Raw genomic sequence first — 144,179 nt, forward strand, 5'->3', positions numbered from 1 at the left:
AACATAATGAAATTTTTTAATATTTTATTTTATTAAATTTATAATTTTAAAATAAAAACATAAAAATTAATTTCTTAAAAATAATAGAAAAGCGGTGTTGAGCAGCTAGTAATATATAATATAATATTAATATATCTATAACAATATATAATGCGAAAACCTCAAGTTTGGTGTCCAATTTTCTTTCCTATTTTAACCCTGCTAAGTGTCAACATAATCCAAAACTAACTTTACAGTTATGCATTTCACTACCAGTTACAAAAAATTTCATATGTAACTTCTTTTTCAATCCTCCACTTAAATAATCTATTTTTTTCATTTCTTTAATTTTCTTTACTTCTCTTACTCAACTCTAACATTTTTACCTTTTAAATAACTCTTTAGACAACTTCCTAAAATAGACAATGACTATGATAAATGTTGGTTTTAGAAGCATGTACGAAAAGAACAAAAGAATAATTTATGATGGAGAAAGTGTTTAATTATCATTAATAGTAGTGATAAGTAAATTTTGGTAAATTTTATTATATTTTGTGATATTCATTTAAATTATATTTTATTTAGTTTTATCTTAGTTTTAGTTTGTACCGTTTTGTTCTGAGTACAAGCTACTCTATAGCTTTACTCTAATTATTTTATTAGAGCTTTTGTTGTAGTTTCTTAAAAAAATTTATCATTTTTGTATTTCTTTTGATATTTTTCTTCTTCTTTCTTTAACATTCTCAGTTCAATTGCCTCCATTCTACTCCTTTGCCTTCCTCAACTGCGGTTATAAATTTTTTTTTCAATTTACTTACTCAATTTATATTTTTAATCCATTTTTTATTTTTTTAATTTGTTACCAATTTTTCACGTAGACAAATAGCGTTATGTCTTTTTCTCTCATTAATTTGATTTGACAAAAAAAAACAGTATCTTAACATTTTATATGTATATTTTATTTATTTTTTTGACATATCTGTATTTAACTTTTTGTCAATGATGGGATGAAAAAATTTTATAAATATTTTTTAATATTTTTCTTTTTAAATTGTTTTTAATGGGATAATTTTTTTATTTTCTAAAATATTTGATTACTTAGAATATTGTATTTAAAATTTGAGTATATAAATATTTTTAAATTAAACTAAAATAAATAAATTATATTACAAAAAAATTTATTAATTTTGCCTTTTACAATATTATTTGTTTGGCATATTGGCTTAGTTATTTAATTGGTATATAATGCATGTAAGAAAATTACACCTATCAAGTATTTCTTAAAATATTCGTATACTAATTTTTTAAATAATTAGTTATTTAGAGTATTGGATTTGATATTTAATTACATAAAGTATTGTATTTGTCATACAAAAGACACAAAAAATATGCACATATCAATGATAAAGTGAACAAACTCCATGTAACATTAAAATGGATAAGATAAGAACTTTGTTAATTAATTTTGATTTTTTAATTTATTAGTTTTTTGTATATCTTTTATTTTTTGGATTATTTTATTTTATTAGGCATTTTAATTTATTTTATTGTATTTTTTTATTTTAAAAATTTTAGAGTCTAAAGGACTCCTATTCAAATGATTCAAACCAGATGATTAAAAAGTGGTTTAAGAGAATAGATTTAAATTTGGGTAATTTAACATTTATTAATGAATAACTACTAGAAGAGAAAAATTATTGCATAAATAACAAAAATAAGTTGATAATATATAGGCTAATTTAGAAAACCAAAAAAAAGTAAAAAAGTAACAAAAATTAACTTTAATTTTGAAGATAAATAAAAAGATGTGACATTTTATACATTAGATAATTTAAATGATACTTATTATTATAGGAAGTTAAAAATATTTTTACCTAAAAAAAATTTCATAATAAAATTGAGTTTGGAGAGAGAGATATAAAATTTTCTAACTAATTACAAAATTTTTCTATTTATCTTTATATAGCGTTTCACTTTAAGTATCTATTTTTTAGCGATAATATTCAAATGATAAATTAATCTCACCTTTATAATACGATGACATTATTTCAAAACATGCAAAATGAAATAATAAAGTACAGTTTAATTAATGTGCATAATAAAATAAAGGGTAAAAAACAAAAATAAACTAAGAGAGAAAAAAATTTACGTGAATAAATCAAAACGAAAATTGCTTCATGAATCCACCAATGCACTTTTATATGTAGTTCGAACCAGCTTGGTTCGAACTCCATTTCTACGTAAAAATTCGAATCAGCTTGGTTCGAATTATACACAAACACATGCACACACATAATTCGAACCAGCTTGGTTCGAATTACACACAAACACACGCACACACATAATTCGAACCAGCTTGGTTCGAATTACACACACAATAATTCATGGTATAATTCGAATTATGCTGTTAAAAAATTAATAATTTATTAAAAAAAATTTATTAAAAAATTTATTAAAAAATTAATAATTTAAAAATTAAAAAATATATATTTTTATTTCATACGTTAAAAAAAAGCTAACAAAATATTTAATTACGAGACTTCTTTAAAATATTAATGAGCTATCAATTCGAATTCCATACAATACTTTTCTGTCCATTTTTAATAATTCATGAATATTTTTTAATAAATTTTTTTAATAAATTTTTTTAAATTATACTACAAAAAATATTTTATCCTATGCAAAATAATTTTAAAAAAATGGCTTAAAAAATGTTAGGAGTACTATAAAAATTTGTAATGTTATAATAACTTAGGTAAATACATGCATGTACTCAAATTTTAAATAAAATACTCTACATAGTCAATAATAATTTAGAAATGAAAGAAAATATTTTATTCCATACAAAATAATTAAAAATATATTTTATTCTATACAAAATAATTTTAAAAAATGGCTTAAAAGATGTTATGAGTACTATAAAAGTTTGTAATATTCTAGTGATTTAGGTAAATACATGATAAAAATATTTTTTCTTTAATTTCTAAATTATTAGTGACTATGTGGAGTATTTCTTTAATGTCCGAAGTCATTAGTACATTACAAATTTTTATAGTACTTTTAACATCTTTTAAGCCATTTTTAAAATTATTTTGCATAGAATAAAATATTTTTTTGTGGTATAATTTAAATAAATTTATTAAAAAATATTCATGAGCTATCAAGAATGGGCAGAAGAGTATTGTATAGAATTCAAATTGCTCACCATATAATTTGAATCAGAGTAATTCGAACTTCCCTATGCGTAATTCGAATCATGTAATATCTCACCATATAATTTAAATAATTTTATTAAAAAATTATCATGAATATTTTTTAATAAATTTATTTAAATTATACCATAAAAAAATATTTTATTCTATGCAAAATAATTTAAAAAATGGCTTAAAAGATGTTAGAAGTACTATAAAAATTGTAATGTCCTAATGACTTAAGACATTAAAGAAATACTCCATATAGTCACTAATAATTTAAAAATTAAAGAAAAAATATTTTTATCATGTATTTACCTAAATCACTAGAATATTACAAACTTTTATAGTACTCATAATATCTTTTAAGCCATTTTTTAAAATTATTTTGTATAGAATAAAATATATTATTTAATTATTTTGTATGGAATAAAATATTTTCTTTCATTTCTAAATTATTATTGACTATGTAGAGTATTTTATTTAAAATTTGAGTACATGCATGTATTTACCTAAGTTATTATAACATTACAAATTTTTATAGTACTCCTAATATTTTTTAAGCCATTTTTTTAAAATTGTTTTGCATAGGATAAAATAATTTTTGTAGTATAATTTAAAAAAATTTATTAAAAAATATTCATGAACTATTAAAAATGGACAGAAAAGTATTGTATGGAATTTGAATTTATAGCTCATTAATATTTTAAAGAAGTCTCGTAATTAAATATTTTGTTAGCTTTTTTTTAACGTATGAAATAAAAATATATATTTTTTTAATTTCTAAATTATTAATTTTTTAAATAAATTTTTTAATAAAATTTTTTTAATAAATTATTAATTTTTTAACAGCATAATTCGAATTATACCATGAATTATTGTGTGTGTAATTCGAACCAAGCTAGTTCGAATTATGTGTGTGCATGTGTTTGTATATAATTCGAACCAAGCTGGTTTGAATTATGTAGAAATAGAGTTCGAACTAAGCTGGTTCGAACTACATATAAACGTCCATGGGTGGATTCACGAAGCAATTTTCGTTTTGGCTTATTCACGTAAATTATTTTCTCCCTTGGCTTATTTTTGTTTTTTACCCTAAAATAAACATAAAACTTATATAATAGTAGTCAAATACGATAACAATGATTATTTTTTATCCAATGTACTATATTAAGCTGCGACTTTAATTTATAATTATTAATTAAAAAACTTACAATGATGTATTTTTATTTTTTTATTATTTAGTTAAAAATAATATATTTTGATATTATTTTTTAGAATTATTGACATCAAATTTTGCTAATATAGCAAAAATTTTGAGTATTTTTTGTCTTAAATTTCTTCTTAGTCGAACCAAATAAGACAACTAACACGCGCATCAAGAAAAAAATTATAATTTTTATGCATTCAGATATTCAAAAGATACAAAAAATTCTTTTAGCAAAACTTAAACAACTTATAAAATTTAAAAAAATAGTTGGTTATAAATAAAAGTGATAGACAAAATTAAAAGTTGTGATAATGATATTTGGTGATAATTAACAACCATCGAGTGAAGAGAAGGTGGAAGGAAAAGAAGACGAGAAAGGAGAACAATACAATATCATAGTGGCGTTGAGACAATAATAAAAATATAAATTAGTAATTTAAAAAAAATAAAATTAAAGATAATTTTAAAAAATGAATAATAAATTTTAAAAAATATTTTTTATCAATTATAATTATGCATAAAAATAAAAAAAATTTAAATATAATTTTTTTGTCTCTAATTAAATACTATTAAAAATAAATAAATAAACATAATAATATTTATAAATATTTATTTTATAATTAATATTTTTAAATCTTTATTTTGATTTTTGTTTTCACATAATAACAACATAATGAAATTTTTTAATATTTTATTTTATTAAATTTATAATTTTAAAATAAAAACATAAAAATTAATTTCTTAAAAATAATAAAAAAGCGGCTGAACAGGCACGATAGTGTCTGTTGAGCCGCTAGTAATAATATATAATGTCAATACATGGGTTTGGTATCCAAAATTCTTTTCCAATTTTGCCCTTCCTTCTATCCCACTATATTTATGTGAATTATTCTACATTAAAAAACTTCCACTACCTCATCTTCTCTCTTATCACATACATTCAAGTTCTCTCTTATCTCATTAATTCACAATCACCCAACTTCTATAATTATCTATTTTCTCTCTTACTATCTATCATCTCAGATTACTCTTACTGCATAATAGAAAAAAAAAAATTCTTTTCTTATTCATCTTTTCTTGCATCCTTCTCACTTTACTTAGATATAACATAAAACCTAATATAAGAATAATTGATATCTAAATTTAAGTTCTAATATTATTTCTAAAGTAAAGTTTATTATTAAAAAATTCTTTTATTAGTTACGTTAAATAAAAAATTTTCTATCCATTTTTTTTATAGTAATTTGATTAAGATTTTTGTGTTTGATGTAAATTATTGTTGCAGATTTTTTTTTATTTGAATATATATTTAAAGAATAAAAATAAAATAATTTAATAGGGACAATTTATAAAAAAATAAATTTACACAAAATAATTTTACTCTTATTATACTCTTCTAATATACTCTAAGTACCTACACAGTATATAAGGTCAATTGGCATCTAGGTACTTACACAGTATATAAGGTCAATTGGCATCTAAATTAAGTTCCAATATTATCCTAGAAAAGTTTATTATTAAAAATTTTTTTCCCGTACATCCGTCAGTTACGTTGAATAAAAAAAACTTTCATACAATTTTTCACACAAACTTTATAAGAGTTTTCTATTGGATGTAAATTATCCATGCGGATTTATTTTATTATGGATATGCTTTTAAAAGAATAAAAGTAAAATAGTACCAGGACAATATTTTTTGAAAAAAATTACACAGAATAATTTTTGTACTAATATATGAGGATTCATTTTACATATAATATTCATTCATCTGAATTTATTAGTGGAGTATTTTATAGAAATTATATTTAAGTAATTTTTTTATCTTATAATCATTTTATATTTTGGAATTTAAAATTTTGTATTTTTATTTTTATTCAAGTTTTATTTTTATGTTTTATTTTAGTTCTGTTAATAAAAAAGTATTAACATTAGTTTTAATGTTTAACTTTTAGGATAAATAAAAAGATGAGATCTTCTTTATAAATTTGATGATTAAAAAACTATTTATTATAGAATAAGTTAAGTCTATTTCTTGACTATAAGAATATATATAATTCACTCTTGAATATAATCAAAATAAATATATATTTATTTAATTTTTTAAATTTTACATTAATTATTAAAATCATGATATAATAGATGTACTCCTATAAAAAAATGAAAATGACCTCATAACTATTTTTTTGTTGGAAGAAAACAGCACTTAACGACTATAGAATATAATTTAAACAACTATAAATAAGTAACATAAGTAATAAAAAACGGATATAAAATTTAATTCTTTTGTTATTTGGTACAAAAATAAATATAATAAAATAAATCACTGTTCTCATATATAATGACATAAAATTTAACATTATCCTTTTCTAGAGTCATCTATTTTTTTAGTTTTTATCCTTATTTTTGTACTTTATTTTAATTTTATTAAACCAAAAAGTACTAATGTCATTTAACTTTAATTTTTAACTTTTATCATAAATGAATATGTGACTTTGAATGTATTAGATAATAAAAAAAAACTGATAATAAAAAAAAGGTTAAATTTACTCATTCATTACATTTATAAGAGTGTAGATGATACACATAAGAGTTACGCGATTTTTTTTGAACTTTTATTTTTAAAGTAGTATTTATTTCTGAGTGTAATAATTATGAATTAATATATGTTGGTAACTAATTTCGATTGATGAGAAAATAGAAAGAGAATAAAAACTGAGGAAGGAAGAGAGAACAAACTAATACAAGAGTGGTGGTGAAGTATATGTAGATAGATAATGATAAGAAAAAAGAGTAATAAAAACAAAAATTAAAAATTCTAAATGAATAATAAGACTAAAGATAATTTAAAATGTTGAATATAAAATTATACGAAATAAAATTTTTTTAGCTATTAAAATTATGCGAGAGAAAGAGTTATTTAAATATAAATTTTTATATTTGCTTCAAATTAAATATAATTGAGAAATAAATAAATTTACAAATATTTATAACTTTTTATCTTTATTGTTACACATAGTAACATAATGATTTTAGTATTATACCTAAATTAATTTAAATTCAATTATTTTATATATTAAAGAAATTAAATAACTAATAATTTTTTTATTTTTTATTTAATTATTCTATACAAAATTTTTAAATGCTTGATATCTTATTTTTTTTTAAATGATAAAATATGACTTAACAAGTAAGTATGAAAAATAAGTATCTTTATAATAGTTATACATCTAGATATCTAAATCAAACAAAAAAAATAATTCTTTTAACAAATCTTTAACAACTCAAAAATTAACACAATGGATATATATGGATCAAAGTGATAAACAAAAATGAGAGCTGCGATCATGGTAATATGATATGGTGGTAATTGATTGCGATCGGGGTTAATAGAAGAAGAAAACAAAAAAGAAGAATAAAATAAGGCAATATAATAGTGAGGTGAGATAATAATAATTATACATATAAAAAAATAATAAGAGAAAATAATAGTGTATAATACGATGGGATGATATAATCAAAATAAAAATTAATAATTTTAAAATAATAATAAAATTAAAGATAATTAAAGAGGTTCAATATAAAATTAAAAAAATAAATTTTTATCTATTAAAATTATGTATAAAAAAAATGGTTTAAATATAAATATAAATTTTTAAATTATTTCAAATTAAATAGAAATGAGAAAATAAATAAATTTAATATATAAATAATTAATTTATATATAATGTTAATAAATTTTTATTTTAATTTTGTTACACATAATAATAACAATTTTTTTAATTTTTTAACTTAAATTTATTTATTCTATTTTTTTAATTAATTTTTAATTATTAATAGTAAATTTATAATTTAAAAAAAAATATAAAAATATTTTTTTAACTCAATAAAAAAAACGGCTGCTAGTAAGCGGTAATAGCAATGTATTTTTTACTTTTTAGAAATACATATCAAATTGTGGAGTTAAGGTTTATATCAAATGGGCCACTTTTTTGGTTAAAAATGGGCTGGCCCAATTTAGATCCAACTTCTTAGACAAGACAGCAGGCCTATCCCAAATAAAGATCCGCCTTTCTGAACAAGGCACCAACACTTGAAAACAGTTCTTTTTTTCTACTGGATCTGTGAATCTCCCGTTCTTCTTTTCTCGCTTCAACCTCAACGATACCTCACACACGCAGATCCCACTTCACTTGACCTAGTGCGCCAAGTTCATCGTCCATCTCTATCTTCAATTTTACATCGATTTTTGCTTTTCTTAATTATTATTTTTAATGCTAATTAACCGTTTGGATTTTACGGTAATAATTTTTGGTTGTTTTCATCGGTTAGGTCTAAAATCTGAAATCATGAAGCTCGATACTTCTGGTCTAGAATCGTTCTCTACACTCACCGCACCCGGAGACGACATCGTTGGAGAGTTCTCTGCTCCGCCGTCATTCCAGCTTCCTAATTCCAATGATGTGAGTGATTTTTCAACTTTTCAATTTTTCGAGTCTGAAAAAAAATTGTTCTAGTATTTTATTTTTTAATTTATGAGTAGTAAATAAAGGAAATCAGGGTATTGTTCTATAGAGCAGGTTGAAACCTTGGTTTAATACAAAATTTTGTGTTTGTATTTGTGGTTTTAGTTCGATGGCTTTGTGAAAGAAGCTATTCAGACGGTGAAGCCTGCAAAGGGTACTACAACGCTTGCTTTTATATTTAAGGACGGTGTCATTGTAGCTGCTGATTCTAGAGCTAGCATGGGAGGATATATATGTGAGTTGATTTTATGTTTATTTTGTCAAATTTGAAAATTGTTGCTTCTAATTGATTAATGTTGTTTAGGGTTTAATCCACTTGTTTAGTTTGTCTTTGAATTACTATTACATTTCAATTATTACTGATGAGTAATGGAAATTTCCAGCTTCACAGTCTGTAAAGAAGATTATTGAAATTAATCCATATATGCTTGGAACAATGGCCGGAGGTGCCGCGGATTGCCAATTTTGGCACAGAAATCTCGGGATAAAGGTAATTTTTGAAGTCCTTTTATCTTGAATTATTGCTTTTTGTAGTGCTGTTATGATTCTCCTACTGAGGTTCCTCCTTTGCCCTACTCTTCTCTCCAACTGCCGGCGATTCCTTGGTTATATTTTGCTGTGATCATTGTTGTTGGAGTTATAGTTGCAAGTTGTGATGCTTTGCCTCAACTTCTATTCTAATTTATCATGCATGCACATTAGTTGAAGTCATAACTACTCATGACCCGTTTGTTTGAATGTGGATATTTTTGTTATATTTGTTACCATCCTTAGCCTTATATTAGCGAAATCACATTAGTTTAGATGCCTTTAGTAGTGTTCCTAAACCGTTTAGACTATATATTTTCTAGCTTCCTCTATTACTCTAATGCTAGGATTATTGTTGGGATTTGTTGAGAATGGATATATTTTCTAATATAATGGTTTCATGTTTTTATGAGTCCCATTCTGCTGCTTTTCTTATTTTCAACATACATCTTTTGTTCCTGGCCTTCCATTGTGGTTATTATACTCAATTTCTCATTTGACGCTTATTATTTTGTTATAAGTTGCCTTGAGAAGTTTGACTTAGTTGACCTTCACATATACCTCATTCTATATGGATTTTAGATCCTTGAGTTCAGTCCATGTAGGAAATAGAACTAAATGGTTCCACCTGTACGAAGTAAAACAAGACAAATATCTAGCTTTTGCTTAACAATGTATGATTTCTTTACTTCTATAAATATGGGGATGCAAATCGTTTGTCTAATCTGGTCTGTATCATGTGTAGTGTCGGTTGCACGAGTTGGCAAATAAAAGGAGGATATCAGTAACCGGAGCCTCAAAGCTACTTGCAAATATTTTATACTCTTATCGTGGAATGGGTTTATCAGTCGGTACCATGATTGCTGGATGGGATGAAACGGTAATTCACATGTCCAACTGCCATATGGCTTTTGCTCAGCTAGTGCTGTTGCAATTCCTAATGGATGATATCTTTTTAGGGTCCTGGTCTATATTATGTTGATAGTGAAGGAGGAAGATTGAAAGGCACTAGATTCTCTGTTGGATCTGGTTCACCATATGCTTATGGTATATTGGACAGTGGGTGAGTAAATCTTTTCATTTAACTTCTACATGGTATAACAATGCCTTTCACCAATATTCATCAACGGTTCCCTTCTCATCCTAGGTACCGATATGACCTGTCAGTTGATGAAGCTGTTGAACTAGGTCGACGAGCAATATATCATGCAACATTCCGTGATGGAGCTAGTGGTGGAGTTGTTAGCGGTAATTTTTCTCTTTCCTGCGTTGATTGACTCCACACTCCACAGCTACTTCTACATATGAAACTATCTGGAAACACTACAAAACACCTAAACTCCCATTGATTTTACTGTCAACTTAAAGAAAATTGTTAAAATGAAATCATAGAAAATATATATTTTTTTACTATTTTTTTTTCACTTCATGGTCAGCATTTTGCAGCAGCTTTTTCAGTCCCAGTTTATAGCTCTAAATCACTAACTTGGGGATTTATGTGATTTCAGTTTACCATGTGGGACCAGAAGGATGGAAGAAATGGACTGGTGATGATGTTGGGGACCTACATTACCAATACTACCCTGTTGTCCCAAGCACTGTGGAACAAGAAATGGCTGAGGCAACAGGAGCTTAATAAAAGAAGTAACTTATGGATATGTTTCTTAGTTTCTTCTCTGCCTTTTCATATTCTCAATCAACTGTGTGAGACTAACTATTTTATTTTTGAAATATGGCATTCCTTTGATGTGGACAATTGCTGCCTTTATGATGTGTTTAGACTTGAGATTAAAGAAAATTTAGCATCGAAAGTAAGGATTAAGCCACTTGTTTCGAAGTTGGTAAATATGAAATTGAAAGCACATCAGAGTGGTGTAATAGAGAGTAGAGAGTTGTAAGTCAATCATTATCCTTCTTAAAAGGAAATTTCTTGCTGCTGTGTTTTCATAGTTGTTTCTTAGTGAGCACATGGAAAACAAAAAGGATTGAGTTGCTGAGTCAAGGCATAATTAGTACTACTTGGTTACATGCACGGAATGAGTTGTTTTGACGCAGACACCTTCGTTATAATCATCAATTAAACACAACATAGTAAGCACAAATGCTTTTTGGTCTCTACATATCAAAGCCATCTCCGTAACTCTTTTTCTATGAAAGGAATTTCGATTCAATTCTATCAGGGAGACAGAAGGTTTTCAAAGAACAAAGGAATGGTTTGAATTTGCACGATTTCTAAATGTTTGAACTTACGACGTTGTTTCAGTTCGTTGTCGTTACGAGTCGTTACGAGAATGACTCTAATCTATACGTGTCTAAGGACTAGAATAGATCAAATATTATTTAAGTAATTTATTTCTAATATTGGTATTTGATTAAATTAGTTTTAGAGAAATTTAAATTGTTGACTCAATTTATATATTACGACTATTTTTTTTAAATATATTTTTTTTATATTTTTTAATATAAAATTATTTTTTTTCTAATTTTTAAGTTTATTTTCTTTCTCATTTTATATTTTAGATTAGTAATGTAATTATTAAGAAAAATGTATTTAAAAAAAAGAGAAAAAATACTAAAACATCACTATTTAAAAAAAAAAGAAAGATGCGTGAAAAAAAGGAAAACGAAAAATTAAAACATCACTATTAGAAAAAAACTGTTAATATGCGTATGAATGGAGTCGGAATTGAGGAATATATATAGATATAAAAAATAAAAAATTATTGCACGATTGTAGAATAAAAAATAATCATATATATAAAACGAAATAATTATAACAAAAAAATAATTAATATATGTGATTTAGATGTTTTTAATAACTGATAACATAGAGTTTAACAAAATATAATTCACATATTTTTTTATTTATGTATATGTATAGAATTATTTCTGTATATGTATATATATTAAAAAAATTACCGTAATATATATATTATTTAACAAAATTAATATATAAGGTTATGGAAAGTTCTATCCAAGTTTGACAAGAATAAGATGATTTACATAAAAATGGTTCTCATGGATAGTAAGGTAAGTTGATTATTTTCTATTATTTTTTTAAGTGATGCTAGGTCCAATTTATAAATATTTTTTGTTCATATTTTAAGTTTATTTAATAAGTAAACCCTTGCATGCGAACAAAGATAGTGCGATTTTATAGATTTATAAGTGCTAATAACCTTTATATTTAATTTGTTTTATAGTTTGATAATAACTAATATATTTATTGGTGGATTTAACTATTACTATATTATTTATGATCACATTCAGTATATATGTCTGATTTATTGAAAAAAAAGTAGATTATTCAAATCGATTAATAACTATTTTAGAGTTAATCCAATTAATACTAAATTTAAAAAAAATAATACATAACATCTTACTTTTTTTAATCAAATTATTATAATTTAAATTAATTTTAAAAAATAATTTAAAATTATAATTTCAATCTTATCACGTGCATGGCACGGATAATTATACTTGTTTTGTTTCTATTCATCACAATAGTTGGTAATAATAATATTATTATTTTATTTTTCTTTCAAATTATATTTTCTCAAACTAAATACAGTAATTTTATTTTAAAAACCAACAAAATCAAATTGATAATATATAGTTGCTTTAAGATGAAACCATGCTAAAGTCTCTCCTCCATATGTAAAAAATCAATAATAATCATCATGCTAATCAAAATAATAATAATAAAAAGTTTTAGAATTGTGTAAAAAAAAGTAACACTAATGATTATATCTCTAATACTCCCTAAATTTTTATTATACACATTATACAAATATTCCATTGGCTCTCTATACTTTCTCATATAATAGACAGCCCTCAAGACAAAAAAAAAAAATAAATAAATAAATAAAAGAGAGCTCTGGAAAGATTTCATAAATATAAATATAATAATAGAGATAAAGAGCGAGTGAAACCCCATAATGGTCCCTCAGATTGAGCCCGTGCACCAATGTTATCCCTGACTTTCGAAATGCTCTAATTGCACCCTTCAGATTGAGCTCCGTGCGAAATCCTGGTCCCTCCACCCAATTCCGGCGTGACTCAACAGCCGGAGCGCTGAGCTGGCTGCTTATTGTCCACGTAGGCAGCCTTAAACGGCTAGCTGATGTGGAGGATCTTCAAAGAATGTCGAAATTCCCTGAAGTAGTCCCTGGTACCAATTATAAACCCTAAGTTGTTCTTCCCTCTTCCTATGTGAATTGGTTCGTCGTCCAACTCTCCCTCTTCTTCACTCTTATTCTTCTTCTTCGTCCTCTCCCGCCATGAGTGACAGTCAAGCTTCTCGTAGGTCGAATCGCTCATCTGCGACTGGAATCTGGAGAGGAAACAATGTGCGTGCCCGGCGTTCAGCAGTTCCAGAGTGGTGTGGTTGTGGGTGTAGGCCTGTCCTTCGGTGGTTAGGGACGGAGAGTCATCCTAATAAGCCGTTCTTCGGGTGTCCGAATTATAACGTGAGTGCAATTACTGGCTGAAATTTATAGTGTTGGTTACTTGAGGTAGTTGTTTAATAAGGTTGATGCTTGTTTGCAGACTAGTGGAAAGAATTGGTGTGGGTTATTTCTCTGAGCAGATTCGGTAAATGATGAGGTGCCGCTGAAGTCTGATGAAGAAGATGAGCAAGGTGGGATGAAGATGAACATTGCATGGAAGGTGGGCAGACTGGAAGCAGATGTGAGAAATGTAAAGCTGATGGTCCAAGTGCTTGGTTTAGGGGTATTTATGTTAGTTGTGTTTGTGTTGATGTTACTATTGAAGGAGGTTTGATTAGGGTGAGAGCTGAAACACACAACCAGTGTAATCCAGTTTATGAACAATGTAATTGACATTAGATTGTTTTTGATATATTGAATGACTATTTGGTTTTGTTCTTGTAAGTGGCTTTGTAGGACTCCATTGTGAGGAGCTTGTGGCAGAAATTCTCTGGCCACTTGTTGACCCTAGCAATAGCAGCACATGCGTGCACACATGGGATTCCTGCAACACCATCATCCAGCAATAACAAGTAGGTGCATAGTTAATTAGACTCACTAGGCAGAGTAGTTAAATAATTAAGTAACAGTTAAAGACATTACCTGTTAGCATCCAAAACTGACAAGTACATAGCCTTTTCCCCAGATCCACTACATGGTGTGTAGGGTGTCCATGTACCTCGAACTTCTCGTATCCGGTGTCTCCAGCCCAGATTGGTTGCCATTGCCTAGATTCCTTCCTCAGCTTCTCCAGTCTGCTCTTGATCACTGGGGGAAGTATCCCCATATGATTATCCAACTTCACTTTATTTTTGGCCATCGTCCTCATTACGAACATCCTAACCTCTTCCAGCAGTGTGATTATAGGCTTCCTCCTAGCTTCCTTAATCTTTGCGTTGAATACTTCGCACGCATTGTTACATATTGAGTCTAACTTTGGCTTGTGACTGAACTGAGATCTTGTCCAAGAATGAGTTGGCCACTTTTCTAGGTATGCCCATGCCTCTGGATTAAGCCTCTTTAACTTTTCCCTATGTTCCCTGAATTCCTCAAATGTTGTGGCTCGTGCACAATCCCATAGCAACCCTCTTAGCTCCAGATCTTTCCATTGCTTGTTGAAATTCTTCCACAAATGCCACACACAGAAACGGTGATGCACATTGAGCATCACCTCCTGTACAGCATTTATGAGTCCCTGCAACACAGAGTGGATGCCAATAATAATTAACACAGATACAACAGAGAGAAGTATGTTGAATACATAGTTATATGCTCATCCATTTAGACCCTTACTTTTTTTATTTTCACCATACTAGACCCTCACTTTTTTAATTTTCACCATAATAGTCCCTGAGTTTCTAACAAAGGCACCATAAATGTCCCTAACTTTTACTATCGTGCATCTACAGTAGTCCTACTCAGATATCAGCAAGCCTCTTACAGATCAAGGATATTGTAACACAGTGATGCAAATAAACTGGAAACTAAATTAGAAGGGATTAGCAGTAGTGTACCTTTTGCATGTCGGATATGAAACACCAACCATGTGTCTTGTAATCTCCCAAATCTGCGTGCAGTAGTTTCAGGAACCATTTCCAGTTGGCAGTGTTTTCAACTTCTACAACTGCCCAAGCAATGACATATATGTGGTGGTTTGCATCCTGCCCAATAGCTGAGAGAATCTGCCCTCCAAAGACAGTTTTCAGGAAAGCACCATCAAGTCCAATGAGTGGACGACATCCTGCCTTAAATCCATTCTTGCAGCCACTTAAACACACATACATTTTCTCAAATATCACATCACCGTTTGGCTGTGGGATGGTGCAAATTTCGACAGTTGAACCCGGATTTGTCTTCAGCAGTGTCTCCCCATAGTCCCTCACCATTGCATACTGAGCCTTTTCATCACCATATACAAGGTTTCTAGCATTAGACAGTGCCCTAGAGATCGAGTTCCTATTCAATGACAGATCATACTTGGTCTTGAAGAAGGTGTTTGCATCACAATGCCTGAAGTTGGGATACTTTCTGACTTTCTTCACCAGCTTACTAGCAACCCAGTTATGATTGGCTGCTCTGTTCTTATCCTCCCTTGCATAGCTATGATCATCTCTGAAAGTCTTCACTTGCCAGCAAGTATTGTCTCGGTCCTTGCAAGCAAAGATGACCCAACCACATTCCTTCACCTTGCAAACTGCCCTAAGCCTATTCCTATCATTTTTATTGAACCGAATACGCCTTCCCTTCTGGATGGTGTACTCCCTAACAGCCTCTTTGAAATCCCACTTTGTATTAAACTTCATTCCAACCTCCAAGTGAAGCTCCCCGAACCTAGCACCCTCTCTAAAAACAGGAAACACCTCATCAGACTCGGTCTCCTCTTCTAGTTCGTCTTCAGAATTGGGTGGGATTTTCATCTCCAATGAATGCCAAGAGTTGGCACCATCAGAATCAGTCCCAGGATCGAATGCATCATAATCATCATTCTTATCAGTTCCAACTTTTCCAAAATCCACTTCAACATCAGAATTACCCTCCACATAAGCATCTTCATCAACACAAATCTTCTCCTTCATCTTATTCTTTCCCTTACCCTTATCCTGTGAAGCACTCCCCTTACTTGTTTTCTTCTTACCCTTTACCTTAGGTGAAGGAACAGGGTCCGCAGCACATGAATCAGATGAGTTGTCTTCCCTTACTGGTTTATAGGGCTCATCTTCTGAACTATCATCAGTTTTAGAGGACTCCTCATCAGATGACATCAACATAACTGGGATCTTGTTACCCTGCCCTCTTTTCTGAGCCTTTGTGCCTCCTATCCCAGTGGCAGACCTGAGACAATACCTCCTATGAACTTTTGTTTGACTTGGTTTCGGGGTGTTCTTCGCCTTCTTTTTAACTTTTTGTTTAGACAGCACCTTAACAGATGCTTTTACCCCTTCCTCTCTAGGTCGACTCACATTAGCAGTAGGATTCTTTCCATGATTTGGCCTAGAACCATCGTCTGGGACAGCTGCAACATTTTCCTTAGCTTGAGCCCCAAGGTCCCTTACTTGATCATCAATGTATACCATAACCTCCTCCCCTTCTATCAGTTCAGGTGACGAAACCTGATGTTCAATGTGGATATCAACAAGGCCGGCATTCTGTGAACCCATCTCACACATCTCTCTTAGGTCTGCATCACTATTTAACTTCCTCAATCCCTCCCCTATGCTCTTTCCAGGTACAAGCCACCAGACTTCCTTCATTCTGTCATAACCTAGCTCCTTATAATAGTTTCTCAGGTAAAATACATCCAACCTATCCACCTCAACATCACCTAGGCAGTTTCTGTTGTCCGGATAGTAACCAATCTTTTCATCCATGCCCTTCTCAAAACTTCCTCCATGATGAAACATAATGTCCAGTACTTCATCCATCTGCCAGATAAGTTAACAAACAAATTAAACACATGCAACCTTTCTTTGAGGAAGAAAAAAAAAAATAGAGTAAACCAAACCCCTACCTAACAACGTAACCACAAAAACCTAACAACACAGAAATCTAAACAAGACACCAAACGAATATCAACTCTGCTTCAATCAAGACACCACGTGAACATCCATCAGTGAAAAAAAAAAATTTAAACTTCAACTACACATTCTGTATTACTAACCTTGTTGTAGCTGACGATGACGATAGCCTCTGCTTTAACCACTTCGTACCTGTGGCGTACTTCCTTCTCCTGGCAATGAACTCACTCAAGCAATAGCCAGAAAGTGCCCTAATGTCACACCATTCTCTGGACGACAGCGAGAGGAAACGTTTGAAGAGAAGTAGGAGAAAGACTAACGAATGATCAACCCCCTCCCCAAGCAACGTTTCAATTCCTCTCCAAGGCAAAACGACGTCGTGTTGATTCATTAAGGCCATCCACGCAAAACGGCGCCGTTTAAGGCTGCCTACGTGGACAATAAGCAGCCAGCTCAGCGCTCCGGCTGCTGAGTCACGTCGAAATTGGGTGGAGGGACTAGGATTTCACATGGAGTTCAATCTGAAGGGTGCAATTAGAGCATTTCAAAAGTCAGAATAACATTGGTGCACGGGCTCAATCTGAGGGACCATTATGGGTTTCACTCAATAAAGAGCGGATTACTAAAATTCAAATTTTAAACTCAACAGTCACCGCCCCTCACTCTCTCTTTCTCTTTCTCTCTCTCTCTCTCCTTCCCCCGACCCCATTTCAGATACATCTCACGCAGACAGAGTGAAGAAGAGAGGGCATCTTTCTGTCTCCCTCTCCCACAATCGACAATGTCTCTTCGCCACGAGAAAGAGATGGAAGTGAACGTGCAGGTCCTCCTCCTCTGCCGCCCCTTCAGCGACGACGAGTTGCGCTCCAAGGCCCCCCAGGTTGTCACCTGCAATGACTATAACAGAGAAGTCGCCGTCTCTCAAAACATCGCCGGCAAGCACATTGACAGGGTTTTCACTTTTGACAAGGTATTCTTCAATGGACTTTGCTACTCATTTGCAAATAATTTTTTTTCTTGCTTATAAGCCTTGGATTTGTTCAAATTGAAATTAGTATTGTTTGTATTGACAGAAATGAATAATAATTTTGTAACAAGTTTTGAGAAGTGAATACTGGAGCGACTGTTTTTAGGGTATCTGATGTGTGATCATGTTCTATGTTCTATTTTGCAGGTTTTTGGTCCTAATGCACGACAACAAGATCTTTACGATCAAGCTATTATTCCTATTGTAAATGAAGTTCTAGAAGGATTTAATTGTACTATATTTGCATATGGTCAAACTGGTACTGGAAAAACATACACTATGGAAGGTGAATGCAAAAGGTCAAAGGTATGAAGTAGCATCTGTGCTAGTTAGTATTCTACCTATCACAATGAATGTTATTTTGATTTATTTGGCTGCTGTATTGTAGAGTGGTCCCAATGGAGAGTTGCCTGCAGAGGCTGGAGTCATTCCTAGAGCTGTTAAACAGATTTTTGACACTCTTGAGAGCCAAAATGCTGAGTACAGTGTCAAAGTCACTTTTTTGGAATTGTACAATGAAGAGATCACTGATTTGCTTGCCCCCGAAGAACTTTCGAAAGTTTCTTTGGAAGATAAGCAAAAGAAACAGCTGCCACTTATGGAGGATGGCAAAGGTGGAATTCTTGTAAGGGGATTAGAGGAAGAAATTGTGACTAGCGAGATTTTTACCCTTCTGGAGAGAGGGTCTGCCAAAAGACGCACTGCTGAAACTCTGTTGAACAAGCAGTCAAGGTTGCTTGAATTGTTAGAACTTAGAATGTCATATTTTGATTTTATATTAAGATTTAGTTAACTTTTTCAGTCGGTCACATTCATTGTTTTCAATAACAATCCACATCAAAGAGGCAACCCCAGAAGGTGAAGAACTAATCTAATGTGGCAAACTGAATTTAGTGGATCTGGCTGGCTCGGAAAATATATCTCGTTCTGGTGCTAGGGAGGTAATACATTGGGCGGATACCTCCTAGTTTTATCCTTCACCTTAGGCTTTACACAATCATCTTAATTTGTTTGATTTTGTAACATATCTTAGGGTCGTGCAAGAGAGGCCGGAGAAATAAACAAGAGCTTGGTTACTTTAGGGCGGGTGATCAATGCACTTGTGGAGCACCTTGGTCACGTTCCTTACAGGTTTTTATGTTTATCTTTCTTTTTTTGTTAACCTCCTTTTAATAAACAAATTGGTCGAAGCTCTTTGAGTCTTTGTATATTCCTCATTCATATGCTTACACGGAAAAGATGGTATTTAGGGATAGCAAGTTGACACGTTTACTGCGTGATTCCCTTGGGGGAAGAACCAAAACATGCATCATAGCGACAGTATCCCCTGAAGTTCATTGCTTGGAAGAAACTTTGAGCACGCTGGATTATGCACATAGGGCAAAGCACATTAAAAATAAGCCTGAGGTATGTTCATGATTAAAGTTATTTAAGTGTCGAGATGTTTCTTACACCATGCATCTTTACCAGTATAATTTGGCTCATATATATATTGCTTTTACAAAGATTACATGACTGTTATTCTGTGTATTACATCTGTATCATACATAAAAACATATAAACAAAGTGTTTTGGGTACACCATTCGATCAATTATTTGTAATGGCAACGTCTTATGAGAGTTCACTTTTTGGTTCACATGAACCAAGTGAACTGGGGCAGATCAAGTGCTTTTAATCCCATTTTGTTTTTAAAGGAATTTTTACTAACTAGTCCTTACTAGTTTTGGCTATTTTCTTATTGGAATCTGTACTGCAATGTAATGAAGATGTTTATCATGTGTTTTGTTGTGATTCATTGCCTTGATTTAGAATTTTTTTCTCCCCTTTTTTCTTTAATTAGGTTAATCAGAAGATGATGAAGTCAACTCTTATTAAGGATCTTTATGGGGAAATTGAACGCCTGAAGGCAGGTGAGTTGCTCTAAATTTCATTGTTGTTCATGGAAAGAATAACTTGGCTCTTCATATTACTGCTAAAATTGCATTGTTGCTGATGAAGTTTGTGATTTTGATCAGAGGTTCTACACGTGAGAAAAATGGAGTGTATATACCAAAGGAGAGATTTTATCAAGAAAAAAGTGAAAGGAAGGTAGTTTTTTCTGCCATCATTAGTACCGATATAGCAATATTTTTCATAAGAAAATATTTTTTCATGTGATTTCACCTGCTGAGATTGAAATGGAATTACTTTTCTTTCCCTCTCATTCTTGTGCTTGGTATATAAATTGGTTTCATATATTGTTCTCATGGTGTTTCATTGATCCAAGATTTTTCACTGTTTAGGCCATGGCAGATCAGATTGAGCAGATGGGGCTGACTATAGAAAATCATCAGAAGGTTAGTTTTCTTAAAAAACCAATAGCTATATCTGCAGATGATATTGTGCGCCTGTGTATTCCTATTTTGCTTGATATTTTTTTCATGTTTGGACCAGCAATATGATGATTTGAATAGTAGATACATTGAGCAAGTACAACATTGCTCTGATTTGAGCAACAAACTTGATACCACACAGGTTAGCTATCTAAGGTTTTGGTCCTTTATTGTTATGTTAATGTACATCTACTTATCAGGAAAAGAATAAAAAACTACAGAAAAACTTGAACAAGACCAGTGAGTTGCTCACTAACACAGAGGATGAATTGAGGAGATCTCAGTATACGGTGAAAGAGAAAGACTTCATCATTTCTGTGCAGAGAAAAGCAGGTAGATTCATTATTGTGTTTCTGTCTTTATCTCTTATTACGCAGTATTAAGTTGAGATGGTGGTTAAAACAATTGTGTCTGACAGAAAATGCACTAGCTCATCAAGCTTGTGTATTACGGGCTGATTTGGAGAAAGTTCTTCAGGATAATGCTTCGCTGTTTTTGAAAATTGGTAGGCATTTATCCTTTTCTGTGAAATTATTGACAAAGAATCCAAGTTGTACGTTAATGACTTGTATACATCTGTTATCGTAGGTAGAGAAGACAAGCTGAACTTGGATAACAGGGCTGTGGTGAACAATTTTCAAGCAGAGCTTGCCCAGCAGGTTGGTTATCTTTGCAATATTGTTGCGACATCACTGTCAGAACAGAGTGAACATCTTAAATGTGTGGAGAAGCTCTGCCATTCTTTTCTAGGTGTTCATGATAAGGTGGGTACCTCAATTATCTAATGCTGCTGCTTTTTTTTGGTCATGTTCTTCTATGTTTTTATTTAATATGTTGAATCCTCTTAATTCACTGTTCGTTGTTATTTTGGCTTGTTTATTTCATCGCTATGCATTTGCATGGATGTTATGGTATAATTCATTAATTCTCCTCATTTTGTTGCGTATAGGTGGTTTTGGATTTAAAAAACAAAGTGACAGGTTTAAGAAACCTGTACTTATCACACACTGAGACAGTGCAAAATGACCGTTTGCACAAGGCGAGCTCAGATGGTGTTTTAGAGGAATTATCTTCTCTGATATCCTCCAATGGTCGTTCTATTCAAGAAGTATGTTTGAACCATCTCAATTTGTATTCCTTGTTTATATATATATATATATATATATTTTACATCTCTGTTCAACATTAACAAAGTATCTTTTTCCCCTTGGTCAATCAGTTTCTTGAATCTGAGGCCACTCAAGCTGGAGAAATATTTGATGAACTTCAGAGCTCTCTTTCAACTCAGCAGGGTGAACTGGCAGTTTTTGCTAGGGAAATGCGCCATGTATGATCTTTAACTTCTCTCTTCGGCTATAAGACTATAACATAACTATGCACAAATCAATCTTACCTGTTTCATTTTTATTTCTTTATTCTATGCAGTTTCTTTTGCTGAGTGGTGTTTTTTTATTTCTTTCTTTTTTTTTTTGGGGGGGGGGGGGGAGGGTGTTCTGTTTATTCAAAATGCACTTAGCGTTGAACAAATAAAGGATATATCTGATCCCTCTCAAGAATTTGTTGATAAGCTTTTTGAAGAATAAAAAAAGCTTGAAGACTTTGCATCAGAGGCTGAGCAAACACAACTGAATTGTATTGCTGACTTTAGGAAGTCTTTCGAGGTTGTGATGTAAAATATTAATATTAATGCACTCTTTCTATGGTGGCTTATGGTGGTTGACCTATTCTTTACAGGAGCAATCAAGATCAGATTCAGAGAAGCTTATTGCGGATATGACCAGCTTAGTTTCTGATCATATTCGTCGTCAAATGGATCTGGTCCGATTTGAGTATTACTTCGTCAATGTTTCTTAGTAAATCTTTCTTATTTGGGTTGGCAGTTTAGTTTCTTATGGACGATGGTGAATTATTCAGGTGGATGAAAAGCTTGTTGATCTTAGACAAAGCAGCATTAAGAACAAGACGACGAACATGTGTCATCAGTAGGAGAAATTGTGTCCCATACAAAAAGGAAATGGCAATCTTTTTGTGTGCAAGCAGAGAAAGAGACCAAGGATACCGCTGATTATTCTGCAGCAAAGCATTGCCGTATGGAGTTACTCATGCAGCAAAGGTCAGTGGCTTGCCCATGGTTTCTTGATCAAGTCCTCCTTTAGTAAAATTTGTAGTGTCTTATTTTTATATCTGTAGTGTAAGTACCGCTGGATCAGCTTTAGAGCATATGAAGAGGACTCATGAGGCTGTAAATGAGAAAGAGTCCAAGCATATTTCTGCAGCAGTGTCACTAATCAGGTATCTAGTGAATTGATTGTAAGAAACTGAGAATAACTGTCAGTAATGCCCATGCTTATTGAAAATGTGCTTCATTGAGTCCTTATCCGCTCTTAAACTAATACTTTTGTGATCAACTGATTAGTTTTTCCATGTGATGCAATATCTATCACTTGTGTACAGTAATGCTTCTAATAGCAATGAGCAACATGACATGGGATCAATTCTGCTCGTGTTGCAGCAGAGGAAGATGTGGCAAAGAACAGCAAGGATCTCTTTGAGCAGTTTGATGGTAAGTGTATGGTTTCATTGCATAGCAAAATTGGTTGCAAAAAAGCAGCTGCAGGTGTCTGCAAATTTATCTTAGCTAAAACAACTTAATGAAGGGGTCTACCTGTTGTGCAGAACAAACTAGTCAATTTTTTTTCTCTTAAAAATGAGTCTCATTTTGCATTCATTTGATCCTCTATTTTATTTTATTTTTGCAGTCATGTCTGCGCAAGAGCGGGAATCCATTTCTGGAATGCTGGATGTAGTAAAGACTCATTCAAATACACTTGAGACCTTCAGAGAAGACCATGCTGGCCAAGCCTCTTCGATTGAAGAGAAGGCTCGCGAAACTTTTCAACAGCACTATAGGGTACTTTAACTCTATTTAGTAACTACAAGTTTTATCAATGAAGCATCACTAAACTTTTTCTGCCTTTCATGCATTGCATGGCTTGTTGCTTTGTCTTCTCTTTGCAGGACTATGAGCCTAGTGGAAATACACCAGTAAGATGTGAAACAGACGTTCCGAGTAAAGGAACAATCGAGTCTCTTCAATCACTGCCAGTGGAATCGCTTCTTGAGGAGTTTCAGGAAAACAATTCAAGTGAATCCTCAGTAAAGGAGTTGAAACCATCGCTTATTCCACGTTCTCCTCTTAGCGCACTGAACTGATGGTTCAACTAAATTGCATGCTTTGGTCCTTAATGAAATTAAATTTGTTTGTATCTGTAACATTGCATTGTTTTTTTGTTACCAGTAGTAGTTCCATGCTTGAGAAGCATCAGGTGATGAGATACAATGTGAAATCTAGGCCAAATTACTTATGTAAAATCCCATCTTGGGATGGAATATAGAGGTCAAATAATGTTTGTAATTTTAGGGTAATGATGTCGTATGTAGTTAATTCTTATTCTTCACCTGTCAATTATTTGGCAGATACCTGTTTACTTAATGTTTCTTGTAATGATGAACACATTTATATCAAGTGAAAATGGGAACCAGGGTTATGTTGGAACTATTTATTCATTTATTCAGTTATGATCGTCGCATAGACATTGTTGCTCTCCGAATGTCACAACAACAATGCTCCTTACTTCCCTGATAACTTACTTGATCGAGGAAGACGTGTGGATAATTATTTATTAATTTTGGTCGAATGAAGACGACGAGTGGGGTCAGAGTTGTCTACTGAATAGTGTACTTTAGAGGATACTCGATAGTGGCTTTAATTAGTTTGGTCTTATTGGCCGATTTTCTACTTAATGGACCACTTTCCAATCCTATCATCATCATTGATCATTTGATCCAAAGTAAATAGCGTTACTCTCTATACCATACTCTCGTCGGATACAACCACCAACAAGAAGAATCATCAAAATGAGTAGTAGCAGCAGTGAAGAAGAAAAAGAACAAGAACTGCAACAGCACTTCACCACTCGTGCCGTTGGCGGCACCGAATACAGCTGGTGCAAGGCAGTTCCCGGCGGCACCGGAACAACCGTCCTCGGCCTCCTCCTCTCTAAACCACCACACATTCCCAAACTCCAAACCGTACTCCGCAACCTCCAAAGTAACCATCCTATCCTTCGCTCAACAATCCACTTCGACTCCAACGCCAATTCCTACCACTTCCGAACTCCCCCAACCTCCAATATTCAAATCCACTGCCTCGATCTTCAATCCACCTCCGCAATCCTCGGCTGCAGTTCCGGCGACGGAGATACTGACTTCCACCTGATTCTGGAGCACGAGCTGAACCTGAACAAGTGGCGCGATCCTAGTGGCGATGGCTACGGCGTACTGCGCGTGAGTGTGTACGCGATAAGCGAGAGGCGATGGGGAGTGTTTTTGCGGTTGCACACGTCGGGATGCGACCGCGCGGCGGCGGTGACTTTGCTGAGGGAGCTGCTGGGGAAGGTCGGATGCGGCGGAGAGAGTAATGGAGAGGCAGAGGAAAATGGAATGGGAATGGCGATTGAGGATCTGATACCGGTAGAGAAGAGGAACAAGCCGTTTTGGGCGCGTGGTTTGGACATGCTTGGTTACTCACTGAACTCATTCAGGCTTGGGAATTTGGAATTCGTGGATGCGGACTCGCCTCGGAGCTCCAAGGTTGTGAGGTTGCAATTGGACGCTCACCACACGAGCCAGATTGTGGCTGTAAGTACCACACTTTTTTTTTTTTGTGAATATTATTGGTGTTGTAAAATAATTTAAATAAATAAATAAAGAAGAGATAACAAATATAAAATATAGAAATATAATTAGATAACACTCGTAGTAATTTTCACTAGAATTACTATATCAATATAATAGATATAATTATGTATTGAATAATATTAAAATAAAGTATATAAGAAAGAGAATAGTAAGAAAGAGAGAGAGAGAAAAATGTTATATTATTATTGTTGTTGTTTTTCTCCTGAGACTTTAGCCTCCTATTTATAGATACAATAGGTCAAACATTCAAAACTTCATTTAATATCATTTTGGCTTGGGAGGTTCATTTCTCATAGGGAAAATGAGCATTCACGTCCTTTTGAACTTATCACAACACTCCCCCTTATATGATAGTGAAGGAAAAAGAGTATAATATCCTTTATGATGGGAACTGCCTCATTAAAAACTTTGTCAAGAAAAATCCAATGAGAAAAAACCTGACCAAGGAAAAAAGAGTACAGTTTCCTCCTCTTGTCAACATCATTTAATGTCTCGAAATTTGTGCATCCCAATCTTATGTACCAATCTTTCAAAGGAGGATTTTGGGAGTGACTTTGTGAATAAATCTGTCAGATTGTCACTTGAGCGGATCTGTTGGACATCAATTGTCCCTTGATTTTGAAGATCATGAGTAAAGAAGAATTTGGGAGAAATATGCTTTGTTCTATCACTTTTGATGTATCCGCCTTTAAGTTGAGCAATGCATGCTGTATTATCTTCAAACAGAACAGTTGGAGCTATCTTATGATCAATCAGTCCATATGATGACAGAATATATTGGATCAGACTTCTGAGCCAAAAATACTCGCGACTAGCTTCATGAATCGCTAGTATTTCAGCATGATTAGAAGATGTTGCAGCAATTGTCTGTTTCGTGGACCTCCATGATATAGCTGTACCTTCATATGTGAACAGATATCCTGTTTGAGATCTCCCTTTATGTGGATCAGACAAGTATCCAGCATCTGTATAGCCAACTAATTGTGACTTGGATCCATATGGATAAAACAATCCCATATCAACCGTCCCATGAAGATATCGAAAGATTTGCTTGATTCCACTCCAATGTCTTCTGGTTGGAGAGGAACTATAACTTGCTAGTAAATTCACAGCAAATGATATATCGGGTCGTGTATTATTAGCAAGATACATTAGCGCTCCAATGGCACTAAGATATGGTACTTCTGGACCAAGGATATCTTCATTTTCTTCTTTAGGACAGAATTGATCATTTTTCACATCCAAAGATCTTACGATCATTGGGGTACTCAAGGGATGTGACTTATCCATATAAAATCTTTTTAAAATCTTCTCTGTGTATGTTGTTTGATGGATAAAGATCCCATTTTTTATATGCTCGATCTGCAGGCCGAGACAAAATTTAGTCTTTCCAAGATCTTTCATCTCAAACTCTTCTTTTAGAGTTTTTATAATTGTTGGAATCTCTTCAAGAGTTCCAATAATATTTAAATCATCAATGTACACAGCAATTATAATGAACCCAGATGCAGATTTTTTTATGAAAACACATGGGCAGATATCATCATTCTTGAATCCGTTTTTCGCCAGATACTCAGTAAGACGATTATACCACATTCGTCCAGATTGCTTCAGACCATATAAAGATCTTTGCAATTTGACTGAGTATAATCCTTGCGAATATTCATTGGATGGTTTAGATATCTTTAGTCCTTCAGGGACTTTCATATAGATATCCCGATCTAATGAACCGTATAAATAGGCTGTTACCACATCCATTAAATGCATATGCAGTTTATGATATGCAGATAAACTGACCAAATAACGCAATGTTATCGCATCCACTACAAGGGAATACGTTTCTTCATAATCTATACCGGGGCTTTGTGAGAAACCTTGTGCCACAAGTCGGGCTTTATAGCGCACAACTTCATTTTTCTCATTTCGTTTTCTCACAAATACCCATCGGTATCCAACAGGTTTTACATCTTCTGGTGTATGGACTACAGGTCCAAAGACTTCACGTTTTGCAAGTGAGTCTAATTCAGCCTTCATGGCTTCTTTTCATTTTGGCCAATCATTCCTTTGTCGACATTCTTCGACTGATCTTGGCTCAAGATCCTTACTTTCATGCATGATATTTAATGCCACATTATATGCAAATATTTTATTGACAATTGTCTTATTTCGGTCCTATTTCTCTCCTGTAAAGACATAATTTATCGAGATCTCGTCATTTTCACAATTTTCAGGTACCTGAACGTCTTCTGGCGTTAAAACTATATTAGAATTTTGGACAACTGCAGGTGTCTCTACTATGTCTTCTTCAATAGGAATATTATTTACATCTTCTCGCTTTCGAAGATTTTTATTTTTGGAACTGACAGGCCTGCCACGCTTCTGGCGTAAATTTGCTTCAGTGGCTACTTGTCCTACTGGGACATCAATTCGAATTGGGACATTTTTCGCAGGTATATAAGATTTGGTTATCCTCTTTGTATCGTAAAATGCATCAGGCAACTCATTTGCTATTCTTTGCAAATGTATAATCTTTTAAACTTCTAGTTCACATTGCCTTGATCGAGGATCTAAATGCATCAAGGATGATGCATTCCAATTAAGTTTCTTTTCAGGAAACTTATTCTCTCCCCCTAATGTTGGAAATTTTGATTCATCAAAAATGACAATCCACAAACCAAGCTTTAAATACATCTCCAGTTTGTATCTCAAGATACCTCACTATAGAGGGAGAATCATATTCAACGTATATCCCCAATTTTCTTTGGGGTCCCATTTTGGTGTGATTAGATGGTGCAATGGGAACATATATTGCACACCCAAATATTCTTAAATGGAAAACATTTAGCTGCTGGTCAAAAGCTAATTGCATAGGAGAGAACTGATGATAACTCGTTGGCCTCAAACGAATAAGTGCTGCGGCATGTAAAATAACATGCCCCAAACCGAGGTTGGGAGATTTGTTCTCATAAGTAAGGGTCTAGCAATTAACTGGAGGCGTTTAATAAGTGATTCTGCTAACCCATTTTGTGTGTGAACATAAGCTACTGGATGTTCAACACTTATTCCATTAGCCATACAATAAGCATCAAAAGCTTGGGAAGTAAATTCAACAGCATTATCAAGACAAATTGCTTTGATTGGATTTTCTAGAAATTGTGCTTTTAATCGAATAATTTGAGCCAGTAATCTCGCAAACGCCAGGTTGCGAGAAGATAATAAGTACACATGTGACCATCTCGAAGATGCGTCTATCAGGACCATAAAATATCTAAAAGATCCACATGGTGGATGAATAGGTCCACATATATCACCTTGAATCCTTTCTAGGAATTCAGGGGACTCAAATCCAATCTTTACTAGTGATGGCTTTAAAATTAACTTTCCCTGAGAACATGCAGCACAACAAAATTCACTAGTTTTAAAAATCTTCTGGTTCTTTAGTGAATGTCCATGGGAGTTTTTAATAATTCTCCTCATCATGGTTGTTCCCGGATGACCCAATCTATCATGCCAAGTTATGAATTTATTTGGGCTAGTAAACTTCTGGTTTACAATGGCATGTGATTCAATTGCACTAATTTTGGTGTAATATAACCCAGATGAAAGTGAGGGTAATTTTTCTAATATAACTTTCTTATTTAAATCATGAGTTGTGATACATAAATACTCACGATTTCCCTCATTCATTGTCTCAATATGATATCCATTTCGGCGAATATCTTTAAAACTCAACAAGTTTCTTCGAGACTTAGTAGACAATAGTGCATTATTTATTATGAATTTTGTTCCTCCAGAAAACAAAATTATAGCTCTTCCGGAGCCTTCAATCACATTGCCTGAGCCGATAATAGTATTAACACATTCTTCTTTTGGCACAAAATGGGTAAAATATATATCACTTTTGAGAATAGTGTGCGGACTTGCACTATCAGCAAGGCATACATCTTCATTACATATCCTTGCCATTCTCTTCAAAGATAAATAATAATAAAATGAGTAGTATATACAGTTAAATTGAATACTTGATCGGAATTATTTTTCTAAGAAATACTACACATAAAAATAATGTCGTATACTAAAATTTTATTTTAAATTTGACACATTTAATGATTTCAAAATTCATAAACATTAATATTTCATTATTTATATATATATATATATATATTTGAAACTTAAATAGATAGAAAATAAAACTTAACAATAAGTTCTTTATATATATTTATTTACATAGATACTTCACAATTCCACATATTAAACTATTTCATCATTGATCAAATGACCAATATTTTCTTCAGGGTCCTCAAAGAAATCAGATACATCATAATGAGTAGTGGAATTTTCAGTATCATTTGAAACAAAATTTGTTTCCTTTCCTTTGTCATCTTTTTTCAAAGATGCCTGGTAAAGATCGACTAGGTGCCTTTGGGTACGACAGGTACGTGACCAATGGCCCTTTCCACCACAACAGAAACACTTATCCTCTGTTGATTTATTCTGCCCGATATTTCTTTCTTTATCCCACTTCTGATGAGATCCTCTCTTTTGAATATAATTCATTTTCCTTCCATAATTTTTCTTGTTATTAAAACCTTGCCATTTACCTCTTCTGGGGTAATGATTTGCCGCATTTACTTCAGGAAATGGGGCAGCGCCAGCTGGACGCGCTTCATGATTTTTCAATAGCAACTCATTGTTGCGTTCAGCAATAAGAAGGTAAAAAATTAACTCAAAATATTTTTTAAACACTTTTTCTCGATACTGCTGCTGTAGGAGCACATTCGAGGCATGGAAGGTTGAGAAAGTTTTCTCCAACATATCATGATCAGTTATCTTTTTCCCACATAATTTCATTCGTGAGGTGATTCGAAACATTGCAGAATTATATTCATTTATAGATTTAAAATCTTGGAAACGCAAGTGCGTCCATTCATATCGGGCTTGAGGAAGTATCACCGTTTTCTGATGATTATACCTTTCTTCAAGGTCTTTCCAAAGATCTGTAGGATCTTTTAATGTGAGATATTCATTTTTCAATCCTTCGTCAAGATGACGACGAAGAAAAATCATGGCTTTGGCTTTATCCTTCTGGGATGCATTATTTTCAGCTTTAATGGTATTTTCAAGATCCATTGAATCAAGATAAATCTCAGCATCTAATATCCATGATAAATAATTATTTTCAGATATATCAAGAGTATTGAATTCAAGATGAGAGAGCTTCGACATAATGAAAATTTGTTACCTGAGTCTTCCTAAAAATTTGATCAGAGTCTCGTACTGATAACGTGTTGTAAAATAACTTAAATAAATAAATAAGGAAGAGATAACAAATATAAAATATAGAAATATAATTAGATAACACTCGTAGTAATTTTCACTAGAATTACTATATCAATATAATAGATATAATTATGTATTGAATAATATTAAAATAAAGTATATAAAAAAAAAATAATAAGAGAGAGAGAGAAATATTATATTATTATTGTTGTTGTTTTTCTCCTGAGGCTTTAGCCTCCTATTTATAGATACAACAGGTCAAACATTCAAAACTTTATTTAATATTATTTTGACTTGGGAGCTTCATTTCTCATAGGAAAAATGGGCATCCACGTCCTTTTGAACTTATCACAACAGCTTCGTTACTAGTTGATTAATAGACAATCAGGTGATTTGGTGATTGATTATGTACCTCTTAATCCATTTTAGAGTAACTAGTGCCTGTGCTGCAAAGTTTTTCCTGCAAAAATAAAATAAAAGAACAAAAGGCAATAACAAAAATAAAAAAAAAAGCAAAAATTATAATAAAGTACATATTATAGTATCTATAACTATAGTCATTACAGTGACTATTTAATTTCAGCAAAAAAGTGCGACTTTAATAACGCAATTTTTTAATTGTTAAAATTGTTTAGCTACTGCAACTACCATATCCATAGCAACACAGATTCCATGTTAGAGTAAATAGTTCTACTTCAATATTGTTTGCTCATAGGTACAAAAAAATGTAATATAACGGCCTAAATGGAAAGTATTTTCTTTGAAAAAGAAAAAAAAAAAAGTTGGGTACTAGTGAAAAAGTTTAAAATGGAAAAATAAAAATTGTGTACTAGGTATGTATATATATGGTACGGATAATTAGATTAGATCAATTTTGTCACACCTTGGATATCTAATGTCAAACAATATAGCTACTAATCTCTCGTGTAGGCCCTTTGATAAGTGGGATAATTGGATTGGAATTTTAGGTTTTTTCTTTCCTTTTTTCTTTTCACATCCAATTCGAAAAAACATTTGGTTATCGAAGATAAGTTATTATCGTCACACACACTAAATTATCGTACATAGTAATAGAAATCCCCTTTAAGTGCATATATGTAGGTTTTTATTTTGTTTTTTATTTTTTAATCTTAAGCTCATATAAACATAAGTTATGCATTTATTTCTGCTTTGATTTTATAAAGAGAATAAAGGGGGAAGAAAATTCTTGCTTCAGGGACGAGTTAGTTACTTCTTTTGTCTCCTTTCGTAACGTCGCTTAATTAATTTTATTAGAAAAGAAAAAGTGAACCACTAAAGGCAGTACGGGTTGGTATGGCTAACTTTGTTTTGATTGGAGAGTGCAATATTTTAGGATACGGCTTGCCTAACTGATAACGCTATCCAGATCCAAGTATGGCAAGATGTACTGGAGATAAGATAATAATACTCACGATGGAGACAAGTGTGAGGGGCTTTGGGAATCTCCATTTTATTCTGGAATCTGGAGAAATTATTCCTTAAGAAATTATTGGACGTGTATACCAATCCAACTGTCTTGCCATTTGGATGTGTTATAAATTATTGGAGTTAGAAATTATCACTGCATTATGTTTGCTAAAATAAGAAGTTAAAGGTATGGTTTGTTAGAGAACCACTTTCAAAAGAACTCAGTGCATGTGAATTGGTGTATATTCTATCCACAATTTTGTAGTTATGGCTTCTGGCTTTGGATTCCAATAACAAAGGAGAGACTCGTTCTGCAAGTCATGCTATGATAAATAAGGATTTTCTGTCTGACATTAAATTGATATACTAGTACTCATGCTCTTTAATCGACTACTTGATAATTTGATCAAAACTTTTCATAAATTATTCATATCTGCTGTATGGACTAAGATCAAAGTTGAGATCAACGAATATCAGCTGCATTATTTTATTAAATTCTTTTCTATCACAGAGGATTCATGCATTTGTGAGCTCCTTGGCTTAATATCAGAAAATAGAAAAGATTTGATAGAGAATAGAATGGTGTGTGTAATAGTTGACACATATTTCTTCAGTATACTATGATCTGCTTCTTAGGCTACCAAGGATTTATATTCTGATTGTTATGAAGTATAATTGATAATTTGACATTCTGACTATGATTTGGTAAGGTCATGATGATTCAAAATATTACAATTAATTTTGCAAGATCATGTAGGAATGCAAATCAAGAGAAATTAAACTTTGTGGGGCACTTGCAGCAGCTGGAATGATTGCCGCCCGGGCCTCCAAAAAGCTACCCAGTTATCAAAAGGAGAAGTATGGTGTAGTAACACTCATTGATTGCCGCTCTCTTCTTGATCCAGTCCTTTCCAGCAACCATCTTGGTAATCTGCACTTTTCAGAATGTGTGTTTTGTTTTCATATGTTCTTGCTACCTCTAGACTTCTACATCTGGTTTAAAGAAAAGATTTTTTACTCTAATGGGAAAAAAAAAAGAAAATTGTGGATGCACAGGAGGAGATAGTCTCATTTTAACGAAACTAAGACGATCGGTATATCATTGATTAATAAGACCAATTCTAGTTAATAAATTAGATCATTGCTTGAAGCTTGCTTCTTTTTGACATGAAAACTTTCTATTCCAAATTATTCGCTTCCGTCTAATATTAATAAGAGCTCTTATGCGTTCTATATTGGAATAATCCAGTTTTCTGTGGTCAGAATAATTTGCTTTAGTTACTTTGTTTATAATTATAACAGGTTCAGTTTTTGGCTTCAGGATTTTATCATTCTGCAATATTGAACACACATGATGTATGTGGAGAAACCCTATGGGATCTAGCAAAGAGAAGTTACATGGCCTTTGCAAATGCCATGAATTGCAACAAGCATTTCTCAGACATGTCTGACCTGAACTACCTAATGTGCAAGGCGATCGAGAACCCTGGTTTGACGCCATCATCATCGATGAGAACTGCTTTGATTTCAGTTTTTGAGGACCCTATCATTGATGAATCAGATGACATTCATAAAGAGATTGGATTAGAGGACTATGTGGGTTGTGCTTCTGCTCATGGTGTCGGCCCATCGATCGCCATATTCGACACCATAAGGAATGGGAAGTTGGATTGTGCTTGTGTATACCCATCACCCATTCATTCTAGGGAGCAGGTGCAAGAACTAGTGGATCATATGAAGAAAATCCTTGTGGACGCATGTAACATTTAAGGTCAATCAAATTGAACAATAATCGGCTACTGAGCAAAGTTGAAATCTGAAACATACCAGAGAAAAGTGGCAGGTGGAGAATATTACAAGGCTGAAATAAATTTTCATATTATTCAATCAAGGATGCTTTGGTACCATTTATCATTTCTCTAATTTTCGTTGCACTACAAGAGTAGACGGATTTTTTTTAAATAAATAAAATAAATATTTTAATTACCAAAATATACATTTTGGAGCGTTTTTACTGAAAAGTATCGCATCTCTTATTTTATTTACAGTGTATATGAAATAAGATAACATAAACGAGATAAGGTATAGGACGACGTGGTCGTATCACGTTTATACATGTATTGTCTTGTGCTCTTATCTCGTTATCTCGTTATCTTATTTCATATATGTGTTATCTTATTTCATTTACATTGTAAGCGAAATAAGAGATGCGGATGCTTATATATCTATGCAATCTCCTTTTACTTCGCCATCCAAACCTTCCTATACGAGGGTTTGAAGTGATAATTCTGCCTAACTGCACCTTGTAGGATTGAGATGCTGACAGACAGATTTGATTGTATCAATGGGAGGATGATACGGCAAATGAGACTGTTATCCAATTGTCGGTGGTCCTGCGACATTGTGGGTGCCAAACACGTGTGCCCTCCTCCCACTCTACGTCGCTCCCTAACAAAATAGAATAATAGGGGTAAATAGGTTCAACAAGCATAACAATGACAACTGAAAATATAGAACACAATGAATCTTTAACTTACTAGTATCCGAGATTCTATCGGAGAGCAACACGGAGACTCCAAGAGCAGTCTGTTACATGTTGTCGGCAACGCATATGGTACTTTAATCTATCCGACTCCACCACTCGGTATTCAGCACTTCTACAAATACTGTAATTCTTCACACCCTGCATTACTGCATCTCTGCTTTTGAATTTATGGCTAACCCTAAACTCCACACCACCGTCTAAGTTGTAATCTTCCTCACCCGTGTTGAAAAATGGGTTTTTCTCATGCATCGCGTTCAGATCCAATGTATCTAGTAACTGGGTACAGATGACAAGGCTAAAATTGGGTGCGGGGGAGGCAGAAGATACCTATGTGATGCCTTAACCGGGATCCAGATCCACCACCATTGACGTTGCCAATCTTCGCAGAAATCTCCATCACTTGCTCCGCTATGATTCTCCCATGGATGTCAAACATCAGACGCACATATTCGTCTTCATGGATCCAAAATAGACAAAACCAAAAAACTCCATTTCCCATCTGTGTTAGCAACCTATACCCCACCCTTCCGATCTCTTTTCTCCCACTACTACTGACGCTACCCAATATCAGACTCTTCAATTCTGCCAATGAAATTACTGACCGGGTACACAACAGAATATGATTCTCACACTTAAATGTCACCCCATTATCACTATTTCTCATACGACTATTGGGATATACACTTACAACCAAGTATTCATTATTACTAGACATTCTGACTTATTTTCGGAAGTAATAGGTAGAAAAGAAGTAGTGAAATGTTTATGAAAAATACAAAGCGTTGCACATCCTTTTATAGCTGCTAGAAATTTGTCTTAAATCTTGTTTACAGTATAAATGTCATAATTATTCTCTTATCTCGTTTACAGTGTAAACGAAATAAGATAACACATATCTCGTTTACACTGTAAATGATATATACGCTTCATTTTTTCTTGGCCTTATCTCATTTAAAGTTTAAACGAGATATTTGTTATCTTATTTTGTTTATACTGTAAACGAGATAAGAGATGCGATGCATTTCGGTAAAAATATTCCAAATTATATATTTCGATAATTAAAATATTTATTTTATTTATTTAAAAAAAATCCAAGAATAGATTCATCATCCTTTTTTTTCATTGATATATGACTATTTTTTTTTGGAACGGATGATTTTTTTATATTTTTCATATAAAAAACATAAAAATAAAAATTGTCAAACCAATTTGTACTTAATTTTTTTTGTCAATATTAGTCGATTTTTTTAAATTATTTTGTTTATTTTAATTTTTAAATTTTAAATTATAAATTTTTAATTATAAATTTTTAATTTTCAATTTTCAATTGACTAAATGATTAATGCTGAGTGCTGAGTATCTAAAAGTTGTTTCTCGTATATTTTTTTTATATATTAATTGATTGGGAGTTAGTGACTAATCACTAGTTTAAAGATTTGTCTATAATGAAAAAAGTATCAAGTGATTTTTTAAGGACTAGAGAAAATATGTCATTTTTTGTAGCTGTGATGATTTTCTATATTATTTTTTATATTGTATGGATGACTTCTAAGTTAGTAAAATTATAATGAATAAATTAAAAGATGACTCAATTATACTAATAATTTTTTTAAGGCATAAATTTAGTGAAAGAAAAAGGTGGGCTTTTTGAGATAAACATGTATTTAGTAAAATTAATCAATTTCTCATGTGGCAAATAAATTCAAACTAACTCAAAGTAATGCTCATTAAATCATGAAATCATTGCCTATTTAACAAGGATTCTTAGCTTATTGCATGAAGTTCAAAAGAAAAAACAACTAAAGATGCGGCTGCATCACAACACCAAACTTAATACTTTGCTTGTCCTTAAGCAAAATAGAAGAGAAGAAAAGAATTGAATTAGAGTGTGTCAGGTATTATATCCTTGAAATGAGCATGCAAGTATGCCAGACACTATATCCTCGGAACGATAGTGTGCCAGACACTATATTCTCGGAATAACAGTGTGCTAGGCACTATATCCTCGGAATAATAGTGTGCAGGGCACTCTATCCCTAACGTGGCAGAAAGGCTACATCCAAAAGGATGTGTCGGGTTGGCAAATTATAACCGACAATGTGATATCACAACTAGTAGGACAGGCATGCATCATATGCATTAATGTAACATTGTTTGGGTGTATATATTGTACTTGGTTTACCTATGTGAATGATTCTATTTAACTGCTAATTGCTATACATGACGTAATTGCTCTTGATTGTGTTTGAACTATATTACTTGTGATTGTAATTGTTGGTTCAGTTTATGGCGGTTGGAGTGTGATGTGATTTTATTGATTGGGCTGAAGGCCATGATGTGATATTGTTTTGGGCCAGAGGCCGTGATGTGATATTGTGTTTAATTGGAGTTTTTAAAAGTTCAAAATATGAATCCAGATTATAGGATAATTAACTTATGATTTTTCGAAAAGGTCTGGTTTTTGGATGATTAAAAGTTGATTTTCAAAAGAATTCATAAGACGAGCGATGATCACTACAATTAAAAAAAAAATAGTTTTCTTTTAAATATCCTCTTATGACAATTCTTTAAAATTTCTTACTGAGAACCCTTTCGAGGACAATGTTCTCACCCCCTACAGATTTTTCTTTTCAAGAAACGGATGAAGAAGCTTGTGAAGAGATTTTTACGTTTTTTTTCTTAGTTATTACTTTTCCCTCGCCCTTGTTATTATTGTATTTTTGAAAAAGGGATAGGAGTTGTAATAATATGTATATTTGTAATTTTCTTGTATAAGAAGTTTTGTATATATATGTATATATCTTATGAAATTATGATTTGAAATGGATTATTGATGGCGAAAAATCGATTCTGCACAAACTAACCGGCAAGTGTACCGGGTCGCATCAAGTAGTAAAACTCACCGGAGTGAGGTCGATCCCACATGGATTGATGGATCGAGCAACTTTAGTGAAGTGTTATGTCTAGTTAAGCGAATATTGCAAGAGTTTAGTGAACTTTGAGTAACAGAATGTAAATTGCAGTGAATGTAAAATGCAGAATGTAAATTGCTTGAAAGGTAACTGTTCCGAGGGTTACCTGAAACTGTAGGCCGATCTCGGATGAGATCTTCTATACTGGTCGGAGATGACGTGTCTGGCTGGCTGGTGGCGACTGGAGCTGTTGTGTCCGACTTGTTGGACTGGCTGCACTTCTGATCCTTGGTCACCGGAAGGTGGGGGGTACCTGCAAGAGACTCCGATGCTTAAGTAAGCACGGGTATTAAGCAGGTTTATTGTAGAATCAGAGTATGAGTTATACCTGGGTGCTCCAATGTATTTATAGTGGTTGTAGAGTGACCTTTCTAGATAAGATAAGTTAGTTATCTTATCTTATCTTTATCTTTGAGTTGAGGTCAGCTTATCTTCAAGGGAACCGTCCTTATCTCTATAGACTCGAACGGCCTTTGGATTTGGGTCGTGTTCCTCTATTTGGGCCCTTTATTGGGCTTTCCTGTCGATTTGACCGAGCTCTTTTAGGAAGAGGTCGGATAGTCTGACCTGAAGAGGTCGGTCACTTTGTCGCCAATCATCCCAGGTCGGGTAGCTCGACCCAGGGTATGAACAGTGCCCCTGCTTGAACTCGGTCTTCTTTTTTGAGGTCGAGTCCTTGACTTCGGTCCTTCTCTAGTGAAGCCAAACTCAAGCATTTAGTCGATTCCTTCCTTTGTAGAACCTTTTTGAATGTGGAACGTTTTTCTTCTAAAAGCGCGCGCTCGTGTATTAGCGCTTTGTTCTTGGGAACGTGCGAGGGTTTAATACCTTCATTAATTAGTATTAATTGCCCGTTTTCCTTTGGCTTTATTTTGAATTTTTGCACTCAGAAAACGGTTTCTCTCCTTCATCTTTCTTTGTAACTTCTCCTTTCGTTCTCTCACCTTCTGCTTTTCGCCTACATTTTGCCTTTGCGGCATTATTCAGCGATCCGGCGATTCCGTCTTTCCATTTTTGACCTTTCTGAGGCTCTGCTTTTTTCCAGGTTGGTTCCATTTGCAATTTTTCTCGTCTTTGTTGCTTTGTCTTTAGTTTTGTGGTGAAGTTTTGATTTTGCTTAGAGAAAGTTTGGATCTTTCTTTTTTTGTCGCGCCTGCTTGCTGTTGTAATGTGTGTTCTGGGAGTTTCTTCGTCCTTTGCATGAACCTTTTTGCCTTTCATGTTGTTTGATGCTTCTAGGGCTTTTCATGTTCTACTGTCGCTTCTGTTTGATACCCAGAAAAACTGCATCTTTACTCACTTAATCGAAGATTGCTCCTTGGTTTTTTGCCCTGTTGATAGCTTTCCCTATTTGCTGCGATATTTGTTTTGGTTTTTGTTTGATTCTGAGAAAAGGTTGCGCCTTTGACGATTTCCGCTTGGCATGTTTGATGTTTAGCGATGCTTTTTGCTGATAGACTGTAAAAAGATAGTGACTTTTTGTGTTCTGACATTCTTTTCCGAAATATCTATTATTTGAAATCTTTTCTTGTTTGAGAGATGCCGGAACGTAAGCTGTGGATTTTTCCTGAAACCTTGCTTTGTTACTGCCTCCAAAGGATGCCCCAGGACTTTGGTTTGAGTCTTGGGGTTTTCCTTTTCTATTTGTTCTTCTGTATATTAGTCGAGTTATTTTGTCCCTCGTCCGAGATGTTTTTTAGTAATCCCATCTTTTTTTCTTATTGTAGGATTAGTTGGCCTCATGTCTTCTCGCAATAACATTGTAGAGATGTCTTCTAAAATTCCCGAGGGAATGTCTGATTGGCTGGACTCCCTTGTCTTGATGTGTGTCTCTGTGGTGGACGCTGATTTTTGTGTAGAGTTGAGGAAACGTCATTGGATTTGTGGTAGCAGCGTCTGGGAGAGGGATTATGAGCTTGTAGCACCCGACTCTGACGAGAGGGTTTGTTTTCCTACTTCGGTCGAGGGGGAGCGTCCCTTTTTCTACGCCTATGAATATTTCTTCAGCCAGTTGGACATTACCTTTCCTTTTACTGCTTTCGAGACCGATTTGTTGTGGTCTTGTAATATTGCCCCATCCCAGCTTCATCCAAATTCCTGGGGTTTTATCAAGATTTTTCAGCTGCTTTGCCAAGAGTTAGACATAACACCTTCTCAGACTCTTTTCCTCTATCTTTTTGTTTCTGCCAAGCTCGGAGGGTCTTCCAAAAAGAAAGCTTCCTGGGTTTCTTTCAGGTCGGCCCAGGGGCATAAAGTTTTTGCCATGTATGATGAGTCTTTTAAAGATTTTAAGAACTATTTCTTCCGAGTCCGTGCTGTTGAGGGGGCCCGCCCCTTTTTTCTTGATGAAAATGATGAGCCTGCCTTTCCTCTAGAATGGCAAAAGAATGTGAGAGTGTCTCGCTATACATGGGAGATGCTTGACGAGGTTGAACGAGCTTTTGTAGTTGTTCTTGAAGATTTATGGGGGAAACCACCCCATCTTGATACAAAAAAGTTTTTGAGTGACCCGTCTTTGGTTCGAACTGCTTTGGGTACTGTCCGACTTGTTTCTATACTTGTTTCTTAGTTTTGCTTCTTCTGGATTGTAACTCATCACTATGGTTGATTCTGTATTTTCAGAGATGTCGAAAAACAATGATTCCATGAAGGCCTACAAAAAGGCAAAGAAGGCTGCTGCTGCTCAAAATATCTCGGCCAAGGTGGCGGGAGAGGGATCTTCTCAAGTTCCAATGAAGCCGCCCGTGCCGAGTTCTCCTGGCCCGAGGAGGGTAATTCCCACTCCTAGGGTTCGCCTGGCCGAGCCTCCACAGTCTTCCGTTGCTACTTCTGGTGCTCCTCCCAACAAGAAACAAAAAACAATTGAGCCTTTCAACCTTGATGCCCCTGATTTTGACACGGTCGAGTTCGTAGATCAGCAGATCGGTCCATACGGTGTCCTCCCTATGGATGATGTATCACTTCTTCGTCATTTGGACTTTATAACTCGGAGTAGTTAAAAATGGCACATATGGGAGCTGCCTTGTACCGAACGGCTCAAAATCTTTCTCTCCACGCCACCAAAGCCTTCATGGAGGAGGCAAAACAGGAATTCGACCGGATGAAGGGCTTGAAAGAGGAGCTTGAGGTGAAAGTAGCCAAACTGGAGAAGAATATGGAGAACGAAAAGGCTAGCTCTCTTGCCCTGGCGGCTTCTGTGAGATTGGCCGAGGACACTGCGCTGAGGCATAAAAATAGTTATGTCACATCTTATCGGGAGGTGATACGTCTGAGGGAGGAGTTGGAGTCTGCCCGAGTTGACTATTCCGAGCTCCAAGGTCACCTTGTTGGTAGCGTAAACGTTGCTTATGATAATTTGAGGGAGCAGGTTCAAGTTCTTGCTCCTGAGGTTGATCTTACTCTTTTTAGCTTGGACAACATTGTGAGGGATGACAAGATTGTCCCCGACGACCAAGATGATGATGATGATGTACCTCCCTCTGCGTCTGCTGCTAAAGTGTCGACCTCTATGGTTCCTCCTACTGGGATTGCTCGTCCAGAATTAGATCCTGATTGTCAAATTCTGAATAGGGACGACGGTACGGTGGATGCAGTGCCTCTCCAAGCTCGCCCTCCTTCACCCCAGACTGATACTACCGAGAAGGCTCCTGATCTTAGCTGATTTTTCTTGGATGTTTGTGTAGATAGCCCGACTTGTGGGCTTTTTTAAACTCTTTATTTTGTAGTCTTGAATATTATGCTGACTGTTGATACTCCTTTTGGTTGCCTGTTTAGCAACTTTTGATTTTGAAAAAACAACAAGTAGCTTTCAAGTTTTTTGGGCCTGACCCTGAAGCTTATTATTTTATATTATGCTTGTTTGCACTTGTCTTGACACCTTTCTGGGTTTTGAGAGTGTTAGAGCCTTGCTGCTCGGCCTCTTTGGATTGCTTTGTACTTATTGCTTGTAGCTTGGATCCTTTGAGGTTGTGGATATGTGGGTCCAACTTGTATTTCGGTTTTCTCGCTTTTACTTGTATTTATTTCTAGCACTCCGTAACCGATTTCTTCACGTTGGTCCGCTTTCCAGTTATTTTTGTAATCCTCTTTCTTGGACCTTTGTCAGGTCTCTTTTAGGGATTACTTTTATAACTTGTTTTTTGTAGGAGACCGACTTCGTCAGGTCGATCTCTTCTAAGTTATTTTGTAATCCTCTTTCTTGGACCTTTGTCAGGTCTCTTTCAGGGATTACTTTTATAACTTGTTTGTAGGAGGTTGACTTCCTTACGTCATCCTCTTCTAAGTTATTTTTTGTAATCCTCTTTTTTGGACCTTTGTCAGGTCTCTTTCAGGGATTACTTTTATAACTTGTTTTTTGTAGGAGACCGACTTCGTCAGGTCGATCTCTTCTAAGTTATTTTTTGTAATCCTCTTTCTTGGACCTTTGTCAGGTCTCTTTCAGGGATTACTTTTATAACTTATTTGTAGGAGGTTGACTTCTTTACGTCATCCTCTTCTAAGTTATTTTTTGTAATCCTCTTTTTTGGACCTTTGTCAGGTCTCTTTCAGGGATTACTTTTATAACTTGTTTTTTGTAGGAGACCGACTTCGTCAGGTCGATCTCTTCTAAGTTATTTTTTGTAATCCTCTTTCTTAGACCTTTATCAGGTCTCTTTCAGGGATTACTTTTATAACTTGTCCGTTGTAGGAGACGGACTTCTTTATGTCGATCTCTTCTAAGTTATTTTGTAATCCTCTTTCTTGGACCTTTGTCAGGTCTCTTTCAGGGATTACTTTAATAACTTGTTTTTTTTGTAGGAGACCGACCTCGTCACATCGGTCTCTTCTAAGTTATAGCAATTCCTCTTTTATAAGGTTGGCCAGACCTCTTTCCAGGGATTTGTTGATAACTTGGGTTGACTTGGTCCGACTTCTCGATGTCGGCCAGTCTTTAAGTTATTATTTAGCAATCCATAAGACCTCGTCAGGTTCTTTTTTCGGATTACTTTCGATAACTTCTTGCATTATTCTGTGTTCATCTTTGCCGATTTGTAGAAGGTGGTTTCTATCTTTCTTTGGTCGACCTTTAGATGAATCGCGTTTTCATCTTTATTGGTCTTTTATCGTGATCGTGCAGTGAATCTGTTCATACCCTGGGTCGAGCTGTCCGACCCGGGATGTTTAGCGACATGGCGACCGACCTCTTCAGGTCCGACTATCCGATCTCTTCTTAAGGAGATCGGCCAAATCGACAGGAAAGCCCAATAAAGGGCCCGAATAGAGGAACACGACCCAAATCCAAAGGCAGTCCAAGCCTATAGAGATAAAGGCGGTTCCCTCGAAGATAAGCTGACTTCACTCAAAATAAGATAAGATAAGACCTGATAACTAACTCATCTTATCAGAAAGGTCAGCCCACACCACTATAAATACACTGGAGCACCCAGGTATAACTCATACTATGATTCTACATAAAACCTGCTTAATACCCGTGCTAACTTAAGCATCGGAGTCTCTTGCAGGTACCCCCCACCCCCCGGTGACCAAGGATCAGCAGTGCAGCAAGTCTAACAAGTCGGACACAACAGCTCCGGCCGCCACCAGCCAGCCGGACACGCTATCTTCGACCAGTACAGAAGATCTCATCCGAGATCGACCTCCAGTTTCAGGTAACCCTCGAAACATTGGCGCCGTTGCCGGGGAACCTGGAAGTCATCCCATCACCATGGCGGACGGCCATGACAACGACTACGATTCAGACCTAGAAAACATAACGCCGCACAAGAACGCGGACACTACATTGAAGGATGCTCCGGAATCCAACAGAGACAAAAACTCATCAAATCCGGGAGCAATAGAAGCGCTTCAAGATCGCTTAAAGCAACTTGAGAAAGAAACCCAACAACAACGAGAGATCGGAAAGGATCTGCAAAGAGAGGTACGGCGACGTCGAGAATTGGAAGAAAAACTACAGCAATTAGAAGCCGATCTCAAATCAAAAGCTCCTCGGACCGCTTCTGAGGAAAGTTCACGCAAAGAACAAGATCCATTCACCAAGGAAATCATGAAAACCAAAATTCCAAAAGACTTCAAGCTCTCGGATATGATTTTGTATGATGGCACCACAGATCCCAACCATCATCTCAGCAATTTTAGAAGCAGAATGTACCTCACTGACGCCTCAGATGCCGTTCGCTGCAAAGCTTTTCCAACAACTCTCACGAAGACAGCAATCAAATGGTTCGACAACTTACCTCCAAAGTCCATCTCAAACTTTGACGACCTGGCCAAAAAGTTCCTGGCCAGATTCTCCATCCAGAAAGATAAGGCCAAACACGCCCCCAATTTACTAGGGATCAAGCAAGGAGAACGGGAGAGCCTCCGCAACTACATGGAGAGATTCAACAAAACATGCATGGACATACAAAGCTTACCAGCAGAGGCCGCCATCATGGGACTCATCAATGGCCTACGAGAGGGACCTTTTGGCCAATCTATATCAAAGAAGTACCCCACATCCTTAGACGAAGTACAGGAGCGAGCAGAAAAATACATCAACATGGAAGAGAATGCTCGGCTGGGAGAAACCTCAAAATCCGGGGCCTCCTACCGAGACAAAGACAAGGAATCCAAAAGGAAAGAAGATCGACAAGGGGAAAAAATAAAAAAAATACCATAACTACACTCCTCTCAGAGTATCCTTGGTCGATGTATACAAAGAGGTCTGCCATACGGAGAAAATTCCCCCAGCACGGCCACTCAAAGGCAAAAGAGGAGGAGGAAACCGGAAGGAATATTGTGAATACCACCGAGTTCGAGGGCACTTCCCAACGAGTGCTTCAACTTAAAGAATATCATAGAAAAATTGGTGAGAGAAGGAAGATTAGATCGCTTTCTGGCTACCCGAGATGAGCTGAGCGATCACCTCGGACACCAAAAAGACACGTCCACATGATACACGGGGGATTCGCAGGAGGTGGGATCTCCAAATCATCCCGAAAAAGATACGGACGAGCTGAGCAATCACCTCGGACACCAGAAAGACACGTCCACATGATACACGGGGGATTCGCAGGAGGCGGGATCTCCAAATCATCCTGAAAGAGATATCTCAAAGAAGTATATCATGTCGAGGGAAAGGAAGAAGCACCCGACATCCCTGCGATAACATTCACTAAAGAGGACGCATCCGGCATCATCTCGGGACACGACGACCCTATGGTCATCACTATCATACTGGCAAACGCCAACCTACACCGCACATTAGTAGACCAAGGGAGTTCTGCCGACATCTTATTCAAAACAGCCTTCGACAAACTCGGCTTAGACAAAAAGGAGCTTAGAGCATACCCGAATAGTCTGTTCAGACTAGGAGATACCCCGGTACAACCACTGGGATACGTATCGCTACATACAACCTTCAGAAAAGGGAACCAATCCAGGACCCTCAAAATAGACTACATTATGGTCGACGTAAGTTCAGCCTACAATGCCCTAATAGGTCCGACAACACTCAATCAACTTGGCGCAATAGTCTCAACTCCACATCTATGCATGAAATTTCCAACTACAGAAGGGATAGCCACGGTAAAAGCAGATCAAAAGATGGCACGCCGCTGTTATAACGAAAGTTTAAACCTCAGAGGCAGAGGAGAAGAGTTTCATACAATTGAGCTTGGCAGAGTTCAGCAACGAGAAGAACTCCGTCCGCAGCCGGAAGGCAAGATAAGGAAGGTTCAAATCGGAGACACCTCAGACAAAACAACTAATATCGGAACGATCCTAAGAGAAGACTCAAAAGAATTACTGATACAATTTTTACGCGATAATGTCGATCTCTTCGCATGGAAAGCCGCAGATATGCCAGGTATAGACCCCAAGCTAATGTGCCACAAGTTGGCGGTCTATCCGGGATCTCGACCGGTGCAGCAGAAACGAAGAAAACTTGGGCCAGAGCGATCCCAAGCGGTGGAAGAGCAAGTATAGGCACTACTGGAGGCAGGATTCATAAGAGAAGCCAAGTATCCATTATGGCTAGCCAACGTCGTCTTGGTGAAAAAATCAAATGGGAAGTGGTGAATGTGTACCGATTACACCGATCTCAACAAAGCCTGCCCAAAAGATCCTTACCCACTCCCAAGTATCGACGCTTGGTGCACGAAATTGTGATCTCAGGTAACGGCGCCAAAAACTCTGTACGCACGTCTTAATAAATTGTTTTTCATTCACAACTTCGATACAACTAACCAGCAAGTGCACTGGGTCGTCCAAGTAATAAAACCTTACGTGAGTAAGGATCGATTCCACGGAGATTGTTGGTATGAAGCAAGCTATGGTCACCTTGTAAATCTCAGTCAGGCGGATATAAAATAGTTATGGAGTTTTCGAAAATAAATAAGAAATAGACAGAAAATAAAGATAGAAATACTTATGTATATCATTGGTGAGAATTTCAGATAAAGGTATAGAGATGCTTTCGTCCCTCTGAACTTCTTCTTTCCTGTTGTCTTCATCCAATCAGTCCTACTCCTTTCCATGGCTGGCTTTATGTAAGGACATCATCATTGTCAATGGCTACTTTTCATCCTCTCTGTGAAAATGGTCCGATGCGCTGTCACTGCATGGCTAATCATCTGGAGGCATCACCGTGGTCAATGGCTGCATCCTATCCTCTTGTGAAAATGGTCCAAATACTCTGTCACAGCACGGCTAATCATCTGAGGTTCTCGATTATACTGGAATAGGATTCACCCTCCTTTTGCGTCTGTCACTACGCCCAGTACTCGCAAGTTTGAAGTTCATCACAGTCATTCAATCCCAGAATCCTACTCGGAATACCACAGACAAGGTTTAGACTTTCCGGATTCTCATGAATGCCGCCATCAATCTAGCTTATACCACGAAGATTCTGATTAAGAGATCCAAGAGATAATCATCCAATCTATGGTGGAACGGAAGTGGTTGTCAGGCACGCGTTCGTGGGGGCATGATGATGATTGTCACGTTCATCACATTCATGTTGAAGTGCGAATGAATATCTTAGAAGTGGAATAATTTGAGTTGAATAGAAAAACAGTAGTACTTTGCATTAATTCATGAGGAACAGCAAAGCTCCACACCTTAATCTATGGAGTGTAGAAACTCTACCGTTGAAAATACATAAGTGAAAGGTCCAGGCATGGCCGAATGGCCAGCCCCCAAAACGTGATCACAGGATCAAACATACAATCCAGGATGTCTAATACAATAGTAAAAAGTCCTATTTATACTAAACTAGCTACTAGGGTTTACAGAAGTAAGTAATTGATGCATAAATCCACTTCCGGGGCCCACTTGGTGTGTGCTTGGACTGAGCTTGAATGTTACACGTATAGAGGCTTCTTCTGGAGTTGAACACCAAGTTGTAACGTGTTTTTGGCGTTCAACTCTGGTTCGTGACGTGTTTCTGGCGTTTAACTCTAGACTACAGCGTAGAACTGGCGTTCAACGCCCTTTTACGTCTTCTAAACTCGGCCAAAGTATGAACTATTATATATTGATGAAAAGCCCTGGATGTCTACTTTCCAACGCAATTGAAAGCGCACCATTTTGAGTTTTGTAGCTCCAGAAAATCCACTTTGAGTGCAGGGAGGTCAGAATCCAACAGCATCAGCAGTCCTTCTTCTACCTCTGAATCTGATTTTTGCTCAAGTCCCTCAATTTCAGCCAGAAAATACTTGAAATTACAGAAAAACACACAAACTCATAGTAAAGTCCAGAAATGTGAATTTAACATAAAAACTAATAAAAACATCCCTAAAAGTAACTAGATCCTACTAAAAACAAACTAAAAATAATGCCAAAAAGCGTATAAATTATCCGCTCATCACAACACCAAACTTAAATTGTTGCTTGTCCCCAAGCAACTGAAAATCAAATAGGATAAAAAGAAGGGAATATACTATAAATTCCAAACTATCAATGAAACATAGCTCCAATAAGATGGGCGGGACTTGTAGCTTTTTGCCTCTTGAATAGTTTTGGCATCTCACTTTATCCATTGAGGTTCAGAATGATTGGCATCTATAGGAACTCAGAGTTCAGATAGTGTTATTGATTCTCCTAGTTCAGTATGTTGATTCTTGAACACAGCTACTTTATGAGTCTTGACCGTGGTCTTAAGCACTTTGTTTTCCAGTATTACCACCGGATACATAAATGCCACAGACACATAACTGGGTGAACCTTTTCAGATTGTGACTCAGCTTTGCTAAAGTCCCCAATTAGAGGTGTCCAGGGTTCTTAAGCACACTCTTTTTTTGCTTTGGACCTTGACTTTAACCGCTCAGTCTCAAGTTTTCACTTGACACCTTCACGCCACAAGCACATGGTTAGGGACAGCTTGGTTTAGCCGCTTAGGCCAGGATTTTATTCCTTTAGGCCCTCCTATCCACTGATGCTCAAAGCCTTGGGATCATTTTTATTACCCTTGCCTTTTGGTTTTAAGGGCTATTGGCTTTTTGCTCTTGCCTTTTGGTTTTAAGAGCTTTTGGCTTTTGCTGCTTGCTTTTTCTTTCTATTTATTATTTTTTCCCTTTTTTTCTGCAAGCTTTGTTCTTTGCTACTTTTTCTTGCTTCCAGAATCATTTTTATGATTTTTCAGATTATCAAATAACATGTCTCCTTGTCATCATTCTTTCAAGAGCCAACATATTTAACATTCTTAAACAACAACTTCAAAAGACATATGCACTGTTCAAACATTCATTCAGAAAATAAAAAGTATTGTCACCACATCAATATAATTAAACTAAGTTCAAGGATAAATTCGAAACTCATGTACTTCTTGTTCCTTTGAATTAAAACAGTTTTCATTTAAGAGAGGTGATGTATTCATAGGACATTCATAACTTTAAGACAAAGTTACTAAATACTAATGATCATGTAATGAGACACAAACATGGATAAGCACTTAACATAAAGAAAACGAAAAACAGAGAATGTAAGAACAAGGAATGAGTCCACCTTAGTGATGGTGGCGTTTCCTTCTTGAGGAACCAATGATGTCCTTGAGCTCTTCTATGTCTCTTCCTTGTCTTTGTTGCTCCTCCCTCATTGCTTTTTGATCTTCTCTAATTTCATGAAGGATGATGGAGTGCTCTTGATGTTCCACCCTTAATTGTCCCATGTTGGAACTTAATTCTCCTAGGGAGGTGTTGATTTGCTCCCAATAGTTTTGTGGAGGAAAATGCATTTGAGGCATCTCCGGGATCTTATGGTGATGAGCTTCATGCGTCTCTTGAGCTCCATGAATGGGCTCTCTTGTTTGCTCCATCCTTTTCTTAGTGATGGGCTTCTCTTCTTCAATGGGAATGTCTCCTTCTATGTCAATCCCAGCCGAATTGCATAGATGGCAAATGAGGTGAGGAAAAGCTAACCTTGCCATAGTGGAGGACTTGTCAGCCACCTTGTAGAGTTCTTGGGGTATAATCTCATGAACCTCCACCTCTTCTCCAATCATGATGCTATGGATCATGATGGCCCGGTCTATAGTAACTTCAGACCGGTTGCTAGTGGGAATGATTGAGCGTTGAATGAACTCCAACCATCCTCTAGCTACAGGCTTAAGGTCCAGTCTTCTCAGTTGAACCGGTTTGCCTTTTGAGTCAATCTTCCATTGAGCTCCTTCCACACATATGTCCATGAGGACTTGGTCCAACCTTTGATCAAAGTTGACTCTCCTTGTGTAGGGGCGTGCGTTCTCTTCCATCATTGGCAAGTTGAACGCCAACCTTACATTTTCCGGACTAAAATCTAAGTAATTCCCCCGAACCATGGTGAGATAATTCTTTGGGTTCGTGTTCTTACTTTGATCATGGTTCCTTGTGATCCATGCATTAGCATAGAACTCTTGAACCATTAGAGTTCCGACTTGTTGGATGGGGTTTGTTAGAACTTCCAACCTCTTCTATGGATCTCATGTCGGATCTCCGGATACTCATTTCTCTTGAGTTTGAAAGGGACCTCGGGGATCACCTTCTTCTTGGCCACAACATCATAGAAGTGGTCTTGATGAGCTTTGGAGATGAATCTTTCCATCTCCCATGACTCGGAGGTGGAAGCTTTTGTCTTCCCTTTCCCTTTTCTAGAGGATTCTTCGGTCTTGGGTGCCATCAATGGTAATGGAAAAACAAAAAGCTTATGCTTTTACCACACCAAACTTAGAATTTTGCTCGCCCACGAGTAAGAGAAGAAAGAATAGATGAAGAAGAAGAAGAAAATATGGAGGAGAGGAGGGAGAGGTGTATTCCGCCAAGAAGAGAAGAGAGGGTTGTGTGGTGTGAAAATGAGGAAGAATGGAGGGCTATATATAGGGAAGGGAGGGGGGGTAAGGTTCGGCCATATAGGTGGGTTTGGGTGGGAAATTGATTTTGAATTTTGAAGGTAGGTGGAGTTTATGAGGTAGGTTTATGGGGAAGAGTGGATGGATGTGAGTGGTGGAGTAGTGATAGGGAAGAGAGATTGAGGTGATTGGTGAAGAGTTTTGGGGAAGAGTGTTTATTGGAAAGAGAGGATGAACATTGAGAAGAGGGAAGAGAGTGAGTGGTGGTAGGTGGGGATCCTGTGGGGTCCACAGATGCTGAGTTGATCCTGTGGAGTCCACAGATCCTGAGGTGTCAAGGATTTGCATCCCTGCACCCATTAGGCATGTAAAATGCTTTTGCATGCAATTCTGGCGTTTAAACGCCGAATTGATGCTTGTTCTGGGCGTTCAACGCCCAGATGCAGCATATTTCTGGCGTTGAACGCCAGCCAGATGCTTGTTTCTGGCGTTCAGCGCCAGCTCTTCTTCACTGTGCATTTCTAGCATCTGAACGCCAGGATGCTGCTTGTTTCTGGCGTTCAACGCCAGAAATATGCTCTGTTCTGGCGTTGAACGCCAGACAGATGCTCCTTACTGGCGTTTAAATGCCAGTGAGATCCTCCTCCAGGGTGTGATTTTTCTTCTACTGTTTTTGATTCCGTTTTCAATTTTTTTATATTTATTTTGTTACTCCACATGATCATGAACCTAATAAAACATGAAATAACAATAAAAATAAATTAAAATTAGATAAATAAAAATTGGGTTGCCTCCCAACAAGCGCTTTTTTAATGTCAATAGCTTGACAGTGGGCTCTCATGGAGCCTCACAGATGTTCAGAGCATTGTTGAGACTCCCCAACACCAAACTTAGAGTTTGGATATGGGAGTTCAACACCAAACTTAGAGTTTGGTTGTGGCCTCCCAACACCAAACTTAGAGTTTGACTGTGGGGGCTCTGGTTGACTCTGTTTTGAGAGAAGCTTACTGTGCCTCTTTTCCATGTTTACAGAAGGATTTCCTTGAGTTTTAAACTCAAGGGGATCCTCATTCAATTGAAGGACAAATTTGCCTCTGTCAACATCAATCACAGCTCTTGCTGTGGCTAGGAAGGGTCTTCCAAGGATGATGGATTCATCCTCATCCTTCCCAGTATCTAGGACTATGAAATCAGCAGAGATGTAAAGGCCTTCAACCTTTACTAACACGTCCTCTACTTGTCCATAAGCCTGTTTTCTTGAATTGTCTGCCATCTCTAATGAGATTTTAGCAGCTTTCACCCCAAAGATTCTCAGTTTCTCTATTACAGAGAGGGGCATGAGGTTTATCCCTGAACCAAGGTCACACAGAGCCTTTTCAAAGATCATGGTGCCTATGGTACAAGGTATTAGGAACTTTTCAGGATCCTGTTTCTTCTGAGGCAATGTCAGTTGATCCAGATCACTTAGTTCATTGGTGAACAAGGGAGGTTCATCTTCCCAAGTCTCAATACCAAATAATTTGGCATTCAGCTTCATGATTGCACCAAGGTACTTGGCAACTTGCTCTTCAGTAACATCTTCATTCTCTTCAGAAGAAGAATACTCATCAGAGCTCATGAAGGGCGTAAGGAGGTTCAATGGAATCTCTATGGTCTCTAGATGAACCTCAGATTCCTTTGGTTCCTCAGAGGGAAACTCCTTATTGATCACTGGACGTCCCAGGAGGTCTTCCTCATTGGGATTCACGTCCTCCTCTTCCTTCTTGGATTCGGCCATGATGGTTATATCAATGGCCTTGCACTCTCCTTTTGGATTTTCTTCTGTATTGCTTGGGAAAGTACTAGGAGGGATTTCAGTGATCCTTTTACTCAGCTGGCCCACTTGTGCCTCCAAATTTCTAATGGAGGACCTTGTTTCATTCATGAAACTTACAGTGGCCTTAGATAGATCAGAGACTAAGTTTTCTAAATTAGAGGTATTTTGTTAGAGTTCTCTGTCTGTTGTTGAGTGGATGATGGAGAAGGCTTGCTATTGTTAAACCTGTTTCTTCCACCATTATTAAAGCCTTGTTGAGGCTTTTGTTGATCCTTCCATGAGAGATTTGGGTGATTTCTCCATGAGGGATTATAGGTCTTTCCATATGGTTCACCCATGTAATTCACCTCTGCTATTGCAGGATTTTCAGGATCATAGGCCTCTTCTTCAGAAGGCGCCTCTTGAGTACTGTTGGATGCAGCTTGCATTCCATTCAGACTCTGAGAAATCATATTGACTTGCTGAGTCAATATTTTGTTCTGAGCCAATATGGCATTCAGAGTATCAATTTCAAGAACTCCCTTCTTCTGAGGCGTCCCATTGCTCACATGATTCCTCTCAGAAGTGTACATGAACTGGTTATTAGCAACCATGTCAATGAGTTCTTGAGCTTCTGCAGGCGTTTTCTTTAGGTGAATGGATCCACCTGCAGAAGTATCCAATGACATCTTAGCTAATTCAGACAGACCATCATAGAATATATCCAGGATGGTCCATTCTGAAAGCATGTCAGGAGGACACTTTTTGGTCAGTTGCTTGTATCTCTCCCAAACTTCATAGAGAGATTCACCTTCTTTCTGTTTGAAGGTTTGAACATCCACTCTAAGCTTACTAAGCTTTTGAGGAGGAAAGAACTTGGCTAAGAAAGCCGTGACCAGCTTATCCCAAGAGTTTAGGCTATCTTTGGGTTGAGAGTCCAACCACACTCTAGCTCTGTCTCTTACAGCAAAAGGGAAAAGCATGAGCCTGTAGACTTCAGGATCTACTCCATTAGTCTTAACAGTATCACAGATCTGCAAAAATTCAGTTAAGAACTGAAAAGGATCTTCAGATGGAAGTCCATAGAACTTGCAGTTCTGTTGCATCAGAGAAACTAATTAAGGTTTCAGCTCAAAATCGTTTGCTCCAATGGTGGGGATGGAGATGCTTCTTCCATGTAAATTGGAATTAGGTGCAGTAAAGTCACCAAGCATCCTCCTTGCATTATTATTATTTTCGGCTGCCATCTCCTCTTCCTGTTCGAAAATTTCTGAAAGGTGCTTGCTAGATTGTTGTAATTTAGCTTCTCTTAGTTTCCTCTTCAGAGTCCTTTCAGGTTCTGGATCTGCTTCAACAAGAATATTCTTGTCCTTGCTCCTGCTCATATAAAAAAGAGGGAACAGAAAAATAATAATAATAGGGATCCTTTTTGCCCAGGTATAGAGGTTCCCTTATGTAAGTAGAAGAAGAAAAGAAGAGTAGAAGAAAAGAAGAAGAAAAAATTTGAACTCAGAGAGAGAGAGGGGGTTCGGATTTTTGGTGAGTGAGGAGGAGATGTTAGTAAATAAATAAATAAATAGAAGAAGATGAGAGGGGGAAGTGGATTTTCGAAAATAATTTTTGAAAAAGAGTTAGTGATTTTCGAAAATTAGAAGAAGAAATAAATTAAAATTGAATTTTGAAACAATTAGTTAATTAAAAAGAGTTTTTGAAAAACAGGGAGATATTTTCGAAAATTAGAGAGAGAGTTAGTTAGGTAGTTTTGAAAAAGATAAGAAACAAACAAAAAGTTAGTTAGTTAGTTGAAACAAATTTGAAAATCAATTTTGAAAAGATAAGAAGATAAGAAGTTAGAAAAGATATTTTAAAATCAAATTTTTGAAAAAGATATGATTTTGAAAAAGATAAGTTAAAAAGATATTTTTGAAAAGATATGATTGAAATTAGTTTTGAAAAAGATTTGATTTTTAAAATCACAATTAATGACTTGATTCACAAGAAATCACAAAATATGATTCTAGAACTTAAAGTTTGAATCTTTCTTAACAAGTAAGTAACAAACTTGAAAGTTTTGAATCAAAACATTAATTGATGATGTTATTTTCGAAAATTATGTGATAAAGATAAGAAAAATATTTTTGAAAAATATTTTTAAAATTTTCGAAAATAACTAAGAAAAATGAAAAAGATTTGATTTTTGAAAAAGATTTTGGAAAAGATAAGATTTTTTTTAAATTGAAAATTTGATTTGACTCATAAGAAACAACTAAGTTTTAAAAAGTTTTGAAAAAGTCAACTCAAATTTTCAAAATTTATAGGTGAAAAAGGGAAAGATAATTTTTTTGATTTTTGAATTTTTAATGATGAGAGAGAAAAACATGAAAAAGACTCAATGCATGAAAATTTTGGATCAAAACAATGAATGCATGCAAGAATGCTATGAATGTCAAGATGAACACCAAGAACACTTTGAAGATCATGTTGAACATCAAGAACATATTTTTGAAAATTTTTGTATGCAAAGAAAACATGCAAGACACCAAACTTAGAAATCTTTCATGTTCAGACACTATGAATTCAAGAATGCATATGAAAAACACCATACAACACAAAACAATATAATATGAAGATCAATCAAGAAGGTTTATCAAGAACAACTTGAAGATCATGAAGAATACTATGAATGCATGAATGCAATTTTCGAAAAATGCAAGATGAGTATGCAATTGACACCAAACTTAAAAATTGACTCAAGACTCAAACAAGAAACACAAAATATTTTTTATTTTTATGATTTTATTAATTTTTTTGGATTTTTCGAAAATTATTTGTGAAAAAGAAAAATAAGGATTCCAAAATTTTTAATATGAATTCCAGGAATCTTGCACTCTTAGTCTAAAGCTCCAATCTGAGGGTTAGACATGCCTTAATAGCCAGTCAAGCTTTAGCATGTAAATCAAGTGGATCAGGAACAGCAGCAGGTGGATTAGCAACAACTAGCTTGCTCTTGATAATGTTGGGTTGGAAGCCGCAGTCTAAATGAATTTAGACATGGCTTTACAGCCAGTCAGGCTTCAACATGCTTCATGAAACTCTAGAATTCATTCTTAAAAATTCTGAAGAACATAATAAAAATTTTTGAAAAGAATTTAAATTTTTTTTTTGAAAACGGATGAGAAATTTTTGAAAGATTTTTGAAAAATTTTTGAAAATAAAACAAAAAGAAAATTACCTAATCTGAGCAACAAGATGAATCGTCAGTTGTCCAAACTCGAACATTCCCCGGCAACGGCGCCAAAAACTTGGTGCACGAAATTGTGATCTCAGGCAATGGCGCCAAAAACTCTGTACGCACGTCTTAATAAATTATTTTTCATTCACAACTTCGATACAACTAACCAGCAAGTGCACTGGGTCGTCCAAGTAATAAAACCTTACGTGAGTAAGGGTCGATCCCACGGAGATTGTTGGTATGAAGCAAGCTATGGTCACCTTGTAAATCTCAGTCAGGCGGATATAAAATAGTTATGGAGTTTTCGAAAATAAATAAGAAATAGACAGAAAATAAAGATAGAAATACTTATGTATATCATTGGTGAGAATTTCAGATAAAGGTATAGAGATGCTTTCGTCCCTTTGAAGTTCTGCTTTCCTGCTGTCTTCATCCAATCAGTCCTACTCCTTTCCATGGCTGGCTTTATGTAAGGACATCACCATTGTCAATGGCTACTTTTCATCCTCTCTGTGAAAATGGTCCGATGCGCTTTCACTGCATGGCTAATCATCTGGAGGCATCACCGTGGTCAATGGCTACATCCTATCCTCTTGTGAAAATGGTCCAAATGCTCTGTCACAGCACGGCTAATCATCTGAGGTTCTCGATCATACTGGAATAGGATTCACCCTCCTTTTGCGTCTGTCACTACGCCCAGCACTCGCGAGTTTGAAGTTCGTCACAGTCATTCAATCCCAGAATCCTACTCGGAATACCACAGACAAGGTTTAGACTTTCCGGATTCTCATGAATGCCGCCATCAATCTAGCTTATACCACGAAGATTCTGATTAAGAGATCCAAGAGATAATCATCCAATCTAAGGTGGAACGGAAGTGGTTGTCAGGCACGCGTTCGTGGGGGAATGATGATGATTGTCACGTTCATCACATTCATGTTGAAGTGCGAATGAATATCTTAGAAGCGGAATAAGTTGAGTTGAATAGAAAAACAGTAGTACTTTACATTAATTCATGAGGAACAGCAGAGCTCCACACCTTAATCAATGGAGTGTAGAAACTCTACCGTTGAAAATACATAAGTGAAAGGTCCAGGCATGGCCGAATGGCCAGCCCCCAAAACGTGATCACAGGATCAAAAATACAATCCAGGATGTCTAATACAATAGTAAAAAGTCCAATTTATACTAAACTAGCTATTAGGGTTTACAGAAGTAAGTAATTGATGCATAAATCCACTTCCGGGGCCCACTTGGTGTGTGCTTGGACTGAGCTTGAATGTTACACGTGTAGAGGCTTCTTCTGGAGTTGAACACCAAGTTGTAACGTGTTTTTGGCGTTTAACTCTAGACTGCAGCGTAGAACTGGCGTTCAATGCCCTTTTACGTCGTCTAAACTCGGCCAAAGTATGGACTATTATATATTGATGAAAAGCCCTGAATGTCTACTTTCTAACGCAATTGAAAGCGCGCCATTTTGAGTTCTGTAGCTCCAAAAAATTTACTTTGAGTGTAGGGAGGTTAGAATCCAACAGCATCAGCAGTCCTTCTTCTACCTTTGAATCTGATTTTTGCTCAAGTCCCTCAATTTCAGCCAGAAAATACCTAAAATCACAGAAAAACACACAAACTCATAGTAATGTCCAGAAATATGAATTTAACATAAAAACTAATAAAAACATCCCTAAAAGTAACTAGATCCTACTAAAAATAAACTAAAAACAATGCCAAAAAGCGTATAAATTATTCGCTCATCAACGCTCTGGTAGATGCTTCCTCCGGATATAGATACCTCTCGTTTATGGATGCATACTCGGGATACAACCAAATCCCCATGTATCCACCAGATCAAGAAAAGACCTCATTTTTAACGCCAAAAGCAAATTACTGCTACATCGTAATGCCCTTCGGTCTCAAGAACGCAGGAGCTACTTATCAAAGGCTCATGAATAAAGTCTTCTCAGACCACATTGGAAAGATCATGGAAGTCTATGTGGATGACATGTTGATAAAGACACAAAGCGAAGATACATTATTGTCCGACCTGGCTCAAGTGTTCGACACCATAAAAAAGCACGACATGCGACTTAATCCGGCAAAATGCACCTTTGCGGTAGAAGCAGGCAAATTCCTAGGTTTCATGCTCACACAAAGAGGAATTGAAGCAAACCCGGATAAATGCCAAGCCATACTCAACATGAAGAGCCCGACCTGTGTCAAAGAAGTGCAGCAACTCAACGGGAGATTGGCCGCCCTATCCAGATTCTTAGCAGGGGCAGCGATAAGATCTCTCCCCTTCTATGCTACTTTAAGGAAGGAAAAACAGTTCGAATGGACGACAGAATGCGAACAAGCCTTCCAAGACTTCAAGGAGTTCTTAGGACGACCGCCTATCTTATCTCGACCACGAGAAGGAGAACCACTCGTACTATATCTCGCAGTAGGAAGCCGAGCAATAGCCTCAGCATTAGTCAGAGAAGACGAAAGTGGGCAACAACCCGTCTACTTCATTAGCAAAGCACTACAAGGATCCGAGCTGAACTACCAGAAAATAGAAAAGTTTTCCTATACTCTCATTCTAACATCTCGACGACTTCGCCCATACTTCTAGGCTCACACCATTAAGGTTCGAACCAACCAGCCCATAAAAGGAATATTGCAGAAAACAGATTTAGCAGGCAGAATTTTACAATGGGCAGTCGAGTTATCAGAATTCGACCTCCAATATGAAGCTCGGACGGCTATTAAATCACAGTACCTAGCCGATTTTATCGCAGAATTCACAGATGCCTTGGAGACCCCTACAGAATGGAATCTCTACGTGGACGGTTCTTCAAATAAGACTGGAAGCGGCGCAGGCGTGATAATAGAAAGCAACCAAGGAACCCAAGTTGAGCTCTCCCTCAAGTTCGGATTCCCGGCCTCAAACAACCAGGCGGAATATGAAGCGTTATTAGTCGGTTTGAAGCTGGCTACAGAGGTTGGAGCTAAAAAACTCGACATTTACAGCGATTCACAAGTATTCACCTCACATATAACAGGGAGCTATCAAGCCAAAGATCCCACCATGAAAAAGTATTTGGATAAAACTAAGGAACAGCTCGAACAACTCGGGGAATATAAAATCTACCACATACCCCGCGAGCAAAATGCCCGAGCTGACGCACTCTCAAAACTAGCCAGCACCAAACCAGGGGGCAACAATAGAAGCCTCATCCAGGAAATGCTACAAAGCCCGTCAATATCGGAAGCAGAAAAAATCCTAGCCATCACAAGTCAGGACCAAGGATGGATGACCCCCATAATTAACTACCTCAAAGCAGAGACGCTCCCCACGGAGGAAAAAGAGGCGAAAAGATTAAAAAGGGAGGCACAGTACTACACTATTATAAACAACATCCTGTACAAAAGAGGGATCTCAATACCACTATTTAAATGCGTGCCGATCAACAACACAAAGGAAGTGTTAGAAGAAGTACACGGCGGCATGTGTGGCAATCATCTCGGAGCACGAGCTCTTGCTAAAAAAGTACTTTGAGCGGGATTTTATTGGCCAACCCTACAAAAGAAAGCTATAGAATTTATAAAGACATGTCCACCATGTCAAAAACATGCCAACTTCCACATCGCCCCGCCAGAAGAGCTCATCAGTGTAACCTCGCCCTGGCCATTTGCAAAATAGGGACTTGATCTTCTCGGACCCTTTCCCCAGGGATCAGGACAAGTAAAATTCCTCATAGTCGGAGTAGACTATTTTACAAAATGGATTGAGGCAGAGCCCCTAGACAGCGCCACCGCTCAAAGAAGTCGCAAATTCCTATACAGGAACATTGTCACGAGGTTCGGGGTTCCATACTCCATAACCACAGACAATGACACTCAATTCACAGACGCAGGCTTCAGGAGACTAGTATCCGACTTGAATATAAAGCACCAGTTCACCTCCGTCGAACACCCTCAAGCCAATGGACAGGCCGAAGCTGCCAACAAAGTCATATTGGCAGGGCTAAAACAGAGACTACAAGATGAAAAGGGAGCTTGGGCCGAAGAACTTCCGCAAGTCCTATGGGCATATCGAACGACGCCACACTCCACGACAAATGAATCACCCTTTCGACTAGCATACGGAGTGGAGGCAATGATCTCAGTAAAGATCGAGGAAGGGTCACCCAGAGTAGTCCACTACAATGAAAAGGCCAACTCTCAACTTCAGAAGGAAGAACTCGACCTACTACCTGAAATTCAGGAAAGAGCTCGGATCAGGGAAGAAGCACTAAAACGTCGAATGGCTTCTAGATATAATCAAAAGGTAGTGCCAAGAAGTTTCACGGAGAACGACCTCATCCTAATCCGAAATAATATTGGAACAACTCGACCAGGAGAAGGAAAGTTGGCAGCAAACTGGAAAGGACCCTACCGAGTTGTAAAAGTACTCGGAAAGGGCTACTACAGACTGTCCGAACTCGATGGACGAGAGCTCCCCAGATCATGGCACGCCTACAACCTAAGAAGATATTCTACAAGATTTCAAGACGCATTAATCTGAAGTATTCATCGTCCGATTATAAAGCAACAGATCGGCAGAAAGTGAAAAAATAATTTCACTGCACGATCACGATAAAGATAACCGTCTGATAAAGGTGAAAACGCGATTCACCCAAAGGACAATATAGAGATGACAACCACTTTCTACAAATTGGCAAAGATGAACACAGAATAATGTAAGAAGTTATCGAAAGTGATCTAAAAAAGAACCTGACGAGGTCTTACGGATTGCTAAAATAATAACTTAAAGACTGGCCGACATTAAGAAGTCAGACTAAGTCAACCCAAGTTATAAGTAAACCCTGGAAAGAGGTCTGGCCAACCCTATTAAAGAGGATTACTTTAACTTAGAAGGGCCCGACATAACAAAGTCAGCCCAAAACTAAAAAGTTATACAAGTAGTCCCTGAAAGAGACCTGACACAGGTCCAAAAAAGAGGACTACAAAAATAACTTAAAGGAGACCGGTATAACGAAGTCGGACTCCTACTACTAAAAAGTTATTTGCAAAAATAACTTAAAGGAGACCGATATAACGAAGTCGGACTCCTACTACTAAAAAGTTATTTACAAAAATAACTCAGAAGAGACCGACGTAACAAAGTCGGACTCCTACTACTAAGAAGTTATAAAAGTAATCCCTGAAAGAGACCTGACGAAGGTCCAAGAAAGAGGACTACAAAAATAACTTAAAGGAGACCGACATAATGAAGTCGGACTCCTACTACTAAGAGTAATCCCTGAAAGAGACCCGACGAAGGTCCAAAAAAGAGGACTATAAAAATAACTTAAAGGAGACCGACATGACGAAGTCGGACTCCTACTACTAAAAAGTTACAAACAATAAAGCAAATCCGAAGAGGACAAGCAACAGGGTTCCAACATACTCAGAAAACAAAAAAGATACCAAGTTAAGTGCAAAAGCATGATATAATCTACAAAGTTATAAAGCTTCAGAGGCCACCAAAATCTACCTCAAAAGCTGGAAAGTTACTTTTGTTGGTCAACACAAAAAGTTGCTAGGCAAGCAATGAGAAAGTACCAGCAGTTAACAAAACATAAAGAGTTTAAAAATCCCACAAGCCGGGCCAACTATGTAAATATCCAGAATAAAAGGGCTAAGGGTCAGAAGACTTTCTAGCAGCATCAGTCCGAGGAGACGGAAGGCGAGTCTGGAGAGGAACAGCATCCACGGTACCATCATCCCGGTTTAAGATCTAGCAGTCAAGATCAGATGCGGGAGGGCCGACCTCGGCAGGAACAGCAGGAGTTGACACCTTGGCAGAGGACACAGGGGGAGGTTCAATATCATCATCATCCTCATCATCAGGGACAATCTTGCCATCCCTGACAACGTTGTCTAGGCTAAAGAGGGTCAGGTCGGCCTCGGGAGCAATAACCCGAACTTGTTCCTTCAGGTTCTCATAGGCAGCAGTTACACTACCAACGAGATGACCTTGGAGCTCGGAGTAGTCAGCTCGGGCACTCTCCAACTCCTCCCTCAGGCACAACACCTCCCGGTAAGATGTCACGTAACTATCCTTATGCCTCATAGTCGTGTCCTCGACCAACCTCACAGAAGGCGCCAGAGAGATGGAACTCGCCTTCTCGTTCTCCAAATCTTTTTCCAACTTGGCCACCTTCACTTCAAGCTCCTCCTTCAAGCATTTCATCCGATTAAACTCCTGTTTGGCCTCCTGCATAAAAGCTTTAGTGGCATGGAGAGGAAGACTTTGAGCAATTCGATATAGGGCCGCTCCCATGTGTGCCATCTTGACACTACTCCGAGTTATATAATCAAAATGATGAAGAAGCGACACGTCATCCATAGGGAGGACACCATAAGGGCCGATTTGTTGATCTACATATTCGACTGCATCAAAGTTAGGAGCATCAAGGTCGAAAGGCTCAATCGTTTTTTGCTTTTTACTAGGAGGAGCACTAGAAGCTGCAGCAGAAGACTGGGGAGGCTCCACCGGACGAACCCGAGGAGTGGGGATCACCTTCCTCGGACCGGGAGAACTCGGCACAAGCGGCTTTATTGAAACTTGCGAAGATCCCTCCCCAGCCGTCTTGGCCGAGATGTTTCGAGCAGCAGTTTCTTTTTTCGCCTTCTTGTAGGCCTTCATGGAATCATTATTTTTCGACATCTCTGAAAATACAGAATCAACCACAAAAGACAAGTTATAACATAGGAGAAGAAAAGCTCAAAAGCAAGTATAAAAACAAGTCAGACAGTACCCAAAGCAGTTCGAACCAAAGATAGGTCACTCAAGAATCTCTTCGTATCCAGATGGGGAGGTTTCCCCCACAAATCTTCAAGAACAACTAAAAAGGCCCTCTCAACCTCATTAAGCATCTCCCATGTATAACGTGGCACTCTCACATTCTTTTGCCACTCTAGAGGAAAAGCAGGCTCATCATTTTCATCAAGAAAAAAGGGGCGGACTCCCTCAACAGCACGAACTCGGAAGAAATAGTTCTTAAAATCTTTAAATGACTCATCATACATGGCAAAAACTTTATGCCCCTGGGCCGATCTGAAAGAGACCCAGGAAGCTTTCTTTTTGGAGGAACCTCCGGGCTTGGCCGAGACGAAAAGATAAAGGAAAAGAGTTTCAGAAGGTGTTATGCCTAACTCTTGGCAAAGCAGTTGAAATATTTTGATAAAACCCCAGGAATTCGGGTAAAGCTGGGACGGAGCAATGTTACATGACCACAACAGATCGGTTTCAAAAGCAGTAAAAGGAAAAGTAACGTTTAATTGGCTAAAGAAGTATTCATAAGCATAGAAGAAGGGACGCTCCCCCTCGATGGAAGTCGGAAAACAAACTCTCTCATCAGAATCAGGGGCAACAAGCTCATAATACCCCTCACGAGCACTGTTACCACAAATCCTATGGCGCTTCCTCAGCTCTGTGCAAAATTCAGCATCCACAACAGAAATACACAACAAGACAAGGGAGTCCAGCCAATCGGACATCCCCTCGGGAATTCTGGAAGACATCTCTACAATGTTATTACGAGAAGAGATAAGGCCAACTAATCCTACAAGTAAGAAAAGAAGATGGGATTACTAAAAACATCTCGGACAAGGGAGAAAACAACTTAATACGATACAGGCGAACACACAGAAAAAGGAAAACCCCAAGACTCAAACCAAAGTCCTAGGGCATCCTTTTGGAGGCAATAATAAAGCAAGGTTTCTAGTAAAAATCTACTTCTCGCACCCTAGCATCTCTCAAAACAAGAAAAGAAGGCTTCAAACAGCAAGCATTTTCCATCAGAATAAAACACAAAAGTCTTCAAAAACATTGCCTTACAGAAACCATCCCCAAACATCAAGTACACCAAGAGGAAACCATCAAAAATGCAAACTTTTTTGGAATCAGGCAAAGCAACCGTCAAATAAAGCAAGAAACAGATACGGATTCTTCTGGATAAATGGTATCAGAACAGAAACAACAAAGAACATGCAAAGCATTAAAGCAAAAGCAAAAAAGGATCATGCAGAAGATAAAGAAAACTCCCAGAAACGCACATTTCAACAACAACAGGACACAATGAAAACAGAAAGATCTAAACTTTTCTCTAAAGGAGGATCAAAATCAAAACCTCATCACAAAGACAAAAGCAAAGCACGAAACGGGACTAACCTGGAGGCGAAAGAAGCTTCGAGGGGAAAAATGGAGGTGCAGAAATGGAAGCTGCCCAGAAAACCGCCGAGCGACGTCGCAACGCAAGAAAAGCAGAAATATGGGCAAAAGGCAGAGAGCGAGAGAACAAAGGAAGAAATTGCGGAGAAGTTATGAAAAGAGTGAAGGAGAGAAACCGTTTCTGGGTTTTCAAAAATCAAAATAAAGAGCCAAAGGGAAACGGGGCAATTAATGTTAAAATTAATGAAAACATTAAACCCTCGCACGTTCCCAAAGCGCCGATATTAAAGCGCGCACTTTTAGAGGAAAAATGTTCTACATTCAAAAAGCTCTACAAAGAAAGGAATCGACAAAAGTGCTCGAGTTTGGCTTCGCTATAAGGAGTTCGAAGTCAAAAAACTCGACCTCAAAGCAGAAGACCGAGCTCAAGCAGGGGCACTGTTCATACCCTGGGTCGAGCTGTCCGACCCGGGATGTTTAGCGACATGGCGACCGACCTCTTCAGGTCCGACTATCCGATCTCTTCTTAAAGAGATCGGCCAAATCGACAGGAAAGCCCAATAAAGGGCCCGAATAGAGGAACACGACCCAAATCCAAAGGTAGTCCAAGCCTATAGAGATAAAGGCGGTTCCCTCGAAGATAAGCTGACTTCACTCAAAATAAGATAAGATAAGACCTGATAACTAACTCATCTTATCAGAAAGGTCAGCCCACACCACTACAAATACACTGGAGCACCCAGGTATAACTCATACTCTGATTCTACATAAAACCTGCTTAATACCCGTGCTAACTTAAGCATCAGAGTCTCTTGCAGGTACCCCCACCCTCTGGTGACCAAGGATCAGCAGTGCAGCAAGTCCAACAAGTCAGACACAACAGCTCCGGCCGCCACCAGCCAGCCGGACACGCCATCTCCAACCAGTACAAAAGATCTCATCCGAGATCGACCTCCAGTTTCAGGTAACCCTCGGAACAGAATCTGTTTTTCACTTTCTGTCGATCTGTTGCTTTATAATCGGACGATGAATGCTTCAGATTAATGCGTCTTGAGAATTTGTAGAATATCTAAAATATATTTTATTCAAAAGAAAGTGCAAATATATACATGTTGGAGTTTTTCATCCTTTTAAGTCGGATAATTTCTGGATCTCAACTTGGTACCTCATTAAAAATCTTTTCAGGAAAAAGAGTGCATCCTACGATGAAATCTTTTACCTTCTCTAGCTATAGTACCTTCTTAGGTTGTAGGCGTGCCACGATCTGGGAAGCTCTCGTCCATCGAGTTCGGACAGTCTGTAGTAGCCCTTCCCAAGTACTTCTATGACTCGGTAGGGTCCTTTCCAGTTTGCTGCCAACTTTCCTTCTCCGGGTCGAGTTGTTCCAATATCATTTCGGATTAGGATGAGATCATTCTCCGCGAAACCTCTTGGCACTACCTTTTGATTATATCTTGAAGCCATTCGGCGCTTTAGCGCTTCTTCCCTGATCCGAGCTCTTTCTTGGATTTTCGGAAGTAGTTCGAGCTCTTCTCTTTGAAGTTGAGAGTTGGCTTCTTCATTATAGTGGACTACTCTAGGCGACCCGTCCTCGACCTCTACTGGGATCATTGCCTCCACTCTGTACGCTAATCGAAATGGTGATTCGTTTGTGATGGAATGTGGCGTAGTTTGATATGCCCATAGGACCTGTGGAAGTACTTCAGCCCAAGCTCCCTTCGCATCTTGCAGTCTCTGTTTCAATCCAGCCAATATGACTTTGTTGGCAGCTTCGGCTTGCCCATTGGCTTGAGGATGTTCGACGGAGGTGAACTGGTACTTTATGTTCATGTCGGCTACTAATTTCCTGAAGCCTGCATCTGTGAATTGAGTGCCATTGTCTGTGGTGATGGAGTATGGAACCCCGAACCTCGTGACAATATTCCTATATAGGAACTTCTGGCTTCTTTGAGCAGTGGCGTTGGCTAGGGGCTCTGCCTCAATCCACTTTGTGAAATAGTCTACTCCGACTATGAGGAATTTGACTTGTCCTGATCCCTGGGGAAAGGGTCCGAGAAGATCGAGTCCCCATTTTGCAAATGGCCAAGGCGAAGTTACGCTGATGAGCTCTTCTGGTGGGGCGATGTGAAAGTTGGCATGTTTCTGGCATGGTGGGCATGTCCTTACAAACTCTGTAACTTCCTTTTGTAGAGTTTGGCCAATAAAATCCCGTCCGGAGTACTTTTTTTGTGAGAGCTTGTGCTTCGAGATGATTACTACAAATGTCACTGTGTACTTCCTCTAAAACTCCCCTTATGTTGGAGGTCGGCACACATTTTAGTAGTGGTATCAAAATCCCTCTTTTATATAGGGTGTTGTTTATGATTGTGTAGTATTGAGCCTCCCGTTTTAACCTCTTTGCCTCCTTCTCATTTGTGGGGAGTATTTCTGTTTAGAGGTAATTAATTATGGGGGTCATCCATCCTTGATCCTGACTTGTTATGGCTAGGACTTTTTCCTCTTCCGAGATTGATGGATTCTGCAGCATTTCCTGGATGAGGCTTCTATTGTTGCCCCCTGGTTTGGTGCTGGCTAGTTTTGAGAGTGCATCAGCTCGGGCATTTTGTTCGCGGGGTATGTGGCCGATCTTATATTCCCCGAGTTGTCCGAGCTGTTCCTTGGTTTTATCCAAATACTTTTTCATGGTGGGATCTTTGGCTTGGTAGCTCCCTGTTATTTGTGAAGTGACTACTTGCGAGTCGCTGAAGATGTTGAGTTTTTGAGCTCCAACCTCCTTAGCCAGCTTCAAACCAGCTAGTAACGCTTCATATTCCGCCTGGTTGTTTGAGGCCGGGAACCCAAATTTGAGGGAAAGCTCAACTTGGGTTCCTTGGTTGCTTTCTATTATCATACCTGCGCCGCTTCCAGTCTTATTCGAGGACCCGTCCACGTAGAGATTCCATTCTGTGGGGTTTCCAGGGTATATGTGAATTCTGCAATGAAGTCGGCCAAGTACTACGATTTGATGGCTGTCCGAGCTTCATATTGGAGGTCGAACTCGGATAACTCGACTGCCCATTGTAAAATTCTGCCTGCTAAATCTGTTTTCTGCAATATCCATTTTATGGGCTAGTCAGTTCGAACCTTAATGGTGTGAGCCTGGAAGTACGGGCGAAGTCGTCGAGATGTTAGTATGAGAGCATAGGCAAACTTTTCTATATTTTGGTAGTTCAGCTCGGATCCCTGCAGCGCTTTACTAATGAAGTATACAGGTTGTTGCACTTTGTCGTCCTCTCGAACTAGTGCTGAGGCTACTGCCCGACTTCCTACCGCAAGGTACAATACGAGTGGTTCTTCCTTTCGTGGTCGAGTTAGGATAGGTGGTCGTCCCAAGAAACTTTTGAAATCCTGGAAGGCTTGCTCGCATTCCATTGTGCATTCGAAGTTCTTTCCTTTCCTTAGAGTGGCATAGAAAGGAAGGGATCTTATCGCTGATCTCGCTAGGAACCTGGACAAGGCTGCCAACCTCCCGTTGAGTTGTTGTACTTCTTTGACACAAGTTGGGCTCTTCATGTTGAGTATGGCCTAGCATTTATCCAGATTTGCCTCAATTCCTCTTTGTGTGAGCATAAAACCCAAGAACTTGCTTGCTTCTACTGCAAAAGTGCATTTTGCGGGATTGAAGCGCATGTCATGCTTCCTTATAGTGTCGAACACTTGGGCCAGGTCGGACAATAATGTCTCTTCACTTTGTTTCTTTATTAACATGTCGTCCAGTAGACTTCTATGATTTTTCTGATATGATCTGAAAAGACTTTGTTCATTAGCCTTTGATATGTAGCTCCCACATTCTTGAGACTGAAAGGCATTACAATGTAGCAGTAATTTGCTTTTGGCGTCAAAAATGAGGTCTTTTCTTGATCTGGTGGATACATGGGGATTTGGTTGTATCTGGAATATGCATCCATAAACAAGAGGTATCTATATCCGGATGAAGCATCTACCAGAGCGTCGATACTTGGGAGTGGGTAAGGATCTTTCGGGCAGGCTTTGTTGAGATCGGTGTAGTCGGTGCACATTCGCCATTTCCCATTTGACTTCTCTTATGAATCCTGCCTCCAGTAGTGCTTGTACCTGATCTTCCACAGCTTAGGATCGTTCTAGCCCAAGTTTTCTACGTCTCTGCTATACTGGCCGAGATCCTGGATAGACCGCTAACTTGTGACTCATTAGCTTGGGGTCCATGCCTGACATGTCTGCGGCTTTCCATGCGAAGAAATGACATTATCTCGTAAGAACTGTACTAGTAATTCTTTTGCGTCTCCCTTCAGGATCATGCCGATATTAGTTGTTTTGTCCGAGGTATCCCCGATCTAGACTTTCTCTATTTCTCCTTCGGGTTGTGGACGTAGTTCTTCTCGTCTCTGAACTCCACCAAGCTCAATTGTATGGAAATCTTCTCCTCTGCCTCTGAGGTTTAGACTTTCGTTATAACAGCGGCGTGCCATCTTTTGATCTGTTTTTATTGTAGCTATCCCTTCTGTAGTTGGGAATTTCATGCATAGATGTGGAGTTGAGACTATTGCGCCGAGTTGATTTAGTGTTGTCCGACCGATTAGGGCATTGTAGGCTAAACTCATGTTGACCACGATGTAGTCTATCATGAGTGTTCTGGATTGGTTCCCTTTTCCGAAGGTTGAATGTAGTGACACGTATCCCAGCGGTTGTACTGAGGTATCTCTCAGTCCGAACAGGCTGTTAGGGTATGCTCTAAGCTCCTTTTCTTCTAAGCCGAGCTTGTCGAAGGCAGTTTTGAATAAGATATCGGAGGAGCTCCCTTGGTCTATTAATGTGCGGAGGAGATTGGCGTTTGCCAGTATGATGGTGATGACCATGGGGTCGTCATGTCCTGAGATGATACCGGATGCATCTTCTTTGGTGAATGTGATTGCAGGGATGTCGGGAGCTTCCTCCTTTCCTTCAACATGATATACTTCTTTGAGATATCTTTTGCGGGATGATTTGGAGATTCCTCCTCCTGCAAATCCTCCGTGTATCATATGGACATGTCTTTCTGGTGTACGAGGTGATCGCTCGATTCGTCCGACATCTTCACCCATTCTTCTCTTTCTTTGATCATCATCTCGGGTGGCTAGAAACCGATCTAGTTTTCCTTTTCTTACTAATTTTTCTATGATGTTTTTTAAGTCGAAGCATTCGTTGGTGGAATGCCCTCGGACTCGGTGATATTCATAGTATTCGTTCCGATTTCCTCCTCCTCTTTTGCCTTTGAGTGGTCGAGCTGGGAGTATCTTTTCCGTATGGCAGACTTCTTTGTTGACATCTATCAGGGATACCCTAAGAGATGTGTAATTATGATATTTTTTTATTTTCTCCCCTTGTCGATCTTCCTTCTTTTTGGATTCTTTATCTTTGTCTTGGTAGGAGAATCCAGATTTTGAGGTTTCTCCCAACCGAGAGTTTTCTTCCATGTTGATATATTTTTCCGCTCGCTCCTGCACCTCATCCAGGGATGTGGGATATTTCTTCGATATAGATTGGCTGAAAGGTCCCTCTCGTAGGCCATTGATGAGGCCCATGATGGCGGCCTCTATTGGCAAGCTTTGTATGTCTAGGCACGTTTTGTTGAATCTCTCCATGTAGTTGCGAAGACTTTTTCCGATCTCCTTGCCTGATTCCTAGTAGACTGGGGGCGTGCTTGGCCTTGTCTTTTTGGATGGAGAATCTGGCCAGAAATTTTTTGGCTAGGTCGTCAAAGCTTGAGATGGACTTACGAGGTAAGTTGTCGAACCATCTAATTGCTGTCTTCGTGAGGGTCGTTGGAAAAGCTTTGTAGTGAACAACGTCCGAGGCGTCGGTGAGGTACATTCTGCTTCTGAAGTTGCTGAGGTGATGGTTGGGATCTGTAGTGCCATCATACAGAGTCATATCCGGGAGTTTGAAGTCCTTAGGAATTTTAGTTTTCATGATGTCCCTAGTGAATGGATCTTGATCTTTGCGTGAATTGTCCTCAGGGGTGGTCCGGGTAGCCTTTGCTTTGAGATCGGCTTCGAGTTGTAGGATTTTATCTTCTAGCTCTCGACGTCGCTTTACCTCTCTTTGTAGATCCTTGCCAACTTCTCGTTGATGCTGAATTTCTTTTTCAAGTTGCTTTAGGCGATCTTGAAGCGCTTCTATTACTCCCGGATGTGATGAGTTTTTGTCTCCGTTAGATTCCGGAGTATCTTTTGGTGTAGCGTCCGCATTTTTGTGCGGCGTTCTGTCCTCTAGATCTGAATCATGGTCGTTGTCATGGTCGTTTGCCATGATGATGGGATGACTTCCAGGTCCCCGGCAATGGCGCCAATGTTCCGAGGGTTACCTGAAACTGTAGGCCGATCTCGGATGAGATCTTCTATACTGGTCGGAGATGACGTGTCCGGCTGGCTCGTGGCGGCCGGAGCTGTTGTGTCCGACTTGTTGGACTGGCTGCACTTCTGATCCTTGGTCACCGGAGGGTGGGGGGTACCTGCAAGAGACTCTGATGCTTAAGTTAGCACGGGTATTAAGCAGGTTTATTGTAGAATCAGAGTATGAGTTATACCTGGGTGCTCCAGTGTATTTATAGTGGTTGTAGAGTGACCTTTCTAGATAAGATAAGTTAGTTATCTTATCTTATCTTTATCTTTGAGTTGAGGTTAGCTTATCTTCAAGGGAACCGCCCTTATCTCTATAGGCTCGAACGGCCTTTGGATTTGGGTCTTCCTCTATTTGGGCCCTTTATTGGGCTTTCCTGTCGATTTCAAAACAGCAGTGAACAATTGTAAATTAAAGTAAATTCAGAGAGATTCAAACTGAAGAAATTCAAAGAAAGTGATTCATCAGGGATCAGAGATATCATAATCCAACTGAATCAAATGGGTCTCAACTCCTTTCTCAATCATATGAGTAGATCTATGGCAGATTGAAATTGATTGGATCCCAATTCCTTGGTAATCCAATCTCTCTAATCATAATCAATCTTGCCAATTCCTTGATCTAATTGTCATGAGAAGAGTTAGAGCACGTTCTCTTATCCATAAGCCACACAAATTCTCAAAATCTCAATTCCTTCTGAATGGTGTTAGTTAAGAGAATTGTGAAAGATAGAGCTCTAATTCTAATGCAAGTGATTTCCCTTACGAAGCTCACACAAGCATTCAGTTGAATTAAACCCCCTTCTGGAGTGAATAATTCACAATCAAAACAGAATTTATCCTATAGCTACCCAAGCGGAGTGAGAAGAAGAAGAATTTCATTGATTCATTGTGATTACAATAGAGCTCCTCCCCCTAATGAATTTGGGATTTATTTCATTATTACTCAAGTAAAAACAAAAAAAAATAGAAAATGCAAAAGAGTTACAAAAGAGAAAATACAAATAAAATTAAGTGCAGAGTTTCCCAATTTGGGTCTCTGACTCCCTAGCCTCCCAGATCTCTCTCTAACTCCCTTTCTAAATTAAATTCTCCTCTATTTATACACTTTCCAATTCAGTCTTCAAGTCCTTGGATTGGGCTTCTTTTTTGCCTCTATTGAAGAAAGCTAGAATGGGTCTTAGTGAGGTTGAAGAGGGGCATTTGGTAATTCATGTTCATGATCTGCATGGGTGCTTAATTGCCTTGGAGCTGGTGTCAATGTTGGTGCTCAACGTTTGCCAGAAAATGTTGAGTCAAACATTCTTTTGAAAAAAGTGAGTGTTGGGGCCAACGTTTGACTCAACGTTGGTGCACCAACAATTTTTCATTCACGCGTGCGCGTCGCCCACGCGTACGCGTGAAAATAACGTTTTGCGCGTGTGCGTTGCTCACGCGTTTGCGAGGATGGCTAAAATTTCATCCACGCGTACGCGTCACGAACGCGGCCGCATCAATGCAATTTTCCAAACTCCAAATTTTGGCTTCTCATCGAGGGCGTTGGAGGTAGCGTTTGAGGCAACGTTTGATTCCCAACGCTCTCTTAGTCAAGCGTACGCGTGACTCACGCGTACGCGTGAATGGTCAATTTCGCCGGTTCATCCGTGCGCGTAGCTCATGCGTTCACGAGAATTACACTTTCACGCGTACGCGTCACCCAAAATTTCTCAGCTCCAGATTTTGAAAATTATCGAAGACGTTGGAGGTAATGTTGGTTCACCAACGTTCCCTCCAACATTGGCACCCATTTTACCAGAACATTGCCTGAACGTTGGTGGACGAACATTGGCCACCAACGTTGCATCCCCCTTTCTCCTCCAACGTTACTTCCTCTGCTTCTTCCTCTGCTTCTTTCTTGCTTCTCTTCACCTATCATCAATCAAAATATTGCATCAAAGTTTGCCATAATCACAAGGTTTTGTATCATTCATAATAATCACATAAATCTTGCATAAATCTCATGAAAATGCACCAATTTAACCATGTTTGATTGAGCTAAGATATGTATGAGTTTCCAATCCAATTGCTTACTTATTGCTCAAGAAAGTACATAAAACCTAATGAAAACATATAAAAAATGCATGTGAAACTAGCCTAAGATGACTTGTCATCAATTATATATGCATGTTTGACTGAAATAAAAAGTATTTCTGATTTTTCAAAGAAAATAGCGATACGGTTTCGAGTTAAAAGCTCATATGTTATTATTAAATATATGTCAGTCGTCGTAATATTCTCGCTATCAGAGTGGCACAGCCGGAAGTATGACATTCTGATAGTGAGGATGTTACAAGTTTAGTTCATTATGTGGATTCATGAATTTCAGTTGAAGATAACCTTCCTGATGGTTTGGCCTAACTACCAAAGAAAGAAGAACACGGTTTAATGATTAAACTATAAGATTACCATTTTCAAACCATATTGGTTTAAACAACCGGCAACTGAAGAAATGGTAGCAGAGAGTATTTCGGCTCCAAATCAAGTTTAAAATATTCTACTAAGCTAATTCAACCAAGAAAAGCTAGTAGTAAAGATTTTATAGATGATTTTAACTCAGCGGTCATATTCATCATTATTAATACGATTTTCGGCTTAGGGAACGTTTTTATCTTTCACGACATATCTATTCATTTTACTCATCTAATCTAAATCCACCTTATAATATATGATAAGGTGATTCTCAGACATTTATCGAATTCTCATCACAGAATTTTTGAGAATAAATTCTGTGGAGAAACGGAGTGTTACAGTTCGCATTCATAATAATCTGATGTCTTAGAAAAATATTATGCACCAAAGAGTTCATCTAGTATCTTTTCAATGGTGGGAATATGAAATTTGTCCTTTACATTTATAGCATTAAGTGCCTGATAGATAACACAAAAGCGCCAACTTCCGCCCTTTTTCCTTACTAACAACATGGGGTTGGAAAAAGAGCTTTAACTCTCCCTTATCACTCCCAATTCAAGCATCCCATTACTTGACTAGTGAGGCCAATGCTAAGCTCACCATGTGATCTTCACCATTTGATCTTAACTTGCATTTTCTTGACTATGGTCCATTCACTTGTAATTATTGGTACATTCCACTAGTGTGACCCTTTTAATTTGGAACTGCTTTCAACTTGCTTTTGGGTTACACAAAGTGCATGTTTCACATCTTTCAACACCAATTATTACAATTTTAGTGACCTTGTGCATAGTTGATGACTTGTTTCCCTCTTATATGCTTTTATGCACAAATTCTTATTTAATCATCAATGACTGCATCTACTTGGCTTAATTGTTTATATCCTGCTATATCTGTTTTTCAGGATGGCTGACAGAGGGAAGGCCAAAGTTACCTCTAGAAAGAGGAAGACACCTCCTGCCCCCACTCTTTCTCCTTTTGCCAACTATGCTAAAAACCCTTTTTCAAAGAAGGATAAGGCGGATCAACAGCTACCACCTACCGATACCGACAGGTTTCCTAACCTGTATTGTGAGCTTCGCTTCCCCAACTATTGGAAGAAGAATTTGAACATTGAGAAGAAACTGGCCCTTCCCACAGACCTCAAGCCATCCATGGAGGCCCGCATTCAGGGGCTGGGTCTAGGTTTTGTTGACAGAGAGTTGGGTCAGGTGAACACATCCTGGGTCAAGGAATTTTACTGCAATTTCTTTAGAGGGACCCTTGATTCAGTTCATCTGCGAGGCGGTCAGATACTGGTTACAGAGGCTGTGATTGAGGATATCCTCCACTGTCTACCCAGGACTGGTGACACATGTGCCTATCAGCAGGCGGAGATAGCAATGAACGCTATGACCTTTGACTATGATGCCTTGCGATGTGTCATTGCCACCCCGGATGCCCCTTGGGTAATGGATGCTGATAACAGGAAACCCAAAGGGATGCTGTTTGCTCATCTGTCGAGAGAGGCTCGAACATGGCAGCACATCTTTGCCTCCTATGTCATGCCTACCACATATTTCACTGAGATTCCGATCGACATACTCGTCCTGATCGGGTGTGTGATGGAAGGGAAGGAGGTCTACTTCCCCCGACTGATCCAGAGGTACATGTGGCGGGCACATATCCGTGGCTTACTCCCGTTTCCCACTCTGGTCACTAGGATGGCTGAGCTTGCCGGTGCTCCTTGGAGACAGGATGACGTATCACCACCACCTCCGGACGATGGTGAGGAGGACGTTATTCCGTGGGGGACATGGGTGCATGAGAAGCCCCCATCCCGGCGTGCTTCTAGAGCCCGAGTCTGAGCATTACCAACAGCCGCTCCCTCTTCCTCCTCCGCAACAGCAGGACCCTCAGCACCAGCAGCAGCAGCACCACCACCTGCACCCCAGCTGACATATCTTGTGGTGCAACATCTCTTCCGCTTTATGGAGCGGAGTGAGCGCCGTATCATGCGACGCCTTGACAGGATAGATCAGATGTTCATCGCACTGGGCGTTGAGTTGCCCCCTCTCCCCGACTCTTCCGCATCTGAGGAAGAGCAGCATGAGGAGGCGCCAGCTCATCCAGAGGCCCCTCCTGAGACACAGGCCCTCCCAGAGGCTCAGCAGCCCCATGAGGAGCCCCAGCCTCAGCCCCAGCAGCCTGATGCGACCGTTGACCCCCATTCTGAGCCCGAGCCGTAGCATCGAGGACGATGCTTCCTTCTAAGTGTGGGGAGGTCACCGTTGTCACCGTCGGTGGATAGCTCTTTTGTGGTGAACATTTTTCTTTTCTTTTCAGACATTTATCTTTTAGTTTATGATATTTTGCCTTATTTTGCACTTTTTGGACTATTGTATATATCAGTATTGTGGATACTTTTGTTTAGCTTGTTGAATTGCACTTTTAGTTATTAGTTGTGATATGGAAAAATGTGGACTATTGAGCTTAGTTTACCTTGTTGCATGAGCAGTTTGTGCTGATTGAAAAAGGGGATAAACTAAAGAATTTTTAGAATTTCTCAATCACAACATTACATTAAGAATAAGCTTAGTCAAACAATGAGATTTTTCAAGGAATTTATCTATAGGGCATCACCCCAATTGATTAGAAACTTTTGATGAACTTGCTTGAATTTTATATTTTGTGAAGCATGTTTTGAGCTAAGAACACACAACCTGTGAGATTGTGAGCTTGATTATATGGTTACACTATTTAACCATGATTTTTCCTCTTGTGTGTTTTCTTCTCTATGATTGTAATCTCTGCTTTGCTTCATTCTATATGTCCATTGTTTAGTGTATATTCATGCATACATATGATTGAGGCCATCATTTGTTATTAGCTCACTTATCCCAAAAAAGCCTACCCTTTCATTTACCTTTGTTTGCCACTTTGAGCCTTTTTAACCTCCAATTATTCTCTATGTTACCACATCACTAGCCTTAAGCGGAAAAACAAGTAATTACCCCAATTGAATCTTTGGTTAGCTTAAGATAGAGATTGTGTGTCAATTAAGTGTGGGGAATGTGGGAACTTGGGTTGATGAGAGTGTGTAGTATTTTATTGACAATTATTGAGAATTTGGGTGCTACTCATGTGAAATTATGAAAACCATATGCATTGATTTACTATGCATAAAAAAAATGTTTTGGTCTAGGGGAATGAAACCACCCCAATGTTAAGTTCAATAAAAAGATCAATGCATATGAGATGAAATAGAAGAACATTTAAATACATGAGTATGTGAAAAATACAAAAGTGAGATCATGGGTAGCTAGGCATGATTTTAGAGGCATATAGAGTGTGTGTATGTATTGTGTGAAAACTTAAGTTAGTCAAATGTTCAATTTATAGCTCACTTAGCCATACATATATCCTCACCCTTACCTTATCCCCATTACATCCTTGAAAAGACCTCATGATGTTTGCATTTGTACACCAGATATTTGTTGATTGGCTAGATGAAGAGCAAAGTTTTAGAAAGCATGACTAGAGAAGACTAGAGTGAATCACCCCTAAACACTTGAGTGACTAGAGCGGATACACATCCGGTGAGTGTTTGATTGCTCAATCACATGCATTCACCGCTATCTTCTATGTTCTTGCAAGTTGGTAAATCCTTTTGATAACTCAATGCAATTGTGGGTTGGGTTTAATTCCTATTGTTTTAGCCCTTATGCTTACATTTGTTTTCTTGAAAAGTCGATTTGTTTTGACCTAAGCATTTACATTCATAATAAGTAGTGCATTTAGATGGCTTGCATATAGTTTAGTTGCATTGAATAAATGTCATACCCCTTGTTTCCTTCTTGGTTTAGCATGAGGACATGCTAAGATTTAAGTGTGGGGAGGTTGATAAACCCCAGTTGTAGGACTTATCTTGTGTTGAATCTAGAGCATTTTGTCAACCTTTTCTCACATTTATTCAATGAAATAGCATAGTTTTGTGATTGTCTCCTAATTGGTGCTTAAGTGTGAAAACATGCTTTTAGATCCTTAATTTGATAATTTCAATCCCCCTTTGATTCCACTAGATGCCTTGATGTGTTTGTTAGTGATTTCAGATTGAAAAGGGCTAGGAATGGATCAAAGGAGTGAAGAGAAAGCATGCAAAGTGGAGAAATCATGAAAGCCAAGAATTTGGAACGCGCCCATGGACGCGCGCACACGCATAAGACGCGCACGCGCGGATCGCGCATCACTCCAGGGATGCGTACACGCGCTGTACGCGTACGCGTCGATGCCCACGCTGACACCTTTAATGAAATCGCACCCAGCGATTTCAAGAGGGCTTCTGGCCCAGTTTTGAAGCCAATCTTTGGTGGAAAAAGAATAAAAAGACCAAGGACTGAAGGGGGAAGGCATCAATCATGCAATCAATCATTATTCATAATTTAGGTTTTAGATGTAGTTTTCTAGAGAGAGAGAGGTTCTCTCCTCTCTCTAGGTTTTAGGATTTTTAGCTTTAATTCTTCTCAAATTCAGATTTCTATCTTAGTTTAATTTAGTTTCTCTTCTACTTTTATTTGTCTTGGCATTCTAGTTTATTCATCTCCCTTGTTGATTACGTAATCTTCCCCATTTAGTTTATGAATTCTCATGTTAGATTTGATTTTCCATTTAATGCAATTTGAGGTATTTCATATTCATGATTGCTTTCTTCAATTTATGTTTTTGATGCTTTCAATTGGTTGTTGGGATTTTATTATCTCTTATTGCTTTTCTATGCTTTTGTGTTATGCCTTCCAAGTGTTTGATAAAATGTTTGGGAGGGTTTTAAGTTACATTTTTCTCCTTTTGGCTTTGGTTGAGTAATTAGTGACACTTGAGTTATCAAACTCCTGTGTTGATTGATAATTGAAAGTTGCTAGTTGATTTGGATTCCACTAAAACTAGTCTTTCCTTAGGAGTTGACTAGGACTTGAGGAATCAAATTGATTCGTCCACTTGACTTTCCTTCATAATTAGAGGGTTAACTAAGTGGGAGCAATGAATAATTCTCATCACTATTAAGGACAATAATAAGGTTAGAACTTCCAATTCTCATTCCTTGCTATGAGCTTTTATAGTTGTTAGTTTGTTCCCTTTGCAATTTACTTTTCTTGTCTCTTACCCAAAACCCCAAAAGTATACTTTTCCATAACCAATTATAAGCACACTTCCCTGCAATTCCTTGAGAGACGACACGAGGTTTAAATACTTCGGTTATCAATTTTATTAGGGGTTTGTTACTTGTGACAACCAAATTTTTTGTATGAAAGGATTATTGTTGGTTTAGGAACTATACTTTCAATGAGAATATATTTGTGAATTCTAGACCACACAAAAATCTGTTCATCAACCAGTCCACACACATCATTGCTAAGAGAGTCCCAGAACTCTTTGTAGAAAATTGCTTGAAATCCATCTGGCCCTGGGGCTTTAAACGAACTCATGGTCATTACAGCTCTTTTAACCTCTTAAGACGTCACTGGTTCTACTAGCTTTTGATAAGCCTCAGTACTAAGAGACGGGCAAGGAAAATTCCCCATGGCGTCCAGGTCAATATCCTCCCTTGTAGAAAAGAGTTTTTGAAAGAAAGAATTTGCCGCCATTTCTAGAGTCGAAGTCTCTATGGCCCAAGACCCATCCTCCAAAAACAATCCATGAATTTTGTTCCTCTTTCGCCTGATAACCGTCTGCAGATGAAAAAATTTTGTATTTTTGTCTCCATATCTCATCCATTGTTCTCTAGATTTTTGATACCACAACAGCTCTTCTTGAAGAAGGATATCATTCAATTCCTGATACAAAACTTGCTCTTTGATCCTAAGCTATTGATCCTCCTGACTCTCTAGAGTAATCTGAACGTCATTCAAAAGCCTCTCCATCCCCTTTTCTTAACAAAAATATTGCCAAAAACCTTTTTATTGAAGCTAGTTGCATCTTTTTGAACCTCCAATAAACATTTGACCACATCCGGAGCTCCTTTATTCCAAGCTATATGAACAACATTCCTAAAAAGAGGATGAGTCATCCATGCAGCCTGGAATCTGAACGGACGATGGCCCTTGGTAGCCCTATCTGCCATCTTGCACCTAGTGAACAACGGGCAATGATCAGAGTGAAAGCGCGCCAGCACCTCAGTATAAGCCTCCGGAAACATTAGTCGCTAGTCCTGGTTGATGACTGCTCTATCAAGCTTCTTAGCCACTTGCACCCCTCCTCTCACCTTCCTGTACCAAGTGAATCTTCTCCCAATAGCCCCCATATCAAACAGCCCACAATCCTCCAATGTTTTCGCAAATTGTTTTGCTCTGGCAAGTCTAAACTGTCCCCTATAACTTCACTCTGCAACAGCACATCATTAAAGTCTCCTAACACAATCCAAGGTCCGTGGATCATATTAGAAATCCTTATTAAGTCACCACACATTTCTTTACGCCGATGTATATGCGGATTTGCATACACCGCACTGCAGTAACTAGAAGTATTTCCCATAGTGGTTTCAAAACTGATACATTGATCAACTACATCCAATACTCTCACAGAAATATTTGAATTAGCACATAAAACTCAGATACCCCCACTATGACCATTAGCCTCAACAATACCAACACCCTGGTAACCTAGATTATTCCAAAAAGATTTCATCCTCTCGAAAGGAATATGGGTTTCAAACAGTAGGGTGAAATTTATTCAATAACTCTTTACTATGAACTCGGGTCAATTTATTAGAGGCCCCTCTAATATTCCAAAATAGAAAGCTTAAATCTAAATAATCCATAAAACAATTGTACTGTAAAAATGACCAACCTCAACCGAAGTCCCTAACGAGATGATGAGGATCCACCATCATATCCCCCTGAGACTTTCTTGTCCTTACCCGGTTGTTGCCTGGTTTGTCTGTGTCCCTCCACTGACAACCCTTCCAATTCGATGATTTGCTGCTTGCTGATGTCGCCAAGGCAGTTCGTAGTCGACGGCGAATTCTGCAAAGAAGAAGGGCGCAACCTCTTATGTCCGTTTTTTATAATGGTAGTGAAAGTCGGCACCGCAACGGAGACAGCTTTGCCTTTCACCCCTTGCTGTTTGGAAGACGCCATGCGTGCTTGAGATCCGCCAACCGACCCAGTCTTCACCCCTGATTCGGCTCCTCTCATACGTAGCCCAAAGTCACGGTTCTGGTCCAATTTCTGATTTTAGTGCACCGGCACTTTGTCTTTAGAGGTTTGTTAGGCTTTGTTTGATTGGCTCAATTTTCCTCTCCTTTTACCGCTGACTTTGGTCCAGCCAGCCTCATTTCCCAAATGTTGGGACCCCACTTCCTTCCCATGCAACATATCACCCAATTCCTCCCCAATTTCTGCAACTATCGCTGAATCTTCAGGATTGCATCCAAATTTAAAATTTTTTTCCTTTGAGGCTTCTTGTGGCCGCACCAACCGGGCCGTCGTCTCAGTCACTGATGTTTCCTTTCGATCCACCTTTTCCGACTCTGTCGGGGTCATTCTGCAGTCAGTTGCTAGATGCCCAAAACAATTGCACTTGTCACAAATAAGGTGTAAGCATTCATACTCCACCTTATATTTAAACTCATCAACAATCACACTCTGGACTACCGGCAAACCAAGATTAATTTGCACGCAAGCCCGAGCAAATTTCTCCCGCTCCGCCGCCTTAGTAGCCAGATCCACCCTGACTGGTCTCCCCACAGTAGAAGCAATTCTCATCATGGCTTTATCCTGATAGTACCATATGCTCAAACCAGCGATTCGAATCCAAACCATAGTCTCCCCGAAAGTGTCCTCACAAGGTTTAAAATCCAATGTTCATGGCTTGATGGCAATATAGTGACCGAAGATCATCCATGGCGCCCTAGTAAAACCTTCTCTCGGTCGTCCATGCGATCAAATTTAACGAGGAAGTGCCCAAAATCCACATCCAAGATTTCATATCTATCGGTGATCCTCCATACCCCTTTCAGTTTGTGAAACATGGCCGTGTAACTAAGGTTTTTTCCAAGAACCTTAATCACAATTGCCTCCTTGTATGGTTCAGAAAGAATGTTTCTAGCCTCTTCAGAGAAGCAAACTCTCGGAGGCATATGATCTCCTTGTTTTCCGATGACCACTGCATGGAATCCTCATTTAGAGCTTCAGCTTGGTTTATCCTTGAGGCTACCGTAGAACCAATAACCTTGTCACGGAAAGAAATCTTGGAAGTCACCCTAGAACTAAGGTTGCCCTTACTTGATCCCTCCTTCACGCCTGATGCAAACCCTCCCACGCTCACCCCCTTATTTCTTTCGATGGCATGGACATCTTTCTCACCGTGTTTCACCCTCAAACGCTCTCTCCCGCTCTCTCCTTCTCTCATTCTCCCTGAGTACGGAGCACGTACTCTTTCTCTGCTAGAGTTTTTGAACCTTTTTCAAAATATTTAGTATATTGTTAAATGTTTATAATAATGTCTCTGTTAAAAACAAACGTTTTTTTTATCATAACGTTATTTATTAATTGTTATTATTATAATTATTATTATTATCATCATTATCATTATCATTATCATTATTTTTATTTATCGTTAATTTTTTTCGCAGGCTATCAGGAATTTGTTGCCCAGAAAATTAGATCCGCCAGAGACCTTTAACGAGGTAGCTGCAGCTTCACTAGCACTAACTGGGTTTCAACACGTTTCACGAGTAGGCGAACTGAGAGGTCATTCTGCACTACTGAGTGTTTTGGTCAAAAGATGAAGGTCGGAGACCCCATACATTTCATCTTCCGGTCGGTGAGGTGACAGTGACGCTGGAAGGTATTTCATATATTCTTGGCCTCCCGGTTAATGGGGAGCCCGTTACTGGTAGATCAGACAGCAGTCACCAGTTTTTGGTGGAGAACTACCTCACGTGTTTTGGTCGGGAGCCCGGTCCGCAGGATCACGTATTGGGTAAGGTTAGTATACCCTGGGTCCGGCGGTGCAGAGATTTCGAGCCATGTGACACTCAAGAGTCTATTGAGCGTTACGTCCGAGCGCACATTTTCTGCGTGCTCGGAACGGTTGTGTTTCCGGATAAGTCGACTGCATCGTTGAACTCGAAGTTTCTACCGCTACTTCGGGATTTTCACCGGATTTCGAGGCAGCCAGTCTGGCATACCTATACAGATCGTTGTGTCATGCATCATGATTCAACTGCAAAGAGATGGATGGCCCACTGATACTGCTTTTTGTTTGGCCCACTGATACTGCTTTTTTTCGAATCAAGCTAGTTCGGATAAGCCAATCGCACCCTGCACCATACCCCTTGCATTTTGCATAGAATGTCTGCGCCTCAGACTCATACACAGTGTAATCAACTCCTCTAGAGATGGTGTAGCTTTTGATTGCAGATATCACCGACTCTCTCGAACCAAATTCCATTCCGACACTAAACTCGCCATCTTCTGCCGCAACGTTGCCTTCACCTACGACATGCGCACCACCAGACAAGGCAAATAATTTAAACACTACAGGAAACTTGAGTTAATAATCATAACATACCCATATTCGCATACTCAGGAAATTCCGGGGCATGCATGACTTCGAGATCTAGAGTCCGCATAAAAGACGGAACACCAAACGGGTGTTGGCTTACAATGGCATTCACTTCATTTTGCACCGCCGGATTGCCTGCCAAGTCTCCATCATCGTTTTCGTCATCAACTTCATAGTTAGTTTCGAATTTCTCTTCGCTGTCATTATTATCTTCTTCCCAATCTATATCCCTGAGCTCATCAACATTGACCTCGTCGCCGACCGTACCCATCCCCAACTGCTGTTCAAACTCAACGTACAGCTCTATCATCGGCACGTGAGATCGGATTTGTTGATAAATATACAACATCTGCTGCATACTGGCATCGTCAGTGATGGCCATTATTTGAAACTGTATTAGCCCATCAAATACTTGCACATGACTTCTGTATAAAAGATTGCTCACCCTTTTCAAAATGTGGCTTTGAATGTTATTACAAAGACCATTTTGCAACTCAACAAAACTCATGGTACATGGAATAGCAAATAACAACAGACATTCACAAACAAAAGTAACTCCTTCATGTTTGTTTGTTATAGCCTCACCATTATAATATACTCGCAAGTTTGCAACACCTTCCATAACTTCAGCCTCAACTAACTCTATTTTTTTGACACAGTTATCCGCCAAAAAAACACCCCACTAAGGACTTTATGCAAAAAAGAGTAAGAGAAGTGAAGATGAAGATGAATGAAACCGAACTTCGTATTTATAGACAAACTTATGGATTTAAATATTATTTTGTGTACAAAACGCAACCTGCGTTTTGGAGCTTCTAAGAAAAAGTTTCTGCTACTAACAAAACGCAACCTGCATTTTGTGGGCTTCAAAAAAATTTGAATTTTCTGGCTTATTAAAACGCAACATGCGTTTAGCCTGAAACAACATAAAAAAAATTGAAATTGCCAAAACGTAACCTACGTTTTGTGTATTTCTAAATTAAAAAAAAAATAAAGAAGTACAAAACGCACCTTGCGTTTTTCTTCTGACCCATAGCAGTGCAAATTTTTTTATTCCCTCCATTTCATGGTGTTACACATTAACACTTTCCATAATTAAAAAAAAAACAGCCGAGGAATGCTATTGCCTATTATCCTCCTACAAAAAAATAAGGTAGAATTTACATTTGTTTATTTGTCTCTTTCTAATTGGTTTATGTGATTATTTAAAAACCAAAAATAAATTGCCGCCAAATTCACATCCCCTAAATATCGTCCGTTGCCCCTTTTTTTACCCTTAAAATTTCATAAATGCAGGAAAAACTTTACGTTTCTATTTTCTTTTTCTTGATTATAACATAAAATATAATAAGAGTAGAGAAAGAATCCAATGTCTACATCGTGTTACTTATTATTCCCTGCCTGCTTAACCCATTCCCTGCTCCAGATACACGCTTCGAGGTTAAACTCCGAGATAAGTTGATAACACATTCAAAAAGAACCACCACAGTAGGTGCACCCCAAAATCGGCGACTAATATAAAATATATATTAAACTATAGATACACATTAAAAATAAATTGAACATATATATTTATATGAAAATTCATTGATGATTAATTTTAGTGATTGATTTTGGTGTACAAATAATATTTTTACAGAACAAATATTGATTGATAGCATGATATGTAAAATTTTAAGGAAAGATAAAAATAAATCGGAAATTTGGGATATAATGAGAAGAAATAACCACAACCCCATATTATTTTAATTTAATAATAATTTAGCACATCCCTTTCATCTAGGCCTCACAAACCAAACCCTTCTTTATAGGGAATCAAGTTCAAAGAAAAGAAGAGTTATATCAATTTTCAATGTATAGCAGATTCAAATTATGTCAACTAAGAAAGTAAGATCTACCTGATCAAAATGTTCAAAGAAAATAACCCACAAAAACAACCCAACCCTAAATTCCTCTAGGATTTTAGTAAATGTAACAGATGACTTCCATATAATCGTGATCATCTCAAAACACTGATCATTCTAGTATTGAAATCTTACAAATAAGATGTGAACCATTATTTGTCAATTTCATTATATATTTACAAGGTTATCAAACTCTTGAAAGGACCTGCAAGAGTTTATAAAATTAGATCCCTAATCAAGTTTACGATTTTAAGAATAAGCCGTTACGAGTTTATAAGTTGAGATCCTGATTCAAATTTACCTATACTTTCCGAATAAACTGCATACCTGACCTATTCACAAGGCACCACAGTGGATATCTGATGAAGAAAAACAATGAGCAATTTATTAAAGACAAATCATCAGAAAATTCAAGACAACTCCATCTGCCAAGAGTATATTTCGAGATTTTGTATTGCCTAGACAAAATAGAAACCCAAATATGCATTATTGATATGATCCAAGTCTAACAAGATTGTACTAGAGGTAAAAGGAAGTTAGAAGGTATACTAATCTATCAATCAGTACAATCCACCAATGTGCAGCAGCAAAATTTTCAGCTACAAGATGATAATTAACCACAAATCAAAAGACTGCATAGAGCTATACAGTATATCAAAAGACCTCTTCCCTATCTCCTACATATTGAAAAGTTCAAAGAACCCTTCCCAACAATTTTATCTTTAATTTAGGATGCTCAAATTTACACACATTAACCTTGATAATTAGAAATCTTAATCTTAATTTTGTTTTAAAGAATTATGTTTCATTCAGTTACTTTTATTTTTACCTCTGTTGCAAACCGTTGATTATTATTTTTATTTTTTTATTTTTTTGGGTCTGAACTCCCTTGATTACCAAGCATATCATAACTAAGCATTGTTGATCAGTTACATTAATTTCCCTCCTGATGAACCAGTGGAAGGGTATGCCACCAGAAGTTGAGAGATATTATTAACATTTAGAGAATAATATTACACGAGATACAGAGGATAACAGTTAACACCCTCTAAATTTCCCAAATACACCAATTAGCTACTCCATCATGCATCAAGATACCAATTAGCATTTTTAAGAATTTTGAGAAAAGTTTGGTTCCTCTTGGCTTCAAATGTAAAAAACTCCACCTGTTTACTAATTATTCTCTAATGATTTAATAAAAGGAACTCCTCTATTTATAGATACCTAAATAAATAAGTAAATAACCAATAACCTACTTATAAATCATTACATCAATCCTCTGTAAGTTCCATATCTCTCAATCAATAAGACATCACACTTCTACCTGATATACTAACTCGGAGTAGTATATCAATATAAAGTTTCATCTATTTATTTCATCAAACTAGCATAGCACCACAATGTATCAACAAAAATTCACAAACTCATCAATTACAGTTGAATAGTGCAAATTGCAAATGAAATCAAAACTACCTCATGTCCGAGTGCAAGTTGCATCAAAGTCGTCGGGGGCGACACGAGCGATCCAATTGCTCAGTGTCCTCTTAATATCCGAGTGATTCACATAGGCCAGCTCATACATGCTACACAAGTTAACAACAAGCGTCTCATTGAGTGCCACGGTGGGAACCGTCTCAAGTGCATTCTCAAGTACCTTGATGGAATCAGACAAATCCCTCAGATACATCAAACACAATGCCTTGTTGTTCAAGGCAACAACATCAGAACCATCCCTCTCAATGCACTCCTCATACTCTCTAACAGCGGAGACATAATCCTTCCCAACCAAATACACCAAAGCCTTGTTTCTATTCACAAGGTTCATCATCTCAATCTCACTCAACAACAACGAACCATTGTTATTACCCATCTTTGCTTCCTCTACCAAACCCTCAACCTTGGAGAACGAAACCTTTGCACCTTCCAAGTCCCCAATCTGCAACTGAACATAGCCAAGCTGGGAAACCAGCAATGGATCCAAAGAGTCACGCGAAAGCAGCTCCTTCAACAAGCTCAAGCACACGGTGAACTCCTTGTGACTCAAATGGTTCCCAATTATGCAATTCACAACGAATACCTCTCTCTTCTTCCAGATCTGAACCGAATCTTGCAGATTGTTCGTCTCCTTGTCCCTGATCTTCTGGCGAACAAAATCGAGAAGAGTGTAAAGGCGATCCACACCTTGATTTCTGTGCCCTAATTTGATGGGAAGAAGAGCGTGGAGCCAGCGAAGGGAGAAGGGGACCATGGAACCGGTTCGGTTATGATAGATTTTGGGATAGGTTTCGTAGCGGTAGTGGTGGCTATCGAGGTCCTCCATGGAATCAAGCTCTGCGGAGGCTTCGTTGAAACGACGCAGTTTAGCGAAGGCAAGGGCATTATAGGCAAGGTAGGTGAGATGGTCGTGAGGGTTTTGAAGGAGGTTGAGGGCCCTGGCGCGTGAGACCTTGTCGATGACGGAGCGCCACGCGCCGCGAGTGGCGAGGTCTTGTAGGGAGGTAAGGTCATGACAGAGATCGTTGAGAGAGGAGAAGGAAGGGGTTGAGAGAGGGTCCGTTTGGGATTCGCAAATCGGAGACGATGATTCCATAATAACACTTTCGGTAATTCAAACGGGGCAGATTGAATCTTAGTCGAAGCTTGCAAATTGCAATTGTCTCAGTTGAGTGGGAGGGTTTTCTCTTGTTTGTTTTGCATGTGTGGATTAATCACAATGCTGGCAGCAGATTGAGACCAAGTTTGCTTGTGCCAAATTCTTTGCTATGGATGAAATTTTGATAACACACAAATATAATTAAAATTAAGGTTATATTTTATTATTAAAAATAACAAATGTGATAAATTAAATAATAATGTGAAATATTAAAAAATATAACTTTTAATTTTTTACTTAGTCGTCTAATTATTGTTCTTTTACAAGATTATTCACACAATTAATATAAAAAAAATATATTTTTTACTGTGTCATTATATAATGTAAAAGTGTTAGAGATGACTATATCAGCTAGCTAGTGTGTCCTAGTGACCTAGTGGTTTTTTTTTTTTTTTTTTTTTTGGTTTCCCACGGTATCCCCCAACCCGGCAGGTTAAGGACTAATCCGTCGCGGTAATGAGCTCCATTTAAGGGTTTGCCGCTGGCCAATGGGTTGCTGCATGCACAAGGCGGGATTCGAACCCCCGACACTTGCTTAAGCGGACTAGTGAGCTAACCACTAGACCAACCCAACTTGGTTAGTGACCTAGTGGTTTATTTACTATCAAGTCAGCATATGAAGCTTTTTACACGGAGAGAGGGTTGTCTTCTTGGACTTTAGACCCCGTTCCATACTACAAAAAAAAGAGTTTTATAACCCCCAGTAACAACTATAAAATTTAACTTCCTGTAATGCAACTATATATCTCTATCTTCTGTCAAAAAAAAAACTATATATCTCTATCTATTACAAATTATCAACTCCTTATAGATCTTACGTCAGAATCGTTCCCTATTGTAATATTAAGCATGATGTTTCAAACTTCAATGATCCTCATATATTGTAAACTCCTTCTAGATCTTACATTATTCTGCTTTATAGAGTAGGCTGGTGCTTTCACATTCCTTAATTAATCGTTGCCCTTCAGCTTCAATTCTTAACTGAAGTCTTAATCGCAGAGTTTTTCTTAGCTGTCATGTCTTTTTTTTTTTTTCTTTTTTGTAAATAACGTTATCAAATAATAAAAAAATACATAATTAAAATAATAAAAGTTCACATGCAAGTATTATGTAAAATTGATAGTTAAAATTTATTAAATAAAATAAAATTATTATTTAATAAATTTTAACTTATTAACTTAATGTAAAAACAACTATAGATTAGAATAAGAAAAAATATTTTGTTATTAATCTATTATAATATGTATCCGAAACCACCATAAAAGATATATGTATCAGTATCACGATCTATTTTTATTTTATTAGATTTCTTTTGATATTTAATCGATAATAAACTCATTTTCAGTGGTTATATAAAATAAAAATATCACACAAACAATATAGTATTGTTGAAATTAATTTTTTTTAAATGAAGCGTGAATATTTTCCCAAATCCAACAAACTTTTACCATTTTTATTCCAAATTTGCAAATTAAAAGTGTTCAAAAGGTTAAATAATATTTAGGATTAATTATTCTACTAGTTCTTATTGTTTTATAAATTTTTTAATTAGAACCCTATACTTTTTTTAATTAGATCTTTGTATTATTTTTAATTTTATAATTAAGTTATTTTTATGTTAAAAACAGTAAAATTAACAGAATATTTTTTTAAAATACATGCGGTCAAAGATCTGTTAGCATAGTCACTCTCTAGAAGTTCTCTCTGCTTACTCTCTGGAAGCTACATGTGCCAGCTCAGCTGGAGTTAGTTATAGCTGTTAGTTTCTCAACTAACTTGTAGCTTCATACCTACACACACTTTGAATTTCACCCAACTGATATAAGAATTAGCTCACTAACTCTGTATCAATTACGTTTTGCAATCACAATGCAGTGCCTTTCTTTTCTCTTGCTCTCTGTTTTTCTTGTCTAATTGGCTCATTTACTCTGTGATTCTTACTCTGTTGCCAGCTGCTGATACCTTACATGGTATCAGAGCTTTGGTTCAAGATCCACGAAACACTCGATGTCTTCCGCCTAACGAAACCAAGAAAATTGAGCTCCCAACTGCAATCAATAACAATAGCATCCATAACAAACTTTCTAGCAACAATCAAGCTGGATGAAGATAACTTCAAAGCTTGGAAGCGTCAAGCATTAACATGCGTCAAAGCCAACAGACTCCAAAGCCATGTCACTTCTCTATCGATTCCAAGAAGATTCAACTCTGATCAAGACAGAATTGAAGGAAAAGTATCGCAAGAATTCGAAGAGTGGGAACCGCATGATGAATGCCTGGTAGCTTGGATGCTTTCTGCTATAAATGAAATCTTTGTGAACAAAGTTGTAAAATACGAATACGCGCATGAAATTTGGGCAGCACTGGAATGAGTACTTCACAGCTAGGCTCAAATTCAAGATTAGGATGCTTAAGTCTCAGCTTAAGATGATCAAGAAACAAGGTGCACCTGGAGTTGAGTACATCTCCAAGATCAATAAGGTAACCAACTCTCTGGTTGCTCTCGGCACTCCGCTATCAAGAGAAGAACACATTGAAGCTGCTTTATAAGGTTTGGATGAAGAATTCAGTGCCTTCATCAATATGGTCAACTCCAGGATAGACCACATGACTATTAGTGAATTTGAGTCACAAATGCTCGTTCAAAAAGAAGTAAATAAAAGATTTCGAAAGCCCGGTCTGACAATGATTCATGTAAATCTTGCTCACAAAGAACAAGAGGCAAGCAAAGCCAAATATGAATACCCAACAGAAAAGGCCTATGAAAACTATAGAAATTATGGTAGAGGGCAATCTGGCAGAAAAGGAAGAGGAAGAAGCTTCAGAGGGGGCAGGTCATGGTGGCAAGGGAATCAGCCTCAGTGTCAATTGTGTGGCAGAGTTGGACACACAGTTTGGGAATGCTTCCACAGGTTCAACCAAAATTACCAAAACCCTCAGTTCCAAACCTCCAACAGTGGCCCTCCACCACCTACTGTTGGCTTCCATCAGCACCTTCACTCAGCCTATTCACCAATACAGCAACTAGGAAACTCTAGTCACACCAGTCAAGGCCCTCCCAAGCACTGGTTACATCCAATAGCTCTGACTAGGGGTGGTATCAAGACTCAAGAGCATCGCATCATATCACCTTCAATCAAACGAACCTGATCAACAACTCGGAATATGAAGGACCTGGACAAGTATTTGGAGGTAATGGTAAAGGTATGAGTATTGCTAATATTGGAATGTCTATTATGCATGCATCCCTGTGCAAAAAGTTTTTTAAACTCCAGAACTTGCTTCATATACAAACTATCTCAAAGAACCTTGTAAGTGTCTCTAAGTTTGTACTAGATAATGGAGTATTCTTTGAATTCTGGCCTTACTTATGTGCTGTAAAATGCCAGGAATCCAAGAAGCTCCTGCTCCAAGGCAGACTTAGCAATGGTCTATATAGATTTTATGATGTACAAATCTCAAGACCAACTAGAAAGTCTGATAAATTGCTAATTACATGAACTGATTGGGATATGTGACATATAATCCTGTTAGCTTTGGGGAATTAGGATTTTTGTAGCTATAAACTAGTTTTTGAACTTAACCCTCTAATCAGAAATAAGTGACCACCAGAGTAGTGGTTAATGAAGGTTAGAGGAAGCTAAATCACTAAGAGATTAGGGTTTAGACATTTACAGTTTGCCATGGAATGAATCATGCATTGTTAAGATAGTTGGTAAGAACTTTTAATCTGAAAAAGTAAACATCTTCGAAACCTTAACTGTTTTCTTTCATTGTTTTACACCAAACCTATTTACTGCTTCCTTTACTCTCTTGATTATTGTTTTATGCGCTTTTGACCATTAAAAACTCTTTCTGATTCACCTAACTAAGTCCAACTGGATAGCCATTGTTGCTCAATCCAGCAATCCTCGTGGGATCGACCCTCACTCACCTGAGGTATTACTTGGATAACCCGGTGTACTTGTCGGTTAAGCTGTGGGAATCTCAAGCACCAAGTTTTTGGCGCCGTTGCTGGGGATTGTTTGTGATTGACAACTACTAGTTGTCTGGTTGCTTAGATTCGGTATTTTTATTAGTTTTGTTTATTTACTTTTTCTTTTAATTTTTTATTTTAAATTCTATTTAGTTTACCATATTTTCAAACTTTGTTTTATTTATTTTTCTTTAATTTTTTATTTTAAGTTTGGTGTCCCTTTAGCGTTTTTCTCTTTTTAATTTTTGAAAATTTTTAAGGTTTTCCTTGTTTTAGTTTTCAAAAATTTTAAGTTATTTTCTCATTCTTATTTTTTTAGATTTCTTAGTTTATTTGCTTACTTTAATTTATTTTATTTCTTATTTTTTTTGGATATCTCACTGGGAGCTCTCTATACTTTGACATAAAGACTCCCACTTTTCTTTGTCTCTTGTTTGTTTATGAGAAAGAACAGGGATAAAGAACCCCTTCTTGAGTTTGATCATGAACCTGAGAGGACCTTGAGGTGGCGCTTGCAACAAGCTAGAGCTTACAAATCCAGGAAAAATCTCAAGGAAACTTTTGAGAAAGAAGCTGAAGAGCCCACCATGAATGCTAATGGTGGAAACGTGAACGCTGATGGGCAGGAAAGGAGAACGCTTGGCTCATACACTGCACCCACTCCTGACTTCTATGGGTGCAGTATAGCTGTACCTGCTATTGGTACAAAGAACTTTGAGCTGAAACTGCAGTTGATCACTCTGGTGCAGCAGAATTGCTAGTTTCATGGACTCTTGCATGAAGATCCAAATTTATTCATCTCTAACTTTCTGCAGATCTGTGACACTGTGAAGCCAAATAGAGTGAATCTTGAGGTCTACAAGCTCATGATCTTCCCATTTGATGTGAGAGATAGAGCAAAGTAGTAGCTTGATTCTCAGCCCAAGGAGAGCCTGGACAAGTGAGACAAGGTGGTCACTGGGTTTCTGACCAAATTTTTTCCACCTCAAAAACGGACTAAGCATAGGGTGGATGTTCCAGACCTTCAAACAGAAAGATGGAGAGTCCCTCTATAAGGCCTGGGAGAGATATAAGCTGATGATCAGGAGGTGTCCTCCTGACATGTTTTCTGAATAGACCAGGCTGTAAATCTTTTATGATGGCCTATTTAAGATGGCCAAGATGTCACTGGATAATTCTGTAGGTGGTTTCCTGCATATGAAGAAGACGCCTGAAGAGGCGAATGAGCTTATTGAGATGGTTGCTAACAACCAATATCTATACACTTCTGACAGGAATCCTGTGAACACTGGGACTACGCAAAAGAAAGGAATCATGGAGGTGGATGCACTGGACGCCATCTTGGCTCAGAATAAGATCATGTCCCAATAGATTAGCATGATCTCTCAACACTTGACCAAGATGCAAGTTTTAGCTATCAACACTCAAGATGCATCCTATGACATGACTAGAAGCTACAACCAAGGGGACATTTGTGACTATGCTCAACCCACCACTGAACAAGTTAATTACATGGGCAACTCTTCTAGAAATTCCAACAATGATTTATATTCGAATACTTTCAATTAGGGATGGAGGAATCACTCTAACTTTGGGTGGAGAGAGCAGTCACAGAAGCCTCAACAGAGCTTCAAAAACAACCAGGACGGATCCAATCAGAATAGGTTCAACACCTGACAGTTTCAGCCTTCTCAGCAGCAACAAGAACACTCTTAGAGCCAAGACACTCCTGACTTAGCCACAATAGTCTCTGAACTTTCCAAGACCATTCACAGCTTTATGCAAGAGACAAGAGTTTCAATTCGAAACTTGAAAGTACAAGTGGGTCAGTTGAGTAAGAGGATACTTGAGAGGCCCCCCAACACTCTTCCTAGTAACACAGAGGTAAATCCAAGAGAAGAGTGTAAGACTCTCATTATGGCAAAAGAGGCCGAGCCTAAGGAGGTGTATGCTGCTGAGAATTTGAAGGAAAGAAAGGCTCAAGAAGAAGCTGGAAAAGCACTATTGCATGCCCATTGGTGGCACAAGAGTCTGAAGTACAACACCTTCAGAAACTTCAAGAAGAGACCAAGAATGAGAAATTCACTCAATTCTTGAAAATCTTTAAAAAGTTGCACATCAATATTTCTTTTGCTGATGTGTTAGAGAAGATGCCTCCCTATATGGCCTTCATGAAAAGCATACTCTCTAAGAAGAAGGCCTTGAGGGGAGATAAAACTGTGGTCTTGACCAAGGAGTGCAGTGTCCTGATTCAGAGGAAGCTACCCAAGAAGATGCCAGACCCCAAAAGCTTCCTGATCCCCTGTACCATTGGGACTATTACATTTGAGAATGCACTGTGTGATCTTGGTTTAAGCATAAATCTGATATCGTTATCTGTGATGAAGAAGCTGAGAATCCAAGAGGCGCAGCCTACAAGGATAGCATTGGAGATGTATAACAAGTCTAGGAAGCAAGCATATGGGCTAGTGGAGAACGTACTGGTCAAGGTTGGAGAGCTCTTTCTCCCTGCTGATTTTGTAATACTTGACATGGGAGAAGAAACAGATGACTCCATCATCCTAGGAAGGCCATTCCTAGCCACTGAAAGAGCCCTCATTGATGTTGAAAGAGGCGAATTAGTGTTGAGGTTACATGAGGATTACATGGTTTTCAAAGTCTTTAAACCTCCACCAATTTCTAATAAAGGAGGTACTTGCATACAGAGCTCAAAGCTTAAGCCCTCCCACTTGGTGGAAAGCCATACAGTACCCCTTGACATCAAACCTAAGTTTAGTGTTGGGCATTCACCACCCACCAAAGATGGAAGAGGCCCCAAAAAGAAAGTACCTAAGGGCTGGAAGAACAAGATGATTTCTACTGAGGACTTCTCACCTGGCATGAAGGTAGTGTTCACTAGAATCCCAATCATACCACATACTGTGAACAGAATCCTGTCTCTAGAGCATGTTGAGCTGATTCATAAGAGTACAGGAAAGAAGTTCACAATGAGGGGTGAAGATCTGAGCCCCTATGATCCTTCTCCTTAGAGGAGCTGCCCGTTAAACTAGTGACGGTAAAGAAGTACTTTTTGGGAGGCAACCCAACCATAAGTAACCTTTAGTTTATTTCAATTTCATTTCAGTTTTATTTTAGTTTGATTTCATATCATTTTATTTTCATAGTTTTCCTAAGTTTTCTAATGTTTGTGATCATGTACAGTGCTAAGAACAAGAACAAGAAGACTTAGACAGAAAAATAGAACACTCTGGAGAAGACATGTTGGAGGCGCTAAACGCCAGGGAGGGCATTTAGCGCCAGGAGAGGAGCAACAAGCATGGGCGTTTCACACAATTCTAGCACCCCTTGGGGCGCTAAACACCAGGGAGGGCGTTTAGCGCCAAGGGTTCTCATCCCCCAAAAAAAGAGGAGATTGATCCCCTACTGGCATTACACGCCAGAACTGGCGTTTAGTGCCCAGCAGGGCAGTTTTGAATTTCGAGAAGAGTTTTGGCCAATGGTTAAACCCCAACCTCCACTTACTTTTAACCATTTAAACTTATCCATTCTCCCTCCTCCTTACCCTTTTTTCTATCCACATTCATCCATCCCATCACCCATCACTTCCCATGATTCTCTCAACTACTCACCTCCCATTCCACCCAATTCACTCTCATCTATCCCATCAATCTCTCCTTCCACAACCTTTCACTCCCAAAATTCAGCCAAATCAGCAGCTATAATAGTAGCAACTCACTCATAAATGCCAAGCAAACAAGCAACCATTCACCCAAAAGAGCCAGCCAAACCAATAACTCTTCACCATCAGCCTCAACCACATTTGACCTCTGGTACAAAAGACTTTGTCACCCATCTAACAATATCACTAGAGCCATCCTCGACAGTCAACAAATCCCTTTTTGTACACCAAAATCGCTTCCCCTTGCAATTCTTGCATCATCAGCAAAATTCACCAACTCCCCTTCTCTCCCTCTCAAACTTAGTACACAAAGCCCTTAGAACTAGTATTCTCTTACCTCTGGGGCCCTTAACCACAACCGAACAGGTCAGGCTTCAGATACTATGTGTGCTTTATTGATGCATGTAGCCGATACACCTGCACCTATCTACTAAACACCAAAAATCAAACCTTCATAATCTTTCTTCAATACAAAACCTTGATGGAAAAACAAAAAGGCAATACCATCAAAGCCCTACAAACTGACCATGGTGGAGGATACCTCTCCAACAGCTTCCAACAGTACCTTAGGAACCAAGAAATTCATCACAGACTTATCTGCTCACATACACACCAACAAAATGGGTGTGTTAAGTGCAAGCACTGCCACCTAACTGAAATAGCTCTCACTCTTTTTTCCCAAGCCTCTCTGCCTCTCTCCTTCTGGGATGAAGCAATTCTAATCTCCACCTACCTAATAAATAGACTTTCCACACTAGTACTGAATTTTAAATCCCACTAGAAGTACTCTTCAACACCACATCACACCACACTATGCCCTGTTAAAACCCTTTGGCTGCTTGTGCTATCCCTGGCTCAGTCCCTACAACAAACACAAATTTGATCATAGATCAACAAGACGCATATTCCTAGACTACGCTCCTGACCATAAAGGCTATAACTGCCTATCTCCTTCAGGTAAAGTCTATACATCCAGAAATGTCATTTTTGTGAGCAAGAGTTTTCCTATCCAACTCTCTTTCTCAACCAATCCCAACCTAACCATACACAACACTCAAACACTGTCCCTCCATCTACATACACCTTTCATCCTCCTTACCCAAACATGCATAATATGCCTCCCACAAACATCAATACTATGTCTTTATCTTTACCTTCTATACCTGTTGAAGTCACTAATATTGTTAAAGCAAATGCTGATAATGTTGAAAATACAGATTCCTTTGAAACCATTCCATTACAGGTGGTGATCGGGCCAGATCTGTAGCCTTCCAATGCTGCACCTCAACCCACATCTTCTCAACCTCACAATCCTGGTCTTGTTGAAACAACCGCTCAAAACAAACACCACATGCAAACTAGGAGCAAAAGTGGAATTTTCAAACCCAAAGCTCTCATTGTAGTAGTGGATCCAGCATTAAGCTCAGTCAGTACCCTACCAAAGTCAATCACTGAGGCACTTGCAACTCCACAGTAGAAAAAGGCCATGGAGGAGGAATACTCAGCACTAATAAAGAATTGCACTTGGCAACTGGTTGACCCACCTCTGCACTCTAAACCCATAGGATGCAGATAGGTTATCAGAATAAAGAAAAATCCTGATGACATAATCCAGAAATATAAGACAAGACTTGTAGCCAAAGGCTTCCACCAACGCCAAAGGGATGACTATGACCAAATCTTCAGTCCTTAGTGCGGTCTGCTACAGTTTGAGTCATGCTTAATGTGGCTCTTGCAAAAGGGTGGAAGATTCATCAATTCGACTTCAACAATGCATTTCTCAATGGGGATATTCACGAGACTGTTTACATGCAGCAACTAGAAGGGTTCAAGGCCTCAAACTCCCTCCAAGTTTGTAAGCTCCAAAGGTCTTTCTATGGACTCAAACAAGCGCCTGGAGCCTGGTTCACAAAGCTCAGCTCTACACTTCAATAATTCGGCTTCACAAGCACCCAATCAGATGTCTCCCTGTTCACAAAGTTCATGTCATCTTCAGCCACATACATCCTGGTGTATGTAGATGACATCTTTATAACTGGTGACTCTGAATCTGAATTGAGACACTCATGACTGAACTTCATAGTACCTTTGCCTTGAAAGAACGGGTGAAATGAACTACTTCCTTGGCATTGAGGTTGTAAAATCCCCTGACAACACAGTGACTCTCAAACAAACAAAGTACATTAAGGACCTCTTGAAAAGGGCAGAAATGACTCATGCAAAATCTGTACCTACCCCCATGACCTCCTCCCTAAAGCTATCTTCCTTTGGAGATGGCTCTTTTAGCAATCCCACGCTGTTCAGGTCCATAGTGGGTGGTCTGCAGTATCACAATCACAAGGCTTGAAATCTCCTTTTCAATGAATAAAGCAGTCCAGTTCTTTCACAATCCTCTTGAGTCCCACTGAAAAGCAGTAAAAAGAATTCTCAAGTACTTAGCAGGTACCATAGAGTATGGTCTCAGGTTCAGCAAATTCACAAACTTCAGGATCTATGGCTTTTGTGATTCTAATTGGGCCAGTTATCACAAGTCAACCAATGGGTATGGCATTTAACTTGGCTCAAATTTGGTCTCATGGGCCAACAGAAAGCAAACAGCAGTGTCGAAGAGCAGCATTGAAGCTGAATTTCAGGGGATTGCAGATACAGTGACTGAAATCATCTGGCTTCAAAACCTTCTCAGTGAAATCAAAATTTTGTGCTCAACAAAACCTGTGGTATACGATGACAATCAAAGTGCAATCCTGCTCTCTGCCAACCGAATTTTGCACAACAAGTCTAAGCATTTTACCCTCAACCAGTCCTTTGTTCGAGACTATGTAACCAGAAAAAAATATTTGTTCAACATATCCCAGCTAAAGACCAACTGGTTGATACCCTAACTAGGGGTGGAAAAAGGTCAGGCGGCCTGCCAGGGGTCTACAGCCTAGCCTGTGTTTGGCCTGGCCTGTTATAAAATAGGCATAGGCTCAGGCTGTTATAAAAGCCTTATTATGTTAATAGGACAGGCCCAAGCTCACTAATTAGCCTGGCCTGGCTTGTCAGGCCTGTTTGGGCCTTTTAATATATAATTATATATATAAATAATTTTTTTTATTATTAACAAAATAATGAGATATTTTAAATTTACTATATTTAATTATAAATAATTTTATATATTTTAAATACCTTAAAGTTTAAAAATTCTTATAAATATTAAATATGACATTTTATATATAAATATGTTTATTAAAAATATTTTTTTAAATAATATTTTTATTTTTACAAAAAAAAAATTAGCAGGCCTTTTAACAGGCTTCAGGCCAGGCCAGGCTGAATAACAGGCCAGGCTTAGTACTTTGAAAAAAGCCTATAGCAGGCTGCAGACCAGGCTCAAGCCAATCAACTACATGACAGGTCAGGCCTGTTTCCACCCCTAACCCTAACTAAACCCCTCTCAGCTACAACCTTTGTCAAATTCAGAAACCTGCTCAGAGTCTTCGGTGCAGCATCATCATAGGCCCTTGTTTTGAGGGGACATGTTAGTGTAGTCACTCTCTAGAAGTTTTCTCTGTTCACTCTCCAGAAGTTGCATATGCCAGCTTAGCTGGAGTTAGTTACAGCTGTTAGTTTCTCAATTAAGTTGCAGCTTCACACCTATACACACTTTGCACTTCACCCATCTAATATAAGAATTAGCTCCCTAACTCTATATCAATTACGTTTTGCAATCACAATGCAGTGCCCTTCTTCTCTCTCTTGCTCTCTGTTCTTCTTGTCTAATTGGCTCCTTTACTCTGTGATTCTTACTCTGTTGCCAGCTACTAATACCTTACAAGATCTAATTAGATTTTTAATTATGAATACTTTCAATTTGTGAATAAATATTCAGTTAACTCTAATTTTTTTTACACTAAGAAGAATCTAATTATAAAATTAAAAGTAATATATACAGTGACAGATCTAGAAAATTTTAACTGTGGGGAAAAAGTTTATATAACATGATAAATATATGTATTATTTAACTCATTTTCAATGTATATTTTATATTTTAATATATATTTTATATGAATTGTTATTTTTTATGTACATTTAGTATGATTGTTGTTATGATTATATTTTGTTATTGTAAAATATGATTAGTATTCAAAATATCTAAGTTATATATTAAAATACTAAAGTACTAATTTAAATAATAATTATAATTAAAAATTTTATTTCTTTAAATTTTATATTTTAAAAAGATTAAGCAATCTTTTTCTTGATAGTATAATCGAAAATTTTCTCTTTCTATATATATCACTATACAATTATTTAGAAATTCACTTTCCAATAATACAATTAGAAAATGACTCTTATTAATATTCAAAATTAGGCAACTTCTTTCAATTAATGTAGTTGCTATAAAAAAACTAAAAATAATTTCAAAAAAGATAAATAATACTTTTTCGAATCAAATTCTAAAAAAGAATATCAATTTTGTTTAAATTTGAGAATTGATTATTTTGACGAATATTTAATATAAAGTTCTTAAATTGACTGTTAAATACTGAAAATTGAGTAAAAAATTATTGTGAGATCAAATTTAATAATTTAATAAAAATAAATAAATATTATTATCATATACTATTCAAAAAATTTTTAAATTAAAGTAGAATATTTACTCTGATTACAACTACATACTTAGAATCATATGTCTCTGAATACAAACATTCATTTAAAAATATATATACAAATTTAATTATAAATTTAATAAAATTATAAAATTAAAAGAATAATTAAATCTAATATTTATGGGCCATTACCTTTTTCATTTCTCTGTTTGAATATACGAGAAAAAAGACGTCCATGTATTGACCTGTGTTTCTACAAATAAATTAGAATGATTAAAAATAATGTAGTTATAAAGAAGCTAACAATAAGTTCTTTTAAGAGAACAGAGTATTATTGATCTTGAAAATTTATTTATTGGTGATTAAAAATTTAGTACAATTAGTGTTTTATATTTTTAAATTTTAAATTTGATATATTAATTTTTTAAATAAATTATTTTTTAACTTTTTATTATGAAGTTGAAATTTAAATTATTATAAATTTAATTAATTAATTATTAAATAATAAATATGATTAAAAAAATGATGTTACACTAACCAGCAATTTATTTTTAATGAAAAAAATTGAATGATCAATTCTTTATCCTAACAATATATGAATATAATGTTATTAATAGGTTAGTTCCTTAATCAAAGTAATCTTAAATTGTTTGAGAACTGTTTTGAATTTTTTTTAAGTGGATTGAGTCGGTTTGCATCAATTTTTCTATTATTATAGGATATTTGTATATTGAAAATCTAAGTATTTAAACATATTAATAAATAGAGAAAGTATGAGGAGACAATAGCTTTATTGTATAATGCGTATAATGGGGATTTAATTGTAATTAAAATTAAATTATAGGTAGTTATTTAATTTTGAATTTTTTCTAATTTGAAATTTGAATTAAATTAGGACTACCTTCAGTTATAGAATCAAAACAACAAACTCCTCTCTCAATCTGCCATTACCTCCTTTCTCTCCATTGCTTCTTCTCTAACCAACCCTTATCTCTCTTCTTCGTTTTCTCAACCCAGATCACCCAAACCATCACCCCCCAGCCAACCAACCACCGTCGCCCACCCTCTCTCTCTTCTCTTTCTGTCCTCTTTCCCCCATTTCTCCCTGTCGTGTTTGCTGCCCCACGCCCCTATTTACGCCTGCCAGCTCCGGCGAGCAACACCTCGGTGCAACCCAACAGCGGCTAAGTTTTGTGCCACTGCGACACTATCATTGCCCCCGTTCTTCTTTCTCTCCTTCATCAACGCAGGTTCCATCCCTTTCCTTGTCTCCGGTTCTTTCTATTTTATTTATTTCATTACTTTTAATTCTGGTTTCTGCATATAGATTAGGCTTAGGACTAGTTAATATCTGTTGCTAGATTGAATATGTTTGCTGGCTGAATTTTATGAGTTGATTGCTGCTTCCATTGAACTGAATGCTCTGTTTACACATGATGCACACCATATGCTCGATGAAATGCCTAAATGAAATCTGTATGGTTAATTCTTATGTATGGCCAGCATTTGACTTAAATTCTATTCTCATAAGGCATTATAATTTACAATTGTGCAGTTTTATGTGATTTCTAATGATGTTTGAGCTTGAATTTTGTTATGCACTTGTTTGTGATTTTTTTTATCAAAACACCAATTTGGTTAAAAATTCAGATGTTATCAATTGTTTGGTAGATTTTTAAGAAATGCATACCATGTTTTATTGAGTGATTTGAATGAAATGGTTTATTCATGTTGGTTTTGAACATAAATGATCACATGCATCATCACTCGTTCTTTGAAGTTTTTGAGCAATTAAAATTGGGTTTCATCAAAATTATTGCTTTTTGAACAAAGGGATGTGTTTATGTGATTATTTTATACTCTTTGACATGAATAAGTGGGCTTATTTATTATTGTCTTGATTATTTTCTTTGTGCTAATTTTGATTAACCCTTGCAAATTCAATACACAATTGCAATAACTTTGCTTTCCAGCCTCAATTCACATACACATGAACACGTAACAAATCATGATGTCGTCGAGGGTGAAAAATCTAATATAGTGAGCAACGTTCATTGAATGCATTGATAATGAATGGTTATTTTCATGTGAATTAGATGTTCATACTCCATGCAAGTGGCGTATTTATTTTTATGTTTAATGCTTACCCAAATGCATCATAAACATTCATGATTCAACCAAATTTATGAAGGTTTTATGTTCATGATATGCTTTTATATATGAGATTGTTGAATATGAAAAATAGCAAATTTTACTATCATTATTAAGATTTAATTTGATCATGAAAATTAAATAGCCAAGAGTTAGTTATCAACGGATGGGCGACTTAATATGCTTCTTGCATGTTCAGTTTGGAATATACATATAATCATACATGATAAACACTAAATGAATAAAAAGAACAACTCCAGTCATCCTTGGCTCTAAAACCGATTTCTGGACTATGTGCTTAGTAGTTGTATCTACTGCATGTTCATGTATGTGATGTATAGTGATATTGTTTATGCTGGACAAAAAGTTTCTTTTTTGGTCTATGTGCTTGGTAGAATGATTGACTTGATTTCTTTTTTATGGTTGCATTGTTTGTGCTGATTAGTGAGGTTTCAAGCAAATGATATATACTAAGGATTTATCTTATTATTTTTTTTTTTTGGAATTGTAGGCCATGCAACTGTCAGATGTTATTGAGGTTGGAAGTGAAGAGATGGATCTTGGTTACGAGGTTTGGACTCTAGAGGTCGGTGCTCATATTGGCCGCAATGAGCCCCACCAATTTGATGGGTTCATGTATTTGTTAAACTCATTCGATAATAGTTAGTTTCTGTTGGACATGACTTTCAGTACGTAATTCATGTATTAGATACTATAGACAAAAACGGTTATCTGGTCGGGAAAGAATGGGTTTATTTTAAAAAAAATTTGGATGTTCGTTTGTAAATATTAATGATGTTCACCGTTATTGTATCCATCCAGATGGTTAATTTATTAGATAATATGGATGTTCATTCTGATTATATGATCCCACTTATTGATTACACGATTATCACTACTCACAAATGTTGGATGTTCATCTTTACATATAACTGGATGTTCAGACAGTGGTCACTATAGCGTCTATTCAGGACGCTTCATGAAATATTGGCTTAATGTCAAAATTTAAGAACTCAATGCTTAACAAATTCAAGTCATTTGACTTTGGAAAAGTAAACATAAATCTCTGGATAAAGACAGGATGTTCGTTATAGTAAGAATCTAGATGGTTATTTTCACAGAAAAAATGGATGTTCACTTTCGCTGTAACATCTGTTCAGAATGCTTCATGGAAACTCGACTCAAGTTCAAATTTCAAGAACTCAAAGCTTAACAATTTCAAGTCGTTCCACTTTGGAAAACTAAAGATAAATCCCTGAATAAAGACATAATTAGACGGATATTCATTTTAGCTAGAATATAGATGGTTCCTTTCACAGAGAAAATGGATGTTCACTTTCATGCATTTTTAAGAATGTCATGCCTGAGTGAATGAAGACCAACATATTCACAAAATTACGAAAGGTAAAAGAGGGTCCACAATACTAAAAAATCCTCCCAATTTTCATGTCAACCATAATGCTAAACTGTTGCCTAGCTCAACTTTCCACCTTCTCAATCCAACAATCATCCACCATGGACACAAATCTTGGTTCCTTCAAGGTCCCACCAGCTTCTCTCCCTGTATTCCCAGGTCTCTTCATCATGGTTCTTGCCCCCATGTACGACTACGCCATCCTCCCATTCGCAAGAAAAATAACCAGAACCAAAACCGGAATCACGCATTTACAAAGAATTGGAACAGGGTTGGTTCTTTCCATAGTGGCCATGGCAGTTGCCGCGTTAGTCGAAACAAAGAGAAAGAAAACGGCGTTGATTCATGGTCTAACGGATTCAACGGAACCTCTTCCCATAACGTTCTTGTGGGTGGCGTTACAGTACTTGTTTCTTGGCTCTGCTGATCTTTTCACTCTTGCTGGGATGATGGAGTTCTTCTTTACTGAAGTGCCATGGAGCATGAGGTCTCTTGCAACCGCCCTTTCTTGGGCTTCTCTTGCCATGGGTTATTACTCCAACACTGTTCTTGAGTCGGCAATGATGGATGTTGACTCCTCAGCAGACGGATGTTCAGCCGCGTGAGGAGCGATGGAGTTCCTTTCCGCAAGGGCGTAGTTGCGACGAAGCTGGGTGCTACAGCTCCGGTCGGAGGAATCGGAGGCTCCACGTCGCACAGGAGCAGATCGGTTGGCTGCAGGTTGATTCGCGAACAGCTGGGCGGCGGCTGGGGTGGGTGGGATCTTGCCGAATGACAATTGGGTTTTGGGGGGGGGGGGGAGAGGGGAGTAGGGTCACGACGGGGATAGAAAGGTTAAAGGGAAAAAATTTGAATTAGTTAAAAATTAGGGGTAAAAGGCCATATAAAATGAGGGTTACTAATGGTTAAATTACATAATTAATTTAGATTGGGCCAAATAAACAGCCCATTGTATGGATTGTATAGATATTTTATTGTCTCCCTAGCGGGATCCTAATAAATATAATTTAATTTTTATGCGTACACTATTGATATATTGTTAGTAAAAATAACTAATTTTTAAACCTACTAGTCATCTAAATGTATGAGTTTGATTAAATAATCGTACAAAATTTTTTATGTTAAATTAAAGTCATTAATAAATACAGTTTTTAAGAATTAAAATTAAAAATTTAAATGTTAAAATGATGACCATATTAAAATCTAAAATAAAAATATTGACATACAAATACAATAATTTACATATGAATTTTTTTTCTTTCAATATTAAGATGTGAATTTATATCCAATAAATTTCATATCTTATATAATAATAAAATTATATTTGTCAATTTGAACACAAAAAATTAAATAACTAACTCATGGCATGACCAGTATTTTTTATTGTCATACTAATTTATAATGTTGATAAAATAAAATGTTGAATAACATAATAGACATAACTTCTTCCTCTTCTTATGGTGGTGGTGGTTATTTTTTATTAAATCAGACAAATACTTTGAGGTGTTTCGAATTTTTATGTCTTTATCCTTTAAATTAATTAAAAAGATAAAATAAAATGAAAATATTTGTGTCTTTGATATGAATTTATATAAGATTTAAATACAAATTTTTATAATTTTATTAAATTTTTAATTAAATCTTTATATTTTTTTTATTAATTAGATCTTTGTAATATATAAAATTTTATAATTAAATTTTTACTGTGATAAAAATATCAGGAAAAATGTTACGGTATAAATTGATAAAAATATCTATACCTATAAAAACGACGTGGCTTAATTTTAAGTGACGCATGGTTACTTATATGCTTATTTTATCAAGCCCAAATTTAAAAACTATGATGCCTTGATTGATAACTGACAATACATGAAATAATTTGTCTGTTTAAAATATAATTAATAATTAAAGTTAATTCTTTTTGTACTGAGCCGAACAAAAATTAAACCAATCATAAATTTTACCCTAAAGTCTAAAACAACTAAATGTTAGCTTTCTCTATTTTTTTGTTGTTATCTCTTTTTTTTTAACATTTTATTTTATTTTATACATTTAAATATAACAAAATAAAATTTATTTTAACCAAAAAATAAAAATCTATTGACGTCCTCTTCCTAAACTAGACAACCTCCTCCTTTTATTTCATTTCTCCTATTTATGTTATTAAGATTATCTCTTATAATTATTTAGAATTTTAAATGTTATTTATAAAAGAATTCTAATTTTCAAGTAAAATAAAATTTATTTGATATAAAACAATCAATTTCTGTTAAATAATTTGGTCTCATTTTTGTTAAATAATAAGTCTTTTAATAACTATTGATTGGTACACTATTAATAAAATTTTCTTTAAAAAATATTAGTCAAAGATTTAATTAGATTATTAATTGTAAGTATCTTCAATTTTTAAAAAAATATTTCGTTAATTCTAATATTTTTATATTGATAAGGACCTAATTATAAAATTAAAAACAGTATAGGAACCCAATTAAAAAAAATATAGACCTAATTACAATTTTGATCAAACTATAGAAATTAATAAAATAATTAAACCATAATTAAATTAGTTCTGCAAAAAAATTGTAATATTATATGTGTATAGCAAAAAATGATTTATTTTGATAAATATAAAAACCAATTTAATAGTGTATTATTTTTCTTTTTTTTTTTTTTTTTTACTAAAAATAAGAGACTCGAACCCACAATCTCTTAATTGAGTATAGGGAAACTATGCCATTTGAGCTATAACTCATTGGCTATATTATTTTTCTTTTCATAAAACTATTTTGGTGTAATATCATTTCAGTTCATCACATTAGCAGTATTTAGTGTACCAATGAATAGTTATTAAAAGATTTATTATTCAACAAAAATGAGACCAAAATATTTAAAATTATACCAAGTTATTTAACAGAAATAATTATTATTATTATTATTTTGAATAAAGGGAGCTCAACACAATAAAGTGGAGCATAAAAGAAAGTACAAAAAAACAAGGCATAAACACAAATAACCAAGTATAATCCGTTGTCATTTCCGACATTGCCATCAACAACCAAACGGATTAACTCCACACCATTCCCTATAATTCAAGAAAGACATAATCTTTACTCCTTCAACATTTGTCTCTAAGCTCTGAAAAACTCTGCTGTTCCGCTCTAACCAAATATTCCAAATAACCGCACAGAATTCTATCAGCCATTTCGTTTGCTCAGACTTGCCACCTGGTACATCAGTCCAACTCCCATAGAACTCTTTAACTGTACCCGGAGCGGCCATTGCTCTATCAGCACACGTCAACCAAGCACACCACATATGCCACGTAAACTCACATGCGAAAAATAAATGATGAACTGATTCTATGTCCTTTTTGCACAACACACATATATTGTCATTATGATTAATAATGCCAAGTCTACTCAACCTCTCCTTCGTGTTGACTCTGCCTACTAAAACAAAACATACAAATAGTTCAACTCTTGGAGGAACCAAGCCTCTCCAAATGGAACTAGCGAACATGTAGTTCGTGATGTCCTCTGAGAGAGTCTTGTTCTGCAACACCTGCACAAAAGAGTTAGTAGAAAAAAACACCTTTTTTTTTTATCAAATTTCCATACAACGGAATCCGCTCTATCAACTGATAATCTTACGCCACGTAACCGTTCGCGAAGCTGATCGAGCAACTCTATCTCCCATTGGAAGAGTTCCCTCCTCCATTGGAAGTTCCATACCCACTCTAGCCCATCCCAAAACCCACAGTCCCCTATTACAGATCCTTGTTGATTTGAAATAAAAAAGTGTCTCGGAAAATATTCTTTCAAAGATCCACCTTGTAACCAAACATCCTCCCAAAAGCGAGTGCTTCTGCCATTTCCCACTTCCATGGACAACCCACTGATCATCATGGCTCTTACCTGGTGCTCCTTAAAATTTAGCTGGCAAATATCCTTCCACGGGCCCCCTCTTGATGGCAAGAGCTGATTTGACAACATTACAGTTGGGTCCAACTGATTACAAGAGCATACAACCTTCTTCCAAAGCGGGTAGTCCTCTTTTGAGAAGCGCCACCACCACTTGAATAGAAGCGAAGCATTTCTAACACATCTCCCACTCCCAAGCCACCTAGTTTTTTGGGAGCTTGAACTACCTCCCATTTCACCAGTGGTATCCCATTTTTTCCATCTTCTTTACTCCATAAGAATCTTCTCTGTAGTCCAATTATCTTTTCTGCAACCCCCTTTGGCATCTTATACAAGTTTAAGTAGTAAATTGGCAGGCTATTGAGAACAGATTTTATGAGGACCAACTTACCCGCTTTGTTAAGAGATCTAGCTTTCCATAAGCTCAGCTTGTCTTCCACCTTATCTATGATTGGTTTTCAGGTCTTCACCAACCGAGGATTAGCGCCAAGAGAAATTCCTAAGTATCTGACAGGTAACATCGCTTCGGCACATCCCAACAAATCACATATATTCCCGACCCATTCCTTCTCACAGTTAACTGGAATTAGGCTCGACTTCTCAAAGTTGATACTCAGACCAGACATTAGCTCAAAACAACGCTAGAGCCTCTTATAATTCACCAGTGTCTCCGTTTTCTGTGGACAAAATAGGGTTGTATCATCCGCAAATTGAAGATGCAACAATTCTATGTTGTCCCTTCCCACCATTAGTGGAGAAATTCGGCCATTCCTTACCACTTCTCCCACCATCCTGTGCAGAACGTCAACAACAAGAACAAACAGAAAAGGAGAGAGAGGATCTCCTTGTCTAAGTCCTCTCTCCATCTTGAACGGCTTGGATGGTGACCCATTGATCAATATCGACATAGACGCTATACTCACACATTCCCTCACCCAAGCCCTCCATTTAAGACCAAAACCCATTTTCTGCAGCACTATATCCACAAAACTCCATCTCACTCTATCATAGGCCTTTTGAAAGTCTAGTTTAACAATTGCTGCCTGTTTCTTCCGTAGCTTCAGCCATTGGACAGTCTCACAAGCAATGAGGGCACCATCATGTATCTTGCGGTCCTTTACAAACGCAGACTGAGTCTCCCCAACCAGATGTGGCATCACTAAACGCATTCTTCTTACCAGCACTTTGGATATCACCTTATAAATACAGCCAACCATACTAATCGGTCTTAAGTCTTTGATTTTCTTGGCCCGCACAAATTTAGGAGCCAGCGCCACCCAAGTAACGTTAGCATCTGTTGGTAGCTTCGAATTCTGGAAAAACCCCAACACAGCTGCAGTAAACTCCTGACCAAGCTCATCCCAATATTTCTTTATAAAGTTCATATTATAACCATCGCTACCTGGTGCTTTAGTGGATTCACAATCCCAAACTGCCTCTCGTACTTCCTCAGATGATGGCATTTCCTCTAGCATTGTGGCCTCCTCGTCATTAATCTGCTTAACTAACCCGTCACGGATTCCAATCACAGGAGCATACTCATGCCTATACAGTTCTTTATAAAAACCCAAGATCACATTCTTTATCCTGGCCTGATTCCGTACCAACCTTCCATTAATCACTAAAGAATCGATCTTGTTGTTCCTCCTTCTGGCCGACGCTAAGTTATGGAAGTACCTAGTGTTCTTGTCCATATCTCTAGCATGTTGGGATCGGGACATCTGCTTCCAATGAATCTCTTTTCTGACATACCACTTCGCACAGCAAGTCACCAGAGCCTTCCTCCTAGCCTCCATTGTTCCGTCATAACTACCATCACTAACCATATCATCAACCTTCTTAATCTCTTCCTCAAACATCTTTATCCTGCTATCCATGTCCCCAAAGTTATCCTTGTTCCATTTCCTCAGCGGTACTGTCAACGCCTTCAACTTGTTTGTGAACATACCATCTCCCAAGTTCCTCCACTCTTCCTTCACCAACTTCAGAAACCCTTCATGTATAAACCAGAAATCCAAACTACGAAAAGGTCTCGGACCCGCACAAATTCTAAAATCTTCTAATATCAATGGGCAATGATCTGATAGGCCTCTCGATCCTCCTTTCAAGCGAGTATCTGGAAACTCCTCAAGCCACTCCAAATTGACCAATATCTTATCAATGCGGCTACAAGATCCACCTCGAAACCATGTGAATTTCTGATCAGTTAGCGGTAAATCTACTAACTGTAAATCTTGCACCCATTCCTTAAAATTCTCCGTAAATGCTGGTAAACTAACAGCGCCTTTTCTTTCTTCCAACCGAAGTATCTCATTAAAGTCTCCCATGAAGAAAAATGGAACCTGACATTGACCCACAATATAACTTAGCTCCTCCCACATCACCAGTTTCTCACTCCGAACATGTGCACCATACGCCAAGAGAAACCAACAAGAAAATGACTCTGAGAAATCAAAGGAGTAGATAACAACCCATACCAACAAGTCATTCCCGAAATCAAAGGAGTAGCTAGGAATTATGATGAAGTTCTAGAACTTACTGAGATAAGTAGAATGACTCTGAGAACAACGGCGTCGGTTTTGGTTGGGTGGAAACCTCCAGAAAATGGTTGGAGTAAAATTAATGTTGATGGATCAGTCCTCCAAGCTTCTAGTTCAGGGGCTTGCAGTGGAATTATCAGGGATTCCAATGGTCTGGTGTTAGCTGGTTTTATGATGAACATTGGCAAGGTTACCATTACAGAAGCAGAATTGTGGGCAATTTATATGGGCCTTAAGATTGGAATTGATATGGGATTTAACAAGATTAAGGTAGAATCTGACTCTACTTGCGCAGTTAGGTTGATTCAGAATAGCTCAACCTCCTTCCATGGAAGCACGACCCTCATCCGTGCCATCAAAGAGCTTCAAACCAAGCCAGGAGAGTTTGAAATTGATCATATTCATAGAGAAGCCAATTTTAGTGCAGACGAGCTTGCTAAACACGCCCATAGCCTACTGGTGGGTCTTCATCAATTTGTTGCTCTACCCCCTTTCATTACTCATACGTTGGATGCAGATAGAAAGGACATGAAATTTGCTAGAGTGATGAGTGTTTAGGTTTTCTTTTGTTTTTCTGGGGTCTTATACCCCCTTTTCCCATAAAAAAAAAAATTATACACTTGTCATTTAATAAACTTATACACTTGTCGTTCAATAAACTTATTACTATTCTCCTATTATATATTAATAGAAATAGCTTAATAGATTCTTTTCCTATATTATAAAAGGGACACCTTTAGTTAGGAAACGAGAAGGGAAGTTACAACACAAGGCCTACACCATTTATATGACGACAATGTGTCAAGCATAAATTATATCCCAATAATGATTTTGATATTCCAAGGTCTCTATTCTTTTCTATAAATAAAATGATTTAAAATTCTGTATTTTTCAGACAAAGCATGGGGGGAAACCATGTTCAACCGTTGAATTCATCAAACTTATATTTATTTGTGCTTACAAATATATTACTAATGTTGGACATACATCTAACTCTTGGATATCTCATCATCAATCTTGAGTACCTTAAAAACATGATTTAAAATATAGTTTTGTCATGTTATACCAGTTTCTTTTAATAACATAAACTCAAATTTTTGTGAATCTTAAATGCAGTTTGCGGTTTTCAAAAACCTTAACTGTCTACACCCCCTCTCAATCTCAGGTAAATTTTATCTTGTAAACTACTAGTTGTCCTCTGACTTTCTTTGCAAACTAGTTATCATATGAACTTCCTTTCTGTTGAATGTTGACTACAGATAATGGAAAAATATCAATTTCAGCTGGTACAATGGCATCCAATATTGAGCAGAATTACGTGCATGAAGAAAATAATTTGACAGTTAGGTAGGAATATTATCGTTGAATGATAATCTCCCTATGAAATAGCAAACTTTACTTGGACCTACTAAAAACTTATTCAAGGATTTAGCATTTTATATCCAAGTATATCATGTATAAATAGCTTGAGCTATTCAATCAGGAGTATATATATATATATATAAGTGAGCTTGAAATATTTTTCTTCCCTATCTTTTTTTTTTTTTTTTTTAACATAGCTTGAACTATTTAAATGACTTATATTCAGACTATTTTAATACAGAATTTGGCAAGTGAGGATGCACAAAAAGCACAATATTTAGCACAGTTCACAAGAGTTTCAAGTAGGACTTGCAACGTGAGCAAACAAGTCGATTACAGTCAATATCAGCCAAATTTTTAAAAATTATATTTTTTATCTTAAATTATAAATCTTAAACCCTAAATCCTAAATTTTAGATCCTCCAATTTTTACAATTAAAAAAAAAATTGACTTTGGCTAATGAAAAATTAGTTTCCTATACTTAATCTTTAGGAAAATAGCAAATTTGAATGTAAATAGGCTGGTCTTTACTCTTTACTCTTTCGGACAAGAAGCAAATTAATTTACATAACCTCGCCCCAAGAACAGTGGGGGTTAACAGGAAAAAGAAAATGGTCCGTTACAAGCCGCAAGGAATTAAATGCTGGTAATGTTGAAAACTAACAGCATTATATGGCGTGAGATCTAAATTACTTACAAAGCTAGGAGGACAAAATGTTAACAGATTTGGATATACATATACATGTAAAGCTATCTAGACACTAGACATGCTACATATGAAAATACATAAGAAAGTGAAGGTCTCATAAGAAGGCTACTAGAAGTTGGAATAGCAGAAACAAATAACAGTGCCAATGATGCCGGCATGAGATCGTCAAAGACGTAGCACCAGAAGGTTTGCGAGGAGCTGTTCCGGCAACAGCTGGGGCAACCGCATTCCCCTTAGTTCTCTGCTGCTCATCTGCCGGTAATGGGTTCGAGGCTGTCTCGTTTGGAGGCGAAAGGGGCATTGCCTTACCTAGATTGAGATCCTTACCTACAGATTCATATAGCATTTAAGCAAAAAGGGAGTTGGGGATACAGATTCACTATGTTTTTTAATTTTTAACTTAAGATTTAGAAGCATATAGATTTGAATTAAATCAGCATTTGATTTTTTATTCATATGATAAGGAGAAACGACTCACAATTTGACCGTGACCATGCTAACTTCTTGTTTTCTTGATCAAATACCAACCGATATCCCGTCATGAAGTTCTCTGCAAAAGGTTATATTTATATTAGCTTTGGGGTCAAAATAAGTATCTTTTTATCCTATAGAATAGGGAGCAATCAATAGACTTTGCCATAGAAAATATGTAAACTTACGTCCTATTGTTCCCATATCCCCTTCAGCTGGCTCTATGGCTAAACAAAATGCAGTTGTTTTCTGCACAAAATGGATCAGTCCTCAGGATTTAGAGGACAACCAATATAACAAGGCGAGAAAACAATCACTTAATCTATACCAACCTGATTGACATTGAATACAAACACAGGATTATAGACCACAAAGCTGTTATTCTGCTGGAACATGAGTGTTAAGGTGGGAATCTTTGGCAAGTCTTGTGAACTGAATGAACAAAGATTTTTAAAAGGAAAAAAAAAATGGAGAAATTATAGCAATCATCCATTTAGGACACCCAAACATTGAGGAGAAAAGTACAAATGAGTGAGATAGAGTATATTCACCTGGAAGCATAACAATACTCCCAGGGAGTATCTTTGAAAGTAGCTCTTGAAGCATTTACCTTTTTATCAAACTGCCACAAATATAAACATATTAAGCCAGCTGTGAAGGATTTACATAAGTACAAATGTACAATAACAACTAATAATTGTCTACATCAAATTCTAAAAAACGAAGTACCTCCTCTGCTATGGATTCATACACATGCCCAGGAAGAAATGTAAATGATGTTCCACTATCAACCTGTGCTTTAAAACTTGTCATTTTGAGACAAGAATTCCCAATACAACATGTCTCCACTCCAATAATGTATGTTGAACTAACAAGCAAATTCATCACAATTAGCATGATGGAGTTTTCTAAAGTACTTCAATGCAAAAGATTGAAAACTGACTTAAAGCACATAGATAGTTCCATACTATATTCCATTGAATGGCAAGAATGAAGTAGACTGTTGTTGGATGGATGATCCCTGGTCCCCAAAAAACATGCGACCAGAACCATCAGCATTAAAACATAAGGAAAAAGAATCATGGATTAGTCCTGATTTTGCAAGAATACTTGGAACTGAACTCTCCCCAGGTCCCAAACCCATGAGGCCATCCGGAGCTATCCCATCTAAATACCCGCCACTCTGCTTCATACCACACCTGCACTCGTAAAAAATGAAGTCGGAAAAAATAAAATAACGTAAAATCAGGCAACTATTTCTAACACAGTGAAACAGAAACACTATCATTCATCAGGGGAGTGATGTTTAGTAATTAAGATAGGAAAACGCAGTCACACCCGATAACAACCGAAGCCTGAACAGAAGTGTTAGATCCGCCAGCACTACCGCCACCTCCTGATTGAAGATGCAATATGTCCTCAACCAACAATCCAGAACTCGATGTATTTTCTGATACGTAATTGATTGTGTATGGACACTGCTGCTTGGAACTCTTACAGTTTGAACCCGGATCACATAACTGATGGCTGCAAGACAGAGGCTTGCTGGATCTTGAACGAGAAGGACTATACTCATTCAGATCTCTATCCTGCATAATAGATGCCCCAAACATGAGGGAGCACCTGCCAATCAATTATTGCAAAATAAGTGCTAATTGCTAAACCTATCTCGTTATTGTCTCTTAGCTTACCCTCTAACTTCATTGAAAATGGAGTTATATTTAACATTAAACACTTTAGTCTTTTGACCGGATATCTTGACTGATATTACTGTGAGATTAACACTAGGGGAATTGTCATGATTGGCCTCCTATTAACAATTTGATTTCCAATTAAGGCTATGTTTAGAAAAGAGAGTTTTAGAGGGACAAGGCTAGTAGGGTTTTCATTATATATATATATATGTTGGCACTTGCTCAAGTACTTTACACTTGGTTAATTCAAGTGGTTCAACATTTATTTACCTTAAAACAAAATCCCATGTATAAGTCTGACAGATTTTTTATTATTTATTATTATTAAAAAAAACACCTGGTATTTTGGGAGCTTTCCCCTGTAGTAAAGCCAGACTTGACTCAAACAGCATTCTAGAGACTAATGGCTTATACTATGACTTCCTAACTTCAAAAACAAGAACTATGTACCTTCCCTTCAAAGCCTACCATTCAAACATAAGTAGTTCTTGCATGATGGAATGCTAAATTATTGTTTTAAATTGCTACAATCACACAACTGCAATTGCTACCATAATATTACAGTTTTAACAACCATGGCAAATCATATAGATAGATAGATAGATAGATAGATGAACAGGATTAGGCAGCATACCAGAGGGGCATAGTAACTGGCAGACAAGGGAGCGCACTGTATGCAATCACATGGAACCCATAACAGATCACTCCCAGCATCCAATGCCACTAAAAACGAAATACTCGGTGTCCCTATATCAATCCAAGTGTAATGCAACCTAACCATCACAAAAAGTTAAAAAAAAAAAAATTAATAATAAAAAAATAAAAAATTAAAAAATTACATTGAGAGTAAATGCGGTCTTCGGCACCTGACCATTTGCTCAAATGATTAATTCAACTAATTGGTCTAAGTGGCCCACGGTGACCTAGTGATGGTTAAAGGGCCGCTTAGACCGGTATCAGAAATGATTGAGGACTGGTCGGGGAGTTTCAAATTGTAGAGGGTCGTAATGGTCAGGGATGGGCATTTACTCTTACGTTAATTTCACCATTTACTAATACCATGCTACATAAAAATAAAAAATAAGTCTAAGCAATACAAATTCAATGTTCACCAAAAAAAAAAAAAAAAACAAAAAACAAAAAAGAAAATACTATTAGCTTAGTTACCAGCCGAAGTCGTTGCCGGGTGCCATCGTTTTGGCACCGCGAGAAGGAAAGAGGAGCTGGCGAGCGCCGAGCCTGATCTTATCACTTTGTAGAAGCATCTGGTAATAGAGAATGGTTCGCCGGTCCGGAACCGAACCGGGCCGGTGGCGAACCAGGTTCAGTTCTCGGGAGAAGCGGTGAATCAGCTTGGCCGAGAAGGTGGACGGTTGCAACGGCATTGGGAAAGCCGTTGGAGAGAGCATCAGCAATAACGAGGAGAGTAACAGAATAGCAACTACCGACCGTGTCCGCATCGAGATCGGAGAATCGAGATCTATGCGAGCACTTTCTCCTATACGATTTTTAAGTGCAAGTGTTTTGTGTGTGAGTGATTAGCGGGTAAACGAGGGATTAAGATGTGTTAATTAGTGTGATTAGAGAGAAAGAGGGGTTTGTCTGAGGGAGGATTTGAGTTTGAACGACGGGGAAGCGTGTCGTCGTTGGTGTGTGTGTGTGGAGGAGGGTACTGTGTGTTTGTGACTTGTGAGAGTGAGAGTGAGAGTGTGGGTGTAGCTGTGTCTGGATAAAACAAAACAAAACAAAACAGCACATAATTTATGTTACTGTGTATTTGTTTATTAATGGGAAAGGGAACGGTGATGGCCTCATGGTGGGTTTGATGTGAAATGATTATTTGTCCTTTTTGAGTTTTTTTCCTCTCCATTACACATTGTTTGGTTTAATAGAAAATTGGTAGAAAGAAAATGAATGGAAAGAAAATGAATGAAAAATGATATTTTTCTTTGTTTGGTTATGAAAGAAAATAGGAAGGAAAGAAAATTTTTGTATGGATCCCACTAAAAAAATTTTCTTTCCATCACAAGCAAGAAAATAAGAAGAAAAGTGCTATATTTTTGTATTTTTAATATTATCCTTAGTTATATTATTATTAGCAAATATTAATATAAATTTAATTTAACATATTATTATAATAAAAATTTATATTTAAATATTATATGTATTAGATAAATAATTTAAATCAAATATATAAAATTATAATATTTTATAATATTTATAAAATATAATAAAACATGAATAAATAAAAATATTTATACTTTATTTTATGATAAGGGTATTAATATAATTTTATACTATTATGATTTTCTTTCTTCTCATTTTTCTTTCCATCCGAACAAAAGAAAATTTTTTCTCTATTTTCTTTTCATCTATTTTCTATTAATCCAAACAACACACAAATAACTTAATTTTTTTTCCATTTTCTTTCCTCTTATTTTCTTTCCTCTTATTTTCTTTCCTTTCATTTTCTTTTCAACATCCAAACAAACCCTTAAAGTAACTGTTTTAACCTGGCTAAAATTAAAAAAAAATAATAATAAATAAATCTCTGATTTTTTTGTCACAAGAACATTTAAACTTTTGAAGATTGAAAAATATATTTAAGTTTTTAATCTTTTTAAAATTAGGACACTTAGACCTTGTCTGTCCATCTGAACTTATAAAATGTAATGAAAATATGAAGTAAATGTTGTTTTGCAGATATGGTCGTTATGATGTGTCACATGAATGTGTCAAAAAAATTTAAAAACAAAAAAGCTCCCAAAAAATTAAAGGACATATTAGTTTTTTTATTTTTTATTTTTTTTATCTCTTTTGAAATATAGGACCTCCTCCTTTCTCTTCATTCTTCAAGTCTTTTCTCCATTTCGTCTTAGACACAAAATTATCTTTTTTTTTTTCTCTTCAAACCTCCGTCAATAACAAAACAAATAAAAAGAAAAACTTTTTATTCTTTTTCAAAAATCACTGCCGACGATTATAATCACTGCTATGTCGGCGTCACACCCCTCCTCCAATCTCATCCTTGACTCCCTCAGCCCCTTGTTGGCTTTGATTCTTACCCAACATCATTGTACAGTTTGTCGCTGCATTTGACAACTACACTTGTGGCCTTGATGCTAGCTACCACCGTCAATGTTAGCTACCACTGACTCTAAATTAAGAATTCTCCTTTTTGTCCCACTTGGAGATCCTTCTAATGTCAATTTTCTGAAATTTTCAAGTGAAGTTAGGCGGTTTTCAATTCTCTGGGACAGCAGAAATGACACTAGCACTAGAGAATATGAAGCTAGCATTCATTTCATAATTATTCAATGAGTAAGTTACGTTTAGATTATTACAAACAACCAGTAATTATTAACGCACCATCTTTGCATCCCTTCTCAAAATCTTTGTATATAAGGAGAAGAAGAAATGAGTGAGAGTGAGAGTCACTCACTAGTGGCACCATCGAGTTGAGTGATAGCATTAACGAAGCGTTTATGGACGTCAGTGGTCCAACGAAGCCGAGGCTTTAGATCAGAGGTCAAAACGAGACCCGACTCTCCTCCTCTTCCTTCGTTCTGCATCATCATCTCTTCTACTCCTTCGCTACCACCGCCACCGCTGCAAGAATATATCAACCTTGAAAACATACTTCTTCTTCTTCTTGTATGGTTACTCACAGAAGAAACAAAAAGAAATATACAACCATACAAGAAAGGATTTAAGATTGCTAAGCAAACGGTGTCGTTTTCAAACATGGGGACTTATCTGTCCCGTTTTAAAAACCTAACAAACCAAAAAATATTGAAAAAAGAACATATAAAAACTAAAAAAACATCTAAAATTATTAAAAAATACATCCAAAATTTAAAAAGAAGACACATAAAAAATCCAAAATATATTAAAAAATACACATCCAAAAACCTAGAAAAAAAACATCTAAAATAAGTAAAAATAATCATTCAAAACTCACAAGAAAAAGAAGAATACCATTGTAAAAAGAATATTCAAAACCTAATAACATAACAAAAGAAAAACTTAATAAAATGAAATATCCAAAATCATTTAAAAAAAATTCAAAATCTAATAAAACGAGACATACAATATTATTGAAAAAAGAACATTCGAAAACTAAAAAAAAATATCTAAAACTATTTTAAAAAATCCAAAATAAAAAAAAATATCCAAAATTTAAGAAAGAAAAAAAAAACATTTAAAACTTTGGAGAAAGACATATAAAACTAGTAAGAAGAAGATCTTGCGCAAGTAAATGAAGAGGGTGGTCATGTCGTTCTTTCCCGAGGAGATAGACTTTGCGGTGAGAGGCGTTTGGAAGGAGGCGCGGATGTGCTACGATGTAATGACTGGCGAAAGACCAGGAGAGGCCAGCAGCACAAAAAGCAAGGGGAGACAACGTCGCGGCAACAGATGAGAGGAAAATGCGGTCATACCGTTCTTGCACAAGCATATGAGCGTTGCGGTGAGAAGCGTTTGGAAGAGAAAGTGCGAATATGCAGCAGCGTGACGACTGACGAAGGACTAAGAGGGGCCGGTGGTGCAAAGAGTGAATGGGAGGTGATGTCGTGGCAGCGGAGGAGAAGAATATCGCGGTTCCAAAACATTATTGATTGGAGTAGTAAGGCACATATTTAGGGGTGAACGCGTATCGGATCCGATCAGATATACCCAAAATTTTGATCTGATCTGCACTAAAATCATCAGATTGGATTAGATCCAATATCGGTAGTTATTAAGCTTGGATCCAATCTGATCCACAAATTTGCAGATCGGATCAGATATCGGATATATCCGCAAAACACAAAAATATTTTTAAAAGTTTATTTTTATTAAAAAATATCAATAAAATTCATTTTTTCTATTCTTTTAAATATGTTTACTCTTAAAATAATATTAAACATATTTTTCTTAAATAATAAATTAAAATAATACAACATATATGATAATCATTAGTTAAAATAAAACATAAAAAAAATATTTACTTATTTATTTATTTATTTTTGTGGATACACAGATATGCGGATCGGATCTGATCGGATCTATATCCACAATTTTCGGACAAATACCGTGGATATGTGGATCGGATCCGATCTATTAATACCCCTGGCACATATTTTGTGTGAGTACAAAAATAATTTTTTGAATCTTAAAATTTATGACTCGTTGACCGCCTCTACCTTCCTACCTAGTTGATTATCTATACTTTTCATTTAGGTTAAATTACACAGTTGGTCCCTACACTTTCAGTAAAATTGCAAATTGGTCCCTACACTTTAAAATTTTATAATTGGGTCCCTAAAGAGAATTAAAATTTACAATTTAGTCCTTGCCGTTCAAAAAGTGTTTGATTTAACAGAATATTCTCTATTTTAAACATGTGAGCAGGAACCAGTTTATAATTTTAGTGAAAATATGGGGACCAACCGTGTAATTTAACCATTTGAAAATGACCAAAAACTCCCTAGGTTATGTGAACCCACCCTGCCCCTCCCCAACTCTCTCACTCTAACTTTCTCACTTTTCAAAACCCAGCACTTTCTATCTCTCACCTCGGTTCACCGTCGCCATGCCGGATCCACCGCATTTGTGCTCACGAGTCGGGTCTCGCCTCCTTCCTCCATCTTGCCTCTCTCATCCGAAAACTTTTTATTTTCTTTCAGTCCCAATACTGAACACCGATAAATGGAGGAGAACAATTCCAATCCCAAACAAGCTTAAAGCGAACAATTCAATGTCTAAGAAAAAATAGCAACAAATCAACATAACAATAGTAACTCAATTTATTAGTGAATTTGGCATGGTGACGGAGGCAAGAGGCACGACGATGGTGAGTTGAGGTGAAAGATAGAGAGCGTTGGGGTTGGGGTGTCATTTTGAAAAGTGAGAAAGTGAGAGTGAGAGAGCTAGGAAGGGGCGGTGTGGGTTCAGATAGTCTAGAAAGATTTTGGTCATTTTCAAATAGTTAAATTATATAGTTGGTCTCCATACTTTTACTAAAATTACAAATTGATTTCTATTGTCAAACATGTGCAGCTCACATGTTTAAACTAGAGAATATGTTGAGAATATTCTATTAAATCAAACACTTTTTGAATGACAGAGACTAAATTGTAAATTTTAATTTTTTTTAAGAACTCAATTATAAATTTTTAAAATGTAAAGACTAATTTATAATTTCATTCAAAATATAGAGACTAATTGAATAATTTAACCTTTCATTTAGTATTTATGGTAAATGATGATTAGGAAGGGGTGGGGCTCATGCTTTGAGGGTTGACGTGTGTGAGAAAGAATGACTTGGGGATTTTATTGTTTGTTTGGGTGTGGCGCTGTCCATTTGTCTTTTCTACTGGGGGTCTTCTTCCTCCATGCTTTTTATTCTCATTCCTTCCTTTCTAATTAATAGTTCAAATGAAAACAAAAACGACGCACAACATAATAATGAAGCATCGGGATGAAAATCAACTATTCAAGTAAGGAGAATTAAATCGTTTTCTAATTTGCTAAATGCTAGGTATTACTATTTTATATATCGCGGAGTAAGAGCGATTCTATTTAAGAAAAAAATATAATTAAAAAAAAATATTTTTAGCCAACTCTTTTGTAAATAGAGGTTAGTTACCTTCTATAATTTATTTAATTATTATCGAAGGAATTGATTTGTAATTAAAATTAATTATTGTTCTTACGGGATTTTACTAATGTATAACTCATTTGATGAATAATGTTTATAATTTTTTCGTCAGGATGTGGTATACGTCGGTGGCGAGGAAATAAGAGGGTGAATACCTCTAAAAGGCATTTCAACGCTCAAGTAAGTAAATGAGTATTAAACTTTTTCGAATACAATGAATTGAACAATTTTCTTAGCATTCTCTTTATATTAGAAAATGATAAGTAACGGTTGTATCTCTGAGTAATGGTATTATGGTCGGAGAGTAATAGCATATCTAACGTTTTGATGCAGTTGTTAATGACTGATCTATAATATTTATGGCCGAGTTATAACTTTATAATCGATGTATAATGGTCATATCACAGCTCCCAAACTTGGCCTGGTGGTATTTTGATAAAATAGGTTAAGCTTTTTCTATCGAATTATAACTCAAGATTTTGATAAGGGTATGAACCAGTTCAATGTTTTTATCAAAATAATCTTAAAATAATTAAAAGTGATATTTTGAAATTTCTTTTTAAGAAAAGAAAATAAAAGGAGAAAAAAAAGGGTCTTGTCATTAAATTTGAGAGTAGGTGGGTTTCGATTTTCAAAGTTATTTATTGTCCGTTGATTTAGATTGAAATAACAGTTCAAATTAATTTTAGAATTAAAGCATTTTATAAACGTGTGAGTGAACTGTATTTGGAATCCTAAAGGTTTCATTAAAGCAACTTCAGTCCCGTTTATACTTGTTCCGAAGATGAATAAAAGAGGTTAGTTATCGTTTTTGTCTGTTTTCTAAGTTTGACTCTTTGCTTTCTTCTTTCATTGGGTTGTGGAAAAAAAAGAAAAATGGGTGAGAAAAAAGGGGAAAGAGTTGCAGAAAGTTAAGGATGATGGTTCCTATAATTGGGTTAGTGATAATGTAAAGATTCGGGCTTCTCTTTTTACTGATAGGGACAATGTGGGTGAGATAAATGTGTTGAAAATAGTGAAGTTTGGGTTTCAAGTGGGGTTGCTGCCATGCATAAGGGATGATCGTGTTTTTCATAAATACAGTCATTTTCAGTATTTTTATATGTACAGTTGTGTGTTGGAGGAGTTTCTGTTCATAGATTTTGAATGTAGTATTTTAAAATAGTTGAATTGTGCGTCACTCCAGCTGCACCCTAATGGTTGGGGTTTTTTGAGGTGTTTTCAAATATTAATGGATTTTCTGGAAATAAAGCCTTCTTTAGAACTATTTTTCTCATTGTTCCAGGCGAAGGGGGTTTGGGTAAATTTAAATAGTTTGCCTCGTTCTGCAATTTTTAAGCTTTATAAATCGTCATTCAAAAACTTTAAGGAAATATTTTTGAAAGTGAAGTGTGTTGAGGAGGATTTTCCTTTTTATCTTGACGAGCATTTAGGGGAGAAGTTTTTCTTGTTTTGGTGTTCTGAACCACAACAAATTTTGGGTCTAGAAGCTATAAGTCCGATCAATGAGTGTATAATTGCATACCTTATTGAGGTTGTTGATAGGTCGAACTTGATATCTGTTTTTGATTTGCTTCCGTGGGAAAATGATAGAGCCTTTGTGGTGAACTATCTTGGTGAGAGCTAGCTGTGCTGTTTGTTTAATAAATTGTTAGTTTTAGTTGTTTGTTTAATGATTTTTGCTCGGTTTGCAGGTGGAAAATATCCTGGGGTGTCAGCTGCAATCTTGAGAGCTCCGCTTAAATCTAAAAATTTTGAAGGGTCTTCTTCTAACCTTGAGAAGGTGGATGGAGAGGGTGAGGTTAACCAACCGCCTCCTAAAAATAAGAGCTTTGTGTTTAAGAAAAGAAAAGCCGATATGATCAATTTGGTTGATGATATGACTGAGAGGGTGGAAGGATATCCCTCTGGAAGAACTAACAACCTTTGTGGATAAGTAAGAGAAGCTGCATGTCTTTGCCGAGGATAGGGATGGTTCCTCGGTTTGGAAGAAGAGCTATCCTTTTAATGTGGTTGCTAATGAGGTGGTGCAACCATCATCTGACGTTGCACTGATTGAGGAGGTCGGGGATGTGAGTATTGACCAATATTTTCAAGTAAAAAATAGTTATCTTTGTCTAATAATTGTCTTAGTGGTTCTCGGTGTATATTTATCTTTTCCTCTTGTTGTAGGTTTTGGGTTTCTGCCTGGCAAGTATAGGTCGAAGTCAGGAGAAGAGGCATAGGAAATTATTACTGAAAAAGGATGAAACTGTAGGTCTTAAGGAAGATTTGAAATTGAAGGAAATTGTGATTCTTGATTTGGAAAAAAAGTTAGCTGAAAAAGATGAGGAGTTCAAGCTGGAGAAGAGTAGTCGTGATAAGGATGTGGAGCTGTTAAAAAAAAAGGAAAATGAGTGTTGGTATTTGATTGGTTGGTTTGTTTAGATTGGTTGCACATGTGGAAATGATGCGACTTAAATTTGAACAATTATCTCGAATGGATAAGTGTTGGTATTTGATTGAGATTTGTTGACTATTGATAGTCATAGTTTGGAAGGTAGTTGGTGTAAATCTGATTATGGTATAGTTGGATTTGTATTTAATCGTGATATGTATTGAAAGAGTAGATATGATCAGTAAAAGTTGTAAGTAGATCTAGGTTTTGAGAAAGTAGATAGTAGATATAGGTCGGCTCTTTATTTGCTGCAATGATTTATTATATGACCTTTGATTACAAAGGTGCAGGTCGGCTTGCCTCGTTAAAATCTCTCCAAGCAAAATCCTTTTTTGGGAAAAATCTTGTGAGTAGAAAAAAGAGTACAAGCCTGTCCCTGTCTTTTAGCTATAATATTTATTTAAAGAAGAAATATTCCAAGAACTAAGTACTATTGTACCATCTAATGATTCGAGCTTATAAGCTCCTTTTTCGAGGACGTCGACGATTCTGAATGGCCTCTCCCAATTAGTGGCAAGCTTTCCATGGGATGGAGGTTGTCTGGCTTGTTCGGTCTTTCTAAGTACTAAGTCTCCAACTTGAAATGAGCGAGGATGAACTTTCTAATTGTACCTTTGAGCTATGTTTTGTTGCATTGCTCAATGATGGACAGAGGCTATATCTCGGACTTCTTCGATTAAATCTAGTTCCAGTCGCCGAGCTTCATCATGATCTGTTGCTTGTGTTCTTAGTGAGGATTGAGAGATCTCCAAAGGAATCATTGCTTCAGATCTGTAGACTAGTCAGAATGAGGATTCTTTGGTAGTAGAGTGTGTAGTGGTGTTATAACCCCATAGGATTTCTGGAATAAGGTCAGCCCAAAGGCCTTTTGCATTATCCAGTTTCTTTCTTAAGGCGTGTAGGACGACCTTATTAGCTGCTTTACCTAATCCGTTTGTTTGCTGATGTTCAACTGAAGAAAAATGTTGTTTTATGTTTAGGTTTTGCAAAAAAGATGTGAATTTCTGGTCGACAAACTGGCGACCATTGTCAGTAATGATATGATGAGGTATACTAAATCTGCGTATAATATGCTTCCAAATAAAGGAAACTATTTGTTGGAATGTGATTTTGGCCAAAGGTTGTGCCTCAATCCATTTGGAAAAGTAGTCAATTGCTACAACTAAGAATTTTACCTATCCTGATGCAGTAGGAAAAGGTATGAGGATATCAATCTCCCATTGATAGAATGGTCAGCTTACCTTGGAGTGGTGTAATAACTCGGCTAGCATATGTATTATTGGAGCGTGTTTCTGACAGTTTTTGCGAGTTTTCACCTTTTGATGGTAGTCTTTGTGTAAATTCAGCTAGAAAAATCCTGCTCGGAGAATTTTGGAGGATAAGCTCCATGCTCCTATATATGTGCTGCAAATTCTTTCATGAACCTCGGTTAGAGCAAGATTGGCTTCTGACCTGTTTAAACACTTTAAAAGAGGTCGAGTGTAGCCTCGCCTGTACAGATTATCGTTTAACAATGTAAAGAATGAAGATTGTCTCCTGAATTTTCTCAAGTTAGTGATTTCAATAGTAAAAATTAATTTACTATTTAATTTAATTTAATTTATTGGTTCACTGTGTTGTTAGGCATTTTTTTAAATAAATAAAAAATACCTCGTAATTAGTGTTTATCCTATTTATTATGGTGTGTTGTTTATCTAAGTCAAATTTTATATTTTTTTTATACCAAATTTGAATATGCTAGATAACTTAGTTTGAAATTCAAGTTGTTTAAAAGTTTTTTTTTAAACAGAGGCCTCGCCTGCTACTACCTAGGCGGATGAGTCACACATTGCACCACCAGACACTAGGGGTGTTCGCGGTGCGGTTTGGTTCGGTTTTTGAAGGAAAAGCCATCCGATCCAATTGTCTAATTAAAGTGCGATTCGGTTTGGTTCGGTTTTTTTATCAAGGTCATCCGAACCAAACCAAACCAATTAAAATCGGTTTGGTTTGGTTCGGTTTGTTTGGTTTTTTCAATCAAATCCAAAAAATTCTACCATACTATTATGCAAAGTCATAACATTGAAATCGACAAACTGAAATAACACTTTTCTTATTGTATCGAAGTTTATATCATCTCTCTCAAAAAGAGGACCAACAATATTTCCAAAATTTCACAAATTTGGATAACACATATATAACTAGTTACATACTTAATGTTAAACTCTATACCAACACCAATGTTTAAATCTGAACCCAACCCATTAAAATTTGTACCATCTCTTGAAGAAAAGATTGAAAAAGGATGATGATGATCACTATGGAGAAGGGGCAGATGCTGATGAAATTTCTTAAAAGAGATTAAAAATAGGTCTTGGGGTTGCTTCTCCTGAGCTCATTAGCTCATCCATGGCACGGTGAGGGTTTGTCTTGTGCTTCTCACGTAGCTTTGGCAAATACACTCCTGCAAAAATTTAAATGTAAGAGGATTTAATTTATGTAATTAATATATATATATTTTAAAGTGAATTTTATGGTAGTTATTATTCCAATAATTATGGACTCATGGTGATTATATATTTTGATGATAACACTTAAAAAGTATAGCTAAAATTAATGTTACATTTTTTTATTTGTTTGTATTAAAGTATTACAGTACCACAATACACCTATGCTAAAATGTCCATACTTAATAAACATGAAAATCAAAGAAATATAAACTTGAACTCAGAAGTAAGAACTGAAGCAAAACACAATAAGGGCATTTTAAATAAGTTAAAATTAGAACCATTTTAAAAAAAACAAACCATTTGAAGACAATTTTAAATAAGCTAAAATTAAATTCATTACTAATCCAAAAAGAATAAAAACCTGTAGAAGTTTTCATATCCTCCTATGGCAACCAAACAATCGGCATTAGTAAGTTTAGAAAACACTCCAATTTTACAATTATTCTCAAATTGTAGTCCTGCAAGGAAATAATATACATTCAATATCTTATCTCAAAAAAACAAAAACGAGTTCAAGTAATGAAGACTAAAGTAGGGAAGGCATATATGATTGCTTACTAGTTGCCATGATTGAGAATAACAGAGATCTTTAACCCAAATAAGCAGATTGAAGATCTGCAGTGAAAGAATACGAGTTAGGAAAACAACATAAAGCATCCATGTTCTGTATATTAAAATTATGTTCAAATAGATACATAACAAACTTCATATACTCAATATGTGGGATACATATCCCCAACTTAGCTTCTACCTAATCATGCATAATCAAGCTATATAGTTTGAACGGTTTAGCATTGGATTTTAGCAAGCCAGCAACAAAACCAACAATAAAATAATTCATCAAATCAACAATGCACCCACCAGTAAACAGCAAGCAGCAATAAATCAACAATGCACCAGTAAACAACAAATAGTTCAAATTACCTGAATCGGTGGCTCGGGGTCCATATTGACTTGGGAGGAAGGCTGAGTGGGAGATTGGGAGGTGCTGGGAGTGGGTTGAACTGATGATCGTGGCGCTGAGTGAGAGAACCCAGAAACACTGAACAATGAACAATGAACAATGAACAATGAACATAGAACAGAAATTATTCAAACAGAAGCAGAAATTCAAACAAAATAAAATTATTAACAATTACCAGAAATTCAAACAAAAATACACTGAACATAGAACAAAAATTATTCAAACAAAAGTATAAATTCAAAAAAATTACACTGAACAAAGAATAGAAATTATTCAAACAAAAGCAAAATTACACTGAACAAAGAACAGAAGTTATTCAAACAAAAGCATAAATTCAAACAAAATAAAATTATTTAACAATTACCAGAAATTCAAACGAAAATTCACTGAACATGAAACATAAATAATTCAAATTAATACCTGACTTGGATCCTCCATATCTGGTGTTCGGTGTTGGGAGGTGCTGCGTGCTGGGAGGGGCTGGTCTAGCGCTACTGGGTGGCTGGTCCGGCGCTGCTGGGAGGCGTTGCTGTGAGGCACTGGTTTGCAGGAATGGGAGGCGCTGATTCACGGAACTGGGAGTGGAAGGGGCTGGGAGGCGGGGCTAGGAGGCGGTTGGGAGAATGGGGGTTACTGAGTGGGAGTGGAAGGCACTGCTGGGAGGGGGCTGGGAGGGGTTGGGGTAATGGGTTTCTTGGCTGCGCTAGGTTAGGAGAATAAGAGTTAGGTTATCTGATGGGTTGGGCTTGGGCCGTTTGGGGTTGGGGGGAATGGTTTTTTATTGGTTTTAGTTGACCGGTTCGGTTCGGTTCGGTTAGGATTTTTAGTATCAAAACTGAAAACCGAACCAAACCGCATAAAAAATAGCAAAATATGATTTTTTTGGTTTTTCGGTTTTCGATTTATTCGGTTCTCAGTTTTTTCGGTTTGGTTGGCCGGTTTTGTTCAGTCTGGTTCGGTTTTGAACACCCCTACCAGACACCATCATCCCCTTATCTGAGGGAGAATGGGTTCGGCGACATGGTGCAACTTAGAGACTTTGTGTTTGACAACTCCCTAATTACTGCATTCGTGGAACCCTGGCGTCCGGAGACTTGTACTTTCCACTTGCCATGGGGTGAGTGCACCATCACTCTGCAAAACGTTGCGTATCACCTCGTGTTACGCACAAACAGGGAGCCAGTGGGTGGGTGCCTCCGTGACTTCCAGACTTGGCACTAGTATCTGTCATAGGAGTACGTGGATAAGCTCTTGGGTGCCGGACCCCCTCATGATCCGCAGCAACATCCTGTCTCTCAAAGTAAGCCTCTAAGGCAACAAGTGCAATATACAAAAGTGAGAAAGATATTACATTGAAATAACTAAAATACAAAAGATAACAAGCGATCCTCTGCTCTGTCACCATCCCGCAAAACTCACCGAGGTCGATTGCGACTTGCATCTGAAAAAAACAACAACATATAGTATGAGAACCGGAGGTTCTCAGTATGGTAACAGTGTCCAATAGATAAGATATAAGGTTTCGGGACGCCAAAGGCAATCCTAGAACTCCAAACCGAAATATAAAGATTCAACTTAAAATGAACTTAAACCATAAAATGGTTATCTATCTTATGGGGTTTCTAATTCTAACAGATCACCACTGTCCCACAGCCTTCGCTAACCTATCCTCCATGCGATCCCATCCCCACCTCCTACCGAGCCTCCTCAATCCCAGCAGAAAACACAGATAAATGCAAGCAAGTAAAACACAGGTAATATACATTTACAGCAAGTAATTCAGGAAGCAAGCAAGTATGCTATACATTTAGGCAAAAGATGCAATTAGGCAAAGCAAGCAAATAAATAGAGGATGCACATGATGAATGCCTATCCTATTGGCCGTGATATCACTTGTCGGTTCAACTGCCAACCCGACACATCCCCTTGAGATGTCGCCTTTCGGTCACGAATAATTGGTATCCCAGGGATATAGTTCCTAGTACACTATCCAAGAATATAGTGCCCGACACACTCTTGCGACTCAAAAGGATGTGAGCGGCATACTCTGTCTCAGACCTCACATCTCAACGTAAGCGGGATTAACCATCGTCCTTACGCTGGCGCCGCAACTTCGACAAGCAGGATTAACCACCGTCCTTGCCTGGCGCATAGCAACTCATCAATCTAAGTATATCAATAATATATAATAAATCTCAGTTATCACTGCTCATATAGCATAAGTCTATTAATACTCATCTGATCAATCTCATCAACCACAATCATTAATTTCCAAGTTCCAAACTCATCAAAACCATCATCAGTTCTCAATTCTCAAATTCATCGTCAATATAGCACTCCGCCAATTCACTTAACTATTCCATCCATAGTACTTCCCAAGCGGAAGTCACCATCTCCTAAACTCATAAACAAAAGAAATATTTAATCAAGTTACCCATATCTTCCTCTTTAGTCTCCAAGCCAAATCACTAGCTAGAAATCTTAAAGAGTAATTAAAGAAGTTTAGAAAGTTAGGAAAATAGTTAAAATGTAAAAAAAAAGCTTTCAGCAAAACAGGGGTCATACGTATGCACGCCCCTGTCCACATATGCATGGGTTAAAATATGGCAAAGTTGCGTATGCATGCTCCATTCGCGTACGCGAGTCCTCAAAATTGAACGGGTGGCTCACGCCACGTGCAACATGCCGCGTACGCAAGCCTGTAAAAATGCCATACTCACATACTTATGCCAGTGTCTGTGTACGGAAGAGTGCTTGGCAACAGCCAATCCTCGCGTCACGTGCATTGTCCGCATACGCATGCCGAAAAACATTTGAAAAATGTTGTTTGCTTCAGAATTCAGATTTTCGTATCAAACTTCAAACGCGCATAAGTTTTTCGTTTTAAAATATTTTACATCCGTTCTTCAAATGTCTTAAACCTCTTGGACCCAACTTTAATTTAAATTAAGTTTCGTTAAAATTGAAGATTCGAAGGCCAAGTTATAGCTCGTTAAAGTTCATCAAAAATAAGATTTTATCAAAACTTGCAAAGTTCTCTAGTTTTCCGAAATTCCAATTCAAACCAAATCAACAATACCCAAAATCATCATGAAAATACTACTACACACTACAATTTCTCCTCCAATTCCTTTCAACTAATTTCACACCTATTTTACCCAAAATTCCGTCTTCTCCACTCATAAATAAATCCAATGATTCCCAATTCAAGCATACAAATCAACAATTTTGCACAAATTCAACTCATCACAATCATTATTCATCTTTATATCATCATCAATCTTTACTAATCTCAATAATCAACAACAATCATCATCAACATCAAAATTCTCAACATTTATCATCACTCAACAATAATCATCAACAACCTATATCAATTCAATCCTATCCTAAGGTCCACTAGCCTAAGTTTCATGAAACATTATTTATTAACTAAAGAAAACCGAAACCATACCTTGGCCAATTTTTAACACGCACAATTCACCAAAAATAATTCCAAACAAGCTTTCACAAAGTTTCAGCCACCAAAGTCAATCCAAATGCCAAAACCAACTCCAATAATCACCAAATTTAATTTAGTACCATGCAATATACCAAAATCAATCCTACGGTTCACAAAATCACTAATCTACAAGTGTTTTAAAGTGATTTACCTTATCTGACAGTATTAGGAGCAAAATCTAACAATAATCCAATGCTAGATCACCCCTAAATAACCAAAATCAAAGAATATACTCAATAACTAAACCTAAAATCACGAAATTATTAGGGCAGAGAACTGGGAAAGAAAATGTGAATTTCTTACCACATTGTTTAGCTAGAAATGACGGGCTCAGCAAGAGCTACGCGTGACCGCAAACGATATGCAAATCGGAGCACCGTAGCTCAAGTTATGAGCAAATGAAGGAGGTGATGAATAGTGTTAATGGGGTTCACTCTTCTCCCTTCACTCTCATCTTAGCATCTGAATGTGTGTGTGTTTAATGAGCTAAATGGCTTCATTTACACTCTTATATATGTTGTGCTTGGGCCCAATTTGGGCCCGGTCCAACCGCTTAGCATTTTAGATTCGTTTGGCCTAACTTTGGGACAAAACCTTTAGAATTAGCACCCGATTTTCAAATTCTAAATATTTTTTCTATGTTTTTCTACTGTTTTTATTTTCTCACTCGCTGTACTGGACAGACTTAAGCTGGTACTATCAGCTGATTTACCAGTTCGCGTTTTTATGCAATTTTTCGTAGAAAATTACATTTTTCCACTCGAAAAAATTCACTGAATTGAAATCTCACCTTTAAATTTTTAAATTAAGATGTCTAAATTTTCGAACCTATTCCGGACAATTAATTTATTATTTTATTTTGATTAAATGGTTAATAGCTTTCGGTTCTTACATTCTCCCCACCAAATTAGAAATTTTGTCCCCAAAATTTATGAATTACCTGAGAATATCTCGGGATAATCCTTCCACATCTCTAACTCTAACTCCCAAGTGTGCTCTTCCATTCTAGCTCTCTTCCAGGCTACCTTCACCAACAGAACTTCTTTTTCATTTAGCTTCTCCACACTAGTGTCATCAATCCTCACTGGTGTGACCTGAAAAGTCAAGATCTCCTTCAACTCAATTGATTCGAGCTCTAACACATGAGTCGTATCCGGTGTGTACTTACGGATTTGTGACACGTGAAATATGTCGTGTAGGTTAGATAAGTGTGGCAGCAAGGCTATTTGATAAGCCACTGGCCCGACTCGTCTTAACACCTCGAACGGTCCAATCTACCTCGGATTCAACTTCTTCGTCTTGATCGCTCTATCAATCCCAATTGTCGAAGTAACCTTAGTTTCAATAATACATGTTCACCCTCTTCAAATTCTAACAGCTTTCTCCTCTGATCCGCATACCAACACAGTTGATCTTCTCAGTGGTCTCTGCTACCAAATTCGGTTCCAACACACTTGATTCACTCGCTTCATACCAACACAGTGGAGATTGGTACTTCCGTCTATACAAAGCCTCATACAGAGTCATTCTAATACTCACATGAAAGCTATTGTTGTACACAAATGCAACCAATGGTATGTAACGGCCCCAACTTCCTGGTTGATCTAACACACACGCCCTTAGAATATCCTCCAACATCTGAATAGTCCTTTCTGACTATCCGTCAGTTTGTGGATGATACACCATGCTGAGACATAGTCTCATACCAAAGCTTTTTAAAAAGCTCCCCAAAACCTTGACGTAAAACGATAATCTCGATCTGACACTATCGTCTTTGGCACACTAATGCGTGAGCATCTTATACCCTTTTTCCCTTCATTCTCTAGTTTTTTTTATTAGATTTTATTTAGTTTCATAATATTTTAGTGCAAAAATTCTTTTTAGATGCTACTTTGAGTTGTTTTGGTGTTTTTATTATTCTAGGTAAAATTTGGGTGAATTTGGCAGAGTTTTATGCAAAAACAAAGGAAGAAAGTAGATGCTGTCAATTCTGACATCCCTGCATTCTGACGAGCATAACTTGAGCTACAAAGGTCCAATTGACGCGGTTCCAATGGTGTTGGAAAGCCAACTTCCAGATATTTTCAACGATATATAATTGTTTATACTTTTTTTTCTGGAATCACTGCCAATTCTGGCGCTAAACACCGAGCCTGGCATTTAGCACCCAAAGAGGACAGAACCAGCACCAGAACTTCCCATTGCCGGCGCTAAACACCAGAAAAATGCCAGAATACGGGTCAAGCTTACCCAATAGAGCATCTTTAGTGAGATTTAGCTTTTAATTGTTATCTTTTATCTTATTTTAGTTTTTTTTGTTTACAAACAAAATCTTTTAGATTTATAATTGAATATTTTATTTTAGTTTAAAATCAAATTATGTTAGATATAAAAGGGAAAAGATCCACCCTTGAGGGGGACTTCTCTCTTCTGCACATTTCACTTTTGGAAGAACCTTAGTTTTCTCTGTAAGCCATGAGCAACTAAACTTCTTTGGTTAAGGTTAGGAGCTCTGTTTATCTTCTATGGATTAAGACTATTACTTTTCTATTTTAATTAATGTATTGATTCAGTTTCAAGGATTACTTTCGTACTTTATTCTATGAATCTGGGTGGAACGAAAGTATGACCCCTTTTTCTATATGCAAGTAATACCTTAGGTGAGTGAGGGTCGATCCCATGAGGATTGTCGGACTAAGCAAGCAGTGATTATCCTGCAGATCTGAGTCAGGCGAATAGAAAGTTAATTGGTTGTTGTTGAATGCGCATAAAATAAATAAGAAAACAATAAAGAAATAGCGAAGAAACAATGGTGAGAAATCAATTAATGTTTTGGAGATGCCTTATCTTTCCAGATTAAGTTTTTTTTACTGTCTATTCCAATAATGAATGATTCATTCCATAGCAAGCTGTAAGTGATTAACACCACGCTAATGGTCATTAACCTCCTTTGCTTCATATCAAATGCCACGCTAATGGTCATTCAATCTGAATGAGGATGAATCTCTAGCAATTCAATCTCTGGTGATCCTACTCAAAATGCCACAGACAAGGTTAGATCTTCTGGATCGGAGAATGAAGCTTTATGATTCTGGCTTATACCATAAAGTCCCTAATCGCCCCAGGCTCGGCTGAACAGATGTTCCCATGTCCCCAATGAACACGTGGATTAGCCGTCTAAGAGATATATAATCGAGCTTGTAGTTCAATGCTATCCCTCTCGAGACTTGCAAAAACTCATGTAGAACAAGGGGTCATACGCTAGTTCCACCCCAGATTCATAAGGATTGAAGAACGAAGATACATCTTAGAATGAAATCAAACATAGATTGAAATAGAAATAGTAATATTATTAATCCATGAGAATCGGCAGAGCTCCTAACCTTAACCTAGGAGGTTTAGTGACTCATGCTTTACAAAAAACGAAAGTAATAGAAGAAGATGAGGCAGAAGATCCTAAACATGGGTGATCTTCTCCTATATATACTAATCTACTAATGAAAAAGTGCAGAAATATGATACACTAGACTAAAGGTGCGAAAATCTACTCCTAGGCCCACTTTGATGAGTATTTTGGGTTGAGCTTGGTGTCTGGTTTGAGGAATGGGCATTGAATGCCCAATAAAGGGTTATTTGCACGCTGCCTTGCTCCCTTTGGGGTGTTGAATGCCAGGTTTGGACGTTCAACACTGGGCTTGCTCCCTTTGGGGCGTTGAACGCTAGAAAGGGGGTGATTTGGGCGTTCAACACCCAATATGGGCAGTCGCCTTCAAAGAAAAGTATAAACTATTATATATTGCTGGAAAGCCCTGGAAGTTAGCTTTTCAATGCCGTTGAGAAAACATCATTTGGATCTTTGTAGCTCCAGAAATACTCGTTTAAATGCATAGAGGTCAGGATCTGACAACATCTACACTCTGTTCTTTGCCTCTGAATTAGTCTTTGCCCAAACTTGCCAATTTTAGCCAGAAATTTCCTGAAATCATAACAAAAACACCACAACTCAAAGTAGAATCCAAAAAGTGAATTTTGCATTAAAACCTATTAAAATTAACTAAAACTCAATGAAATGTACTGAAAACACTAAGAAAATAATGCCAAAAAGCGTATAAAATATCCACTCATCAACACTAAACTTAAACTGTTGCTTGTCCTCAAGCAACCAAAAACAAAGTAGGATTAATGGAAGAGGAAAATCCAATAAGTCTCAGAGTTGTCAATGGAGCTTAGTTCCAATTAGATGAGTGGGGCTAGTGGCTCTTTACTTCTGAATAGCTTTGGCATCTCACTTTCCTTTGAAGCTTAGAAATGTTGGCATCCCTTGGAACTAGAATCTGGATGATATTATTGGTTCTCTTCTTTTGATTTTTCTTGATTCTTGAACATAGCTTCTTTTTTAGCCTAGTCGTGACCCTAAGCATTTTGTTTTCCCGTATTATCACCGGATACATAAACGCAACAGACACTTAACTGGGGGAACCCTTTGGATTCGACTTTAGCTTTGCTTAAAGTCCCAGACAGTGGTGTCCAAAGTTCTTAGGCATACTCTTTTGCTTTGGATCACGACTTTAACTGCTCAGTCTCAAACTTTTTATTTAACACCTTCACACCACAAGCATTTAGTTAGGGATAGCAGCTCATTTGAACTTTTTAGGCCAATTTGGACCCTCCTAACCATTGATGCTCAAAGCCTTGGATCCTTGCTCTTAGCTTTTTCTTTTGAGCTTTTTGTTTTTTTTTTTTTATTTTTCTTTTTCTTTTTGCTGCTTTTTCTTGCTTCAAGAACCAATATTTTGGATTTTTCGGAGCACCAATAATACTTCTCTAAATTCATCATTCTTTCAAATGCCAACATACTTAACTACACTATCAAATATGCATTGTTTAATTCATACATTCAAAAAGTAAATGCAAGGCCACCACATTAAAATAGTTGGACTAGTCTTAAGATATAACTCAAAATTTATGTATCTCACTATTCTTTTTCAAATAAATTTTTCTTTTAAGCACGGTGATGAATACATCGGATAATTTATAAGTTTATAGCCAAGATACAATGTAAAGAAAGAATAAAATACTAAAGATGATCATGCACTAGAAATAGAAGACAGACAACAAGATAAAGTACAAATGGAAAACAGAAATTAACATAAGCAAGGGAGTAATGGAACGTGGCCACCTTAGTGTCAGCGGCTACGACTTCCTCTAGTGAATCCAATGGAGTATTTGAGCTCCTCTATGTCTCGCCCTTGCCTTAGTTGCTCCTCCCTCATAGTTCTTTGATCTTCTCTTATCTCATGGAGGATGGTGGCGTGCTCAGTGTGCTCCACCCTCAGCTGTTCCACGTTTGAGCTCAGCTCCCCTATTGAGGTATTTAGTTGATCCCAATAGTCTCGGGGATTTCTAATGGAGGCGGCTGTACAGGCTCTTATTGTGGTGCGTGTGCAGGCTCTCTAACATGCTCCATCCTTCTTTTCGTGATGGGCTTGTCCTCCTCAATGGGAATATCTCCTTCTATGACAATTCTAGCTGAATTGCATAGATGACATATGAGGTGAGGGAATGTTAGCCTTGCTTGGGTGGAAGGCTTTTCAGCCACCTTGTACAATTCTTGAGGTATCACCTCATGTACTTCCACTTCATTCCCAAGCATAATACAATGAATTATTATTGCTCGGTCTATGGTAACCTCTGATCGGTTACTTGTGGGGATGATGGAGCATTGAATGAACTCCAACCATCCTCTAGCTACAGGCTTGAGGTCAAGCCTTCCTAGTTGGTAAGGCTTGCCTTGCATATCCCTCCTCCATTGAGCTCCTTCTACACAAATGTCTGCAAGCACTTGGTCCAACCTTTGGTCGGTGTTGACCCTTCTAGTATAAGAGTGTGGGTCTACTAGCATTTGTGGTAGTTGGAGCACCACCCTCACACTTTCCGAGCTAAAATCTAATGAGCAGATATTTTATATGCTTTTTGGCATTATTTTCATATAGTTTTCAGTATGTTTTGATTAAGCTTTATTGAGTTTTCATAGGTTTTAGTGCAAAATTCATATTTTTGGATTCTACTTTGAGTGTGTATTTTATGGTGATTTCAGGTATTTTCTAACTGAAATTGAGAAGTTTGAGCAGAAGTATGATTCAGAGATAGAGAAAGGACTACAGATGCTGTCAGTAGGGGTGGCAAAGCGGGCCGGCCTGCCCCAACCCGCCCCGCCCCCGCCAAGGCCCGTATCATAAACGGGGCGGGCTGGCCCGTCCCGCCAACTAAAGTGGGTTGAAAATGCTAGTCCGCCCCCTTTATGGCGGATTGGCGAGCCGGCGGGCTAGCCCGCTTGACTTTTTTTTTTAAAAATAAAATTCATTAAAATTAATCAAAAAATAATAATTAAAAAAGTTAAACACAAATAAAAAATAGTCAAATTATAATATATATTTTTTACTATCTTTTTTTTTTTAATTTTTAACTTCAATAAAATTGTTTAAAATAATATTTATCATTAGAACTATCTTTATTTATAAACATAAGTCACATAATTTAAGCATATTTACGAAATTATAAAATAAAATAAATAAAGTTAATAACTAAAAGAAGAATAAAAATAAAAAATGAAAAAAAGTGTTTGAAAATTATATAATTATTAATTTTGTAGTAGTAATCACTCTTTTATTTAATAAAAAAAGAAAAAATAAAAATCCTTGGTCCGGCGAGCTGGCTTGCCCTGCCCAGCTAAAACCCGCAAATTTGGCGATGCGGGTTTGGAAGATTTGTTTAATTTGGCGAGTTCAAAAATCTAGCCCGACCCGCCTTTTTTAGCGGGTTCGGCAGGTCGGCCCGACGGGTTCAACCCATTTTGCCATCCCTAGCTGTCAGGATTTGATCTCTGTGCACTCGAAGGAGCATTTTTGGAGCTACAGAAGTCCAAATGGCACGCTCTCAATGGCTATGAAAAGCTAACATCCAGGGCTTTTCAGAAATATATAATAGTTCATACTTTACTTTAGAAATGAAGGCCCCAAACTAGCATTCAACGCCAGCCACCAGCCCCAATCCTGGCGTCCAGAGCCCACAGGGGAGCTACTGGCGTCCAATGCCTAAAAGGGAGCCCAGGGGTGGCGTTCAATGCCCCTAAGGAGTACTAGCTCATGGGAGACACTCAAGCTCAGCCGAAACACTCACCAAATGGGCCCCATAAGTGGATTTTTGCACTATCAACTTAATTTACCTTATTTCTGTAATCCTTAGTCATTAGATTAGTATATATAGACAAGAGTTCACCCTTGTTAAAAAACTCTTGCCCACTTTTATGTTTTCATTGTATTTTTCTATAAGCATGAGTCACTAACCTCCTAAGGTTAAGGTTAGGAGCTTTGCTGAGTTTCATGGATCAATAATATTACTATTCTAATTTAATATGTCTGATTCCATTCTCTTATGCAACGTCGTTCTTTATCTTATGAATTGAGGGTGACCCGTGATAATCACCCTTGTTTTACATGGGTTCCGTGTGATTCCTGACCTGGATAGTGTTGAACTAAAGCTAGAGATTGCATTGCGGGTTTTGGCGGGTGGCAAAACGGGTCGAACCCGTCGGGCCGACCTGCCAAACCCGCTAAAAAAGGCGGGTCGGGTTAGATTTTTAAACCCACCAAATTAAAAAAATTTGCCAAACCCGCACTACCAAATTTGCGTGTTTTGGCGGGGCGAAAGCCTGACGGAGCAATGCCGCGTGGAGGTAGAAGGCCTACGGGTCGTGAACTTCTTTTCCCGGAGAAGAAGCAATGATGGTATCCGGGGAATAAGCATCGGCTAACTCTGTGCCAGCAGCCGCGGTAAGACAGAGGATGCAAGCGTTATCCGGAATGATTGGGCGTAAAGCGTCTGTAGGTGGCTTTTTAAGTTCACCGTCAAAGGGCGGGGCGGGCCAGCCCAGCAGACCAAGGATTTTTATTTTTTCTTTTTTTTTTATTAAATAAAAGAGTGATTACTACTACAAAATTAATAATTATATAATTTTCAAACACTTTTTTTTTTCATTTTTTATTTTTATTCTTCTTTTAGTTATTAACTTTATTTATTTTATTTTACAATTTCGTAAATATGCTTAAATTATGTGACTTATGTTTTAAATAAAGATAGTTCTAATGATAAATATTATATTAAATAATTTTATTGAAGTTAAAAATAAAAAAAAAGATTGTAAAAAAATTTATATTATAATTTGGCTATTTTTTATTTGTATTTAATTTTTTAATTATTATTTTTTGATTAATTTTAATAAATTTTATTTAAAAAAAAAAGAGTCAAGCGGGCTAGCCCGCCGGCCCGCCAATCCGCCATAAAGTGGGGCATGCTAATAGTTTGAACCCATTTTAGTTGGCAGGGCGGGCCAGCCCGCCCCTTTTATGGTACGGGCCTCGACGGGGGCGGGGCGGGTTGGGACAGGACGTCCCGCTTTGCCACCCCTACGGATTCCAATAGAGCATATGAGAAACTTTGGATATGTGACATGAAATCCCGTTGACTATGGGTGCGTGAGGTCTCTGTGGCGCTAAGGCTAGAGTTAGAGAAGCAACACTTTCTAATTCGGAAGATCTGCCTTGTCTGTAGCACCTTGAGTAGGATCGCGAAGGGGAGTGGAGTGCTTAGAGCTTTAGTGCACGAAATTGTGATTACACTTTTCACAACTCCGTACAACTAACCAGTAAGTGCACTGGGTCGTCCAAGTAATACCTTACGTGAGTAAGGGTCGATCCCACAGAGATTGTCGGCTTGAAGCAAGCTATGGTTATTTTGTAAATCTTAGTCAGGAGATTAATGATGAGAATGATTGTATTTATGAAAAATAAATAACATGAAATAAATAGTACTTGTAATTTAATGCTGAGAAACAGGTTGAGGTTCCGGGGATGCTCTGTCATCTGAATCTTTGCTTTCCTACTGTCTTCTTCTCCAAACATGCATGGTTTCCTTCCATGGCAGGCTGTATGATCCTCTCAGTTGAAAAATATCAGGCGCTATCACCGCATGGCTAATCATCTGTCGGTTCTCACTAGTGTCGGAATAGGACCATTATCCTTTTGCACACTGTCACTGCGCCCAACATTCGCGAGTTTGAAGTTCGTCACAGTCATCCCCTTTCAAATCCTACTCAGAATACCACAAACAAGGTTTAGACTTTCTGGATCTCAGGAATGCTGCCAATGATTCTAGCTTATACCATGAAGGTTCTAACCTCCGGACTCAGTCCGTGGATTAGAAACCCAAGAGATACGCACTCAAGCTGTCGCCCAATGACTGCGTTGAGCTCAGATAGAACGGAGTGGTTGTCAGGCACGCGCTCATAGGGTAGAGGGTAATGATATGTGTCACGGATCATCATATTCTCCATATTGAAGTACGAGTGAGTATCTTAGAATAGAAGCAAGCGTAATTGAATAGAAAACAGTAGTAATTGCATTAATCCATTGAAACACAGCAGAGCTCCTCACCCCTACCTATGGGGTTTAGAGACTCATGTCGTCAAAGATACAAATGAAGTGTAAAAATGTCATAAGTTCTAATGAATCTCTAAAAGTAGTTTTTATATTAAACTAGTAACCTAGGGTTACAGAAAATGAGTAACTAAGTGCAGATAGTGCAGAAATCTACTTCTGGGACTCACTTGGTGTGTGCTTGGGCTGAGCATTGAAGTTTTTTCATGCTTAGGCTGTTCCTGGAGTTAAACGCCAGCTTTGGTGCCAGTTTGGGCGTTTAACTCCAATTCTGGTGCCAGTTATGGCGCTTTACGCCAGAAAGTTTTAGGCTGACTTTGGATGCCAGTTTGGGCCATCAAATCTCGAGTAAAGTATGGACTATTATATATTACTGAAAGGCCCAGGATGTCTATTTTCCAACACAATTGAGAGCGCGCCAATTGGAATTCTGGAGCTTGAGAAAATCCATTTCGAGTGCAGGAGGGTCAGAATCCAACAGCATCTGCAGTCCTTTTTCAGTCTCTGAATCAGATTTTTGCCCAGGTCCCTCAATTTCAGCCAGAAAATACCTGAAATTACAGAAAAACACACAAACTCATAGTAAAGTCCAAAAATGTGATTTTTGAATAAAAACTAATAAAAATATAATAAAAAGTGAATAAAACATACTAAAAACTATGTAAAAACAATGCCAAAAAGGGTATAAATTATCCGCTCATCAAGCTTCATCTTCTGCTACAGTGAGAAACCTAGAGGTGGCTTAATGAGGAGACATGAGTCATCTCAACATGGTGGATTGCTATAGTGGAGGAGGTTAACTTGATGAGAGGACATGAGTTAATCACTTACGGCTGCCATTGAAGGAATCAGAAGGTTATTGAAGAAGACAGTAAAAAAAATTAATCCAGAAAGACAAAGTATCTCCGAAGCCTCAACCATTCTATCACTATTGAATTCTCGTCTATCTAGTAATATTTTATTTATTTATCTATTTTATGAGTTTTTTTTCGTGACAAACTATATTTTCTATCCGCCTAACTAAGATTTGCAAGGTGCCCACTGCTTGCTCAAACCAACAATCTCCGTGGGATCGACCTTCACTCACCTGAGGTATTACTTGGATGACCCAGTATACTTGCAGGTCTATCTGTGCAAATTCTGCAGAGCCAGTTTCATGCACCGAAATCCAAGAGCTGCTCTCTCACCATGGTGCACCAGTTCTTGGGCTGTGGGTTTACACTAGTATCATAATTTTTGGTGACCCAAGCGTTGGCATAGAACTCTTGCACCATTAATATTCCAATCTTCGGGATAAGATTGGTTAGAACTTCCCAATCTCTGTTCCAAATTTCTTGTTAGATTTCTGGGTACTCATTCTTTTTGAGCCTAAAGGGTACTTCGGGGATCACCCTTTTGCGCTTCACCACATCATAGAAGTGTTCTTGATGAGCCTTGGTGAGGAATCTCTCTGTCTCCCAAGGTTTGAAGGAAGAAGTGGTGGCTTTTCATTTCTTCTTTCTAGAGGATTCTCCGACTTTGGGTGCCATGAGTGTGAATAGGAAGCAAAAAGAAAAGCTTTTCCAACACCAAACTTAAGAGTTTTGCTCATCCTCGAGCAAAATAACAAAAGAAAAAGAGAGGAGTAGAAGAAGAGGAATGTGGATAGAGAAGAGAGAGGGGGAATAAGGAGGAAGGGTGTTGTGTAGAATGTAAAGTGAGAGAGATGAGAGGGTTGTGTTTGTGTGTGTGGGAAGGGGTAAATGAGCGGGTATTTATAGGGTAGGGATGGGGTTGGGTTCGGAGGGAGGGAAGAATGGGTGGGAAAGATTTGAATTTGAAGTGGGTGGGGTTGGTGGGAGTTATGATGGGATTTATGAGCGTGTTGGAAAGAGTGTGTGTTGGAAAGAGGGAAAGTAGGGTGTGGTTTCAAGGTTTAGAAAAGGTAGAAGATTGAGTGTACGGTAGGTGTGGTAGGTGCGGTAGGTATAGATCTGTGGGACCCACTTGCTGCTGAAGCTTTTCCAATTCGAGCTACCAACCCCCTTAAGGGCATTGAACGCCCAGCCTTGCTCCCTGGCTGGCGTTCAACTCCAGGCTTTGCTCCTTGATGGGCGTTGGACACCCATGGTACTCCCTGGCTGGCGTTCAACACTAATACTTGCCCCTTTGAGGGCATTGAACGCCCAGCCTTGCTCCCTGGCTAGCGTTCAATGCCAAGCTTATGCCCCTTAGGGGTGTTGGATTAAGGTTAGGAGCTCTGTTTATCTTCTATGGATTAAGACTATTGCTTTTCGATTTTAATTAATGTATTGATTCAGTTTCAAGGATTACTTTCATACTTTATTCTATGAATTTGGGTGGAACAAAAGTTTGACCCTTTTTCTATATGCGTTCTTGTGATTCTTGAAAGAGTTATCTCTCTTAAACAACAGCTTGAAAGTAAATTCCTCCTAAATTGCTAATTACATGAACTAATTGGGATATGTGATATATAATCATGTTAGCTTTGGGTAATTAAGGTTTTTGTAGCCATAAACTCGTTTTGAACTTAACCCTCTAATCGAAATTAAGTGACCACGATGGTGACATTTGATGAAGGTTAGAGGAGACTAAATCATTAAGACATTAGGGTTTAGTCAATTACGGTTTGCCATGGAATGAATCTTGCATTATTAAAATAGTTGGTAAGAAACTTTAATCCGGAAAAGTAAACATCTCCGATACTTTAACTATTTTCTCTCACTGTTTTCACACCAAACACATATTTGCTTTCTTTACGCTCATTTTATTGTTTAATGCTTTTGAAACCCACCAACATTTTTTTTTCTATTTGCCTGACTAAGCCAATCATTCTACCATTGTTGCCAAGTCCATCAATCCTCGTGGGATCCACCCTCACTCACCTGAGGTATTACTTGGACGATCCAGTGCACTTGCCGGTTCAGTTGTGGATTGATGAGTCCATATTTTCCGATATATTTTAGCTTCATTTGGATGGATTTCATCATATAAACTCACACTTAAGCACCAAAATAGCATAATTTTGTATTATCTCCCCAATTTGGACCTAAATGTGAAAATATGCGTTTTGTGCTTAAATTAGTAATTTTAATTCCACTTTCATGACATTCGATGCTGTGATATGTTTTGTGAGTGATTTCAGGTTATTTTGGCAAGAATGGATAGGCAAAAGTGGAAGAAAGCATGTACAAGAGAGAACACATGAAGAAAACAAGAACAAGCACACAGACAAGTGTGCGTGCGCACAAGAAGAAATTAGCCTGTGTGCGTACGCACAACCCTCTGTGCATACGCACAGGAACCAAAATAGCAAAGCGTGTGTACGCTGATAAACCATTAATTTATGGTTTATATTGTGTTTAATTGTGTGGTTTTATCAACTCTTTACCCACTTATTCATTAAAAAAAGCATGCATTTATAATTCCTTCCTAAAAATGCTTTATGGTTGAAAATTTGCTTCCTAGAGACTTTTAATTATGTATTTTAATTCTCCTTTATTCCATTCGATGCCGTGATCTGTGTGTTAAGTGTTTCAGGCTTTATAGGGCATGAATGAGTTGGAGATTGGAAAGGAAGCTTGCAAAAATGGAAGGAACACAAGAAATTGAGGAGATGACCAGCGAGAAGTGACGCGGACGCATGGCTCACGCGGCCGCGCGATATAGAGGAAATTACAGTGACGCGGATGCATGGCTCACGCGACCGCGCGGATTGGAAACTGCATCAGTGACACGAAAGCGTGGACGACGCGCACGCGTGGCAAAGCAAACGCTGAATGACGCGTCCGCATGAATGACGCGATCGCGTGACATGCGCGATCTGCATAATCTGCAGAATTCGCTGGGGGCGATTTTGGGCCCTGTTTTGACCCAGTTTTCGGCCCAGAAAAGCAGACTAGAGCCAGGGAACATGCAAAAACGAGGGGGAACAATTCATTCTACACAGTTTTAGTTTTTAGATCTAGTTTTACTCCTCCTCTAGGTTTTTTTTCTCTCTACACATTCATAGTTCTTAGGATTTCAATTATTATTGTTTTTGCATTGGGATATTGAGAAGAGTTATTGCCTCAGCAAGACTTCGTCATTCTAGTTCGTTCTCTTTACTTGTCTCTTACTCTTCCATATCCTTAATTTACTCAATTTTACTATTGGATTATTTTAGAATTTATTAATACAAGAATTACTTTTATTTTTAATTGATTTCTTTGATTACTCTTTATCATGTCTTTCTATATTTCCCTTTCCTATGTTTTGAGTCCTACATTCACAATGAGCGAGTAGTTCCATAACTTGGATGGGAGTTGATTGAAAGGAAGACCTTGAGTTGGAATGCTTAAAAGAAAAATTGTAATTGGGTTTATTGTTGGATTGCTCTCTTCCAAGTAAGTGGATTGGAAATTGTGAATAGAAATAGCATTCCAACTTGTTTGACTTTCCCTTACCTAGTAAGGGATAACTAAACAGAATAACCCTCGATTATCAATTAATCTTGAGAGTACTCCAACAAGAATAGGGCTTCCAACTAATCTACCCCCAGCCAAGGTTTTCATTTAAAATTATATAAATTCTCTAATTTAATTTCCTGTTATTCAACTCAACCCATTCTTGAAAACATCTGATTAATAAAATAGCACACCTTTCTGCAACTCGTTGGGAGACGACCTGGGATTCATACTCCCAGTATTTTAATTTAAATTTTGTGACAATTTTCTAAATTGATAAGCAGATTTCTGGTTGGTTAAGAACTGTACTCGCAACATATCTCTTATATAAATTTCTTAACTCGCCAATTTATGCCACGTCAATTTTTTGCGCCGTTGCTGGAGATTTGCAATAGATTGCTAAAGTTATTAATTGGAATTTATTTATTTACATTTTATTTTATTTTGCTACTATGAGCTGCATGTTTCTTTCGTTGGATGACGCGTTCACTTCTTGATCCAAGCTTGCCAGCATTCGATCCTGAGATTGAAAGAACTATTTCACGGATAAGGCAAGCTCGGCGTCGGTTAGCCCTCTCTGAAGGCGGATCTAAAATGTCACTTGAGGAAGAAACCAGCCCCCGTTCTACTGATTCGGTTGATTTACGTGCAGGTGACATGGCAGCACCTAGGAGAGTTACTATCCAGGAGGCTGGAGCCCCTGATTTAACAATGCAACCGTTTCAAGTGCATCATCCAGTGGTGGCTACAGACTTTGAAATAAATACTGCACTGCTAAATTTGATGCCCAAGTTTCATAGCTTACCTGCTCAAGATCCTATCAAGCACCTGAGAGATTTCCAAGCAGCCTGTTCTACTGTCAGGCGTGATGGTGCAGATGAAACTTCAATCTTGTTAAAAGCCTTCCCATTCTCTCTTGAGGGAAAGGCAAGAGAGTGGTACTACACTCAACCCGCAGCAACTGTATTTGACTGGGATACACTTAGAAGAGAATTTTTGGAAAAATTCTTTCCAGCTAAAGTTACTGATAAACTGAGGAAAGACATCTCCATGATTGTTTAGGATGAATCCGAGACTCTCTATGAATACTGGGAGCGCTATAACAACCTTCTGGAAGCCTGCCCCCACCATATGATTGACAAGATAGTGTTTCTCGGCTACATCACACAGGGCATGAGGCCCCAAGATAAGACCACATTGGAAAGTGCTAGCAATGGGTCTATGAAAAAGTACAAAACCACTGATGAGGCATGGCAATTGATCAGTGACTTAGCTGAATCTACTCGGAATCACAGGCAGAAACAAGGCTGTTCAAAAGCTATTACAGAAATATCCTCTAGCAAAGAAACTACTGCTCTAACTCAGAGTATCTGTGAAATGACCAACTTACTGAAGCAGATGCAATTGAAT

General features: G+C 37.2%; 7 protein-coding genes, 1 non-coding gene and 2 pseudogenes across 12 annotated transcripts; 6 read left to right on the forward strand and 4 right to left on the reverse strand.

Annotated features, from left to right (window-relative positions):
• The first annotated feature begins 8,439 nt into the window (after positions 1-8,439).
• Positions 8,440-11,375, forward strand: LOC107623555 (proteasome subunit beta type-5). 3 transcript variants are annotated; one of them, XM_016325880.3, is made up of 8 exons: positions 8,440-8,577; positions 8,709-8,839; positions 9,008-9,137; positions 9,286-9,392; positions 10,176-10,310; positions 10,390-10,493; positions 10,578-10,678; positions 10,939-11,375. In XM_016325880.3, exons 2-8 carry the CDS (start codon positions 8,726-8,728, stop codon positions 11,064-11,066), a joined length of 819 nt encoding a protein of 272 aa, XP_016181366.1. In that variant the 5' UTR covers positions 8,440-8,577; positions 8,709-8,725; the 3' UTR covers positions 11,067-11,375. The 3 variants fall into 3 exon arrangements, with proteins under 3 accessions (XP_016181366.1, XP_016181367.1, XP_016181368.1); XM_016325881.3 differs by having other exon boundaries at positions 8,453-8,586; XM_016325882.3 differs by having other exon boundaries at positions 8,497-8,593.
• Positions 11,376-18,061: 6,686 nt separating this feature from the next.
• LOC107624077 (kinesin-like protein KIN-5C) lies at positions 18,062-24,378 on the forward strand (annotated as a pseudogene). The gene is made up of 22 exons (XR_015906997.1): positions 18,062-18,402; positions 18,607-18,765; positions 18,848-19,191; positions 19,262-19,400; positions 19,493-19,590; positions 19,710-19,866; positions 20,301-20,374; positions 20,476-20,548; positions 20,743-20,796; positions 20,894-20,974; positions 21,054-21,165; positions 21,251-21,337; positions 21,421-21,596; positions 21,782-21,940; positions 22,052-22,159; positions 22,401-22,493; positions 22,567-22,650; positions 22,747-22,945; positions 23,023-23,124; positions 23,287-23,395; positions 23,592-23,743; positions 23,851-24,378. The product of XR_015906997.1 is annotated as a kinesin-like protein KIN-5C (transcript).
• A 236-nt stretch (positions 24,379-24,614) lies between these two features.
• LOC107623609 (uncharacterized) lies at positions 24,615-34,293 on the forward strand. The gene is made up of 3 exons (XM_016325938.3): positions 24,615-25,533; positions 33,059-33,227; positions 33,623-34,293. The coding sequence occupies exons 1-3, from the start codon at positions 24,751-24,753 to the stop codon at positions 34,069-34,071; spliced, it is 1,401 nt and encodes a 466-aa protein (XP_016181424.1). The 5' UTR covers positions 24,615-24,750; the 3' UTR covers positions 34,072-34,293.
• An 18,364-nt stretch (positions 34,294-52,657) lies between these two features.
• Positions 52,658-52,765, forward strand: LOC148579405 (small nucleolar RNA R71). The gene has a single exon (XR_015896209.1). It is a non-coding gene; the product is annotated as a small nucleolar RNA R71 (small nucleolar RNA).
• A 24,910-nt stretch (positions 52,766-77,675) lies between these two features.
• LOC107620436 (uncharacterized) lies at positions 77,676-78,696 on the reverse strand. The gene is made up of 3 exons (XM_016322594.1): positions 78,428-78,696; positions 78,119-78,293; positions 77,676-77,894 (listed from the first exon to the last, which is right to left on the reverse strand). Exons 1-3 carry the CDS (start codon positions 78,694-78,696, stop codon positions 77,676-77,678), a joined length of 663 nt encoding a protein of 220 aa, XP_016178080.1.
• A 2,294-nt stretch (positions 78,697-80,990) lies between these two features.
• Positions 80,991-82,042, reverse strand: LOC148579406 (uncharacterized). The gene is made up of 2 exons (XM_088509133.1): positions 81,753-82,042; positions 80,991-81,679 (listed from the first exon to the last, which is right to left on the reverse strand). The coding sequence occupies exons 1-2, from the start codon at positions 82,040-82,042 to the stop codon at positions 81,373-81,375; spliced, it is 597 nt and encodes a 198-aa protein (XP_088365259.1). The 3' UTR covers positions 80,991-81,372.
• Positions 82,043-83,700: 1,658 nt separating this feature from the next.
• Positions 83,701-86,400, reverse strand: LOC107623514 (Tetratricopeptide repeat (TPR)-like superfamily protein). Of its 2 annotated transcripts, none has more exons than XM_016325821.3 (2): positions 85,110-86,400; positions 83,701-83,995 (listed from the first exon to the last, which is right to left on the reverse strand). In XM_016325821.3, exon 1 carries the CDS (start codon positions 86,224-86,226, stop codon positions 85,111-85,113), a length of 1,116 nt encoding a protein of 371 aa, XP_016181307.1. In that variant the 5' UTR covers positions 86,227-86,400; the 3' UTR covers positions 83,701-83,995; position 85,110. The 2 variants fall into 2 exon arrangements, with proteins under 2 accessions (XP_016181307.1, XP_016181308.1); XM_016325822.3 differs by having other exon boundaries at positions 83,701-84,094; positions 85,110-86,398.
• Positions 86,401-92,182: 5,782 nt separating this feature from the next.
• LOC110268377 (uncharacterized) lies at positions 92,183-93,472 on the forward strand. Its single transcript, XM_021114494.1, has 3 exons — positions 92,183-92,294; positions 92,411-92,754; positions 93,467-93,472. The coding sequence occupies exons 1-3, from the start codon at positions 92,183-92,185 to the stop codon at positions 93,470-93,472; spliced, it is 462 nt and encodes a 153-aa protein (XP_020970153.1).
• Positions 93,473-102,202: 8,730 nt separating this feature from the next.
• Positions 102,203-102,706, forward strand: LOC107627799 (protein NRT1/ PTR FAMILY 4.6 pseudogene; annotated as a pseudogene).
• A 7,722-nt stretch (positions 102,707-110,428) lies between these two features.
• Positions 110,429-114,611, reverse strand: LOC107623829 (Eukaryotic aspartyl protease family protein). Its single transcript, XM_016326211.3, has 10 exons — positions 113,966-114,611; positions 113,433-113,571; positions 112,443-112,693; positions 112,073-112,303; positions 111,834-111,972; positions 111,656-111,726; positions 111,437-111,536; positions 111,293-111,353; positions 111,112-111,183; positions 110,429-110,960 (listed from the first exon to the last, which is right to left on the reverse strand). The coding sequence occupies exons 1-10, from the start codon at positions 114,256-114,258 to the stop codon at positions 110,728-110,730; spliced, it is 1,590 nt and encodes a 529-aa protein (XP_016181697.1). The 5' UTR covers positions 114,259-114,611; the 3' UTR covers positions 110,429-110,727.
• Positions 114,612-144,179: the final 29,568 nt, after the last annotated feature.

Source organism: Arachis ipaensis, chromosome B10 (genome assembly GCF_059453495.1).
Source record: "Arachis ipaensis isolate K30076 ecotype BB chromosome B10, ASM5945349v1, whole genome shotgun sequence".
In the NCBI taxonomy this organism is placed as follows: Eukaryota; Viridiplantae; Streptophyta; class Magnoliopsida; order Fabales; family Fabaceae; genus Arachis; species Arachis ipaensis.

Bases quoted from the DNA above. Each gene is read 5' to 3' on its own strand.
- LOC107623555 (XM_016325880.3), top strand. From the start codon at position 8,726: ATGAAGCTCGATACTTCTGGTCTAGAATCGTTCTCTACACTCACCGCA. The intron at 8,840-9,007 runs GTGAGTGATTTT...TTGTGGTTTTAG, and splicing joins AGCTTCCTAATTCCAATGAT to TTCGATGGCTTTGTGAAAGA. The intron at 10,494-10,577 runs GTGAGTAAATCT...TTCTCATCCTAG, and splicing joins TATGGTATATTGGACAGTGG to GTACCGATATGACCTGTCAG.
- LOC107623609 (XM_016325938.3), top strand. From the start codon at position 24,751: ATGAGTAGTAGCAGCAGTGAAGAAGAAAAAGAACAAGAACTGCAACAG. The intron at 25,534-33,058 runs GTAAGTACCACA...AAGATCATGTAG, and splicing joins ACACGAGCCAGATTGTGGCT to GAATGCAAATCAAGAGAAAT. The intron at 33,228-33,622 runs GTAATCTGCACT...TTTTGGCTTCAG, and splicing joins CCTTTCCAGCAACCATCTTG to GATTTTATCATTCTGCAATA.
- LOC107620436 (XM_016322594.1), bottom strand. From the start codon at position 78,696: ATGGGAAATACTTCTAGTTACTGCAGTGCGGTGTATGCAAATCCGCAT. The intron at 78,294-78,427 runs GTGAGAGGAGGG...GTTGTTCACTAG, and splicing joins GATTCACTTGGTACAGGAAG to GTGCAAGATGGCAGATAGGG. The intron at 77,895-78,118 runs GTTTTTGGCAAT...TTTCATCTGCAG, and splicing joins CAACTAGCTTCAATAAAAAG to ACGGTTATCAGGCGAAAGAG.
- LOC148579406 (XM_088509133.1), bottom strand. From the start codon at position 82,042: ATGATAGAGCTGTACGTTGAGTTTGAACAGCAGTTGGGGATGGGTACG. The intron at 81,680-81,752 runs GTATGCGAATAT...TGCCTTGTCTGG, and splicing joins CATGCCCCGGAATTTCCTGA to TGGTGCGCATGTCGTAGGTG.
- LOC107623514 (XM_016325821.3), bottom strand. From the start codon at position 86,226: ATGGAATCATCGTCTCCGATTTGCGAATCCCAAACGGACCCTCTCTCA.
- LOC110268377 (XM_021114494.1), top strand. From the start codon at position 92,183: ATGGCAAAAGAGGCCGAGCCTAAGGAGGTGTATGCTGCTGAGAATTTG. The intron at 92,295-92,410 runs GTCTGAAGTACA...CTGATGTGTTAG, and splicing joins TGCCCATTGGTGGCACAAGA to AGAAGATGCCTCCCTATATG.
- LOC107623829 (XM_016326211.3), bottom strand. From the start codon at position 114,258: ATGCGGACACGGTCGGTAGTTGCTATTCTGTTACTCTCCTCGTTATTG. The intron at 113,572-113,965 runs GTAACTAAGCTA...TGTGATGGTTAG, and splicing joins CCCGGCAACGACTTCGGCTG to GTTGCATTACACTTGGATTG. The intron at 111,184-111,292 runs GTAAGTTTACAT...AACCTTTTGCAG, and splicing joins GGATATGGGAACAATAGGAC to AGAACTTCATGACGGGATAT.